Consider the following 144,179-nt stretch of genomic DNA (forward strand, 5'->3'; position numbering starts at 1 on the left):
TTTGCCGTCCATCTTCAGTTCCTCTTTCCCACCGTACGCCCCCCACATCTCCAAAGGTTTGCAGCTGCCGCAAACGAGGTGGTAATGGTTCGCTATCCAGGAACCAGCCTGCGTGCCTCTTCCTGGTATCGGTTCCAAGGTCAGAGCTGGTGATTGTTCAGTACTTGAACACGCCATCGACTGTCGGCCCATTACTCGCCTCGACGCCAGGTTCCAATTCGGCCGCCTCACCCAGAGCGAACTGTTTCACTTTCCCGGTCTCACCGCCACTGCCTTCGCGCCGTCCCAAGACAAAGACGTTCTAGTGGAGAGCATCTAGTGACTTACTGATCGCGCAACGCTTCAGTAAAACATGGTAGATATTGAGCAATGGTTTGCGTGATTTGACATAGCGGTGTGAGTTTGCACTTAAGCGCTTGACCACAAGCAAGGTCTATGACATCGTTTCAGGTTACTGTCTTCATTCGGTATTGGAGGCACTCTTCCCAAAATTGATGAATCTTACAAGATGGTAATGCTGCCACGTACATAGCTGGAAATATCTGCAGTTTGGTTTGATGACCATGATAATGAAATGTACGTCCTCCCCAGTCTGACAAAGTCTCTGGAGTTGAATATTTTTAAGCCTTTGTCGTCTTGTACTGGAAAAAACATTTCACGGTCTACAGTCCGCTTCAGCATATCTCGAGAATGACAAAGAAACCAAGTTCTTAACAATTTAAAGCCGACTGTAACTTCACTTTTGTATTTATTGTGGTTAAACTTTCAAAATGTCATAATCCAATTTTTCAGTTTTTCTCGGGAATTATAACATTTGATTATTTACACGATAACTACAAACAACTAACTACACATACGTCTCTGAAATTTCACATCCTGCTGTCTAGAATCTTAATTTCATATACATGGTATTTTGTCCTCATTATTGAGATCTTTGTGTTAGCAGAATTGGGCCCTTTGAGAGGACTACGGAGTCCCTTATCTCTTAAAATTCGAGATGAAGCCATAGCGTGGTACTGGCTTTTGAAACTTTGGAGACATGGGAGTATTCGAGTAGCTCAGCCAGTGAAAGCATTACCCGTAATAAACAACGATCTTGATTTTATTCTGCCCGTAAGTTTATTAACGTTTTTTCGCTTGGGACGATAGTTATTGTGTCTACAGCGTCGTGATTTTGAATTTTAATGGCTGCTCAGATGTTGTTGCTGTTGGACAGGAATGTTGAATAACGAAATAGAGCCGACCAGAAAGAATAAGTTTATTTTATCTCATGATTGTAGTTTGCGTGTGGAGGCACCTCCGAGTGACCACTTACAAGAGGATCTTAGGAACTGCTGTACCCTCTTCCATTTTCTTCATACTTGTATGATATGAAAGTCACTGTCCGGACATCAGTTTTCTAAAAAGGTACAACGCAATTTTCAAATTACTCGAAAAAATCGCTATTGAATGTGATAAGATTTCCAAGCGCTGTGACATACAAGCTCTTTGCGCATTAGGAGTTTAGTAGTAGGTAGCTGAGTGCGTAGCGCTAAACACTGATCTGTTAGGTCGATAGTCTTCGAGCTATTGAGTTCGTACGCAACGTAATACAAGGGTTGGACAAAAATACTGAAACATCGCGAGGAATGTATGCTTGAACACAAATAAAGATGCTAGCCTAGCGGGTTGTGCTGTTGTATTTGATTGCAACTGATCAATGTCCTCAATACGTTGCAAGTGTCAGTCGTGACCAGTAAGTGTTCTGTGTAATTGTGGGTGCATTATGTCGCAGCTGAGTGACTTCAGCCACGCAGAGTGGCCGATCGGTTTGAGGCACCATGTCACGTATGATGCAGCCCCCCCCCCCCCCCCCCCCCGCCGCCGGAGGTTCTTGTCCTCCATCGGTCATGGGTGTGTGTGTTGTTCTTAGCATAAGTTAGTTTAAGTAGTGTGTAAGTCTAGGGACCGATGACCTGAGCAGTTCGGTCTCTTAGGAATTCACACACATTTGAAAATTTTGAGTGACTTCGAAAATGGGCAAATTGTTTGTGCACGTAGGGTTGGTGATTCCGCAGCTTAGGTAGCAGTGTGTTTGACGTTTCAAGATGATCTAAGATTTTTGCTACATACAGGGAACACGGGAAAACATAATCCGCTAAGTCACAACGCGGACGAAATTTTGTGTTTAATGATTGTGACGAATGGCAATTAAAGAGAATTGTGACGAAAAATAAGAGGAAGACAGCTGCAAAAGACACTGCAAAACCAATGTCGCTCTTGCGAACCCTGTCAGCACAAAAAAAAAAAAAAAAAACAACTGGAAGGTAACTCTAGAAGCAGGGAATTGCAGGGCAAGCTGGAATTCCAAAACCGTTCATCAGTAATGTAAATGCCCGTATCTACATCTACGTCCATACTCCACAAGCCACCCGACGGTGTGTGGCGGAGGGGACCTTGAGTACCTCTATCGGTTCTCCCTTCTATTCCAGTCTCCTATTGTTCGTGGAAAGAAAGATTGTCGGTATGCCTCTGTGTGGGCTCTAATCTCTCTGATTTTATCCTCATGGTCTCTTCGCGAGATATACATAGGAGGGAACAATATACTGCTTGACTCCCCGGTGAAGGTAGGTTCTAGAATCTTCAACAAAAACCCGTACCGAGCTACTGAGCGTCTCTCTTGCAAAGTCTTCCACTTTATCTATCATCTCCGTAACGCTTTCGCGATTACTAAATGATCCTATAACGAAGCGCACTGCTCTCCGTTGGATCTTCTCTATCTCTTCTATCAACCCTATCTGGTACGGATCGCACACTGGTGAGCAATATTCAAGCAGTGGGCCAACAAGTGTAGTGTAACCTACTTCCTTTGTTTTCGGACTACATTTCTTTAGGATTTTTAAAATGAATCTCAGTCTGGCATCTGCTTTACCGACGATCAATTTTATATGGTCATTCCATTTTAAATCACTCCCAATGCCTACTCCGAGATAATTTATGGAATTAACTGCTTCCAGTTGCTGACCTGCTATATTGTAGCTAAATGATAAGGGATCTTTCTTTCTGTGTATTCGTAGCACATTACACTTGTTTACATTGAGTTTCAATTGCCATTCTCTGCACCATACGTCAATACGTTGCAGATCCCCCTGCATTTCGGTACCTTTCGATATGCTACAGCATCATCCGCAAAAAGCCTCAGTGAAATTCCGATGTCATCCACAAGGTAATTAATATATATTGTGAATAGCAACGGTCCCACGACACTCCCCTGCGGCACACCTGACATCACTTTTACTTCGAAGACTTCTGTCCATTGAGAATGACATGTTGCGTTCTGTTATCTAGGAACTCTTCAATCCATTCTCACAATTGGTCTGATAGTCCATATGCTCTTACTTTGTTCATTAAACGACTGTGGGGAACTGTATCAAACGCCTTGCGGAAGTCAAGAAACACGGCATCTACCTGGGAACCCGTGTCTATGGCCCTCTGAAACCCGTGGACGAATAGCGCGAACTGGGTTTCACACGATCATCTTTTTCGAAACCCATGCTGACTCCTACAGAGTAGATTTCTAGTCTCCAGAAAAGTCATTATACTCGAACATAATACGTTTTCCAAAATTCTGCAACTGATCGACGTTAGAGATATAGGTCTATAGTTCTGCACATCTGTTCGACGTCCCATCTTGAAAACGGGGATGACCTGTGCCCTTTTCCAATCCTTTGGAACGCTACGCTCTACTAGAGACCTACGGTACACCGCTGCAAGAAGGGGGGCAAGTTCCTTCGCGTACTCCGTGTAAAATCGAACTGGTATCCGATCAGGTCCAGCGGCCTTTCCTCTTTTGAGCGATTTTAATTGTTTTTCTATCGCTCTGTCATCTATTTCGATATCTATCATTTTTTCATCTGTGCGAAAATCTAAGAGATGGATGTAGAGTGCAGTCTTCCTCTGTGAAACAGTTTTGGAAAAAGACAGTATTTCGGCCTTTAGTCTGTCATCCTCTGTTTCAGTACCATTTTGGTCACAGAGTGTCTGGACGTTTTGTTTTGATCCACCTACCGCCCTGACATAAAACAAAAATTTCTTAAGATTTTCTGCCAAGAAATTTTTTTCCAATTCGCTGAACGCCTCTCGCATAGCCCTCCTCACACTACATTTCGCTTCGTGTAATTTTTGTTTGTATGCAAGGCTTTGGTTATGTTTATGTTTGCTGTGAAGTTCCCTTTGCTTTCGCAGCACTTTTCTAACTCGGTTGTTGTACCACGGTGGCTCTTTTCCATCTCTTACGATCTTGCTTGGCACATACTCATCTAATGCATATTGTTCGATGGTTCTGAACGTTGTCCACTGATTCTCAACACTATCTGTACTTGAGATAAAACTTTTGTGTTGTGCCGTCAAGTACTCTGAAATCTGCTTTTTGTGACTTTTGCTAAACAGAAAAATCTTCCTGCCTTTTTTAATATTTCTATTTACGGCTGAAATCAGTGATGCTGTAACCGTTTTATGACCGCTGATTCCCTGTTCTGCGTTAACTCTTTCAAATAATTCGGGTCTGTTTGTCACCAGAAGGTCTAATATGTTATCGCCACGAGTCGGTTCTCTGTTTAACTGCTTAAGGTAGTTTTCAGATAATGCACTTAAAAAAAGGCATGAAAATTGAAATGAGCACGTATGGCATCGTTGGTCGGGAGGTCCCTATTCGTAACAGGGAAACGCAGTGCCGAAGCCATAAAACCTGGAGCAATGGAAGAAAGCCATTTGGTAAGATGAGTCTCGTTTCACACTGTTGTCAACTTCTGGCCGAGTTTACGTATCGTGGTGGGATTTTCGTTGACGATTTGGGCAGTCGTGTCGTCGTATTCCACGGGCTCCATGGCGACTCTGCAAGCTCGCATTACTGCCAAGGATTATGTGACCATTTAGGCTGATCAGATGCGTACAGTGGTACAATGTGACACGCCAATGGTAATGCTGTACAGGTCACAGGGCCTTGTTCATACAGTTAGAATGGTACAGGACTGGTTTTGTGAGGACGGGGGTGGCGACCACAGCCATCAGATCTCAATGTTATTGAAACTTTGTGGTCTGCTTAGGAGAGAAGGATGTGCGATAGCTATCCACCTCCATCACCGTTTCCCGAACTTGCCACTGTTTTGCAGGAAGAATGGTATAGGAATTCCCTGAAAATCATGCAGGACCTGCATTTATCCGTTCCGTAACAACTAGAAACTGTTTTGAGTTTGAACTGTTTTCAAAATGGTTCAAATGGCCTGAGTACTATGCGACTTAACTTCTGAGATCATCAGTCCCCTAGAACTACTTAAACCTAACTAACCTAAGGACATCACACACATCCATGCCCGAGGCAGGATTCGAACCTGCGACCTTAGCGGTCGCGCGGTTCCAGACTGTAGCGCCTAGAACCGATCGGCCACCTCGGCCGGCGCGAACTGTTTTCCTGCACCTAATTAGGCATAATGGTGTGTTGCGTTTTTGGAGTTTCCATATTTTTGCCGCCCCCCCCCCACCCCCCTGTATTTCGGCAACAGGCCTGGCTTTTGATACACCGCCTTTTGTAAACTAACTTCCCGTTATTAACCTATGCTGCTGATGATGAAGAAAAAAGTACGATTATCCTTGAGTATGCTAAGTGTATACGTTTGTCCATAATAATGATCCATTATGACCTCCGTTGTTGTCTCTGTAAGTTCGTAATGCCAACAAAAAATACTTCTCCTTTTTTTATTCAGTTGCGCCCACTTTTTTGAACAATAATTCTTTCCCTCTCCCACTCACTTATGTAGGATTTATTTACATGCTTCTATCATACACAGTTGTGTTGACTAAACGTCCGCCTACTTAGCTGGGTGGTAACGTGCTCGCCTCCCATGCAAGCGGGTCCGGGTTCGATTCCAGGCCGGTTGGAGATTTTCTCCGTTCGGGGACTGGGTGTCGTGTTGTCCTCATCATCATTTCATCTTCTCCACCGTCTCGCAAGTCGCCCAATGTGGCGTCGAATGAAATAAGACTTGCACTTGTCGGCCGAACTTCCCCAAATAGTGGCCTCCCGAACAACGATGCCATACGCGCTCGTTTCAATTTTCATGTTGACTAAAGAAATAAGTTTATCTCCAGTAAAAAAGATTGAATCTCGCCACTGGCAACAATTTTTTCTTATAAAGGGTGATTTAACAACCCCTAATGATATCGTTTTATGCAACCCGCACTACATCTTTATCAGGCGGGCGACAGCCATGTAATCGATGGAAGTTTCCTCTCAGAGCTTTTTGCGACTTTTGGCAAACGGAATCATACCGTCAAAAATACAAGTGAGGACAGGCCGTGAGTTACACGGTATTTTTTTTGACCTGGATATACTTTACTTGTGCCACACTTATCCAGCTGTCTCCTATTTTTATTTGTGTAATTTCTGGTGTAATTATACAGGTTTTGAATGTCTAAGTTTATTTCGTTAATAATACTTAATCTTTCGTGAATAGTTCAAAAGCCTTGCCTTATAAAGTGTGTTTCACCATCGGAAACAATGAACTTAAGAGGAGATATCAAAACAGGAAGTGTGGAAGCAACAACTTCCCGGAATGTAACCAAATTAAAGGATTAATTTATGACTCGCCATGTTAAGGTGCTGAAATAGTTTCAAAACAAAATTTGTATTATAGGTCTAAGATGTCTTCATATACCAGTCGTATGCGACTTTTTAACGATGAACATCTCCATTTCCAGAGTGAACTGACCAATAACATTGTTCTATCACGTGGGACTGCATAAAACATCGGCAAAGGCAACTGAATCACCCTGTATATTAATTTTTTCTGGCTACCGTTTCTGTTACAGTTGTAGTGCAGGTTGCATAAAACGACGTCGGTAGGGGTGGCGAATTTGTATCATATTCTTATAATACAAAAGCAAATGTTTACTCTTAATTTTTGATCATATAAAAACAAATTAAAATTTTATACAAACACATTATACGGCTACTTGTTCGACGAAAAAGTTATATGCATCAATAACATTGTTGATTCTCTGGAAACGACACAGTATTTTTTTTTCTATTTGTCATTCCGAATTTTTGCACCAAATTTTTAATTTACTATGAATATTGGCATTTTCATTCGATTACTACTTAATAATAAAACATGTTATTTTTATTAAAAAATTTTGATGCAATTCGTTAATAAATATGGAATTTAAATATAAGAAGAACATATTTGCACTGGCGAGAGTCGAAGCACCAACTGTACAGGTACCAGTGTTCAACGCTGTATTCTCCACTGCCAATGACACTGCTAATAAAAGACAAATGCACTCTAAAATCTTGTAATCTTCGAAAAAGATTTTTTAGAATTGCTTTATACCGCTCGAGGAAACTGATTTCCGAACACTGACGTTCATGTCCTACACTTGTGAAGAAAGTGGAAGAGTGTAGGGCAGTCCGTAAGGTCCGCCTGAGATAGGCTAATCTCCGTAGTCTGTGGAAAAATTGAAACAGGATGGATGGATCGGGACTGAAATACGGGGCCTCTCGAATAAGCGCCTGCTATCTTATAACAACTAAAACATAAAGCAGACAGTATAGTGAAAGATTTTCGGCTGAACCCCACTTTATGACGTTAATTAATATTTGATGAACTTTTGTGAAAGCCGACATTGGGAGGTTTTTAAAGTTATTAGACACTTCACTTAAGTGTGCCATTTGTAATTATTGTCATAGTTACAGACATCAACAAGAAAATTATGACTACTGACCTACTATGGACGTAAGCACGTCCAGTCGATAGCAGCGTCACCTGACAAGGAATGACTACTAGTCAGAAACACGCAACGGTGCATCTAGAACCAGCGAGCTTGCAGTCGGTGTGCAGAATGGGGAAGGCGCGCGATCTATGCAAGTGTGACCGTGAGCAGATAGTGATGGCCCGGAGGCTTAGTACCAGTATTTCGGAAACTACAGGACTTGTCGGGTGTTCGAGGAGTGCTGTGGTGAATGTCTTCAACACGTGGCGAAACCAAGGTGAAACCACGTCCAGACGGCGAGGGATTGGGCAGCCACCCCTCGTTACAGATGTCGGGCGTTGTAGGCTGGGCAGACTGGTAAAACAGGACAGGCGGCGAACTTTGGCGGAACTAACATCAGGCTTTAATTCTGGGTAGAGTACAAGTGTGTCTGAACACACAGTGCAACGTACTCAATGTTAACACCACAACACCGGCAACTTCGACAGAAATGAGCACTTGACCATCGGCATTGGACGTTGGCGCAGTAGCAGAGCGTTGCCTGGTCTCATGAATTCCGATACCTTTTTCATAATTCCTGTGATAGGGAGCGAATCCTTCGTCTTCCAGGTGAAAAACTCCTTAACACTTTTACTGCGGGACGGAGAGAAGTTGGCGGCGGCTCCATAATGCGTTGAGAAACATTCAGGTGGGCATCCATGGATCCAGTGGAGCTCGTGCAAGGCACCTTTTTAACCAAGGAGTATCGCAGAGTGTTTAAGTCCACGTACACAATGAATCCTGTTTCCCGACGGCAGTGACGTTTTTCAACAAGATAATGCGCCATGTCACAAGACCTGAAGTGTGATGGAGTGTTTCGAGGAACACAGTGGTGAGTTCTAGTCGATGTGCTGCCCCCCCCCCCCCCCCAACTTGCTAGATTTGAACCCAATCGATCCATTTTGGACATGATTGAACGTGGCGTCAGAGCTCATCGTCCCCCTCCCTGGAATTTACGGGAATTAGGTGACGTGTGTGTGCATATGTGGTTCGAAATCCTTCCGGCGGCCTACTAAGGCCTCATTACTTCTATGCCACGTCCGATGCTGGTGGTCTTGTGGTAGCGTCCTCGCTTCCCGCTCACGGGGTCCCGGGTTCGATTCCCGGCGGGGTCGGGGATTTTCTCTGCCTCGAGATGACTGGATGTTGTGTGTCTTTCATCATCATTCACTCGTAAGTCGCCGTAGTGGCGTTAAAGAACTTGTGGAGCGGCGGCGGAACCGCCCTGCGAGGTGTCTCCCGGCCACCAATGCCATACGCTCATTATCATTACTTCTATGCCACGACACGTCGTTGCTGTTATCCGTGACAATGGTGGACACACCAGCTGTTGCTGTTTATACTCGTAACATACGGAAAATATACTGCGGATACCGTACGCCACTTCATGCGAGTGTTCGCGGACAATGATTTTGTCTATTGTAAGGTTTGAAGGCCAGAGGACCATCGAAATGTAGGAACTTTGCAGATGATCGACAATTGACGCACTGATTGGCGAGTGACTCTAAACGTAAATTAATGTAACGTATTGTACTTAAACAGGGAAAGAGAAGCATTAACGTTTGATTAAACAATTGGAGATAATTCATTCGAAACAGTAACAACCATGATAAACATCGGAGAAACCGTCCAGAGTGACAATGAAATTGTCATAAAAGACTAATTGTGGGAAATGCAGATTCCAGCCCGAGATTCAGTGGAGAAATATTTAGAAAACAGGTCTGTGGAGGTAGTAGCTTGCAAAACTCTTCTTGAAGACAGGTCACCAGTTCGGGTCCCTTGAAAGACAGCGTTTATAGAAGAGAAGATCTAACGAAGAGTGTCGTGTTTTGTTAGTGCGTGAGCGTTATCAAAGTGCTCAATAAATGCCAGTGAAGGCAAAAGAAGAGAGGATTTTCTGTTGAAATTCCGAGAGCGTACTCTCCAAGAAGAATGGGGAAACATATTACTTCCTCCCGCAAACGTCTTGGGGACTGTCGACGTCGAGAAAATCAGAGAAATTAAAGCTCGCATGGAGGTTCACCGATAGTCGTTTACTCACGAATAATTCACGAACTGGACCAGGAATGGGAGAAATGGTACGTTTATCAGAAGTACACTTCGCCAACAACCGTAAGGTGGCTTGAGAGGTAAAGATATAAGTACAGTGTGCCAGATACCAGAACGTATATAGAGTACGACACAGTCGTTTTATTTGCACAAAATGTTCTCTTTTGCACTACGTTTCATTATTTGAGGTAACTTTCACAAAACACAATTTTAAAACATTTGACTAATTCCCCTCATTAGATTAAAATAACAAAACAATAACAAGCACATTATACTACAAGAAATTTTTAGGTTATTTTTTTCCGTTGTTTTAGTAATTGTTACTCCGAGACAAACGGGACATTTGCTGGCAGAGTAAGACAAGATTCCTTCAGTGCACATTGTTAACAGCTGACGATTCGTCTGTTCGATGACGTCGGAACAAGAATCGGCGACGTGGAGGCGGCGAGCGTTGCGAGTCTTGCGGCTGAGGCCAGAGTAGGACGTAAGTGGGCCTCTGCTGGCTGTAGCCCACTGATGCACTTCGCGCTCAGAACTGAGCAGTTTGCGAACTGTATATGAACAGGTTTTCATCATGACTAGCAGCAATTTGTCCTTCATGAGCGCTCGTATTCAAGTCCAACACAGTAGGAGGATCACTCTCCGAATTTCTCTTTCTGTGAGTGTGTCCATACAACTGATTGGCCAGGTCTGTTTCTTCGCCTCATCAATCGACTCATTTGTAAAATACTTTTGCCGCTGTTCCGTAATACACTCGTGAGAAACACAGTAATCTGTCGGTAGAAAAAGCTTACAGCTACGAGAACATCAGAAATACTAGGCGCTCCAAATAACGAAAAGCAATTACGAAAAACGTAATTTTCAATCTAAAATTTATTAAACGTACTACTTTCTGAATGGGCAATGTGTGAGGTAGATGATGACAACAGAACAGTTCTCATTAGGCCTCGTCATGAAGTGAAGTGCAGTCATTTTCTGCTCTCGTACATTTTGGTCTTATTTCGCCAATGCCAAGTATACGTTATACTGATTTGATAATACAACATGAACACTTATTTGCATGATATATGCTTATATTTAGAACACATCCAACTGTGTTTAAAATCATTAGTCGTTTTCTGGTTTGATGCTATTCTTTTTCTAATTTAATGTTAATTTCTACTAAATTACTACACCTAACACCTATAATAGGTTTTGTAGAATCTAATCCTTCTCGGCACCTACTATTCTTCCCTCCAATCTTCCTTCCTGCACCAAGTTACCTAATCCTAGAAACCATAGCAGACGTCCCACTAATCCACCCGGATAGCTGAGCGCATTAACGCGCCGCTTCCGAGACCTGGGGAGGTGAATTTCGCTCGAATCGAATCCGCTTCGCAAATTAACGATTAGAGCTGGTGAGCTGGCCAGAATGGATGTGGTTTTTGAGCGGGTTTCCACATCCCATCGGGTGCATACCGAGCTGATATCTACGTCTCGCCTCAAATACTCGCTACACTAACATTTAGAAAACGATCTCAGTCATGCATGTCGAATAACTCTAGACACAGACAGACGGGATGGACAGATTTCTTCCTGGGAGATGACTATGGCTAATGATCTTAAATGTTTAGTCTCTTCAAACCGTTAATCAGCAGTAGCAGCAGATATTCCGCTAGCTTATGTCTTCTTCTGGCAAGTCTCCCTCTGACTTCTTCCTCACATATTCATTTAGCACTTCTTCGTTACACGGTTTATCTACGCACAAATTTCAATATTATTCGCGGAAATAAAGAAAGAAAGACACTTTAATCAGTTTCTTTTCCAGATTTCCAGTGGCCACGTTAACGCTACGCTCCAGATGTAGGCTTTGAGGGAGTCCTCCCTGATTTCTGTATCAATATATCACACCAGCTGGGCTTTGTTCGTTTGCACCAGTGTACACCTAACATCTTCAGAATTCGACAATACTGTGTACTCTTAGTTCCCAGACAGGAGAATTCCTTTACTGCTTGCGCCACCTTTTCGTTCCTAGTTTGATCTTAAGCAGATCTTTGTTCTCCTTTCGACTACTCTTCATCTCCTCCGTCTTTGCAACTCTTATCTTTTTAGCTATGTTCTGTACTCCCTTCATAACCCGATTAGAAAATCCATTTTTCCGACATGGTGGGGTATTATGTTCACTGGCAGTCTATGATGCGGCGTTGCTGATGTTCCAGCATGTATGTTCGAACAACACAGCCAGGAAATCAATAACCTGTGTTTGCAGATGTGACAAGTGGAGAAGTTGATGTGAACAAAACAGAATTTTAAAAGTGATTTTATTTGTGAGTCCTCTTGTGTTGTAGCTCTGTCTGGAGTTCTCTTGTGGGAACTGCTGGTACAGTACAGCTGTCAGACCACCGGGGACAGGACACATTCCCCCTGCCCAGTGACAGTCGGCTGTCTGTCGTTTAATGTAATTGCAGTCGTCGATGTCGGCACAGTATAAGAAATGCGCAGCAACTCTCCGCTCATTCCAGAGACATGGTGGAGACCCTCTCTCAATTAAAACTTACCGGAGAGGCTTTTCGACAAAAACATTCTCCAGGATCTTCGTTAAGAGTCTCAAGTGAGTCACGTCTCACAGAGGGAATTTCTGTTGTGAAGAAGTTTCCTATCAGGATGCCACAGCAGACGAGTCTGCGATCCAAAAACAAGAAGAAAAATCGGCGGAAAGAATAATAAAAGAACCAGTGAAAACGAGTGGAATCGTAAAATTCCATGGCTGAACAGAAAAAAATGCTTCGTAAGAACATTTTCCCCTAAAATCAGCGACACTTTTAGATTAGTTTCCCGGATGGTTTGTGGTACAAAGCCCACCGTTGTCTGTGAACTCTTCATCATCTTCAAGCTATGCCTTTCGGCTGCAACCACTCTACCCTATTTCGTGGTTCTCTTTTCCTTTCTTGATAATTTTAACTGTTTATTCCTTATACATATCTTTCGTTTTCTTTCCCAAATTTTTTCTCTCAAGTATTTTTATTAAAAACTTACCGTTAAATGTAAAGACTATTCGCTTTCCTTTTTTGAATTTTGCCATCAGATTTCTTCGTTCATTGATCGCTTTCAAAACATCCTCAAGTTATTTTCTCTCTGATCTGTTGGTTCTCGTTTGTTTTCTCCAAAGCCACAGTTGCATTACTTCTAAGCGTTTTGTTTATCTTAGTAACTTTGACAGCAATACATGCACCCACTCCATTTATGTATCTCCAGTCTCCTTATAATTAATAATACTTAATAATATTGTGGCAGAGCAAAATAATTTTACTGAATTTGTTTAAATTTTTTAAAAAATTCTACAGAACACAGAAGGTTAACTCTGAATCCGTGTCAACAAGAGTACTGCCAGTGTGACAGACGCCAAGCCAAGAGGCAAGCATTATCACACAGAACACAGAAGGTTAACTCTGAACCCGTGTGTCAACCAGAACGTCAACAAGGGTACTGCCAGTGTGTCAGACGCCAAGCCAAGAGGCGAGCAAAGCAAGGCAAGCAGAAAGGCAGGTGTTACCATGCTACATAACAAGGCTACATAACTCCAACGCCCCAGCACCACTGCAGAATTGAACGCAGGCATAAAGGACCGAGCTAGGCGACCCAGAACAGAATAATTATTGAATTACCACAGCGAGGCAAGGAGTGCTGACGGATCGATAAAAAAGGGCAAATGCGCTCACACACCCAGAGTCACCGAATCATAGGCACGTGCCCGACCCTCTTAATAACGAGTCTTTCGGAGCTTAAAGACACGTTCAGTCTTGCTGCTATTGTATCCATGTTGCTAGGAGCAGAGAACGACAAGTCTATTGACTTTCAGTGACAACACTGATTGATGATGGCGTACCTGCTACCTGCTTGCTGCCTTCAGCACCTAAATGCAGCCAACCTAATGCATACCACATCAATGGTCTGCTGTAACTGCCTACTGGGTGACTGTGGATGAGAAGCCTTGGGTGCCTCCATCCCTCATTCACCTTGGGTCATTGTGTATGACGTGCAAGCTGCCCTCTCCTCACCGAATAGTCGCACAGCCTCCTAGCCAACTCGAGGACATCTGTTGTAGCCTTGGTGGATCCGTGGTGGTAATCAGGGCCCAGTCCTCACGACAACCAACACCCTAAACCACTGACGGCGGTTTCCACCTGAGCGCGCGAAGGGCTGACTTCGAGAGATCCGAGGTGGAAGCCGCACTGTATCGAAGAACGTTCGGCGGGCGACGCCTCCTCGGTCCTACGCTGTCACCAGCACAGCACGCGCCCGTGGCACTGACCTGTGGAGCGACGTCACGACTCTCTTGAATTACACCTGTGCGCCGACCACCGCTTTGAAGACCCTTATAACTCTGTACACTTTACACGATAAATAAATCTTATTGCAGATGTCCCCGTGTCACTGACACAACCGGGCATGAACTGGACCTATCACCTATACTCCGTGCTCAACCTCCTGAACAAAACGCGACATCAGCTCCTCAGGCCACAACAATAACGTAATGACATTTAATAATACAACAACAATAATATAATGATTATACTATGTGATGGACCGCACTAACAGTCCAGATATCGATGCCAGACACTTGTCTTTCATGACAAATTTTCTTACTGAATGAGCTACCTAGGAATGTATGATTGACTAGCTCTCATCATTAATCTGCTAATACCTCTGTCCTAATGTTGGTTCCATATTACCTCTTCCCCATACTGAGATAAAAATACACCGTCCAGTGACTTGACTGTCACCACTGCCTATGTTAGATGTCAAAGCAATAACATCTCACGGATGGCAGGTGTCAGCACTAACAGTGGAGGGTTTATACAGCACGTCCGGGGGATGTGGAATACAGTGCAGTAGTTGTCGTAATGCTGAAACACGTGCATTTCTCTGACGTCCAAAAGGGCATTATCATTGGCTTTCGCGCCAAGGGTGGAACCATTTCCGAAAAGGCTACGTTTGTAAACTGTACCCTTGCCGCCGTGGTTATAGTACACCGTGCATGGTAAAAAGACACTATCCAAAACGTGCACCGAGGAACTGTGGTGTAAAACGGTCTATAGATGACCGTAGTGAACGACTGCTGTGGAGATGTGTACAAGCGAATATACGTGCAACTGGTGAACAACTGACCACCCAGATGAGCCAGTGGTTACCAACAGTGTCTCCTCAACGACTGTTCAGAGAACATGGCTGCGTATGCGGCTCTGCAGCTGGCACTTGGTTCATGCTTCCATTTTGACTGCTGTCCACCGGCGTAGAGGGCTTGAATGTCACGCTTATACTGGTACTGGACGTCCACTGAGTGTCGGTAAGTCGCCTTTCCAGGTGAATCATGTTTTATACTGTATCAGTCAGATGGCCGTTGGCGCGTGTGGCCCATCAACAATCGTCGTAAGGATCCAGGCCGGAAGAAAATGGCTCTGAGCACTATGAGACTTAACTGCTGAGGTCATCAGTCCCCTAGAACTTAAAACTACTTAAACCTAACTAACCTAAGGACATCTCACACATCCATGCGCGAGGCAGGATTCGAACCTACGACGGTAGCGGTCGCGCGGTTCCCGACTGCAGGCCGGAAGAAGGAGTGTTATGGTCTGGGGAATGTTTTCGTGGCATTCTCTGGGTGATCTCGTCATTATAGACGGCACAATGGATCAATAGAAGTAAGCATCTATTCTTGGCGATCGTGTACACCACTACATGGAGTTTGTTTCCTCTTTGGCACCATGGCATCTACCAGCAGGACAATGCAACGTGTCACACAGCTCGGAGTAAACGTGCGTGGTTCGACGAGCACCTGAATGACTTTACCGTACTCTCCTGGTCATCAGGTTCCCCGGACTTAAACCCAATCGAGAAACTGTGGGACCACATCGACCGGTCTGTTCGTGCCAACCGAGAAACCTAGATCACACGTCCCCACTGCAAAACGTGATTATTCGAGCTTTGGACAGGTGGTCACGTTAATGCGACTGGACCCTGTAGAAAGGCGATGACAATGGAAAAGATATGGATCCACCTTGGGTGCCAAAATGTGATCTGAAAACAGAAATGACATTGCCCCTAACTGGTTTTGAAAATGTAGTGAATTCATATTAATAAAGTAGGAAAAAAACTAACAGTGTCTATTTCACCGCTTGTAGGCACACAACGGAACCAGTGACTGATGAAGACATGGGCGGCTGGTATGATGTCGGCGCGAATATCGATCATGAGGCGATACGACCTGATGCCGTGTGGCCATTGATTGGCAAATGGCAGTTTTTATCTCCGTATTTCCATGTAGTCACACTCTCACAAATGACACCCAGAGGAGTTTAACAAACGTCTTTCTCCTCACTCTGACTAATCGCTCTCCAAATAAAACCAGCACCTAGTGATCGACCCCCCACTCTCGTCATACATGGCAGCATTGAATTTCCCACAATGTTGTCTTCTCATTGGGTGGGCTCAACATCCACTGTCGCCCAAAGAACGGTTGACGCTGAAAACTTAACCTTGATAGTCTTGGTTTCAGGGGGACAGCCATTTACATCTCGTTTTGGAAAGACTCTCGACAGTGGTTGGGACTCTAAAAATGAATTCAGCCGGTGTTCCCACGACGTAAGCATCTCGGCGGCTGCCATTGCCTGCGGAAAGTTCCCTAACAGCTTAAGCGTCGCATTTTTTTGTTATACCTCTGTAAGTGTGTCGGAGTGTTTATTTACAGCCGGCCGCGGTAGTGTAGCGGTTCAGGCGCTCAGTCCGGAACCGCGCGGCTGCTACGGTCGCAGGGTCGAATCCTGCCTCGGGCATGGATGTGTGTGACGTCCTTAGGTTAGTTAGGTTTAAGTAGTTCTAAGTTCTAGGGGACTGATGACCACAGATGTTAAGTCCCATAGTGCTCAGAGCCATTTGAACCATTTTTGTTTATTTACATTCCCCAGACGTCAAGAAGGCTGCAGCTTAACAGCCGGTCTATGTATAACAGGACAGCTTTTAAGCTTCTCCGTTCAAGTGTTTCGTGTCCTTACAAGGGAATCTCCCCATCGCACCCCCCTCGGATTTAGTTATAAGTTGGCACAGTGGATAGGCCTTGAAAAACTGAACACAGATCAATTGAGAAAACAGGAAGAAGTTGTGTGGGACTGTGAAAAAATATGCAAAATATACAAACTGAGTAGTTCATGGGAAAATAAGCAACGTCAAGGACAATGGGAACGCAGGAGCGCCGTGGTCTCGGGGTAACGTGAGCAGCTGCGGAATGAAAGGTCCTTGGTTCAAATCTTCCATCGAGTGAAAAGTTTAATTTTTTATTTTCAGTTTATGTGACAAACTCTTATGTTTTCATCACTTTTTTGGGAGTGATTATCACATCCACAAGAAAACCTAAATCGGGCAAGGTAGAAGAATCTTTTTACCTATTCGCCAAGTGTACTAGTTAGGTGGGTCGACAACATGTTCCTGTCATGTGACGCACATGCCGTCACCAGTGTCGTATAGAATACATCGGACGAGTTTCCCTGTGGAGGAATCGGTTGACCTATGACCTCGCGATCAAATGTTTTCGGTTCCCATTCGAGACGCACGTCCTTTCGTCTACTAATCGCACGGTTTTGCGATGCGGTCGCAAAACACAAACACTAAACTTATTACAGTGAACAGAGACGTCAATGAACGAATCAATTAACGAACGGACAGATCATAACTTTGCGAAAATAAAGAAAGTAAATTTTTCACTCGAGAGAAGACTTGAACCCAGGACCTCTCATTCTGCAGCTGGTCACGCTACCACGGGACCACGGCGCTCCTGAGCTCATATTGTCCATGATGTTCCCTATGTGGCCCATGGGCTACTCAGTTTGTATATTTTGCTTATTTTTTCACAGTTCTACACAACTTCTTCCTGTTTTCTCAATTGATCTGTGTTCAGTTTATCAAGGCCTATCCACTGTGCCAACTTATAACTAAATCTGAGGGGGGTGCGATGGGGAGGTTCCCTTGTTAGAAACTTGGTGATATCGCTCAGTTGTCAGATGATCTTTAAGTAGGATACTCTTTCCATAGAGAGGCACAGTGCTTGTAAATCACTGTGTCTTTCGGGAAACCCTCTCGCATTCGGGAGGACGAGGGTTCAGTTCAATCCCGCGTCCGACCATCATGATTTAGGTTTTCCGTGATTTCCCTAAATCGCTCCAGGAAAATGCCGGGATGATTCCTTTCAAGGGGCACGGCCGACTTCCTTCCCCATCCTTCCCTAATCCGATGAGACCGCTGACCTCGCTGTCCGGTCTCCTCCCCCAAATCAACCCCAACCGGAACCCTTTGACCTAGGCATTGGACTACAAAGTATTACAGCTTGCTAGACTAACACGTTGTGGAGAAACAATAGGCATCCAGAATGAGATTTTCACTCTGCACCGGAGTGTGCGCTGATATGAAACTTCCTGGCAGATTAAAACGATGTGCCGGACCGACACTGGATCTTGCGAACCAGCAACCTTTCTTTCAGGAGTGCTAGTTCTGCAAGGTGTGCAGGAGAGCTTCTGTAAAGTTTGGAAGGTAGGAGGCGAGGTAATGGCAGAAGTAAAGCTGTGAGTCGTGCCTGCGAAAGGCAAAGGTCCCGACTTCGAGTCTCGGTCCGGCACACAGTTTTAATCTGCCAGAAAGTTTCAACAATAGCTATTTCCGCAGCGAATCTTCCGTTGTGAATATGTAACTACACGAGCCATTAAATGTGTGACAAGGGTTTTTATGCGTGTTGGGTAGCACCGTCATTAAGAATTGAACTGCGAGAGTTAATGGCCTAGGTCCGAGACTCAGTCCAGGCACTGTTTTAATAGTTCCACTTATTGCCTTAGTTAATCGTTAAGTACTATCACACTCTAAGGTCGAGCACCTTTCATCATTAAAAGTGATGAATATCAAACTAAACGGACATAACTGATAGAACAGAAATCAGAAACGATGTTGGACTTTTTCTTGCTTAATAAACAGCAACTACCAAACATGGCCTCAAGTCACTTGAGGGAAGACCTTTAAGAGGTTGTGGACCTGGTTTGTAGATATCTATTTAGAACTGCCAGGTGTAGAAGCTCCCCCGCCACAGTCAGTAAATTACAGACTAGTTTGAAATAAGAGGATTGGTGTTTGGTCTCTTGCCCGAAGTCCTCAATACCAAAAAAATTGACATTCCTTAATGCGTTCACAAGGAATTACTGTATCGAAAAATGTTGTCATTTCGAGAGTAAAAGTGGATAAAAGTCTACAGTCGCTTCCTAGTTCCTATTCCTTAAGAGTGATGTCAACTGAACTGCATAGGAAATATCTTCCACAGGGCTAGGTACAAAATGATTATCAACCTTTACAAGCACGGTGTTTACGTAATGCTATCATAGCCACATTCGAATTCGTCTGTCTGCTTAAAATGAGATGCAAGATGATATATGTTATGTTCCAACTTTATGATCCAACGTCACGAGTCGCAGCATACAATGTATCTTCTCCTATGGTTTCGTCGGTGAAGTTGTAAAGGGTCGTCTGTTCTTATACACTCCTGGAAATGGAAAAAAGAACACATTGACACCGGTGTGTCAGACCCACCATACTTGCTCCGGACACTGCGAGAGGGCTGTACAAGCAATGATCACACTCACGGCACAGCGGACACACCAGGAACCGCGGTGTTGGCCGTCGAATGGCGCTAGCTGCGCAGCATTTGTGCACCGCCGCCGTCAGTGTCAGCCAGTTTGCCGTGGCATACGGAGCTCCATCGCAGTCTTTAACACTGGTAGCATGCCGCGACAGCGTGGACGTGAACCGTATGTGCAGTTGACGGACTTTGAGCGAGGGCGTATAGTGGGCATGCGGGAGACCGGGTGGACGTACCGCCGAATTGCTCAACACGTGGGGCGTGAGGTCTCCACAGTACATCGATGTTATCGCCAGTGGTCGGCGGAAGGTGCACGTGCCCGTCGACCTGGGTCCGGACCGCAGCGACGCACGGATGCACGACAAGATCGTAGGATCCTACGCAGTGCCGTAGGGGACCGCACCGCCACTTCCCAGCAAATTAGGGACACTGTTGCTCCTGGGGTATCGGCGAGGACCATTCGCAACCGTCTCCATGAAGCTGGGCTACGGTCCCGCACACCGTTAGGCCGTCTTCCGCTCACGCCCCAACATCGTGCAGCCCGCCTCCAGGGGTGTCGCGACAGGCGTGAATGGAGAGACGAATGGAGACGTGTCGTCTTCAGCGATGAGACTCGCTTCTGCCTTGGTGCCAATGATGGTCGTATGCGTGTTTGGCGCCGTGCAGGTGAGCGCCACAATCAGGACTGCATACGACCGAGGCACACAGGGCCAACACCCGGCATCATGGTGTGGGGAGCGATCTCCTACACTGGCCGTACACCACTGGTGATCGTCGAGGGGACACTGAATAGTGCACGGTACATCCAAACCGTCATCGAACCCATCGTTCTACCATTCCTAGACCGGCAAGGGAACTTGCTGTTCCAACAGGACAATGCACGTCCGCATGTATCCCGTGCCACCCAACGTGCTCTAGAAGGTGTAAGTCAACTACCCTGGCCAGCAAGATCTCCGGATCTGTCCCCCATTGAGCATGTTTGGGACTGGATGAAGCGTCGTCTCACGCGGTCTGCACGTCCAGCACGAACGCTGGTCCAACTGAGGCGCCAGGTGGAAATGGCATGGCAAGCCGTTCTACAGGACTACATCCAGCATCTCTACGATCGTCTCCATGGGAGAGTAGCAGCCTGCATTGCTGCGAAAGGTGGATATACACTGCACTAGTGCCGACATTGTGCATGCTCTGTTGCCTGTGTCTATGTGCCTGTGGTTCTGTCAGTGTGATCATGTGATGTATCTGACCCCAGGAATGTGTCAATAAAGTTTCCCCTTCCTGGGACAATGAATTCACGGTGTTCTTATTTCAATTTCCAGGAGTGTATACCATTGAGAGCCGTATAGTATTGTACTGAATCGCGAAAATAATTCAGGAACTCAGAGTTGATCAGCGAACAATGAAGGGATGCACATTGGTAATTGCTAGGAAGACAGAAGAAGAAATGAATGAATCGGGTAACAGGTTGGAGCAATAGACGTAATTACGACTGTAATGAAAAAAAATTAGGCAGGAGAATCGATGGCAGATGGAATCCAGTAAATATCTTCCGTGGTCCAAGAGATAAGGAAATATCGATATGACGACCTAATGGAATGTGGGAAGATGACAGAACAAACAGAAACAATCTCGATGGGTATAAGTGAAGACTGCAGTGAATGAAAACGTCTACAGGTGGACTTCCCAGCAGTGGAGGTCAAGTGAGTGATAACGACTGAACTGAGGTATAAATCTCATGAGGTATTTTGGCATGCAACATGATATAATCAAAGTTATGAAGTATGAATTCCGTCAAAATAGTAGCTCTTGTGGATAGCAACTAGCCTTGACAATTGGGACCTCAAATGGTTTCACCTGACAACTTCCAGTGGCTGAAAGGGTAATGCGAATGATTTCTCATGGAATTTTATTTTACCGAAAAACATAAAACGGGTTATCATTACTAACAGACGGATACGTAGCCCTTCACCTTTGTGTGACACACGCTGACCGTATCAGAATACTGATGCACATCCAGAGTCCAAAACGAAGTGCGGTCTGCACTTCTCAAAGTGTGTGGATGTTGTTGTTGTTGTGGTGGTCTTCAGTCCTGAGACTGGTTTGATGCAGCTCTCCATGCTACTCTATCCTGTGCAAGCTTCTTCATCTCCCAGTACTTACTGCAACCCACATCCTTCTGAATCTGCTTAGTGTATTCATCTCTTGGTCTCCCTCTACGATTTTTACCCTTCACACTGCTCTCCAATGCTAAATTTGTGATCCCTTGATGCCTCAGAACATGTCCTACTAACCGGTCCCTTCTTTTTGTCAAGTTGTGCCACATACTCCTCTTCTCCCCAATTCTATTCAATACTTCAACATTAGTTATGTGATCTACCCATCTACAGCATTCTTCTGTAGCACAACATTTCGAAAGCTTCTATTCTCTTCTTGTCCAAACTATTTATCGTCCATGTTTCACTTCCATACATGGCTACACTCCATACAAATACTTTCAGAAACGACTTCCTGACACTTAAATCTATACTCGATGTTAGCAAATTTCTCTTCTTCAGAAACGCTTTCCTTGCCATTGCCAGTCTACATTTTATATCTTCTCTACGTCGACCATCATCAGTTATTTTGTTCCACAAATAGCAAAACTCATTTACTACTTTAAGTGTCTCATTTCCTAATCTAATTCCCGCAGCATCACCCGACTTAATTCGACTACATTTCATTATCCTCGTTTTGCTTTTGTTGATGTTCATCTTATATCCTCCTTTCAAGACACTGTCCATTCCGTTCAACTGCTCTTCCAAGTCCTTTGCTGTCTCTGATAGAATTACAATGTCATCGGCGAACCTCAAAGTTTTTATTTCCTCTCCATGGATTTTAATACCTACTCCGAATTTTTCTTTTGTTTCCTTTACTGCTTGCTCAATATACAGATTGAATAACATTGGAGAGAGGCTACAACCCTATCTCACTCCCTTCCCAACCACTGCTTCCCTTTCATGCCCCTCGACTCTTATAACTGCCATCTGGTTTCTGTACAAATTATAAATAGCCTTTCGCTCCCTGTATTTTACCCCTTCCACCTTTAGAATTTGAAAGAGAATATTCCAGTCAACATTGTCAAAAGCTTTCTCTAAGTCTACAAATGCTAGAAACGTAGGTTTGCCTTTCCTTAATCTTTTTTCTAAGATAAGTCGTAAGGTCAGTATTGCCTCACGTTTTCCAATATTTCTACGGAATCCAAACTGATTTTCCCCGAGGTCGGCTTCTACCAGTTTTTCCATTCGTCTGTAAAGAATTCGCTTTAGTATTTTGCAGCTGTGACTTATTAAACTGATAGTATTGGAATTATTATATTCTTCTTGAAGTCTGAGGGTATTTCGGCTGCCTCATACATCTTACTCACCAGATGGTAGAGTTTTGTCAGGTCTGGCTCTCCCAAGATCATCAGTAGTTCTAATGGAATGTTGTCTACTTCCGGGGCTTTGTTTCGACTCAGGTCTTTCAGTGCTCTGTCAAACTCTTCACGCAGTATCGTATCTCCCATTTCATCTTCATCTGCATCCTCTTCCATTTCCATAATATTGTCCTTAAGTACATCGCCCCTGTATAGACCCTCTATATACTCCTTCCACCTTTCTGCTTTCCGTTCTTTGCTTAGAACTGGGTTTCTATCTGAGCTCTTGATATTCATACAATTGGTTCTCTTTGCTCCAAAGGTCTCTTTAATTTTCCTGTAGGCAGTATCTATCTTACCCCTAGTGAGATAAGCCTCTACATCCTTACATTTGTCCTCTAGCCATCCCTGCTTAGCCATTTTGCACTTCCTGTCGATCTCATTTTTGAGACGTCTGTATTCCTTTTTGCCTGCTTCATTTACTGCATTTTTATATTTTCTCCTTTCATCAATTAAGTTCAATATTTCTTCTGTTGCCCAAGGAGTTGCTTTGAGTTGCTTCTTCCTACATGCATTTCGTGAAACGGCGAGAAGGAAATTGGAAAATTAATGCTCATTCGGAGACTTACTGATGGTCGTTCTCCCAATATACCATTCATCAATGGAACAGGCGAGGGAGGAATAATGATGATACAAGGAGTAACGGTCATAAGCTGGCTTGCAAGGGTAGAAGTCCGTACGCATATGTTTGTAGACAACGCATACAAAGCAGTTGGTCTGGAATGTAAATAACACGGGGAAGAAACAACGTAGTGATGTCATACAAGAAAGGTGTTTTGTAAGTGGTCTGGCTGGTATAAATAGCAGTTTAGATTGGGAAATAACGTGCCTGCTTTATGACCGTGTACCTGTCCCGCCTACGTGTAGGCAGATCTGCTCATTAGGATCGTGGTTCTCTCGCTGCAGCTATGCTGAAATGTTGCTTTCAGTGTAAAGTTCAATATGGAGGGAATGTGTGTCTGCTATATCAGGAATTAAGGTAACACAGTTTGTAAGGTATCTGTCAAACTGGACGTCGCTAGTAGCAGTGGACATTAAAGTCCCAGTTGAAATGGCTCTGGTTACAGATGTTGTCTTTACAAGCGCATAAAGCGCAAAGAAAGTATTACTACGCGATCTGACTGTCCTCAGGAAAAATTCATCACTGACACTCATACGCAAAGCAGAGGGAATTCTCTTGGCATCTGAAATGATTTACTATTGATTAGGGTGACTTGGTAATGTAACGTTGTTACAGAGCAGAATAATGAACGACGAAACAGCTGTTGCCCAGAAACTCTCGAGGTAGCTTATCTTCCTTAATCTGAAAATAATTTATTATTGCCAAGAAATGCTTTATATTTGAATAAACTGCTCAGAGTAGAAGTGGTTTGAATTGAATTATCGATCGAATTAAAACACGGAACAATTTCTGTAATTACTTCTAAATAAGGCATCAGTGCAAACATGGTGACTGACTTGCAAAAAATAATTGTATGATTTTTAATTAAATTAGTGAAAGCGACTAAACAACAATAAAGACATGGAATTTTGTATTAACTCCAGTGTTGTCATTAAACTAGCCTGTTGAACGAGCAGTTGTATATGGCGTGTTGTGAGTGAAGCAGTTGCGACTTCGCTGTCTTCATTAGGGAACGTGTAGAGGGGTTAACACTAGCAACACAACATTTTCTCCCAACAGTGAACAAATGCTGACTGTGGGATACCCGAACATTTATTAGAAACTGTCGAACAGCTGTAATGTTATAGGTATGTTTATGTTTGGAGTCGAGCGGTTCTAGGCGCTACAGTCTGGAACCGCGCGACCGCTACGGTCGCTGGTTCGAATCTTGCCTCGGGCATGCATGTGTGTGTGATGTCCTTAGGTTAGTTAGGTTTAAGTAGTTCTAAGTTCTAGGGGACTGATGACCTCAGAAGTTAAGTCCCACAGTGCTCAGAGCCATTTGAACCATTTTTGACAAGACATGCGTGGTGACCTCGCCCTTGCTAGACATTGCTCGAAGCCACTGTAGCCTCAAAGATCTCACTCAGATACACTCGTGCAGCCGAAGCAGCCATTATACCATAGATATAATAGCAAACATTACCCGAGACAGGAAACTACGTAAAAACAGAACATATGGAAGATGGTCGATTGTAACAGGCACCCTTCAATTTCTAACAATGTTCCACTGTATTCTTAAATGCTTCTTTCTCGGGGCTGCACTTTTCACAAGCTACTTTCACAGTGAAATCACTCAGGTCTACTGATCGTTTATTCGTGAGCATAACTACAGTGTTGCTGGTTCAGTGCATGTGGTGAGGCGGATCTCCATGGATGAGAGGTCATGTCACGTACAATTTATTGAATCCTCGTTAGCCGCTTTTATGTCGTCTCGTCGTCTCTAGAGTTGTACCAAGGGAAGCAAGGAGCAGAAGTTGTTTGGTGGCCGATATCCTCTTGCTATAACATAAACTGCACGCAATTAATAACTGGGTCCTTTATTAACATAAACAAAGAGCTACTTAAGATCCCATGTGATGTGGTACAAGCTCTCCTATACATTCCACTTTAGCCTCACTGCCAGTGAAGTAGAAAGTTCGCTATGGACACCATTCTGGTTGCTGTGTGCTGCCTGTCTCTGAACTAGCGGCTGTGACTGCGGCTGCGGCTGCGTCTCGGTGACACGCTGGAACTTGACGGCGTACAGACTCGAACTAATTGACCTAATAGTCTGAAACTAACTAATTAACGGGCCCTCCGGCGATCCTAAATAGTGGCGGCCGAGAGGGCGTTGGCGGCCCGTTTGTAGCGAGGCTGTCGTTGTTCTCCATTCATCTTCTTGTAACGTCTATGCCGCATGGTGTGCTGGCGCCAGCTTACGCCAGCACACAATTGGGCTTAACTGTGTCACTAGACGTGCCGTCGGCACTATTACGCGTCACACATGTGTAGTCGCACAAGTAATAACTATTCTGATGTCACACCTCACTCCATGGCTCCGACGGTCGATCCAGCTTCCGTTACTCTCTTAATCTCAACTGAGACTCTTTACGCGCCAACTGCCACCACCTGCGCTCTAAAAGAAATGCAGCAATAAGGGCGGTAACACGAATTTGGATACCAACAATATTATACATAGCTTCCAACATTCTCGGATAAGAGTTCCTGTCGTGTTGGCTTGTCAACAGTTATCTGAAGTTGCAAGGAGAGTAGATGTATTTTATCGTTAGTTTTTAGTTGATCTAATATCTTATTTTTACCAAGAAAATCCACTATGGCTACATAAAATTTATTGTAATTCGCAATACTCTGTGCAACCAACACTAATACTGGCATCGGCATTATTGCACTCTCTTGATATCTATTTTGGTATTTAGGGCCTTCTTTGTCAACTGTTGCCTTAGGTCAATACACTTAAGAGTTGATTACTGACCAGTTTGTTTTACTGGACGCTATACTACTGTACACTGGATAGGCTATGAACCAATAACATTATTGGGTCGGTCCAGTGATGGATGCAGAGGAATGAGTGGGTGCAGTGACAGAGAATAAAATTATGAGAAGCTCACTTAGTATATTCTGAGCTAGTTCAATTATATTCCAGCAGTCCCTTGATACAAGCAAGTTCGTCATAGATAATAACAACAGAGAAGTGGGGCTCACTTGTAGGCTTCGAATGCGCCGAGTGAACTCTGCTATCCGGCTCGGCTGTCATCGGTGCGGCGTCTTCTTAAATCGGCTCTGTGATGGCGCTGGCCTCGCATGCTGCAGAGGGTGTGTCTTAGAGCCGGCTGCGGGTTGGCGGGGCAGTCACATGAGTTACTGCCAACCTCTTGATGTTGACTGCCTGGCATGGTGTCGATAGAGTACGACATCATATTTCTCCTGCAAAAACTCCTCGCTTTCGTACTGTGTATTGGTTCGGGGAGGGGGAGGCGGAGGGAGTGGTAGGACGTTTGGACGTAGGTGCCATTGAGGAGGCAGGAGCTGAAACTTCAGCAAGCTCATTCCTGCACACCGGCATTCGTCTTGCGAATGACCAGATACATCGGTCAAGAAGACAAACCACAGGGTGCATACCCAGACGCAGAGGCGGATCATAATCTTCCATTGGTGATGGCGCAACGGCGAAAGGAGCTTCCACAGTGGCCCACGGGAAGGCAGCAGGGCGATAGGGTCCTTCCTCTCGTGGTTCGGGATTCTAGTGCTGCAACGATAGCAACAGTGCTGCGTCGACATCCACTGGCTCCCCGCCCACCAGCGGTGTCGCAGGGCCCGAGGAGTCGAAGGCAGCTGAGGCTGTAGGCGTTCTCATGGGCATTGACTCTGCAAAGGAAAACCCCAGGGCAGGATGATGCAGTCCACACTAGTGTAGCTGATTTTCATGACGCTTCTATAAGCCAGCGGGGTCCAGTAAGACATCTAAAGAGTGGCCCAAGATTTTTACGATGATTCCTCATTCCCAGACCTCTGTCTGCCAAAGGTTCTGAACAGACCAAATCATTTACATTAAACTTAAAGCACTGTGCATGATGGGCCAACCAAAGCAGAGGATGCAGCAACTAAATCAGTGTCCTACGTCGGCGTCCATGCAAAATTTTCTCTGACGACTTGCCGCTTTGCGTGGCTGGCAACGATATGAGGAAAGGAAGTGCACGAACGCCTGTGTATAGGAAGCACGTAACTTGGTCATCTGTTACCTGACTATTCTGACGAAGCATTTCACTTGACCATTAGGTGGAAAGGGAAACAGTTCTGAAAAAAATGGCTCTGAGCACTATGGGACTCAACTTCTGAGGTCATTAGTCCCCTAGAACTTAGAACTAGTTAAACCTAACTAACCTAAGGACATCACAAACATCCATGCCCGAGGTAGGATTCGAACCTGCGACCGTAGCGGTCCTGCGGTTCCAGACTGCAGCGCCTTTAACCGCACGACCACTTCGGCCGGCGGAAACAGTTCTGACGTCACATGCTTGATGCAGCTGCCGTCAAGAACTGATGAAATTCTGGCAATGTGACCTGGCATCCATTGTCCGAAACCAACACTTCTGGTACACTTTCGGTGAAAAAAATCTACGTCGGAGTCTTTATAGCACCAGCTGCTTTGGTGAATTGCATGGTCACCATAAAGGGAAACTTGCTAATTGCGTAATTTCTGCAAATTATGCAGTCAGTTGTTCTGTTTGAGTGTCCATCCTGACTCATGTCCAATGACGTTGGACGTGCTGCTCCGTGAGTACAATGCTCCAGTGTTCCTGATGGAGAAGATGAAGAATTTACTTCTAAATCAAACATGGCAGAACTACACGTGACTGACCATTATCTCTGTGTAATAGAATGACACCCTGCTGGGCAAATAAACTGTGCCGAAGAGGAAAACAATGGAATACAACGGGGTCATCGTGTCATTAATCTGCTTAATAGAATGTGGCCAACCGGTGGGGAGGTACGGCAACAGAATCTCGCCACTGGCGTCCGCAGCCATCGATGGTCGATGGGAAAATCATCAAGTGTTTAATTGTCCTGAATATCAGTGTGGAAATGAGAATCCAGTTTCTACTGGTATGCGAGAGAGAGTGTCTGGAACCGAATGGTTAGCTGCTAGCCTGTACACAATTTCGTACTGATAATCTCAGATCAGTAGAGAGCAACACGCAACTTTTGCGCCATGCGCAGGAGGAATGGTTTTGAAGGGTGAACAATGAGATGCCTGTGGTTTTTCATCATGTAAAAACTTCTGGACTATAAGTATTGCTGGGATTCAGTCGTCCCATATACAATAGCAAGAGTTCCTCAGTCTGCAAGTACTTGCATTGGGCTTTGTTGAGGTGTTTGGATGTGAGGGCAACTGATTTTTCCAATGATCAATGATACAACTCTACGCGAGAAAGCTGAGCCAGTCTTGCAATAAGATGCGTTAACTGCAAGCACTATCAGCTTAGCCTGATCAAAATGTACCAACCTGTGCAGCCTTTAGAATGAACCGAATTTAGTAAGTAGAGACCGCATTATATGCATCATAAAACCGTAAAATATGCATGCAAACATGCAGAAAAAATGCGTAAAAACGCATGAAAAGTGTCGAAATAAGCAAGATCAAATAATAAAAGAACATGGTAGTTACTGCATACATTATATCTCAAAGTCGAACCTGTGCATATCCGTTACGAGGAAGAGCGCCGGCTACACGAAAAATCGGTACATTTAGAACACTGATATCATTTTCTGAATACTTTCTAGTAGAGGTTAGGAAGGGGGCCTTTCTGGGATTATTTTCTAAACATTTGCAAAATGGGGACGCATACCGTGTTTCAAGAATTGTTCCTTCTTTGATACTGTTGTCGGTAACTAGCGAATGCAGTTAAGTCCCATAAGATTTCGCACACATTTGAACATTTGAACTAGCGAATGCGATGCGAGTGAGTCGCGGCGAAACAATCTATAAACACAGGACCAACTTCGAGATATCTCGCACACAGAGGGGCACGCTCAAAAACTCCAATATTTTATTTAAAAACCAACATAAATCTTGAACTTTTTTTGAACAGCATTAACGTTTAATTAATACTATCGGACCAAAGCATCATTTACAATTTATCTTACATTTTTCCACTAATGTAAACATAAATGACCGAGTACTGTTCCAAATGTTCCGTAGTAAGGTTGTGTCTTCGATTATTCAAAAGATTTTTATAAGCAGAAAAGGACCGTTCTACATCAACTGAGGTAACTGGGCAGTATTTGAATTTGGGTGCTGTGTTGGCACTTACTGTTTCTGGTAAAAGTCCGCCCTTTCCAGTAATAAAACTATCAATTTGTCACAAGGTTCCAAAGCCTGGGTTATTGTTTGAAATGTTTTCAAACTTTTCTTTAAGTTTTCTTGATCTGACAATGAGGAGTAGACTAGAATACTTTTATTCATTAACTGAATAGATTCATTCAACGCCAAACCTTGAGTTTCAAGTTTTTTAATACTTGCAGGTATATGGGAAAAATGATTGCTAATTACCCCAACGTCTTATTTAATACCGGAATCATTAAAAGCTTCTTTGCACTGAAAAACTGTCAAAGCCTCTGCACTATCGAAGTCGTTTACTATGCCTCTAATGGCTTAGAAATGTTCATTGTAAAATAACACAGCTTTGAGTCACGTACCTCAAGGAGTTACCACTGGTTCGGGAGGTAAAGGCACGTTTGGCAGTTTTTCTTTGTCGATCTTGATGCGAGCAGGAGCCTTTAGAAACACTTTCTTTGTGGATGAAATCAGTTTATTTACATTCACAAACGTGGAATGTACTTCTTCAGCAAGGCGATGTACTCAATGAGCAAAGCACTTCACATGAATCAGATTGGGATAAAAAACTCGGAGAGCTTGTCTTATTTTGATCATACAGGGAGCAGCATCTGAAATAAATACAAAATCTGCAGAAGATTCGGGAAATATTTTTAATACCCTCATTCACAAACATGGCGATCGTAGAATGATTTACTTTTTCAAGTTCTTTGCAGGCCGCTAAATAGGAAGAAGAAGACTCTTCTTTTAAAGCATCAACAATTAAAAAATTTGCAATGTAACGGCCACAAGTGTCTGTAGTTTCGTCAACTGAAAGCCAGATAGTGCTGTCCTTGAGTTCATTGCGTATTTCTTCTAGAACGTTAATTGTTGCTATGTAATCTTTACGCAATGTCGATTCATCTGGTATATTTTGATTTAAGCAACATTTGCGCAGGAAGCCTTTGACGATAGGGTTTGTACGTTTGTGAAGAGGAACATTGCTTGCAATGAATGCTTCACATAGATCCATGTTAAACCGACATTTTGGTTACCTTAGGACAAATCTCTGCTACTGCAACTTGCTGTTGTCAAAAGTTGTTGTCGTGGTCCTTTCTTCTGCATTCCTGCGATATGCAGATTGGTCTTGATACGCTGGTCTATTTGAAACTTTTCTTTGCACTAAACGTTTTTCTCGTGAACTCGACAATATAAAACAGTACCGTCATATGTAAATGTTCCAGGATGGTCAACGACCCAAGAACGACGTCTTTTTCCGGGGGGCATGGCGCCCAACACGTTACACACTACATGTCGTAAACGCGTTCAATTGTGTACAAGTAAATAGATAGCTAAATTGAAGCAATGGACGTGCTACTAAGAGCTTGCGTAGTTTAATTATTGCTGACGCGTACGGTATGACAGCGGTGGGAATTAACCGGGGGAGAGGGCGGAGGAGCATTCACTCTATCTGCCTGTTCCTCTTCATCTTCTGTACTGATTTCGTTAGGCAGTGGCCTCTCGGTTAGCGATTGCACACAATTCTAGGTCGCGGTCAATCTGTGAGACATTAAAACTAGATCGAGCTAGAGACCGCCCGTCTAAATTTGTAAAATAATGTAAACCCACGGCGAAAATATACATCGTCACTCGTTTTTTAATTACAATATGCAATAAACGGTGAAAAGGGGCCAAATATGCAAATACATATGTAACATGCAAATGCACATAATCCGGTCTCTAGTAATAAGTCAGTTTAACCAACATATCTTGGAGTTCACTGAAGTTACAAGGAGCTGGTATGGCGTGTATGGCGGTTTAGTGTGCCTGACTGTTGAGCATGTATTCTAAGCATTCAGTCTCAGTCCCGAAGTAGGAGCATATTTCTTTATACACTTTAATCCAGCATTTGAGATTGGAAAGATGTTTATCGGGAGTATAACCCGAAACGACTATGTCATCGAAGTAGCTCAAACAGAGAGGAACTGTAGTAGCTAACTGTGACAAATAACGCTGAAAAATTGCAAGTGTGGACGGACTACCAGAAGGGCAACCCCAAAACTGAAATAACCCCATGTTGGCGTTGACCACAAAAACTGTTGGGACTGTTCGTCTAGAGTGAGTTGCAAATAAGCATTGCGAAGATCAGTCTTGGAAAAGAAGTGACCTGGAGCAAGCTTGTTCATGAGTCTGTCATGCCATGGTAAAGAAAAAGAGTCAATCACAGTCTCTGAATCTACTGTTGCCTTGAAATCTGCACATAAGCGTAACCTGCTTGGAGGTTTCCTTGTTATCACTAAAGGTGATGCCTATTCACTAGTTGCTACAGGGGAAATCACAAAATTGTCCTGCCTAGATAAAGAATTCCAGTGGCACTTGATGTTTGGTAGCTTGAAGGACGGCCAAACTCGGGAAAACCGTGGTTCTACATCTACATCTACATACATACTCCGCAATCCACCATACAGTGGGTGGCGGAAGGTACCTCGTAGCACAACTAGCATCTTTTCTCCCTGTTCCACTCCCAAACAGAACGAGGGAAAAATGACTGCCCATATGCCTCTGTACGAGCCCTAATCTCTCTTATCTTATCTTTGTGGTCTTTCGGCGAAATGTAAGTTGGCGGCAGTAAAATTGTACTGCAGTCAGCCTCAAATGCTCGTTCTCTAAATTTCCCCAGTAGCGATTTACGAAAAGAACGCCTCCTTTTCTCTAGAGACTCCCACCGCATTTCCGTAACACTAGCGTGATGATCAGACCTACCAGTAACAAATCTAGCAGCCCGCCTCTGAATTGCTTCTATGTCCTCCCTCAATCCGACCTGATAGGGATCCCAAACGCTCGAGCAGTACTCAAGAATAGGTCGTATTTGTGTTTTATAAGCGGTCTCCTTTACAGATGAACCACATCTTTCCAAAATTCTACCAATGAACCGAAGACCACTATCCGCCTTCCCCACAGCTACCATTACATGCTTCTCCCACTTCATATCGCTCTGCAATGTTACGCCCAAATATTTAATCGGCGTGACTGTGTCAGGCGCTACACTACTAATGGAGTATTCATACATTACGGGATTCTTTTTCCTATTCATCTGCATTAATTAACATTTTTCTATATTTAGAATTAGCTGCCATTCTTTACACCAATCACAAATCCTGTCCAAGTCGTCTTGTATCCTCCTACAGTCTCTCAACGACGACACCTTCCCGTACACCACAGCATCATCAGCAAACAGCCGCACATTGCTATCCACCCTATCCAAAAGATCATTTATGTAGATAGAAAACAACAGCGGACCTACCACACTTCCCTGGGGCACTCCAGATGATACCCTCACCTCCGATGAACACTCACCATCGAGGACAACGTACTGGGTTCTATTACTTCGAACCACTCACATACTTGGGAACCAGTCCCACATGCTCGTACCTTAGTTAGGAGTCTGTTGTGCGGCACCGAGTCAAACGCTTTCCGGAAGTCAAGGAATATGGCATCCGTCTGATACCCTTCATTCATGGTTCGCAAGATATGTGAAAAAAGGGCGAGTTGTGTTTCTCAGGAGCGATGTTTTCTAAAGCCATGCTGATGCATGGATAGTAACTTCTTTGTCTCAAGGAAATTCATTGTATTCGAACTGAGAATATGTTCGAGAATCCTGCAACAAACCGATGTTAAGGATATTGGTCTGTAATTTTGAGGATCCGTCCTTCTACCCTTCTTATACACAGGCGTCACCTGTGCTTTTTTCCAGTCGCTCGGGACTTTACTTACGTTGGGCAAGAGATTCGCGATAAATGCAAGCTAAGTAAGGAGCCAATGCAGTAGAGAACTCTCTGTAAAACCGAATTGGAATCCCATCAGGACCTGGCGATTTATTTATTTTCAACCCATTCAGCTGCTTCACAACCCCAGGGATGTCTATCACTGTGGCCTCCATACGGGAATCTGTACGAGGCTCAAACGGCGGTATTTTTGTACGATCCTTCTGCGTGAAAGATTTCTCAAATGCTAAATTTAAAATTTCAGCTTTCGTTTTGCTGTCTTCGAGAATTTTTCAGCAAGATCTTTTGCTAAGGTATGACGGTGGTAGTGGTTGATTTCTTCGCGCATGGCTCTTTTTACAGCAGCACGAATCTCTACTAACTTTTGCCTGTCCTAATTTTCCCGATCTTTCTTGTACCGCGAGTGCAACTGCCTTTGCTTCCTGATCATTCTCCGAATTGCGCTGTTAAACCACGGTGTGTCTTTTCCGTCCGCAACCCACTTTTTCGGCACATACTTGTCTAATGCGTGATTTACAATGTGTTTAAAATTTGCCCGTAATTCTTCCACGTCCATCGTACCGGAAGTAAATGAAGTCGATTTGTTGTGTGCTGTCCTTAGGTTAGTTAGGTTTAAGTAGTTCTAAGTTCTAGGGGACTGATGACCATAGATGTTAAGTCCCATAGTGCTCAGAGCCATTTGAACCATTGAAGTCGAATCATTTACTAAGTGGGATGCTAACAACTGTTTATCTGCTCTTTCTAGTAAGAATACTCTCCTAGACTTCTAGACCGACTTTTTAACTTTCGTAACCATAGTCGTAATGACAACATCATGATCACTAATCCCTGTCTCAACACTGATACCGTCGATGAGGTCTGAACTTTTCGTGGCTACCAGATCTAAAATATTTTCTTTATGCGTTGGCTGTCGATTTAGCTTCTCAAGACAGTTTTCGGATAATGTGTTCAAAAGCAATTCACACGACGGCTTGTCTGTACCACCTGCGCATTGTCCTTCAAAATCATTAGCTTTGTCTTGGCTATCTTCATAAAGTCACTAATTTTATCACAAAGTTCAGATACCCTGTCTGTAGGCAGGGAAGAGTTCACTCAGAGAAAATTGTCTCAGATCTGCAAAACAAATACGCCTAAGGAGTCCATGCCAAAACTATTTTCGCTTTCACATGAGCACAAAATAGTGAATGAAATTGTCTTGGTAACGTTACGAAAAGTGGCAGCCAGGCTACAGACATGGAAAACAGGAATGTCAGGTCCACGGTAACCTGAAAGAGCTGCCTGCGACTTTCGCAGCTTAGGCTTTGTAAATATTTCTGTTTAGCAGAGTCACTGCGGTACCGATGTTCAACTGTATGCCTACTTTGCTGCTGAAAATCTGCAGAGGGCCAAACAACATATTAGCCTGATGCTGAATGGAAGATGTGTTTGACTTATTAGCTGTTGCACCCGATTTGCACTAATCAATACTAGAGTCACTATGTGACTGAGATAAAACTGCATTGCCATTCGTGGACGGAGACTTCCGAGAACGTATGAAGTCTGTGTTGGACTTGCCTTTTTGCAAACAAATAGCTTGAATATGACCATGCTTGCCACAGTTTCAACACGTGTTAGCATCACGACAGGAGCACGCCTGACGTTTGTGTGCTGTGAAACATCGAAGGCATGATGTAACACAGCTAATCTGCTGCCTGGCATACTGTTTCTGTTTACATGGCTGCCCTGGCTGAGACTTTGCGTGCCGTGGCGCACAAAGTACGGGCACAACTTGCTTACCATTACTCTGTATGGCACAAATAGGAGCAGAAGCCAACCGCTGCACTGCCGCACGAATCATGACGCTCCACTATTTCCAAGACCTGTTAACAATAGGATCAGGATATTTAAAAATTTGTTCACGTGTCCGAGGATCTGACACATTTTGGGGAATGGTGTCTCTGATCATGCCATCACTATAATAACGTCCAAACTCGCACTTAAATTTGTAATGAGGTGTAACCCGTCGTAAGTCTGCTATCCACTTTTTATAAGACTGAACTGGGTGCGTCCGCAAACAAAAGAATTTGAAACGAGCAGCTGCCACATTAATCTGTTCATCATAGCGTTTGTCTAGCAGAGCAATGAGTTATTCATAAGGGAGACTTTCAGGGTGGGCAGTGGGTAAAAGTTTGCAGGCGTGCCTGCACCCTGACACACAGACCGTTGCAAGAAAATGAGGTTGCGCGTCCCGACCTTCAATATGATGCGCCCTGTTGCGGACGGCTAGTCATGATCAATACACACATCAAAAATTACAGAACATAAAATAGTATGAAAAAAACGAATGTTTGCCTCTGTATGCACAAATAAACACAGCCAATTTAGGGCACGTTGTGAAACACGAAAGCACAGTAAGCCAAGGAATGTGTGCAAAAGACAGTTCTGCAAAAGTAGATTCACAAGCACTAGTAGCATCAGACGGTTGTACGCCGAGAAGTGTTATCAAAAAGGAACACACGTGGGAACAGTCTCGTCGCCAATTATTGGTTCGGTCCAGGGTGGATGCCAAGGAATACTTGGGTGCTGAGACAGAGAAACAAATAATGAGAAGAACGTAATATGTACTGGGTGGTTATAATTAAACTTTTCCTACTTAACAGTTTATAACAAGGAAACTAATTACCGTACGAGTACAAATTTTGGTAGCATTAATGTCCAGAGTATAGGATGCATGATTTCCGTGCTTCATAGCGCCACCGGCCAGTTCCGGCTATGGTCACCAGGTACCGTAATCAGTTGTCGTGATTCATGATTACGCGCACATGATCAGTCGCAGTGCACTTGTTGAAGTGTCAACATGAGATTGGACAAAAGGAGCAGGACACTGTTAGTGAAGCTCCATGATCAAAACAACGTAGTGTTGCAGATGCACTTGGAGAATATCGACGGCTGAAAGGATTACGGAAGCGTCCTCTTTCTCCACCTGCTGTGCGGAGCATGATGAAGTAGTTCGAACTGAAGAACTGGACGTCGCTCCGGGAAGAGGCCAACGACCGGTTACACCACGGGTGGTTGATGAAATCGTTGTTGCTATGGGAGACAGCGCTGCGCCCAATTCTCGATCGCCATTCAGTGCGCGTGCTGTGTCACAATAGTTGAACATTCCGTGGTCCACTGAATGGAAGATGCTTCGAACCATTCTCAGATGGTACCCGTACAAGATACATATCGTACAACAGCTTGCACCTCAGGACGCACAACGACGTGTTGACTTCGCTCTTCACTTTCTCTCAAGGATTGAAGTTGACGAGAGTGGCCCTGGACCATCCTAGGGACAGATGAAGCTCATTTTTCCTGATGTGTGAGGTGAACACGCAGAACTGCCGTGTGAGGGGATCTTCACCTCCAGTCATTGTGCATGAAGTTCCTGTGTATGGTGAACGTGTCACCGTATGGTGTGTTTTCACAGCTGCGTTCATCATTGGCCCATTCTTTTTTGAACAGGTTGGCGCTCAAGGACCAAAGACGCGTAGTGTACATCACCAGAGTTATTGCGATATGCTTCGCTAGCATGTCATATCCGCGTACAGTCCAGAGACGCATTGAACTCAACAGTCTTCGTGCAAGACGGGGCCTCACCGCACATCACTTGTGAAGTTCGCCTGTTTCTCCGAAACGATCGAATTATCAGCCGATCGCTTCCAAATGCTTGGCTAGCAAGATCACCTCATCTCACTCCCTGTGATTTCTGGTTGTGGGGCTACCTGAAGTACGGGGTTTATCAGGGGGACATTCACAGATGTGCTGTTCTAAAGAGCAGCATATCAAGAAAGGTAGTCAGCATACCTACGGACATGCTTCGTTCTACTGTGCACAATGCAATCTTGCGTTTTCATACTCTTCTGGACACTGCTGGGCGCCATATTGAGCCCCTTTTGTAACAGTAATGTTACCTGCATGTAATGGTATGATGTACCGTAGCAACACATAAAAGTGTTTGAGTTGAATTGATTCTGCATTATTTCTCTTTCCCATGTCCTTGACATTGCTGCTAGCAAGTTTGGTCCTCGTACGGTAATTAGTTTACTTGTTATAACGAGTTAAGTAGGGACAGTTCATTTATAACCACCCGGCATGTCACTCTGGTTTACTTGACTTCCGTCCAATTGGACCAGTTCAACACGAACAGTTCCTTAACACAAACAAGCTTGTCGTAGATAATAACTGAGAGTGAGGCTAACTAATAGGCTTCGAGTGCGCCGCTGTCCGACTGGGCTGGCATCGGTGCGGAGTCTTCTTAACTCGGCTCTGTGGTGCCGCTGGACTCAACTGCTGCAGAGGGTGTGTATTTAGGACGGCAGCGGATCGGCGAGGCGGTCACATGAGTCACTGCCAATCTCTTGACGCCGACTGACTGGTGTAGTATCGATAGCGTTCGACACCACAAACATTTTTAAGTGTGAAATAATGCACATCCTAATCTCTCAGTCACAGTTACATGCCTTTGCATTCAAACGTACAATCGTGAAAGAATGGAGTGTTTGAACGGTTAGTTAAAAGGTGAATGTATCATTTAAATCGTCTTGTTTTCAAGTTTTAACGTTTAGGTAAAAACATTTTCTTTTCGAATGTCACACATTAAACACAATCGATTTTTATAACTTTAACTGCCTTTTCTTGGCGCAATATGTTACTAATTCTGTTATTAGAGTTTTTAACTGTACCTGTACTTATTTTTTGTTTACACATACGGCTTTTGTGTGTGTACAACATATTTTTAAAAAGTATTACATTTGACTAACGCCGTTCTAGCCAGGTGGACTATGCTAAGACGAAGGAAGATGGATCCCTATTTTATCAGCCGGCCGATGTGGCCGTGCGGTTCTAGGCGCTTCAGCCTGGAACCGCGTGACTGCTACGGTCGCAGGTTCAAATCCTGCCTCGGGCATGGATGCGTGTGATGTCCTTAGGTTAGTTAGGTTTAAGTAGTTCTCAGTTCTAGGGGATTGATGACCACAGATGTTAAGTCCCATAGTGCTCAGAGCCATTTAAACCTATTTTATAAATTAATACACACATCAAAAAAAGTTTTGCATCACCTCGGTTCCGAGAGTTACCGAACCTGTACAAAAAACTAAAATATAGATCAACATAAACATCATTTCCGCCCTTTTTATTGCTCATGAAAACCACACATTGCAAGTTGTACCAACACGCACTTTCAGAGATGGTGGTCCAGATTGCTGTACACACCGGTACCTATAACCCCCAGTAGCATGTCCTCTTGCATTGATGCATGTCTGTATTCGTGTGCCATACTATCCACAAGTTCATCAAGACACTGTTGATCCATATTGTCCCACGCCTCAACGGCGACTCGGCGTAGATCCCTCAGAGTGGTTGGTGAGACACGTCGTCCACAAACAGCCCGTTTCAGTCTATCCGAGGCATGTTCGATAAAGTTCATGTCTGGAGAACATGCTGGCCACTCTAGTAGAGCGATGCCGTTATCCTCAACAAGCCATTCACAAGATGTGCAAGATGGGGGCGCGAATTGTCGTCCATGAAGACGAATGCCTCGCCAATAAGCTGCCAATATCGTTCGACTGTCGGTCGGAGGAAGGCATTCACGTATCGTGCAGCCGTTACGGCGCCTTCCATGACCACCAGCGGCGTACGTCGGCCCCACATAATGCCACCCCAATACAGCAGGTAATCTCCACCTTGCTGCACTCACTGGACAGTGTGCTAAGACGTTCAGCCTGACTGGGAGGCCTCCAAACACGTCTCCGGCGATAGTCTGGTTGAAGGCATATGCGACACTTATCGGTGAAGAGAACGTGGTGCCATATAATTGCGTAGGCTTCCGCGGCCAGAGTCAGTCGACATAAAAGTTTTCTGGGTTTGGTACCGCGTCATAATGTAAAAACTACTGCTGCTATAGAAAAGCCAACGTTTCGGCCACGATTGCAGCGGCCTTCTTCTGGGTCTAATGGTGCGTTCTAGCTATGCAGTGTCCTTTATATTTTGTTGTTAGTGTTCACTGCGCATGCCATTACGTCATAATTTTAAAAGGTAGTTGGTTTATTGGTCACTTAAGGAAGAAGGAGAGGGAACTTTATTTTAATAGGTTATTGCGGTGGAGGGAGAACATGACCTCTGTTGTCCATTGGCTCTTGTGTTATGTGCCATGATTGGTGGCCACCGTCGAATGAGAAGTTTGCTGTGTGTTTACCAGCTGCTGGACGTCGGCCGCGCGGCGGCAGTTACTCGCCGGTAGTGCTCGTGCCTCGTGTTGACAGTGCGGTCTGTTGGGCTCTGATTGCTGGCAGCCAAGATGGGGCAAGCCTGAGTCCATCCTCCCTGTTCATGTTGTTAGGGTGTTTGAGAATTTCGATGGCCTCTCTGATTTTGCGTTTCGTCTTAGTTGGCTGCTTGGCCAACACACAGGCTTCGCTGAATTTTATTTCTTTTCCGCAGTCAAGGTGATGTTCTGCCACTGCGGATTTATTGTGTTGCCCTAGACGAATGTAACGCTCGTGCTCCCGAATACGCGTTGCTATTGGCCTACCAGTCTCGCCGATGTATGCCTCTCCACATTCGCATTCCACCTTGTAAACACCTGCAGTGTGTAATGCATCCACCTTGTCCTTGGTGGAGCCTAGCACGTCCTGGATCCTACGACCACTATAGAAGACAGGCTGCACTCCAGCGCGGCGAAGGTGTTTGCCTATTCGGTCAGTGACGTTTTTCACATACGGTAAGCGTACTGTTGGCTGCAGTTTGTCTATTGCCTGCTTATCTTTCTTGCTTGTGTTGGTGGACAAGGCTGTGTTTATCGACTTATGGCTGTAGCCATTGGCTAAAAACGTTGTGCGTAACCTTTTGAGCTCAGGTGTGATGTTTTGAGCATCACTTAGGCGCTGACCACGGATTGCCAAAGAGCGGATGACAGAGTTCTTCTGCGCTGGGTGGTGGTAGGATTGGGCGTGCAGATACCTGTCAGTATGTGTAGGCTTACGATATACTCTGTGCCCCAGTGTGCCCTCCGTTCTCCTGTACACTTCGACGTCTAGAAACGGGATAGTACCATTCTTTTCTACTTCCAGCGTGAACTGTATCTTCCCGTGCATACTATTCAGATATTCGTGGAACTTGTGTAGCTCCGTTTCACCATGAGGCCATATAGCGAACGTGTCGTCCACGTATCTAAACCAGCAACGTGGTCCTTTACGACCACGTTGCTGGTTTAGATACGTGGACGACACGTTCGCTATATGGCCTCATGGTGAAACGGAGCTACACAAGTTCCACGAATATCTGAATAGTATGCACGGGAAGATACAGTTCACGCTGGAAGTAGAAAAGAATGGTACTATCCCGTTTCTAGACGTCGAAGTGTACAGGAGAACGGAGGGCACACTGGGGCACAGAGTATATCGTAAGCCTACACATACTGACAGGTATCTGCACGCCCAATCCTACCACCACCCAGCGCAGAAGAACTCTGTCATCCGCTCTTTGGCAATCCGTGGTCAGCGCCTAAGTGATGCTCAAAACATCACACCTGAGCTCAAAAGGTTACGCACAACGTTTTTAGCCAATGGCTACAGCCATAAGTCGATAAACACAGCCTTGTCCACCAACACAAGCAAGAAAGATAAGCAGGCAATAGACAAACTGCAGCCAACAGTACGCTTACCGTATGTGAAAAACGTCACTGACCGAATAGGCAAACACCTTCGCCGCGCTGGAGTGCAGCCTGTCTTCTATAGTGGTCGTAGGATCCAGGACGTGCTAGGCTCCACCAAGGACAAGGTGGATGCATTACACACTGCAGGTGTTTACAAGGTGGAATGCGAATGTGGAGAGGCATACATCGGCGAGACTGGTAGGCCAATAGCAACGCGTATTCGGGAGCACGAGCGTTACATTCGTCTAGGGCAACACAATAAATCCGCAGTGGCAGAACATCACCTTGACTGCGGAAAAGAAATAAAATTCAGCGAAGCCTGTGTGTTGGCCAAGCAGCCAACTAAGACGAAACGCAAAATCAGAGAGGCCATCGAAATTCTCAAACACCCTAACAACATGAACAGGGAGGATGGACTCAGGCTTGCCCCATCTTGGCTGCCAGCAATCAGAGCCCAACAGACCGCACTGTCAACACGAGGCACGAGCACTACCGGCGAGTAACTGCCGCCGCGCGGCCGACGTCCAGCAGCTGGTAAACACACAGCAAACTTCTCATTCGACGGTGGCCACCAATCATGGCACATAACACAAGAGCCAATGGACAACAGAGGTCATGTTCTCCCTCCACCGCAATAACCTATTAAAATAAAGTTCCCTCTCCTTCTTCCTTAAGTGACCAATAAACCAACTACCTTTTAAAATTATGACGTAATGGCATGCGCAGTGAACACTAACAACAAAATATAAAGGACACTGCATAGCTAGAACGCACCATTAGACCCAGAAGAAGGCCGCTGCAATCGTGGCCGAAACGTTGGCTTTTCTATAGCAGCAGTAGTTTTTACATTATGACGCGGTACCAAACCCAGAAAACTTTTATGTCAACGTGGTGCCAGTCGGAAGTGGTCCGTTCGGCATATTGTTGGGCGCATCTGTACCGTGCAGCATGGTGTCGTGGTTGCAAAGATGAACCTCGCCATAGACGTCGGGGGTGAAGTTGCGCATCATGCAGCGTATTGAGCACAGTTTGAGCCGTAACACGACGTCCTGTGGCTGCACGAAAAGCATTATTCAACATGGTGGCGTTGATGTCAGGGTTCCTCCCGGCCGTAATCCTTAGGTACCGGTCATCCACTGCAGTAGTAGCCCTTGGGGGGCCTGAACGAGGCATTTAATCGACTGTTCCTGTCTCTCTGCATCTCTTCCATGTCCGCACAACATCGCTTTGATTCACTCCGAGACGCCTGGACACTTCCCTTGTTGAGAGCGCTTCCTGGCAGAAGTAACAATGCGGACGCGGTCGAACCGCGGTATTGACCGCCTAGGTACAGTTGAACTACAGACAACACGAGCTGTGTACCTCCTCCTTTGTGGAATGACTGGAACTGATCAGCTGTCGCCCCCCCCCCCCCCTCCCCACCGTGTAATAGGGGCTGCTCATTCATGGTTGTTTACATCTTTGGGCAGCTTTCGTGACATCTCGGAACAGTCAAGGGACTGTGTCTGTGATACAATACCTACAATCAAAGTCTATCATCACGAGTTCTGGGAACCGGGATGATGCAAAACTATTTTGATGTGTGTATATTGACAACTGGAAATATGTGACTTTTGTGAGTGTTTGTAAAATAGTTTATTTAATATGTCACGATAGCTTAGATATACAAAACATACTCACCTCCCCTTTCGGCAAGAAGTTGTTACATTCAGGTGTGCTGTATCCACTAGCAAACTTCGTAGAGGTATATAAACAAATAGATTTTTAGCGAATGTTGATCATATCGTTTGATAAGACTTAGGTGATCATAGTGCGATCGTTCATTGAAATGTTAAATTTTATTTATTTTAGTTACACATCAAGTTGCATAGGACCAAATTGAGGAGCAAATCTCGAAGGTCATGGATCGTGGCAGGACATTAAATTAAAGCATAAAACCAATAACAGATAAAAATAAAATGCTTATGAACCCGAAAAAAGTCAATCCATAAGTTTAAGTAAACGCAATCAACAATACAACAAGAATCAGCTTAATTTTTCAAGAAACTCTTCGAGAGAATAGCAGGAGTGACCCGTGAGGAAACTCTTCAGTTTCGATTTGAAGGCGCATGGATTTCTGCTAAGATTTTTGAACTTGAGTGGTAGCTTAGGGATGCAGCAGCATACTGCACACCTTTCTGCACAAGAGTTAGGGAAGTCCAATCCAAATGCAGGTTTTATTTCTGCCGAGTATTAACTGAGTGAAAGCTGCTTACTCTTGGGAATACGCTAATATTGGTTACAAGAAATGACAGTAAGGAATATATACAGGGTGTTACAAAAAGGTACGGCCAAACTTTCAGGAAACATTCCTCACACACAAATAAAGAAAAGATGTTATGTGGACATGTGTCCGGAAACGCTTAATTTCCCTGTTAGAGCTCATTTTAGTTTCGTCCACCTACGCTCAATGGAGCACGTTATCATGATTTCATACGGGATACTCTACCTGTGCTGCTAGAACATGTGCCTTTACAAGTGCGACACAACATGTGGTTTATGCACGATGGAACTCCTGCACATTTCAGTCGAAGTGTTCGTACGCTTCTCAACAACAGATTCGGTGACCGATGGATTGGTAGAGGCGGACGAATTCCATGGCCTCCATGCTCTCCTGACCTCAACCCTCTTGACTTTCATTTATGGGGGCATTTGAAAGCCCTTGTCTACGCAACCCCGGTACCAAAAGTAGAGACTCTTCGTGCTCGTATTGTGGACGTCTGTGATACAATACGCCATTCTCCAGGGCTGCATCAGCGCATCAGGGATTCCATGCGACGGAGGGTGGATGCATGTATCCTCGCTAACGGAGGACATTTTGAACATTTCCTGTAACAAAGTGTTTGAAGTCACGCTGGTAATTTCTGTTGCTGTGTGTTTCCATTCCATGATTAATGTGATTTGAAGAGAAGTAATAAAATGAGCTCTAACATGGAAAGTAAGCTTTTCCGGACACATGTCTACATAACATATTTTCTTTCTTTGTGTGTGAGGAATGTTTCCTGAAAGTTTGGCCGTACCTTTTTGTAACACCCTGTATATTGAGAGGCCAGTGGCAAAATACCCAGACTTGTGAACAGGGGTCGACAATAGGTTCGTGAACTTACACCACTTATTGCCCGAACCGTCCGTTTCTTAGCCAAAAATGTCCTTTTAGAATGGGAAGAGTTACCCCAGAAGATAATAACATACTACGTAAGCGAATGAAAATAAGCAAAGTAGACTTATTTTCGTGTCGAACGACCACTCACTTCAGATACCATTCGAATACTAAAAATGACAGCGTTAAATATATAAGAAACTATCAGCCTCGATTGTGGTACCGCAATCGAAGCTGATAGTTTCTTGTATATTGTATTATCACGATTGCTGACTGGGCTGCAATGTTGAAAGTACAACAGCATAAGTCTTTGAACAAGATCCTGAACGCGGGCTTTCCACGACAGTTTACTATCTATCTGAGCACCTATAAATTTGAACTGTTCATTTTGAATAATCATATGCCCATTCTGTGACATTAAAATGTCAGTTTTTGTTGAATTGTGTGTTAGAAATTGTAAAAACTGAGTCTTACTGTGATTTGACGTTAGTTTATTTTCTACAAGCCATGAACTGAGGCAATGTACTGCACTATTTGAAACCGAGTCAATGTTGCTCACAACATCCTTAACAACCAAGCTAGTGTTATCAACAAACGGAAATATTTTGGAGTTACCCGTAATACTAGAGGGCATGTCATTTATATAAATAAGGAACAGGAGCGGCTCCAGCACTGATCCCTGGGGCACCCCCCACCTGACTGTACCCCACACAGACCCCACATCACAGCTATTTTCAACATTGCGAATAATAACCTTTTGCTGTCTGTTGCTAAAGTAAGAGGTGAACCAGTTGTGAGCTACTCCCCGTATTCCGTAATGGTTCAACTTCTGGAGCATTATTTTATGATCAACACAATCAAACGCCGTAGTTAAATGGCATTATGATGATCACAGTGCCTAACTGCATTGCTTATGTATCAGTAATAACTTTTTAGCGGATTAAGCACATTTGATGTTGGCAACTACTTGGAGAAACCGATAATGTGAATATTTTTTCATATGTAAGCGATCGTGGTATAGTAAGTTATTATAGAATGATCCACCCTGGTCTTTTCAACGGAACCGACTGTTTTAACGATATCACGAAGCATACACATGAGGATGACATTGTCGGAATCTGAACTCTGCTCTTTTCGGATAAGAGTACAGGGCTCCGACCAGCAGGACGTGCTAAAAGCCACACAGTACAGGCCTGACAGGAACCGGCGTTTGGTGGTCGCGCGGTCACGCCATACCGGTTACCGCAGCTCTCACGTAGCCTGCACTGCGAGCGCTTAGTTCGCTCGCTCAGTGTGAGGGGGTTCCCCTGACCGCCCTAGTCGTGACCTGCCGCCGCCTCTGCCGTGTGGGAACGCGACCGCCGCCGCCACTGCCGCTGATTGGCCGAAGCCATTTGTAGCGGCGCCTCGTCAGGCCGGCACGCGCGCTGCATTTGGATCAGCGGGGCTACGCCGGGCGGCGCACAACTAGTGGGTACAGGGCGACGCCGGGTCATGTCGCTGTCGGCCAGGGACTAGTGACGCACTTCGACAGTCGACAGCTTACCATGGGATGGATTTACTCTTTTGTTTCTGCAGCTGTAACACACAGTTAACAACGAGATCATTAGCGACAGAGCAATAGCGTTCCTCAGTTGGTTTCTTGACCGTTCCTTACTCGCTCGGTAATTCCTGACATCGTTACTCATGTCATCCACAACATACACGTTGTATTTGAGCGCAATGAACGGTGTATATGAATGATTTTAGAAGTGTATTATTTAAATTTAAATATAACACATCTCATTTACCAATGCAATAAGTTATATACTAGGTGATAAATATCACTGGCAATTGGTCTTAAATATCTTCAGTACCTCTAGATCGCAGCCAACTTGTCATTCTTTCCGCGAACACCTCTACCAAGGATGCTATCAAACCTGAGACATCTTGAGTGCAACCTGAATTGTTTTTTAGTCATGCACAAATATTATGATTCAAGTTTGTTGCCCCGTGAGTTATCCGACAACTCTGATGAACTCTCTGTAGAAAGTTTCAGAGATCCACACAGATATTACGGACAAATAAAGCTCTGATATGTGTAACATCAGTTTATTGAGCATTCCTTTCCCTAGAAAAGTTACCACGAACTTCATTTATGTAAATATTATCACATGTTGCAATAAAGGGTATTGCATTTTCATTTAGGAATAACTTTGTAATATGTACTTCGGTCTGTGTCACGCGAGTTTCATTTTTCGGTCCATAAAATGTGTAGTAACATTACAAGCTCTTATTCTAACATTGACAGGATATTTATTTTTCTCCATTTAGCTATTCCACCTTTAATAAAAGAAATGCGTCCTCTTGAAATACTTCTTCTCATGATACAAATTCATCATTTTCTGACACTTCTTGTTCTGTTCTTCAGTCATGACCGCTTTCACGTACACAATCCTCGTTCTCTGAGTCAACAGAATCACTGCAAGTATCATCACTCAGCTCTTGCAACCATTCCAGCCACGCATCATAATCTCTGCTAAACTCTGTCTTTAACATGAGCTCATCCACTCTGCAGTCCAGACGTAGCGTCCTCAGACTTGCATCTCTTTTAGCCACGAAAGGATTCTCTACGTGGGACACAGTTTGAAGATGACGAAAGCATAATTCATGCAATGAATACATGCCCTACATGGCCACGAGAATATATCCTGCAGTGAAGACGATCATATCAGCAACATACAAGTGAAGAGCATAAACAAAAGAAAATATCTTACTGTGGGGGGGGGGGGGGGGGAGGGGGGGTTGGGTTGGGTTTTTTGGGGAAGGAGGCCAGACATCGAGGTCATCGGTCTCATCGGATATGGGAAGGACGGGGAAGGAAGTCGGCCGTATCCTTTCAAAGGAACCATCCCGGCATTTGCCTGGAGCGATTTAGGGAAATCACGGAAAACCTAAATCAGGATGGCCGGACGCGGGATTGAACCGTCGTCCTCCCGAATGCGAGTCCAGTGCCTAACCACTGCGCCACCTCGCTCGGTTCTTACTGTAGTTGTGGAGGGAATAAGGTACAGGATGATAAAGTCTGCTGCTCAATAGAATGGAAATAAGAAAGGACGAGGCTTTCTGCGCGGGAGAATAGGTCATGGGAATGCTTTTGGAATATGTGGTGGTAGTATTTAGGTGTATAATGGTGTGGGTAGCCAGTGTGAATTTACTTGATGGAATATTTTGAAGTACAGTTGTAGCTAGATGAATAACACCTTCAGACGTGTGGGAACAATGCTGGAGGCTGCTGTTTAGGTGGAATGATTTATCGATGGGGCTAATAGGGATAATTAAACTGAGCTCAATTGTAGGAGCCCTTTCTTTACTTATACAGGAGAAGGTACAAGGTATCTATCATCGTATTCTATAGAAGTAGGTACAGTATGGTGTTAAATCGTTTTAGGGAGCCACTGAATTTGAAATGGAAATTTGAGGTAAGGTCTTATGGGACCAAACTGCTGAGGTCATCGGTCCCTAAGCTTACACACTACTTAATCTTACTTAAACTAACTTATGCTAATGACGACACACACCCCCATGCCAGAGGGAGGACTCGAACCTCCGATGGGGGCACTGGATTTGAGAAGAGGAAAGCTTTGCTATGTAGTAGTTGTAGGTAAAGCGATTCTGAGAACTGCACGAATCTTAGCTAAGGAATTTTCACGAAACGCTGTTATGTAGCTGGTCACATCTTTTGTGGCGTTGTTGATGGTGATGGTGGTTGTGACGGTTGGTTGATTTGGGAGAGGGAACCAAACAGGGAGGTCATCGATCCCATCAGATTAGGGAAGGTTCAAAGGAACTATCTGGCCATTCGCCTGAAGTGATTTAGGAAAATCACGGGAAACCTAAATCAGGATGACCGGATGCAGGTTCGAACAGTCGCTCTCCCGATTGTGAGCCCAGTGTGCTAAAGACTGCGCCACCTCGATCTGTGGTGGTGACAGTGATGTCCTTGATGGTGTTAGTGATCGAAGTGTAAACAGAGCTGTGGCTCACAGTACACCTATATTAACACCAAAAGAAAATACTCTTATTTTCTTTGCTTGTTAAGGTGTGGTGAAGGACAAGGAACTGGAGGAATCACTTTAACAGTGGGATGCGTGCGATAGAAATATATTTATTTATGCATTTATTGCAATTTGTATAACACATACGAAATGTATAATAATAATAATAACAATAATAATAAAATAATAATAGTAATAACCCCGTGGAGGCCCGGGAAAAGAATAGGCCTTCGGTATGTTCTGCCAGTCGTAAATGGCGACGAAAAGAACAAACCACTAATAGGGCTAACCCCCCGTTTAGTGTGATTAGTTGGTTCAGGACAGAACTAATGAAGCCTCGGACAAGCGCTGTTATGGTCGGGGACGACACTTGAACCCTATGCCCGTTCACAATGGTAACGACACTGCTAGCCACACGGAAAATGATTTAAATCCAAATAGAGGTGTTTTGCAGGATATGCTTCCTCCAACCTCTCTAAAAGGAAAACAAAGACAGAGGATGAGATGGTCAGATGAAGTTAACCGACACCTCATGTTCTGTTGTTACCAAGCAACAAACGTAGGAACCAACACAACTGGATACGGATCACAAGTATACACAACATTTATTACCAGATACCCAGAATTAAAAATTTTAACAGAATAACGACTAGCTGATCAGATCCGTGTAATAATCAAAAATAACAGGATACCCCAGTCAGAATTAGAAAACATCAAACAACAAGTACAACAAATACTAGAACAAAATAATGTGCAATCAGAAGAAGAAGAAAATACAGTAATGTACTCAAACATCCCAGAGCAAACAAACAAAGAACAACATGCATCAATTAAACAATCAGAGGAAAACTAAATCTTAAGATAGCCACCAGAACAAGCACAAATAGAACACGAAGTGACACACATGTTAGATATAGAAGGAAAAATTTCAGCTGACATATATAGAATACAAAGACACAAATACAGACATTAGACCATTCTTGCATAGACCACCAAATTACCCACAAGTCGAAACAACAATAACAACTATCAACACAATCATACACAACAAAATAAATGAAAATACAACTATGGAAGGGTTACAACTACTGGTTTATATAGGCGCACTCACTACACTAAATATACACACTAGGCAGAGATCAGAACCAACCAACACACGGAAGAAACCCACAAAACCAGCATGGCAACACAGGCTACAGATCAGAATAGAAAAACTGAGAAAAGACATCGGACAGCTAACACAATTTATAAGAAATGAAATGTCAGACAAAAAACGAAAAAGGTTAGGTAAAATCTCACAACAAGAAGCGACAGAGCAATTAGATGAAAAGAAGCAGAAATTACAAGCATTGGCCAAACGACTTCGAAGATACAAAAAAAGTGAAAATAGAAGGAAACAAAACCAAACATTCAACACAAACCAAAAGAAATTTTACCAGACAATAGATAATACACACATTAAAATAGACAATCCACCAAACATAACAGACATGGAACACTTCTGGAGCAACATATGGACAAACCCAGTACAACATAACAGGCATGCACGGTGGATACAAGCAGAAACAGACACATACAAGATGATACCACAGATGCCTGAAGTGATAATTTTGCAACATGAAGTCACCCAAGCATTTAATTTTACTCACAATTGGAAAGCCCCTGGAAAAGATAAAATAGCAAATTTCTGGCTAAAGAAGTTCACCTCAACACATTCACATCTAACTAAATTATTTAACAGTTACATTGCAGACCCATACATATTCCCTGATACACTTACACATGGAACAACTTATCTGAAACCTAAAGATCAAGCAGACACAGCAAACCCAGATAAATATCGCCCCATAACATGCCTACCAACAATATACAAAATATTAACTTCAGTCATTACACAGAGATTAATGACACATACAACACAGAACAAAATTATAAATGAAGAACAAAAAGTCTGTTGCAAAGGAGCACGAGGATGCAGAGGTGACATATCAAGCTAAAACTAAACAAAGGTCGCTACACTACACATACATTGATTACCAAAAAGCTTTTGATAGTGTCCCCCACTCATGGTTACTACAAATATTGGAAATATACAAAGTAGATCCTAAATTGATACAGTTCCTAAACGTAGTAATGAAAAATTGGAAAACCACACTTAATATCCAAACAAATTCAAATAATATCACATCACAGCCAATACAGATTAAGCGTGGAATATACTAAGGAGACTCATTAAGTCCTTTCTGGTTCTGCCTTGCTCTGAACCCACTATCCAACATGCTAAATAATACAAATTATGGATACAACATTACTGGAACATACCCACACAAAATCACACATTTGTAATACATGGATGATCTAAAACTACTGGCAGCAACAAATCAACAACTCAACCAATTACTAAAGATAACGTAAGTATTCAGCAATGATATAAATATGGCTTTTGGAACAGACAAATGTAAAAAAAATAGCATAGTCAAGGGAAAACACACTAAAGAAGAAAATTATATATTGGATAACCACAACGACTGCATAGAAGCGATGGAAAAAACAGATGACTGTAAATATCTAGGATACCGACAAAAATAGGAATAGATAATACAAATATTAAAGAAGAACTAAAAGAAAAATATAGACAAAGACTAACAAAAATACTGAAAACAGAATGGACAGCAAGAAGCAAGACAAAAGCTATAAATACTTATGCTATACCAATATTGACCTACTCATTTGGAGTAGTGAAATGGAGTAACACAGATCTAGAAGCACTCAGTACACTTACCCTATCACAATGCCACAAATATAGAAAACATCACATACATTCAGCAACAGAAAGATTCACATTAAGCAGAAAGGAAGGAGGAAGGGGATTTATCGCCATAAAGAACCTGCATTATGGACAGGTAGACAATTTAAGAAAATTCTTTCTAGAACGAGCAGAAACTAGAAAAATACACAAAGCAATCACTCATATAAATACATCAGCTACACCACTGCAATTTCATAACCACTGCTACAACCCTTTAGATCACATAACATCAACAGATACGAAGAAAATAAATTGGAAAAAGAAAACACTACATGGCAAGCACTCGTATCATCTAAAACAGCCACACATCGATCAAGACGCATCCAACACATGACTAAGAAAAGGCAATATATACAGTGAGATGGAAGGATTCATGATTGCAATACAGGATCAAACAATAAACACCAGATATTACAGCAAGCATATTATTAAAGATCCCAGTACCACAACAGATAAATGCAGACTTTGCAAACAACAAATAGAAACAGTAGATCACATCACAAGCGGATGTACAATACTAGCAAATACAGAATACCCCAGAAGACATGACAATGTAGTAAAAATAATACATCAACAGCTTGCCTTACAACATAAACTTATAAAACAACACGTTCCCACATGCAAGTATTTACCACAAAATGTACTGGAGAATGATGAATACAAATTATACTGGAACAGAACCATTATAACAGATAAAACAACACCACTAACAAACCTGAAATCATACTCACCAATACAAAGAAGAAATTAAAACAACTAATAGAAATATCCATACCCAATACAACAAATATACAAAAGAAAACAGGAGAAAAAATTGAAAAATACATCCAACTGGCTGAGGAAGTCAAGGACATGTGGCATCAGGATAAAGTTGACACTATACCAATTATACTATCAACTACAGGAGTCATACCACACAATATCCACCAGTACATCAACGCAATACATCTACATCCAAACTTATATATACAACTACAGAAATCTGTAATTATTGATACATGTTCAATTACCCGAAAGTTCCTAAATGCAATGTAACATATACCGTACAGTTAAAAGGAAGTGACACTTGATTAAGGTCCGTGTCACTTTCCATTTTTAACCAGACATAACGTCTGAGAAAGGAAGATAGTAATAATAATAATAATAATAATAATAATAATAATTTGGAGAAAATTGGATAATCTGGGGTTTGACTGTTTGGATTTAGCAGACGATCTTGCCATTTTAGCTGAATTTATAGAAGATGCAACAATGCAGATCTATCTCCTACAAAGATTCTTTAAAAGCGGGTCTATGTATATCTTCTGAAAAAGTAGAGTATATGATAGATGCGAAGAAGGCACCTACATGGAAACTGAGTATGATGAATAAAAAAGGCTACAACATTTAAATATTTAGGTGAAATAATATAATAGAATGCTTTTGATAAAGAAGCTAACCTGACAATATCAAGGAATGTGGAGATAGCTCTTCAGTTAATAAAAGATCCATGTAAAAAGAAATCTATTTCCATAAAGGCAAAACTCCAGCATTACAACACTGCTATTAAACCAGAATGGCATCATGTTTCAGAATACCTTTCGTTAAATACAACTTAGGTGAAATAGAAAAAAAGGAATTAATAGTAATCGGGAATTTCTTCAGAGCAAAAATATGAGAATGGGAATTGGAAATTAAGAAGTAATAACGAAATTTTTGAGAAAACAGAAACAATATCAGACACAATAAAGAAGAGAAGAGATTTATTCTATAGAGACTTAAAACGTCTATATGAGAAGAGGATATCAAAAAGAATTTTTACCTTTTTGACAGAAATCCAAAGGCAGCAATGACATGGATGAAAGAAGTTAAAGGAAACCTGGATGAAATGGAAATAACCGAGGAAGAAACAGGAAAAAGAGAAAAGTCCAGAGCAAAAGTAAAAAGTTTCAGGGTTTCCAGGGGAAAACAGACAGTCACATTATGTATAGAAGAAAGAAGAGAAAAACATGGGGAAAGAATGAGAAACTTCTGCAAAGAAAGGATGGAGAAAAGAAACAAGACGATAAGTTATTTCATGTGGTCCGTAGTAAACCAAACCAATAATAATAATAATAATAATAATAATAATAATAATAATAGTAATGACAGCTTTGGTAGTAATGAAGTAATTAAAAATTTGTGATTACATACATTCATTTCGAAAAACCAGAACTCTTTTTTTCTTTCAGTGTTTGCATCTGATGTAATTAGTATGTTCAGTTTTGACCAAATCGAAAATACCCATTTATTCCACCCCACAGATGAGTTACACGATCAATCCTTAGCACTTGTAACGTTCTTTATAAATACATTTGTGTAATTTTCTTTAAAAAATATAACTTCGTTATCCAAATTTACTCTTTATTGTGTTGTTGAGCAAATGGTGTGCTTAATCAGTTTTACTGTAGTCCAAATAAAAATTAAACAACTTAATCTGGAAAACCAGTGATGCCTATAATAAAATCAGTCCATCTGTAATTTTTCTCAGTCTCGTGAGCACTGAGTTCTATGGCCCTGTGCAAACTGATAAAATTCCCTATTCTTAGCTCTTGAGTCGCAATAGATGAAATCTTGGTATTCTATTCTCTCCATAGTACACATAGAAAATATTCAATCTTGGCTCAGCGAAGTGCAATGCCGGCCGCAAAATAGCTTCATACAAACATTAATACTTTTCTGATTCTAGCACATTAAATTTTTTCTTACTCTGGTTGAAAAATCATTTGTTTAAATAAATATTCATTGAATTTAAATAAAAACGATATGGAAGAGGATGAGCTACTGATAAGAGGACATGCTAAGACCAACTGGTCCAGTTTTAAACTTGTATTTCTCCTTCACAAAATCTGATGTGACACATTTTACATTAACTTCTCAATTGTTCTACAAGTCTCACTTACTGTCGTAATTAAAGACACTTTGATTGTTACACGACAAAAAGTCTAACGTAGATTCCAGAATTTAACTTCATTGTATCAGGATTACAAAACACACAAAATATTACAAATCGTGTATACCTAATCAACCTATACATTAAACCTGAAGGCAAATACTTGGTTCCTGCATTGAAGGGCCAGCAAGATCCACATTGCGTTGCTGTATACTTAAAACTAAATACACAAAATTTCATTACCTTACAAAACTGTATTTTGCTGAGCCTATAGGCCAACAGCTAACGTCTCACAGCTAGTCACTAGCTTAAAGTCTTACATCCTACCTCTAACAGAGTGCAACGGCAACTGTGTAAGATGGCAAGAACTATGCCCCTTAGATGAAGTCATTAAAGATCACCTAACTCACGTTGAGCGAACAGTAGGGCTGAACAAAATGACTGACAAGGCACAATGCATCATGTAGAGGGTATAGTATGGACGTATTGGAATAATTAAAGTCGGCTGATGATTTTAAAGTAATTCACACGACATGAAAACTTTGTGGAAATGAGTCGATTTACTGGACGCTAGTTTACCCCAGGGAAGCATTAGAGTTGACCATGGCCGGCTGGAGAACGGCGAAGGGAAGCAACAATAGGCAGCTTAGGGCAGCTCAAGCTCTGAGAAAGCGGTAATGCGACGCAGCCTCCAGCCGCCTTGAGATGAGTGACAGTGAGTGGGTGGTTGACCCCTACTCCATGCTGGTGTACCAGGAAACAGACGGAGAACTTGTACGCCTGTTGATAAATGTCCGTCTTCTGTGAAACATGCGAGAAAGCCGCGCAAAGCTACGGTGGAGCGGTCAACAGAGGTCAAAATATGCGTGTTCGTGACTATACCAACTTCACGCTGAATTCACGGTCCACAGAGCCTGAAGTAAATCAGGTGAAGAGCGACAGAATGAAATACGCTGGCCTCTGATGGGAACGTAGGACCAAGGATTCTGAAGTACTCTCCTGGGAGTCAGAATTCCGGAAAAAATGGTGTTTGTGCAGACGCTAACCTTGATGGGTGGTCTGGGCGGAGCTAAATAGCAGAAGTTGAGAGGAAGGTAAATTTTGTGGGAATTTGTTCACTTCCCAGAGCAGGCATTGGTCGGCGCTGGGAAGCGACGCATAATTAACGCGACTTGCGCTGCAATTGGCGTAAGTGATTTTGCTGGAGGGGAAACCGAGGCGAAGAGCGGACTGGCAGAAGTCTCAGTAGAGGTCTTCCGTTCCCAGCTTGCCTAGAGTGCGGACGTGGAGTTCTTTACTCAGCTTACCTGTGAAAGAGTGAGCATCTCTGCAGTTTAGGACCTAGCAAATGGAACGATTGAGCTTGGAGATGGAAAGTTTTGGTTCAGCTATGTACTGAGCAAGATAGCTAGAAGTGAACAGACGAGCGCAGCCTTGCAGCACCACGAGGTCGGCCGACGTCCACACAACGACGCCCCTCCGCCACGCTGTATTCGGTGATACTGCGCCCGCTCCGGCTACTGATTAATTTGTTGGATCACGTCGGCAAAGTTTCCACGAGGGTTTCATGGGCCGTGTATTGTAGAATTCTTCTCGCACTTCGCATTACACCTGGGTCAGTCGATAGAAATTACTTTTGAGTTATCGCGCTTTACTCCACGCAAACGCAATTTATTACCACTGCCTGATAGGAGAGTCTTGTAATGTGATGATTGAAGGTCGGGAGTTAAAATAAATTTGTGATAATAGACTGCATCTGTTTTAAATCAAGTAGTTGAAAACCCAAGTCACTTTCTTAATTAATTTTATGCTCAACGTTTGCATCTGGAGTTGAATAGGTGAATATAACATCAATGTGCACCCCTTTTCAGTTAAAAGTGATCAATTCTGAATAAATTAGTGTCAACACTGCCACCACAGTTCAATCAGGAGTCACAGGGCCATATTACTTTTTTGCGTTGTCCGATATTGCGGCAGTTTTGCACTCTCTGTTGATCTGTTAGTCAATTAGTTGGGGTGAACACACGCCAAAACCAGCTAAGTGACGTGTGGGGTGTTACAACTGTTACCCCTACTTACAATCGATTCTGCCCCTCAGGCAACATCTTTGGTTCAGGAGTGTCAAAGATACAATCTCTTCTACATGTGATAACCATTTCATGTCATTTCCCATGAAATATATTACAAAATCGGTCTCCACGTACAAGTGGACCCATCACACTGTGAATTGGGGCGAGTCGGCGAAGGTGATTCGCTTGAGCCGCGACTCTGAGAGAAGAATAGCTTGGAAACATAACTGGTGGAGCAGATCATATATTGATGCAGGAGTGAGTTGGTTCAAATGGCTCTGAGCACTATGGGACTCAACTGCTGGGGTCATTAGTCCCCTAGAACTTAGAACTAGTTAAACCTAATTAACCTAAGGACATCACAAACATCCATGCCCGAGGCAGGATTCGAACCTGCGACCGTAGCGGTCTTGCGGTTCCAGACTGCAGCGCCTTTAACCGCACGGCCACTTCGGCCGGCCGCAGGAGTGAGGTAAAGGGGCTTATACATGACTTTAAATCGTAGAGGTTGTACGAAACATTATTGATTAAAGAGGCAACGTGGTGAACAGTAATGGCGAAAAAAGAGAGTTGATGACGTAGATAACACAGGCAGAGTTAGCGATGGCACAAACAATACGGGAGACTTTGGTGGAAAAAGCTATGTGAAACACCATTAGGTGACAAGCACTCAAACTTCACAAAATCGTGAAAAGTAAATCAGAGAAGGGAGACTAGCGAATGCACGATTGGATGAGATGTAGGGTGAATCGTTAAAATATGTGAAGGCAGATCAAAAAGTTTCCGTGTGAAGGCCGTACAGTCCAGGACTGGTATGCGAGTCAAGCAAAACCTCCGTGAACATTGAGACAATCATCGCGACGACGCACCTTATTGAAGATACCCTGTTTGTAAAATTCCGTGTCCCGCTGCCCTGCTGCGGCATGAAGTCCGTAATTGCCTGCTGCACACACTCGTTCAACAGGAATCGTCGACCCTTCAAGGTCTCTTTTCAAGGGACCGACGACATGACGTTCGTATGGGGAGAGATGACTATAGGACAGGTGCTCGAGTGAAGCTGGGCTGTCAGGTCGACCGGCGTCTTGTGTCGAATTGTGACCAGCGCGAACTTGGCGCACTGCACCACAACGGTGGTTTTCGACAACATGCTGCCCCATTCACATTTTTCACTCTCCGATGGATGTCTACCGGTGATTGTGTGATAGGCAAGAAAAGAATAATAGCACGTTGGTCCTGTTTGGACATATTTGGTGGTAACGTCGCCTTAGTTCACGTCTCTGTTCCCGCACGCACGTCGGAAAGACACGAATGCCACACTGATCCCTTTTCTACATACTCGTGCTTACATATCCGAATCGGAGACGTGCCACGTTCAATATGGGCTGCAGTAACTCCCTCAAACGGAAATCTTTCTCGGTCGTCACTTATACACTGGAGAGCCAAAAGGACTGGTACACCTGCCTAATATCGTGTGGGGCCCCCGCGAGCACGCAGAAGTGCCGCAATACGACGTGGCACGAACTCGACTAAAGTGAGAAGTAGTGATGGAGGGAACTGACACTATGAGTCCTACAGGGCAATCCATAAATCCATAAGAGCGCGAGGGGGTGAAGATCTCTTTTGAAAAACACGTTGCAAGACATCCCAGATATGCTCAATAATTTTCATGTGTGGGGACTTTGGTGGCCAGCGGAAGTGTTTAAACTCAGAAGAGTGTTTCTGGAGCCACTCTGTAGAAATTCTGTAGGTGTGGAGTGTCGCATTGTCCTGCCGGAATTGCCCAAGTCCGCCGGACTGCACAATGGACATGAATGGATGCAGGTAATCGGATAGGATGCTTACGTACGTGCCACTAGTCAGAGTCGTATCTGGAAGTATCAAGAGTACCATATCATCCCCCCCTCCCCCACACCATTGTAGGGCCTCCACCAGCCTGTACAGTCTCCTGCTGACATGCAGGGTCCACGGATTCATGAGGTTGTCTCCATACCCGTACATGTCCATCCGCTCGATAAAATTTGAAACGAGACTCGCCCGACCAGGAGACATGTTTCCAGTCATCAATAGACCAAGCTCAGTGTTAACGGACACAGGCGAGGCGTAAAGCTTTGTGTCGTGCTGTCATCAAGTGTACACGAGTGGGCCTTCGGTTCCGAAAGTTCATATCGATGGTGTTTCGTTGAATGGTTCGCGCGCTGACACTTGTTGATGTCCCAGAATTGAAATCTGCAGCAATTTTTCACGTTGAACGATTCTCTTCAATCGTCGGTGGTACCGTTTTTGCAGCATCTTTTTCCGGCCGCAGCGATGTCTGAGATTTGATGTTTTACCGGATTTCTGATATTCACGGTACACTCGTGAAATGGTCGTACGGGAAAATCCTCACTTCATCGCTACCTCTGAGATACTGTGTCTCATCGCATGTTCGCCGATTGTAACATCATGTTCAAACTCTTAAATGTTGGTAACTTGCCACTGTAGCAGCAGTAACCGATCTAAGAACGGCGCCAGACACTTGGCTTACGTAGGCGTTGCCAACCGCAGCTCCGTATTCTGCCTGTTTACATATCTCTGTATTTGAATACGCATGCCTATACCAGTTTCTTCAGTGCATTGTCTGAGACACTGCGTTGACGATCACCAGATGCATTCACTTGTGAATGAACTCACGAACTTGTCTGCACCCGTCTGCTAATTAGGCAATCGTGTAGTTGTCTAGAGGGTGAAACAATCAAATAAGTTTTTTTTAAGGGTTTGCTAAATTTTTACACATTTTGTAAGTAGGCTGTTTAGGTTTTTTTTTATTGGTAACGCCACCTTTGTATAAAAATCGCTGGCTGTGCTGTGTGCAGTCTGTGGCTAGTTTGCATTGTTGTCTGCCATTGTAGTGTTGGGCAGCGGCAGCTGGATGTGAACAGCGCGTAGCGTTGCGCAGTTGGAGGTGAGCCGCCAGCAGTGGTGGATGTGGGGAGAGAGATGGCGGAGTTTTGAAATTTGTCATGAACTGCTATATATATTATGACTATTGAGGTAAATACATTGGTTGTTCTCTATCAAAATCTTTCATTTGCTAACTATGCCTATCAGTAGTTAGTGCCTTCAGGACTTTGAATCTTTTATTTAGCTGGCAGTAGTGGCGCTCGCTGTATTGCAGTAGCTTGAGTAGCGAAGATTTTTGTGAGGTAAGTGATTTGTGAAAGGTATAGTTTAATGTTAGTCAGGGCCCATTCTTTTGTAGGGATTATTGAAAGTCAGATTGCGTTGCGCTAACAAAATATTGTGTGTCAGTTTAAGGACTGTCGTGTATAATTGTTCAAAGGGGACGTTTCATATGTCGACCCTTAGCCGAGGATACCTCACTGGAATCCTCTGATTTTTTCTTGTAGTTTGTGTAATTAGTGTAGCTATTGTTTATTGCTAGCGCGTAATCATAGAGAGAATTTCCTTTGTAGTTGTAGTTTTTCATTGTTGTACAGTAAAACAGTTGTGGCATGCATGTAGATTTGCACCAAGTATTTCGCAGCTGCAATTAACTAGATATTATTTTCAGTGCTATGTTAATGTGTTCTCTTGTTTTTGCTCTTCAAATTGTGCTTTTCTGTGTTATCGTGTGAAATATTGTGACAATAATGGCGTGTGAAAAACGTAACACTAGGCTACAAAGTAAACTGAGAAATAATAGTGACGACGAGCGTAGCTTATCAGCACCACTGTGTAATGAATTAACACACATTCAAAGTAGTAATTTGGTAACTGTGCATAGGGAAATGGAGCGGGCGTCAAATAATGGTGTAGACAGTGAAACAGGTAGAGAACAGGGAAGCATTATCGATCGATCGGTCGGCAACACCTCTCCTCAGGAATCGGGAATGACAGAACACAATATTGCAAATACTGTAGACTCAGGTTTTGGGTTCTCACCGTTTTCTCAAATGAGTCAAGACACATTTTCCGCTTGTCAAAATGTGAATGTTGCCGGTGCAAATTCACTGCCGAAAAGCACTGAGGAACATGTTTCAGACACCAGTGCATTGCTATTACAATTAATGCAAGAAATGGGACAAAAGCTTCAAAAGTTAGACACAGTGAAACAAAATCATAAAAAGTTAGACACAGTGGAACAAAATCTTAAAAAGTTAGACACAATGGAACAAAATCAGAGACAAACACAGCAACAGTTAGACACAGTGGAACAATACCAGAGACAAACACAGCAACAGTTAGACGCAATGGAACAAAATCTTCACACCACGCTTGAACAAACACGTGAAAATTTAAGTACTGAGCTACATAACATTGAATCGAAATGTCAAAAAGTCTGTAATGACGTAAAAACACAAATTTGTGAACATTTTCAACCTATTTTTTCGCGGCATGAAAATGCATTACAGAATCACGAAGCAGCCATAAAAGAACTGCAAGTAATTGTTCATGAAAATCATGAGACCTTGGAAGCTAAAATTGACTCAGTTGCATCTACCGACACAGTTACGCAACTTGCAAAAACTCAGGAAAACTTAAAGGACACAGTAGACACGATTTCAACACAAATGGACAATCTGAAACTTGGTTCAGAAAAACATACAGAGGAAATAATTTCACTATCGGATAAAGTAGCCGAACTTTCAGATCAGTTTACTAACTTATCTACAAAGGTAGATGATGATCTGAATGACACAACACCTGTAGCCTTCACTGACACTGAAGAGTACGAAGAAATTAGAAAATTCAAACAAAATCAAAATCAAATCAATACACAGTACAAAAGAGAAATCCGGGAAGTGCAAGATCAGTTGGCACAAGTAGTACAAGAATTACGTATTTCAGAGGACACTCGCGCCCCAATACGGGAAGAGGGACATAGAAATACAGAACAGCCACAAAATTATAACACAGCGCATTTCGGAAATTATGAAAGAAATTGGCAATGTGCACCGAATTTTGAGATTCAACCGCCGACACGACGTAACAATGACCGACATGCGACTCGCCGACATGATGATTTTGACTATAAGCTCTTCATTACTACACGTAAATTCAAAACATTTAAGAATTCTGGCAACGACATTCATCCTAAAGCGTGGCTCCATCAATTCTCTCATTGTTTTCCTCCCAACTGGTCATTAGAGCATAGATTAGAATTTATGTGTGGCTACTTAGAGAATGAACCAGCTGTGCGAATGCGATCGGTCATTCACGATTGCCACAGTGAAGGAGAATTTTATCATGCGTTCCTCTCAGCATATTGGTCTCAAGCTACACAAGACCGAGTAAAACATAGCATCATGATGATGAAGCACTTTGAACAATCTGAATGTTCCAGTCTTGTCAAATATTTTGAAGACATGTTGCATAAGAATCAATATCTTTCAAACCCATACAGCCCTTCAGAACTCATCCGCATTTGCTTAATCAAATTACCTGAACATTTACGACATATTATTTTGGCAGGACGTTGCAAAGACGACATTGATGCTTTTCAGGGACTCTTACAAGAATTAGAAATTGACACAGACAGTCGCGGGATGCGAAAACAGGAAAACAATCACTATAGGTCACATCCGTCACACCGTGACGACAGAAACAATTACTGGACACGACAGGTCTATTCTTACAATGCATATCGTGACCAAAACAGACACCACCCGTATGACAACCGTTGGCAGAGTAGTAATAATTACAGGGAAAGATCACCTCTCCGCGGTAGTGACTATCACAGAGACAATCAGAGAAACAGACAATTTGGGAACCAAAATAATTGTTATCAAGGGAGACAGAATAACTTTAGACGCAACGGTCCAGCGCGCAGTTACGATTCAGGGAGAAATTCTCCACCACGTGACCGACAAGAAAGAAACCATGGCATCTACCGACATGACGACAGACGATATGATCGTAACGACAGACCTAAATTGCATCAGAACTGGCGGGATTCAAACAGAGCAGGGCCCTCTCAAGGAGGTGAATTTGTAGAAGTTAGGTCTCCAAATCCCAATAACGACGCGCGCCAACAAAGAGACAATAGGCAATGACTCACACCGCTGGCAGCCACAAAACGTACTTATGAAACTGACGGGGCAGCTGCCGTAGCTAGTAATTACGTAAAAATGGAAGACATTAGGGACATCTTACTCCAGGAACACGACGTAAAACATAACAACATTGCATATCCTGTGATTCACATTACTGTAAATGACGTAAAATTTACGGCAGTACTTGACTCTGGCAGTCCCATTTCAGTAATTAGTGAAACAGCTTTTAGCAAACGCAACAAATCGAACGATTGCCCCACACTTCCGTTACGTAAGATTAAATTACAAGGTGCAATCTTTGGAAAAAGTGTAGATGTACGCCAACAAACCAATTTAGAATTCTTTTGCCAAAGCCACAGCTTCTCTATGAACTTTCTTATTGTTCCATTATTGTCGACGGAAATTATATTGGGAGTAGACTTTTTGAATGAATACAAAGAAATCTTAAACTTTCACGATGCTGAAATAAGTTTAGAGAAGGAAGGTAAGTCAATAGCTTTGAAATTTGAAGATTGGCTCTCAAACCATGACGAGGAAATTAATCGGCTTTACCTTCTGTTAGACAACAGTTCGGAATTTTCTACGGAACTAGACACTAACAATCGCTCTGCAAAGTACTGACAGGGATGATATCGACGGCATATTTGAAATTAATGAGTTAATTCAGAATAAAATTCAAACAATTGAGAATTGTAATGACACTGATAGGCAGGACCTTTTTGAGATTTTACAAGCACATTCCACAGTTTTTACTCACAAAACAGGAACTATCAAGGGATTTCAATACCAATTTCGTGTTCGTGAGCATACTAAATTTTGTGTTAGACCATACGTAATTCCAGCACATTATAGGGACCGTGTTAGAACAGAAATACAATCTATGCATAATGAGGGCATTATTGAGCCTGCAGTAAGCTCATACAACAATCCATTACATGTTGTTGAGAAGAAAAATGGATCGATCAGGCTTGTCTCAGATTCGAGACAAATCAATACTATCATTATTCCTGAAACAGACAGGCCGCGAACGTTGGAAGAACTTCTTCAAAATTTTAATGGTGTAAAAGTGTTGTCTTCCATTGATCTCAGATCCAGCTTTTATCAGATCGAACTTCATCCAGAATGTAGAAAATACACAGCTTTCCTTTGTTTCGGCGTTTGTTATCAGTTTCGGAAACTTCCTTTTGGTTTGAACATTTCTTCAGCAGCATTCATTTGCGGGCTAAATTCCATATTACCTGAGTTCTTAAAACGTCACATCACCTTATATGTGGACGATATTCTAATAGCAGAAGCTTCATGGGAACAACATAATCGCATCCTCAACAGTTTGTTACGTATTTTTGCAGAATCTGGAATTACAGTTAACTTGGAAAAGTCTGAATTCGGTAGGTCAAAGGTGAGGTTTTTGGGACATATTATTTCTTCTGAAGGCATTCAGCCGGATCCTGAAAAGTTAGAAACAATCAGAGCCATTCCAGTTCCATCCACAAAAAAACAAGTCCGCAGTTTTCTAGGTCTCGTAAATTTTTACCGTCGTTTTCTGAATATGCAAATTCTAGTTACACCAAACTTTGTTCTCTCACTGGAAAAAACATTATTTGGAACTGGGACGAACAAGCACAGTTGGAATTCAATTCTTTGAAAGAATCGCTACTTAACGCGCCAATACTAGCTCATCCAGATCTGTCACAAGACTTCTGCCTTAGCACGGATTCTTCTAAAGTCGGTCTTGGTGCCCATTTATTTCAAGAAGCCACAGAAAATGACACTACTGTTCAGAAAACCATTGCTTTTGCTAGCCGAGTGCTAACAAAATCTGAAAAAAATTATTCCGTTACTGAATTAGAAGCTTTAGCTATCGTTTGGGCGTTTAACAAATTCCGTTTCTTTCTTTCTGGTAAGCACGTAAAAGTATACAGTGATCATCGTGCATTACAATTTCTTATGTCTTCAAAATTAAATCATGACAGGTTAAAACGTTTGGCATTGTTTCTGCAAGAATTCCACTTCACAATAGTCTACATTCCCCGCAAGGAGAACATTGTTGCGGACGCACTGTCACGCGCACCGGCTGGGCTTGAGGAAAGTAACACAGAAGGCAACCTCGAGAAAAATTTCAGTATTCTTTACATTCAGAAAGTCGCCTTTGAAAACTTCATCACCACATCTTTAAAGGACATTGCTCATGAACAAGATAAAGATCCGATTTGGAAAGACATCAAAAGTAAATGGCATGAAAAGAGACACACTCAGATTCGGCATTATTACCTGGTTAGAAACAACATACTCTTCAAACGCTGCACTGTTGATGACAAGCTATGGGTACTTTGCATTCCTGACGATTTTGTTAATAAGCTCATTTGGTACATTCATTTCAGCTACGCACATTTTGGTCCACGAAAATGTTATCATATTCTTCGAACGACTTGTTATTTTAACAATATGGAAAAGTGAATTCGAAGAGTCCTGTCTGTTTGTAAACTTTGTCAAATGGCTAAACCATCTACTATCTCACATCGTGCTCCATTGTTTCCTATCATTCCTTCTAAATCAAAAGAATTTGCTGCAGTTGATCTATTGGGACCCCTTGTCAGAACATCGAATGGATTTTCGTACGTTCTAGTCGCTGTTGAACTTACTTCAAAATTTGTTTCTTTCACTCCGTTACGTAAAGCCACTGGACAGTTTGTATCCAACGCCTTTGTTAAAAATTTCTTACGTGAAGTTGGACACGTTAGTAAAGTCATTTCAGATAACGGACCGCAATTCAGATCTGCTGTTTGGTCACGCACGCTTCGGAATCATAAAATCAAACCTGTTTTTATTTCATTGTACTCACCACATTGCAACCCGTCTGAAAGGATTATGAAAGAAATCAATAAGCTTTGCAGGCTTTATTGTCACAGAAAGCATCAGCATTGGGACACATATTTACACTTATTTCAAAATGTGCTGAATGAAATGCCTCATGATTCCACTGCTTTACCACCTATTCTTGTACTGAAGAATAAAGAACCACCGAACAGAATCAGAGAGCTTGTACCTTTCCCGAATACACGTAAACTTCGACACAAAGACATAATTGATTTGGCTCTTAAAAATATAAAATCTGTAGCAGACAAAAGGAGAAAACTACACGGTAAAGCAAATGCAAAGAAACTGTATATTGGTCAGAAAGTTCTCATTAAAGCTCATTCATTGTCACATAAGAAGAAACACTTGAGTCACAAATTCTTTCTAGTTTACAATGGACCTTACAGAATCCGACGTATACCACATGATAATTGCGTTGAAGTTGAAACTCTGCGTACTAGGAAGAGTAAAGGTTTACACCACATTTCACATGTAAAACCGTTTATTGAAAGATAATCTGCTTTCTAACCTTGTCTTTGCCATATAACTTTTCACTTTACATTACTAGTATGCTTTGTCAGACTTAGAATCTGTTAACATGCAACAATGTTTGAAGTTAAATATCCAGTCAAGAACCAAGAGAACTTATTTAAACAGAAATTACGAATGCATTGTTATAGTGAAGAGACGACACAGTGTTATTGTGTGTGTGCATTCTTGCTTGTTAGTTGCACGATTACATAACGACTATAAGGCTCACATACTTAGAACATTTACCAGTGCTGCTAATGAGATTTTAATGCAACATATTGGTTTACTTGAAAATACATTCTGGATTTAAAGTACTTTCAGTGAGATACCAGATGACACAGTGGTTAGTTTATGTGACAGCTACACGATTTTATCATGACGCTACTAATGAGTGACAATTTACAATGTTGCTTTTGCATTGTTTCTGTTTTATATCTGCACAGTTTTTTGCATTATTCTGGAAAGTAAAACATGTTTTAGTAGTAACTTTTGTGGTATAGCTACAATGAGACTGCCTTTTCCGTAGCACAACAATACGTTACAGCACAGTACTTTCTTCATCATGGCAATAAGCGTAATAACTAAGATATCTATACGCAAAGCATTTCACTTTTGTTTACATTGACTTCTGCAGAACTTAGCTTGTGGAGGACGACAACTACGACACTTCCACAGAGATTATCTTACAATAAGACGCACAGTTTAGCGCTACAGTACATATATTTGAGTGATTAATTTTATACTTAAAACATTTATTTTTAAAGGTTTTTGAATTACAAAGAAAGTTTTCCATGATACATTTCATTCCATTGCTGTAATCTGTAACACTTGAGGATATAATTACATTTATCCTCAGGGGGGTACACGCTTACTTAGTGTATCATGTGTTTGGCAAGCACAAGGAGCCCTAGCTAATATGGTATATGCTTACACAACTTTACACATCGGTACCATATTTCTCTAACACAGAATTACACAGCTATCTGATCATTTAACTGAGAGAGACAAATATTTATTTTACTACATCAGTGGCAGATGTTTACGTAATTAGACCGTTGGATAACTTCACACTTACGAAATTGTATTTTGTCTGTACTTTGTAAACTGTTCATATTTTTTTGGAACCATTGTGATACTATGAGAGCTTTGAATGATGTATTTGGTATGGGATCATGATTTTTGAAGTGCGTTTGAGGCAGATGACACTTTTGACATGAGCTGTGAATTTTTTTAGGTTTTGAAATTATTGGAGGAAACTACGACGATTTTGAGAGTTGACTGAGGTGTTATGATGTTATTATTACGATGACTATGTGTATTATGCTGTTGCGGTATGTTTATGATCAGTAAGCTGATGCTATATGAGTTATTTGATTATGATATGTATCTGTTATGATAAAATATTGAAGAAGTGTCGACGAATAAGGTAAGGAATAATGAGTATTGGTTAGAGACTCTGGTTTGTGAAAAAGTTTGTTGGAAACCAAGAATCGTACTTTAAGAGTTATGAAATGTATGTAACTGTGTGAATGTATTACAATGCCGCCGAAAATTTTTTGGACGCTGTTATATTTATAGGATTTTGTCTCTACAGATGTGTAACCCAAATTCTTGACCTGTGAAATATTTTTATATGAGACTGTCACTGTGGCGGAAACTACCGTCGTAAATATTTCAGCCAGAAAGGTAAGTGACCTTGACGTAATGCGTTTTGGGCGCCCAGCTCAGAGGTAGACGTCTGACAAAAAAAAGCCATTCGGTGCAAAAAAAAAAAAAAAAAAAAAAAAAAAAGGGAGGCCATTATCCTCGCTATTGACATTCCTTTGTAGAAAGCATCGCAAATACGACACGCTCCAACTTGAAAACATATGATTACACTGTGGAGCTCTTAATTTATGATATTTACTAAAATGCCTAATGAAATGATGAGAAACATTTTACATCCATTGTCTTTCTAGTTGAGAGATTGCTCATTTTGTTTAATAACTAGTTTCTAGCAGCACTGCAGCATTGGTTAAAATAAAATGTTATAGATGTACTAATATAAATATTTTCTGTCTACAGATCGAGTAAATAATAATTTTTTCAAAAAATGAGGGAGCACAAAAAGACATTAACCTTCACAGGAACTGCATTCATAATTTTCTTTTCAAGTACTTGGTAACTTTTTTGGTAGAATAACTTCTTGTGGTGCACCACTTTAATTACATAGACATTAAGATGTGGATATACATTTCCCTTATCTGCATTGTTGTCTTTAGTGTACTATTTTTTCTGCTTGAGCTATGTCATGTTTAGGTATAAGTTATTTCATTTTCTGCTGCTGTTTGCCAGGCATAGTGCTACTGAATTTTAATTTGTGTTACTCTGCTAAGCCAGATTTGTTTTTCTTGTTTGCTGCGCATTGCCTTATATTAGTTGTAATATTGCAATTGCTTTGCTAATTTCTGTAATGCTGCTTCCTTTGCAAATCTGTATTTTTTGTCATTGCTGTTTGTGTTAATTGTTTTGTGCTGCTGCATTGCCTCGCCCCTTAGTTTAGCATCTGAGCTCAGTAGATTTAAGTTAGCTTAAGAGAGGGTAGACTATATAAGTAACTGTTTATGGACAATAGGGAAAAAATGCATTGAGAAGTTATATGAAAAAGATTTGGGCCAAAATGAGTATTGTACACTGAGAAATAATTATTTTGAAAGAAATATGAATAGAATACAGAAAGCAGGTATAGATAGCACTTTTTGAAATAATGAGGAACGAAGGGAGATCTCCAAGAAGTAAAGAACGTTTTGTTTGCAAGATACTGCAGTAAAACAAACCCTGTCCTTTCCCTTTCTGTTATTCCGCTGTATTTGTGTATTCTTGTATATTTATGTTCTTCCTGTCTTTATATGTTTACCTCATAAGACTTATGTTGTAGAATTTTTCTCATACTCAGCTACATGAACTATGATGAGGAATACTGTTATCCTCAAATATAATTTGCATTAATAATATGTTATTTATTTTGCAAAGATGTTTAGACATTATTTATTCTGTTTTGTTTTAATGCTCATGTGTGAAGTTGATATTTCAAAAGTTATTCTGATCTTTTATGTATTTACTTATGTCATAATTCCTGTAACACAGATGTATCTATTTATTTCTGTTCTGTTGTAAAGCCTGTACTACAAATGTTATCTGTATTGTTATGTTCTTTAATTATGTATTTTGTACCTTTGTTATTGTATTCTTATGTTATAAAATTGTAATTGACACCAGTTCATCAAATTAAGTAACTTGTAAGTTACATTTCACTGCACACGTTTCTGTTGGTCATAGTATATGAACAATATGTGAGAAGTAGGGACTGTTAGTGTTTGCACGTGTGTTAATACTTCAGCAAGGGACTGGATAACAGCACTGCTGGTTCTAAGGACATTTCAAACAAATTTTTTGTGAGTGGACAAGTGGTGGCTTATGGACTTGCTATATTCTCCGCAAGACTCTTCGATGGTGACTGTGCACCTGCACAGTCGCAACAAGTGGCTGCTGGCCGTCTCTACATGGACTACAGTGAGTCTGCATCTTTGATGGCCCACCAATACCATTAATTCTACAAGGACTGCAGTGGGTCTGCACCCCTGGTGGCCCACCAATACTGTAATCTCTACCAGGACTACAGTGGGTCTACTCTGTGATGACCTACCTACCAATATTCTTCAAAACTTCGACTGACTCTGCTGTGGGTTTGACTTGTTGTGGCGCATTACCTGTCTGCATGTCGAGAGTCAGCACTGTCTTTCCGTTGGAAGGTCAACACTACTTCTTCAAGACTGCATGGAAATCCACTACTTCTGTGTGCATTTTCTTTTACTGCTCAGACTTTGAGAAAAACACTGCAATTTTACTGTGACGAATGATGAGGACTGTCTTTATGGACTGTGAGAAAATTTTAGCTTTTGACCAACATTGTATCAATAAGTGTGTGCATTTGATACCTTTGTTATTGTAATTATGAAAATTTTTATCAAATCATTATTGGCCACTGCCCAAAACAATTTGTAAAATTTTTTGTGGGGAGCATGGGGGCTATGTAAGTAGGCTGTTTAGGTTTTTTTATTGGTAACGCCACCTTTGTATAAAAATCACTGGCTGTGCTGTGTGCGGTCTGTGGCTAGTCTGCATTGTTGTCTGCCATTGTAGTGTTGGGCAGCGGCAGCTGGATGTGAACAGCGCATAGCGTTGCGCAGTTGGAGGTGAGCCGCCAGCAGTGGTGGATGTGGGGAGAGAGATGGCGGAGTTTTGAAATTTGTCATGAACTGCTATATATATTATGACTATTGAGGTAAATACATTGGTTGTTCTCTATCAAAATCTTTCATTTGCTAACTATGCCTATCAGTAGTTAGTGCCTTCAGTACTTTGAATCTTTTATTTAGCTGGCAGTAGTGGCGCTCGCTGTATTGCAGTAGCTTGAGTAGCGAAGATTTTTGTGAGGTAAGTGATTCGTGAACGGTATAGTTTAATGTTAGTCAGGGCCCATTCTTTTGTGGGGATTATTGAAAGTCAGATTGCGTTGCGCTAACAAAATATTGTGTGTCAGTTTAAGGACTGTCGTGTATAATTGTTCAAAGGGGACGTTTCAATTTTTAAATGTATTTTCACTTACATAATGGCGTGGCCATGTGCACACGATGCTATACGACTGACAATATGGGTTATAAATATATCATAACTTAACTATACACCCTTTTCAACAAACTGCTCTTTGCAGCACTATCTATTAACAAGTTTTAGTTTTTGTTTAGCACCACTGATTGCTTTTTAAATGTTACACTCCTGTGATAGTTTCTATACAATCACACCATTTCCTGTTGATACGATACCGAAACCGGTTACAGATGTACAAATGGTAATCCAAGAGGAATGGTAAATATTCAGGGATACGACAGAAACGATCATTCGAAGCAGAAAAATCTAGTGAACATGGCCTCTAAAATGCATACCTTACGAGATATGAGCACTTCTTCGTCTTGATTCTAGGAAACATATCTCTTCTACTGCAATGTCTTTTATTTCTATATTTTGAGAGATGGTAGTATGGACCAAAACAAGAAAAAAGTCCAGTAAATATGGGCTGCAGTATACCTTAAGAACCATGACAACTCGTTCATCTTCGCTACTGTGAAAAACATGTCTTCTACTGAACAAATGCTCGTAGCACTTAGCAGATACGTTTTTGAGCCTACATTTGCCGGACAGTTTTGTCTTGTTTTGGTCCATAGCATCTCGTCCCAAAATATGGAAGGCAAAGAGCTTACAGTAAGAGAAATTTGTTTCACAGCATTGCTGATGGAGAAGTGCTCGTAGTTCCTAAGCTATACGTTTTGGAGACCATGTTTGCTGGACCTTTTTGCATCGAATGTCATTTCCTGTCATATTCCTGAATATTAACCATTCCTCCTGGGACACCCTGCGTAAGGATCCAGTCGGTATTTCCTTTGATTATACGGTAAAAATGGTTCAAATGGCTCTGAGCACTATAGGACTTAACTTCTGAGGTCATCAGTCACCTAGAACCTAACTAAACCTAAGGTCATCACAAACATCCATGCCCGAAGCAGGATTCAAACCTGCCACCGTATCGGTCGCGCGGTTCCAGACTGTAGCGCCTAGAACCACTCGGCCACTCCGGCCGGCATTATACGGTAACCAATTATGAAATATACACCGCCTCACAAAGCACAATTGTCTGAGATCCGGTATGAGGGAGATTTAATTTTGCGAGAAGCGACGACACATCGTAAAACACCAGACGTACGTTAATGGAATGCCTTGCTACGAAACATTGTCTGAATGTCGGGAGACATATTCTGAGGTGCTTGCACGAAACTTTACTGCTTGGTAGGCATCGTTGCATCCGACATATCCAGGAAGCAGTACCTAGGAAGAAAAAAAGTAAGGCGTTTACTTTGAAATTGTAAAGGAAACTACGTACATCAGGCATTACGCTGTAAAGAATCATGTCGATCCACGCGACAGGCTAAGCACGGCTTCGTAAAGCAGAAACGTTCTAATCTCACTGGCTGTGTGCTACCACCTGGAAATCTCGGACGCCACGTGAAGCTCTGGACCTCTTGGTGGTCGCTCAGCAGGTTGTTTTCTGGGGTTCGAAGATGATATAGTGAAAGCTGCGGTACCAAGCAGTCGACTCCATGTGGACAGAAGTAGGCCGTAGATCATCTTTTGGCCTGTGCTGGTCGTCACCAGAAGCAGAGAGCCGAAAACGCAACAGAGGCTTTCCCAAGTGTTACTCAGCACATTGGTTATACCTGCGAAGAAGATTTGTCATATCAATGTAACAATATTTTACGTCTAAAATTTATTTTAGATTTGAGAATAGGTGGAAGCTGGAGTAAGCTAATCCGATTACTGCCTTGCAAAGCAACAATTGAAGAAAATATTTTTATGTTTTCTTTTGCAATCCAGGCCTCTCCTCGAGTCTTCTTTATTTTTGTCCAGTGATAAAGAATATTTACGTAATATTTTTTTTTTACTGAATATGTCTCCACTGCTTGTTTCGGGTGTCAAATTTTGCATCGCTCTCTGTGTTACCCTGACAAGGTACCCAACGACCAACAAAAGTACCCTGTTGATGTTAACGATAGTTCTGTGTTATACCCAGCGCTTTTGACCTTTCCCCCGTAAAGTGACCTGGTAGAAATAAGTGTACGTAATTTTGCGGGGCTGTGATGTATACACCACATAGTCGCTCTGAATACAAGTGATTGTTTGATATATTCGTCACAGTGTGATTTTTTAGTAATTACTCGCAGTGGTACGTGGCCTCGCATACTTGCAGCTACTGTCCAAGATACCGCCCAAGAGGCGCACAGCCTTGGCAGAATTGGACCAAACCTCATAGCTGTGCGTGCGTTTGATTGATGAGCGGATCGCGGTGCGTGACCAGCGAGAGAGCAGGCGGCCATCACGACCGCGACCTCTCCCACGGCAGTAGGCACCGCCTGTTTGTTGTACACCGACGTCTCGTCGCTACCTTTTTACAAATAATGCATCCACAACACTGTTCCAGTACCGCATCGCCGCTTTCTAACGAAAGTACGCCCCAATGCGGTAACTAATTGGGTTTGCTACTGGGTACAAATTTCCGGACATGCAGGTTGCAGCGTATTGGCTCTGAGCACTATGGGACTTAATATCTGAGGTCATCAGTCCCCTAGAACGTAGAACTACTTAAACCTAACTAACCTAAGGACATCACACACATCCAAGCCCGAGGCAGGATTCGAACGTGCGACCGTAGCGGTCGCGCGGTTCCAGACTGAATGCCTAGAACCGCTCGGCCACTCTGGCCGGCTTGCAGCGAATTATCCTACACAGATAGTCACCTATGAACACTTAAGTAATGTCCAGTGTGCCACCCAGCTATGTCACAGACTTTGAAATCGTCTTTGGGATTTTGGGGGTTTAAATCCCCGTCAGACCATGCGGACTTAGTTTTTCCGTTGTTAACCTAAATATTTCAAGATAAACGCTGAGATGAAAAGGACACGGCCTGTTTTGTTTCCCATCTTTCTTCAATCTTGGCATCGATGTTGACGGGACGTTAAGACCTAGCCCTCCATCTCCCTCACTTTTTTTTTTTAACTTGAAGGCGTACGGCGAGAGTTTGCCTCCGTGGGACGTTGAGTAAGTAATTCAACATATTTTTTTCCTCGCCTAGTTTCGATTGAAAAAATGTGGAATTTGTAGGAAACCGTGGAATATTCCCGCTTCAGCACCTCTAGTTTCATTTAAGTTCCGTTAGGTGGCGCCGCTAATTTTTCCCTCAAAATTGTGTGTGTAACGGAGTCATTTCCAAGCAGAGGGCCTTTTTTCCGGAGGACCAGAACATCACACATATGCTCAGGTGGTTGTAGAATGTCTGCGGAGATCTGACACGGTGAGTACTTGGGCATGTGTTTGTCATCATCGCAACTACGTCACGCAATCTTGTTCGATCTCCGCGTGCCTGCCTGCCCCACACAGCTGTGACTCTTGTAACACTGGAACGTGCGGACACTCTAATTCGAGGTGATCGACGAATCAAAATCAAGCACCCTGCTGTACAACTGGACGTCTCTGTTGGTAGTGCTGACACACTTGTCCACTGGTTGGGACACTCCACCGGGTTCCTCGCCGCCTAACAGAAGAACGTAAAGGATTTACTCCACGGGAAGTGTACATAGATAATGGAGACGTTATTAATGTTGCAAGTCTTTGGCTCCGACTTCAACCAGTAGAGCGGTACCATATGGGCATACAGGCTCTCTCAATAAGGTGGCAGAAGGCGATCGCATTGAACGGAGATCATGTTGGAAAATAGGATTTTGTGTGTTGGGGTCCTGAATAAAACTAATCTGCATTCAGAAAAAAAAACTTGTTGCATTAGTTATTGAACGACCCTCTTAGAAGCAGGTGGGAAACAGGCTTATTGTGATAAGGAAATGGTGGCCTCATAGGGTACGTTTGATTCTACGGCGACTCTTCCATACAGTCTCTCGCGTAGCCGTCTGGTGTTGAAACAGAGACTGCAGAAAACAAGAAGATTATTAAATTCCGCATTTAACAATGTGTTCACGCATGAGGATGCTACGGCACCAATGTTTGGCAGTCGCACAGGCTCACACATGAGAGGCGTCGATACTGACAGATCCGGTACTACATAAAACGAGCAAGGCATCAGACGCTGTCGGAATTCGAGTTGATTTTACACTGAATACGCTGCGTGATTATGTCCTTTCCTAGTTTCATGTTTTTTCTGTTTTTTATTTGGCATGTGGCCAACGCCATACAGCCATCCATCACCTCACATTTATCCACAATTTTTTGTTCAATAAATGATTTCCTCTTACTCGTCCATGAGTTCCGCGGAGCACCCCATTCTGCTCTCACGATGTGTAATGACTATTGAGGTCGCTGATATGGAGTCCATGGCAGCAGGCAGCAGCACAACGCACCTAATATGAAAAACATGTTTTTGATCACATAGTGTACGTGCTATAACAGGTGATCAGGTGATTGGGAGTCACTTGTGTCATAAGTCTACACGCGAGAGTTCCACACTCCTAAACATCCCTAGATCCACTGTTTACGATGTGATAGTGAAGCAGAAACGTGAAGGAACACGCACAGCACAAAAGCGCCAAGGCCGACCTCGTCTGTTGACTGACAGAGACCGCCGATCGTTGAAAAGGGTCGTAATGTGTAATAGGCAGACATCTATCCAGACCATCACACAGGAATTCCAAACTGCATCAGAATCCACTGCAAGTACTATAACAGTTAGGCGGGAGGTGATAAAACTTGGATTTCATGGTCGAGCGGCTGCTCATAAACCACACATCACGCCCGTAAATGCCAAACGACGCCTCGCTTGGTGTAAGGAGCGTAAACATTGGACGATTGAACAGTGGAAAAGCGCTGTGTGGAGTGACGAATCACGGTACACAATGTGGCGATCCGACAACAGAGTGTGGGTATGGCGAATGCCCGGTGAACGTCATCTGCCAGCGTGTGTGATGCCAACAGTAAAATTCGGAGGCGGTGGTGTTATGGTGTGGTCGTGTTTTGCATGGAGGGGGCTTGCACCCCTTGTTGTTTTGCGTGGCACTACCACAGCACAGGCCTACATTGATGTTTTAAGCACCTTCTTGCTTCCCACTCCTGAAGAGCAATTCGGGGATGGCGATTGCATCTTCCAACACGATCGAGCAGCTGTTAATAATGCATGGCCTGGTTACAAGACAAAAACATCCCTGTAATGGACTGGCCTATGCATAGTCATGACCTGAATCCTATAGAACACCTTTGGGATGTTTTGGAACGCCGACTTCGTGCCAGGCCTCACCGACCAACGTCGATACTTCTCCTCAGTGCAGCACTCCGTGAAGAATGGGCTGCCATTCCCCAACAAACCTTCCAGCATCTGATTGAACGTATGCCTGTGAGAGTGGAAGCTGTCATCAATGCTAAGGGTGAGCGAACGCCATATTGAATTCCAGCATTACCGATGGAGCGCGCCACGAACTTGTAAGTCATTTTCAGCCACGTGTCCGGATTCTTTTGATCACATAGTGTAGTTCCCACAGTTTCATATGGGCTAATACTAGACGCAGACTAATGGCGTACAGGAATACCATCTCGAGGCGGAAGGGGAAACTTTCTGTCACTAACCTGGACAAAGCCAGAATAACACACCGACCCCATGAACACGTACGATAAAGGCCAAGGAAAAGAAGAGGACTGATAAGCGGTATGAAATGCGGAGATTACATAAAATCAGTGCTCAGGAAGGAGAATGGAAACCAAGATTTGATTTTATGGGTGTCTTATCGTCCTGAGATCGCGGTGCCACAGCGAGGTTGGCAGTACGAATCGATACCACAGACATTAGGCGAGAGCTTGCTGCAATCCGCAACAATCAGTGGGAGACACTCGAGAAGGCACCCCCTCCCTCGCAGCACTGCAGCACCCTCGTACTGAGGCCAATATAGAGCCGAGTACGGAAGAGCTCTGCCCAGTTCGTGGCCTCATCTAAAGGCGTTTGACATCGACGGTGGTAGGAAGTGACAGTTAAAGATTCTGAGGAAATTTACTTTCGAAATGTAGCTTTTTGTACTGCAAGAGAACAGTTTGTTAATCTGTGCGTCAACTGATGCTTTCATAGTCGATGACAGTTGTAAATTATCAAACAATCTTGAGGCAAAGTCTTATTCATTTATGCAATAAAGTCAACTAATATTCTACTTTGATGAGCCTTCGCCCAGAGCAATCAAAAAAGCACTAGTTATGGCCGGGCGAAAGCACTTTCGTCTGGTCAAAACATTGGGAAAATGTAGTGTGTCTGTAAAGGAAATCGCACGTAAGAAGACAATGCGGCCAGTTCCAGAGTATTATTCCAGTGTCTGAAGACCTTAGGAACCAGACTTGACAACAGACATCGAACGAATTCAGCGACCCGCTGCAACCATTCTAGGACTTTGGCTGTCTTGTGGTCCACGCGAAAGTTTAACACAAATATTTGGGGAAATTAAGTGGGAATATGTGGCGAAAATATGACCTAGTTCTCGCAGAACAATATTGAGTAAATTTATGGAACCTCTGCTCTAAGACGAAATACGACAGTTACGCTGCCATCGTCGTGTATTTCATGTGAAGATAATAGGAATATGATAACAAAGATTAAGTTGCCTACAGGCACATACAGACACTCATTTCCGAATGATTATAATTAAAGTGCGGCTACTCACAGACCTCCAGTTTGGGCTATAAATGCCATATGACAACGAAAATTGGTAGTTAAGCTAAACCGGTTAATGTGCAACCGATGTACGCTGCAAAAAAGGTTAGTTCAAATTTTGACCACCAGGTGCAAATCTAGCGATGCGAATGCAAGAAAGACGCCTAGAAATGTTTCCGTATGTAATGGATCAGAAACGGTTCCTGTTCAGGTAGAGACCGAACATGTCCCTGGTAAACGCGTTCTTTTACGTACCGCCAGAGCAAAAGTCACATGGATTCAGATCAGTTGATCTTGCAGGCCACGCATGTGGAAAACTCGGGAGATAACACGTTCGTTGCATTAAGCAGATCTTTCACTGGGCGAGCGTCACGAGGTGTTGCCCCATATTGCATGCAAACAGTGGTTTCCAGACAGTTCCGCTCTTCCAAAGCAAGAATCACATGCTGTAATGCAGTAGAAGGAGGTCTCGATGACGTGCACAAACAGTGTACAGCGCCAGATATCTAAATCTGGAACTAACTTTTTCCAGTGTGAATCGCTTCCGCGATAACGCATTGGAACACCTGGCAGGACCTTCGGGTGTATCCTCTTCAAAGAAGAGCGGACCGAGAATAAAGGTGCTTGTGAATCCACGCCACGGAGTCACGTTCGGTAAGTGCAATGGCTCTTCGTACACAACCCGCGGTTTAAAAGTACTCCAAATTCGACAGTTCTGTGTATTCACTGTACCCTGTATTGTAAAATGTGCCTTGTCACTCCAAATAATGAAACTTCCTGGCAGATTAAAACTGTGTGCCCGACCGAGACTCGAACTCGGGACCTTTGCCTTTCGCGGGCAAGTGCTCTACCATCTGAGCTACCGAAGCACGACTCACGCCCGGTACTCACAGCTGTACTTCTGCCAGTACCTCGTCTCCTACCTTCCAAACTTTACAGAAGCTTCTGGACTCCAAATAATATTGTACGGCCATAAGTCATCAGCGTCGATCCCTGGAAGAAGAGTAAATTTAGAACGTTGCTGCGGATCATGATGTTTCAGTTGCTGCACCATCTGGATCATGTGCGGGTACCAGTGTAAAATAGACAGCAAGACTTTCCGTACTGTTGAACAAGGGATGGACAATTCCCCAGACATAGCACGAGCACTATCTGGGTCACGTGCTGCGTGGTCAGATACAGCAAAACCAACTTCGTCAATAACTTCTACTGGGATGCGACGTCTTTCTCGTCCAGGCGCCACACCAAACTCACCGGTGCTTTACGAATTTCGTTATCTTTTTTAAACCATTTAATGGCATCAGACCTTCCAGTCAGCGATACTCTCTCAGTGCTGCGATGTGATTGTTGCCGCTCACATAAAACAGTTTCACTAGCGGCGCACGGTTTCCCTATCTGACAATCACAGTGTTCACTCACATTTTGGCTTGTCAAATGACAGCATTAATGTCATACCTTCAAACAAACAGTCTACAGCGCCAGATATGCAAAACTGGAACTAACTTTTTCCAGTGTGAATCGCTTCCGCGATAACGCATTGGAACATCTACCAAATTTCTCTGCCACACGATAATTACAGTCCACACTGGACCCTCGTGAATAGCTGCACTTCAGTGAAAACCATCCGATAGGTGAGTAGATGTAGCTGTGGAAATCTTCCATATTGGAAAGCAAATACGTCAAAATGTGATGATGTGTTGTAGCTTGCAGGTCATGTGAACTTCCAATGACCAGTGATCGACTCTCTGGCGACTCCTGGTGACCAGCCGCGTCCAGCGGCGCGTGTTACATAGCTCCATCGTGCTTTTGTTGCGGGCCCACCCACAAAAAACATAGTCTGGCAGCCGGCAGCCGGCGTTCTGAGAATGCACTGGCGGGTCGGCAGGCGCTGGCGGAATCCAGCGTGTTTACGGGGATTCCTCTTGTCACAGGTTAACAGCGCGTTAACGACGGGAATTAGTCTCCAGCACGCTGGCCGGGCCTCGCCTGCTGCGGCACTACTCCAATGGAAGCGCTGCTTGAAAGGGGGCTGTAGTGGATTCTCTTCCATGAACATAAAAAAAAGAGTAAGAAATACTGGTCTGCGGCTCTATTCCAAGAAGCGCCAGTCTGTCTCACAAGACTGCGTTTACGAGCACTTTACAATTCGTATGATTTCCTTAAACGTCACTGTTGTCTTTCTTTTTGTTGGGATTTTTCGATGTATCAAATTCTGAGGAGATAATTCGCCGCAGTACGTAACTAACAAACAAAATTCCCTACTTTTCTGCTTGCGCACTTCTGGGATTAGAACTATGAATCTCAAAGCTCGATCTGTTATTACAGTGAAATAGGCTCGTTATCGCTGACTATCGAATAACTGACTACCTCGTAAATGGTGTTGGAAATGTTCGTGGCAGCATCTTCCACTCTTCACACCTTTCTCCTCCTCCCACCGAAAGAAAGTGTTGGTACTTAGCTTTCATATAAAGAATTAATACGAGGGATAACTGAAAATTACACTTCCGTTTTTTTTTAATTTTTAAATTAATATTTGTTTTATGTCCTGCTTCACATTAAAAAATGATTCAAATGGCTCTGAGCACTGTGGGACTTAACATCTGAGGTCATCAGTCCCCTAGAACTTAGAACTACTTAAACCTAACTAACCTAAGGACATCACACACATCCATGCCCGAGGCAGGATTCCAACCTGCGACCATAGCGGTCGCGTGGTTCCAGACTGAAGCGCCTAGAACCGCTCGGCCACACAGGCCAGCTCTTCACATTCGCTTCTCAACATAGTCACCCTGGCAACGAACGCATTTGTCCCAACGCAACGCCATTTTGTATATACGGTTACTATAGAATGTTTGACTTCGTTGACGGAGCGACAACCTCACTGCTTGTACCGCCTCAGCACTATCAAAGTGACATCCTCGAAGGACAACCGTCAGGAGCGCCCCAGGAAAGTGCGACAAGACCGCTATTATTTCCTAGATAGATAAATGATCCCGCAGACAGGATAGTCGGAAATCTACAGTTTGCTGATGATGCTGTGGTGAACTCTAAGGTGTCGAGGTTGAGTGTTTGTAGGATGATACAAGATGACTTAAAACAAAATTTCTAGTTGGCGTGATGAAAGGCAGCTGGCTCTGAATGTAGAAAACTTTAAGTTTGGATACAGCATTACTAATGTCCTTCTTGACACAGTCCAGTCGTTTAAATATCTGGATGTAACATTGCAGAGTTACATGAAATGGAACCAGCATGTGAGGATTGTGGTATGGAAGGAAAATGGTCGACTTCGGATTATTGGGAAAGTTTCAGGAAAGTATAACTCATCCACAAAGAAGAACGCGGACACAACACTAGTGCGACCGCTTCTTGATTACTGCTCGAGTGTTTGGGATCCCCATCAGGTCGGATTAAGGGAGTCATCGAAGCAACCGAGATGAGGGCTGATAGATTTGTTGCCTGTAGTTTTGAACAACATGAAAGAGTTACGGAAATGTTTCGGGATTCAAATAGGAACACTATGGAGAAAATTTAAGAGAGCCGGAATTTGAGGCTGACTCCAGAACTATCCTACTGCCGCCAACATACATTTCGCGTAAGTACCACGAAGATAAGATATGAGAAATTCAAGATTTTAAACATGGCTGCAACAGCAACTGTTGAAATTCTTCACGATAAAGGATGACAGCCAAAAACAGTTGCAGGATAAAAATTTATTAAAATTCTTGACCAAGGTTTCGGTACATATAAATATACCTTCATCAGAAGTAAAAAATTTAAAATTACATCATGCAATGGAGATTAATAAAACAATTGTGCCAAAGGCGTCGTCAATAATTAAGACATCTTCTCCATTTGTACAACATGACTATAGGCACAGGGTCAAAGCGAACAGTTTAGCACCATTACTTCGCCTATGAACTATCGAGACAAGAGACTCTGCCGGCCGAAGTGGCCGTGCGGTTAAAGGCGCTGCAGTCTGGAACCGCAGGTTCGAATCTTGCCTCGGGCATGGATGTTTGTGATGTCCTTAGGTTAGTTAGGTTTAACTAGTTCTAAGTTCTAGGGGACTAATGACCTCAGCAGTTGAGTCCCATAGTGCTCAGAGCCAGAGCCAAGAGACGAATAAATCGCAGTCTTTGCTATGCTTTTCCCGCAACATTATCTATGTGAATGTTCCAATTTAAGTTATTCGTAATTGTAATCCCTAAGCATTTAGTTAAGTTATCAGCGTTTATATTTGTGTGATTTATCGTGTAACCGAAATTCAGCGGATTCTTTTTACTGGTCATGTGGATGACTTCACACTTCATTATTTAGGGTCAGTCGCCGCTTTTCGCATTATCTTCTGTCCTTCAACAGTCACTCAACGACGACACCTTCCCGTATACGACAGAGTCGTCAGCAAAGAGTCGCACGATGCTGCTCGTCCTGTCCGTCAACTCCACACCGACGTTCTTCACTCCGACTTGCGAATTCTATCCCTGCCTGGCCCACATCCCCGTCTCGCAAAGTCCAACACTACGCGTTAAGCGATACGATGGCGTCAGGTGGACTCTAAGACGGCGCCGAGTATTTTACGGAAATCTTTTTTCACTTAATTAACCAATACCTTCTGTAACGTCACCAGTCTCTTGGAAAGCCGGATTCAGCGTGACAGTACATTACCAACAGCACTCACCGCCTTGCCGTGTCGGCTACCGGGCTTATGCTAAATATCTGCAGATTAAAGTGGCCGCGATTACATCGACACGTTTCTGTGAAATTCCGTCTCTCTCGCCACTGACCTGCTCAAAAGTGCGCTCCAAGCAGGGGGAACGTTCAACGACACTCGCGTCTTCCATCAGGCGGTCGCTGCGTGGCGTCTTAATGAGTTCCCCTGGTCGCTGTCGGATTTGTGCCGTCGCTTTATCCCTGACTCTGTCGTCCGGAAGAGTTTTTGTGCTCCATTCTCGGATAGTCCCCTGCTACCACTTGTAGGAGGGTTTGTGAAGGTTAAAGAAGACAGAATTCCGTAGCGAGCCGCACCAGCTGTGAATATTTCTGTTCGGCGAGGAGTAATTTCAGATGAAGAGAAAACAAAATTGTTTAGAAGCCTCACACTTAATTTAGAATAAATACCTCTTTTTCAAATTAAATTTAACTGGAGTCAGTACGCCCACAGTCTTCAAGGGGAAGAATATAAAATAATATTTTGTATTATAGAAGTCTGTTGTGAGGCAGTGCACATAAAGTAAATGAAGTTTTTATTCAGAAGAAGTAGATAACCTTACACGTCGCAGAGGTCTCTTTAACCACCTTCAAATCATTACACTCGTTGCCCAGTGCATTTCCTCCTTACAGCTCTTTCTCGCCGCTTATGAAAAGCAATTTCATATGAAGAGTTATCTATACAATCCCAATGCTAGGCTCAAAAGTAATTTTTTTGTAGATTCTGTCTCCTTTAATACAATTCAGAGTGGAATACTTTGATACAAAGGCACTTAAAAAGCTCTTGTCGAACACAGAGCAATTAAAGGCTTCATCCCAACCATTTCAAGAGAAAAATTAAAGAATATTTCAGTACCCTATCTTTCAACACATTGCCTAGAACCAAGAACTGAAAAGTGCTGCCGGCCGGTGTGGTCAGCGGTTCTAGGCGCTTCAATCTGGAGCCGCGCGACCGCTACGGTCGCAGGTTCGAATCCTGCCTCGGGCATGGATGAGTGTGATGTCCTTAGGTTAGTTAGGTTTAAGTAGTTCTAAGTTCTAGGCTACTGATGACCTCAGATATTAAGTCCCATACTGCTCAGAGCCATTTTTTTAAAAGTGCTATCAGCTGCATGAGAAGCAGAGGCTGTTAGAGTGCTTGCAGGTTATGCTGTCATTTACCGTCTAGTAAAGTCATTAGCAGGTCAAAACGAACTGCAAAATGATCTAGAAAAGATATCTGTATGGTGCCAAAAGTTGCAAAAAAACGGTTCATATGGCTCTGAGCACTATGGGACTTAACAGCTGTAGTCATCAGTCCCCTAGAACTTAGAACTACTTAAGCCAAACTAACCTAAGGACATCACACACATCCATGCCCGAGGCAGGATTCGAACATGCGACCGTAGCGGTCGCGCGGTTCCAGACTGAAGCGCCTAGAACCGCACGGCCACAGCGGCCGGCCCCAAAAGTTGCACTTGGCTGTATACAATGAAATGTGTGAAATCATCCACATGAGTACTAAAAGTAATTAGCTACTTTTCGGTTACACAATAAATCACACATGTCTATAGGTTGTCAATTCAACTTAATACCTAGGAATTGCAGTTACGAACAACTAAAATTGGAAAGAACACGTACTTAATGTTGCGGAAAGTGATCTAATGGCTGCGTTTTATTGGCGGAACAATTAGATGCAACAGGTCTACTAAAGAGCTTTGCTAGAGTACTGCTGCGCGGTATAGAATCAGATAGGATTCACGGAGAACATCGAAAAATTCAGAGAAGGGTAGCTTGTTTTGTATTGCTCTGAAACTGGTGCGAGACTGTCACAGATATGATACGAGAGTTGGGGTGTCAGTCATTAAAACAAAGGATTTCCATGTTGCGGCGATACATTTTCACTAAATTTCAATTTTCCATGTTCTCCTCCGAATATGAAAGGAGTGTTCATCGAACCAGTTTCATACTACTTCTCTACCATTCCACTCTCGAAACAAAATATTTTCGCATTCGGAAGAGAAAGTTGGTGATTGAAATTTCGTAAAAAGATCTCGCCGCAAAGAAAACCGCCTTTGTTTCAGTGCCTGCCACGTATCATATCAGTGACACTTTCACCCCTATTGCGCGATAACACGAAACGAGCTGCCCTTCTTTGCACTTTTTCGATGTCCTCCGTCAATCCTACCTGGTAACGATCCCACATCGCGCAGCAATATTCCAGCAGAGGACGCACAAGTGTAATGTAGGCTGTCTCTTTAGTGGGTTTGTCGCATCTTCTAAGTGTTCTGCCAACAAAGCGCAGTCTTTGTTTCGCCTTCCCCATAATATTATCTATGTGGTCTTCCCAATTTAAGTTGGACGTAAGCGGTGGTCACATTAATGTGACTGGACCGTGTAGCTGCCTTAGTGAAAGATTATGGTTAATACCTGTGCCCATGTAATAGGTTATCACTGTGTAATACTGCGTGTGCAGCTTGCGTCCAGCGCTGAAAATTGGTTTTCGCGCTACAGGCTGAACAGCACTTGTAGAACTATTTCAACAGACACAGCCACTGATGATTTCTTAATAAATTCGAGCGAAGCGTGTCTGGATAATCAGATATTGCATTCATTCAGCTGCATACAGATGGTACTAACCTAAAAATCATTAATTGGGGTATTTCTGTCGACCGATGAACTCACCACCAGATGTAAGTGAAATCTTCTGAGAAAACCTCAGCGCACCACTACGTAAACTGTCCCACCACACTGTAATCATCGAAGGAAACTTTAATCGTCCATCAATAAACTGAGAACTGGAATTGAGGATAGAAAAAAAAGCATTAATGCTTAACTCCGTTTCTTTACAAACAAAAATCGAGGGGTATCGCAACAGTTTAATTCTTGATTTACTGGAAAAAATGAGTAATATGCATATTTGTGCCTGTGGCGTTCAGAAACAACTGAAATCGCTAAAACTGGACAAAGGTCCAGGTCCCGATGGAACCCCTACTCTACACAGAATTAGTGGCTGAGCTAGGCCCTCTTTTATTCATAATATGCCAAAAATAAACCGAACAAAAGGCTGTACCGAGTGGTTGGAAGAAAGTACAGGTGACATCAGTGTACAAGAAGAGAAGCAGAAGTGATTCGTAACGCTACCGTCCAGTATCCGTGACTTCTATTTCTTCTACGATTTTAGAAGATATTTTGCCCTCAAACGCAATATGGTGCATCGAACAGAGTGACTTATTCCATACCAACCACCAAGGATTCCGGAAACATCTATCATGTGAAATGCAACTCGCACTTTTCTCTCATCACTCCCTGAAAGCCATGGATCAAATTACTCAGAAGGATGTAGTATTGCTTGATTTCCGAAAAGCGTTGACACAGTGCTATACCTACACTTTTTATGAAAAGTCGATCGCGTAGGATTCTTTAGGAGGGAGAACGCAGCATCTATTTTGGACAGAGTGCCATCGACGGATGTAGAAATAGCTTCAGGTGTGCCCCATGGAAGTGCGTTCGTACCCTTGCTGTTCATGTTGTGCGCTAACCACCTTACGGATAATATTAACAGTAACCTGCAACTTTTCGTAGATGATGCTGTTACCTATAATAAAATACTGTTTGAAAAAAAGCTGCACAAATATGCGGTCACATGACGATAAGATTTCAAAGTGGTACAAATGTTGACAACTTTCTTCAAAAGTATAGACAATTAAAACTGTGCAGGGAAAAAAAAAAGAAAAAAAAGACGTCGTTTCCTGTGACAACAACGTAAATGAGTCGCAACTGATACAAATACCTGTGTGTAACAATTTTAGGGATATGAAGTGGAACGACCACATAGTCACAGCAGTAATTAAAGCAGGTAGCAGACTTCAGTTCATTGGCAGGTTATTGGGACAACACTGTTGCTTACAAAACACTCGTACGACTCACCTCAGAATAATGCGAAAGCGTGTGGGACCAGTGCCATAAGGGACTCTCAAGGGATATTGAATGTGTACAGAGAAGGGCAGCACGAATGGTTACAGTTTATTCGACCCATGGAACACCGTCACAGAGGTAAAGGAAAATCTAAAATGACATATGCTTGAAAATATATGCAGACTATGCCTCGGAATCCTCCTCTGAAAGCTTATAGTACCTGCTTTAAGTGAAGTACCTAGAAGTGTACACTCCCAGAGGGATCACTAAGACAGCATTAGGCTACGGCACGCCTAGAGGAGATTAAGCAGTTATTCTTCGCTCGCTCCGTACGTGAATGAATCGGATACAAATCCTAATAAGTGTTACAGTGGGAAGTTCTCTCTGGCTTGTGCTTCACAGTGCTTTCCAAAGTACAGATGTAGATGTATAGAGTGACCTTCGCTAGTACTAGGCAGCGTCCCTTAGAGTTGACATGTACGTGAGCTTGGCGTAAAGTTCCAGACGCTCTGTAGCTGCTCCATGCAGATTGCACCGCTGAAATTCCGCGAGCAGACAGGAGTTAATTGCAATCGAATTATGATCAATAATAACGAATTTGTAACAGCTACGTACGGTCCAGACAAGGCTATCTGGCAGTGGTAAAAATACATTATTGCAAATAAATATGAAAAAGGCTAGGAATGGGGACGCGGTCCTTTGATCAATTGGATGGAGCTTCTTGGCCGAGTGCTATCCTAGCGTGTCATTGTTTCTGCGCACGAGGGGAATGGATAGGCTTGCTGGGTGTTTGTACACGGTGAGGACGAAGTGGTGGGTCGTCTTGACAATTTAGTAGCAAGAATATAACTTGGTTCTAATCGTAGTAGAGAATCTTGCTTTCTTTTCAGCTTTAGTTGTTAGAACTGTTTCTATTTTAGTGGGGGTTCATTAATTACTGAATAAACAAAACTGTTACCATATGTAAGATTAGCAGATGTGTTGTGAATATATACTTTAGTATACAGAAGCAGTGATGATTTAATGTGTCGATGACAGTTGCATAAATAAACTCGTTGAGGCCTGATACTTAATGTGTGTATAAGAGAAGCTGTTCTAGCAGCCGAAACTCTCCTGCTCTATGGCAATCCATTGTCAGCAGAGGGCAAACAAGTTGTCCCAAGTACCCACACAAATTGATACAACATGTGATAGTTACGTAACTTCCCTCGCCACAAATATCAAAATGGTTCAAATGGCTCTGAGCACTATGGGACTCAACTGCTGTGGTCATAAGTCCCCTAGAACTTAGAACTACTTAAACCTAACTAACCTAAGGACAGCACACAACACCCAGCCATCACGAGGCAGAGAAAATCCCTGACCCCGCCGGGAATCGAACCCGGGAACCCGGGCGTGGGAAGCGAGAACGCTACCGCACGACCACGAGATGCGGGCCCACAAATATCCTAACAGGTGGTGTGGGCCACTGACGAGATAAAAAAGGCGCACTCAAGTCGTCATAGTTACTGCTAGCCGACCTATGGCAACGTACTTCAAATTTTGTAGAGATTATCTTATATGTAATTCTGCGATAATGAAACACCAAGAACGTGTTCACGGACGAGTCCGCAGAATGTTTGAAAAATTTATGTTTTCTGCTTTCTCCTCTGAGTGACTGACTTTGGCTTTCTTGTGTTTCAGGTGAGATGGCGTTGCCATAGCGCTAAGCTAACTGTGCTACGGCTGTCGTGCGTTTCGCGGGAACAGTCGTAGCGCAGGCAGCTAGTGGCAGTGGCAGTAGCACGTAGCAGGTGCAGTCCATTGGTTCTACGTAGCAGGTCGGTAAAGACTACACTGCGCGTTTATCTTAGTACCTATTTATTGAGTAGTTTACTAATATTGCAGAAAACTGTTACAAGGAATCACGTGTCAATGTCTCTTAGAAGTGAAAATTTCTACGTACCTAGGTAGTCCCTGATGAAATCGTACAACTTCGTTGCTGAAGTGTCGAATGACTTCTACCTTTTCATCTCGCTGTACATTTAGGACCAACCCAGGACGGATTGTAGACTAGTGAATCTCAGCACGTTATAATGGATGACAAATGTTCGAGTTGTTCAAATGTGTGTGAAATCTTATGGGACTTAACTGCTAAGGTCATCAGTCCCTAAGCTTACACACTACTTAACCTAAATTAACCAAAGGACAAACACACGCAGCAATGCCCGAGGGAGGACTCGAACCTCCGCCGGGACCAGCCTCACAGTCCATGACTGCAGCGCCCTAGACCGCGCAGCATAGAAACGAAAGTGACACTGTGTGTGCTCAAGGAAGCGTAATAGAACATCTGATGTTATCAGAATACATAAACTATACATCAGACGATCAGCTGCACAGTGTTCACTGAAAAGATGTAATCTGAAGGAAAGCATCGCCGTTGTACCGTGCTAATAAATCTCGAAAGTCTTGGGCGAAATATCCACTTGTATGAAGGGCAGCCCTTTCGTAGGAGGATGTATACAAGATAACATCCATAACAAGGAGAAATAATCAAGCAGAATCCAATTAAAAGATAGTGGTGAACGCCTTGAGAATGTGACCTAGATTAAATATTTAGGAATGATACTAAGAACTGACAGGAAACGAGACGAATACGCAAGATCTGTAATAGGCAAGGAAATGGAAGACATAGTTTCCTTGAAAGAGTTCTGGAAATGTGCATTAGATATGCAAGGACACGGCATCACGACACTAGTAACAAACGTATTCATATAACTTAAAATGGAGTATCTGAAAGAAGTGGGACGTTATTCTCGCAAAATCTTGTTGAATGAATTTACCAGGTGTAGAAATATGAAACCGGAATTTGATTGCAATAATTACACGTCTGTTGTTTGAATCCGATAAACAATATTTTATTCAAAATAATCTCCACTGCTGTTTATACATTTCTCCCACCACTCCGGCAGGCTGTGAATGTCACACACACAAAAAAAAAAGTTCTTTTGAAGCGAACCAGTCAGTGAGCATTTTCGTACACTTTCATACGAATTGAATCGTTTTTCAGCGAGAACGTGTCCCTGTGATGCAAACAGATGATAATTGAACGGAGCCACGTCTGGAGAATAAGCCATTTCCAAACTGAACGCCTCGATAGTTTCTCCAGATTTGTCCGCAGCTCGTGGTCTAGTGGCTAGCGTAGCTGCCTCTGGATCGGGTTCGATTCCCGGCCGGGTTGAGGATTTACTCTGCCCGGAGACTGTGTGTTTGTGTTATCCTCAACATTTCATCATCATCATTTGGGACAGCGGCTGGATTGGACTGTGTAAAAAAAAATTGGACTGTGTACTATAGGGACTTTGTACAGGCGTTGATGACCGCACAGTTGAGCGCCCCAGAAACCAAACACCATCATCTAACCCATTTTGCTGTAGGTGAGGGGCGGTTGTCATGGAGCTATGTGACCTTGTGTTGACTTTTTCCATATTCCGGTCGTTTTTCACAGAATGCTCGATTTAAATTGATAATTTTCTGTTGGTAGCGATCAGTGGTAACGGTTTCACCAGTTTTTAGCAGCTCGTAATAGATGACACCTTTCTGATCGCACCAAACACAGAACGTTGTCTTTTTTCCAAAGCGATTTGGTCTTGCAGTGGTTGTCGATGGTTTGCCTGGATTCACCCATGATTTGCGACGCTTATGATTCTCAAAATATATCCACTTTTCATCACCTGTCACTATTCGGTGGAGAAACGACTTTCTTTTGTATCTGGCGAGCAGCATTTCACAAGTGGTCTTTCGATTTGCTTGCTATCAAATGGTTCAAAATGGCTCTGAGCACTGTGGGACTTAACTGCTGAGGTCATCAGTCCCCTAGAACTTAGAACTACTTAAACCTAACTAACCTAAGGACTTCACACACATCCATGCCCGAGGCAGGATTCGAACCTGCGACCGTAGAAGTCGCGCGGTTCCAGACTGTAGGGCCTAGAACCGCTCGGCCACTACGACCGGCTTGCTTGCTATCACTGAGTTCATGTGGAACCCATTTTCCCTATTTCTGCACATTTCCCATAGCTTTCAACCGAAGAGAAACGGCTTTCTGCGTCACATTCAATTGTTCCGCGAGTTCCTGTTAAGTTTGAGTATTATCTTTGCGCCAGCCGAAGTGGCCGTGCGGTTAAAGGCGCTGCAGTCTGGAACCGCGAGACCGCTCCGGTCGCAGGTTCGAATCCTGCCTCGGGCATGGATGTGTGTGATGTCCTTAGGTTAGTTAGGTTTAACTAGTTCTAAGTTCTAGGGGACTAATGAACTCAGAAGTTGAGTCCTATAGTGCTCAGAGCCATTTGAACCTTATTATCTTTGCCCAATAAGGCCTGCAGTTCGTTGTCTTCGGACGTTTCGGTGGTTTCCCGCGCTTGTCGTTTCTCACGTCAAAATCACCACTTTTAAATTTTGTGAACCACTCGAAACACTGTGTTTTCCGAAGAGCATGTTCGCCAAAAGCTTCGACAAGCATACGATGCGATTCTGCAGCAGTTTTCTTGAAATGATAACAGGAAACCGATGCTGTCCGCAAATCGTAGTTCGTTGGCACAAAACTCGACATGTTTACAGGCTTGAAACAGACACCGATGTATGGAACTTGGGTTACTGTATATTGACTGATATTCGTCGTCAGCCGTTACTAGAAGCAGATGGCGCCGCAGACGCGGTCTCACGGCCATACCCTGACGGCTAGCAGCGTTCTAATATTCGATGAAGGCTGTGCGACATTTCTGCAGCAAACATTTTACGGGTATACCTTGCTCGAGAATAAGAGACAAGGGTGAGTATGTAGGCACTTGGCGGACAATTTTGCGTCCTTCAATATACAGTGGAATAAGATAAACTTCGCTAATATTTGTGCAAAGTAGTTATCAGCATGCAAAGCACATAGGCTTGCAGAGGCCTAGACAAACCTTAGATTGTACAGAAATGCCTTTAGTTGCAAAGTGTAGTGAAATTACAAGCGTGTACGTTGAGCGGTAAGACTAAATAACGAGCTATATACTGCATAGAGCTATTGGGCTATTTTTATTTATCCAGAAGAATTTACTCTAACTTCTATCTCCACGAATAACTTGAAACTTGTATGCTGTGCATTACATAGTATATCAGAATCAAGCTGACTGAAATTAAACTTGTATTGACTCCATTCGACATATAAAATATATATTTATTTTTGGACTACATACGTCATTTTGGTGTTGAGTGTGGTGTCTGGCGGTGACACCACATTCCTCCCCCACAAATCGGCGTACGGTTGTGTTATAAGGCTTCCGCCCGCCGTGGGGAGGACCCCATGTTGACGTATGCGACGAGGTGGGGAGCCTAACAACAGGCGAGGCTGTGCCACCCGCACCCTGCCATTCGGCCCGAGGGGAGCTAGGAAACGCCAGAAAACCTACTCCAGGGTGCACGCCAACATGCCGTGTATGCGCCCGTAGAGATACAGGAGGGGCCGAAGGGTCGACCTCCATCGAGCCGGGGCACCCGACAGGCGAAGACGACATATGGTCCGGAGCGGGCAAGAATTCCATGGCGGAGGACAACTGGTCACGGGAAGCGATCGGCGGCGCGTGACCCATGGAGGCGCCCGGCGGTTGCAGCGACGCGTCCACTGCGGGCGTCGCCGGCGGGAGAACAGGCGGCGGCGGTGGTGTCGGCGCGTCGCCATGGGGCAAAATGGAAGGCAGCGTCGGTAACACCTGGGGCTGAGACGAGCCAGGAGATAGGTCCGCAGGGCGCTGACCGGACGGTACCGTCGCTGAAAGCAGACGGGGAGCGGCAGAACCCGTGCGACGACAGAGGTGCAGCTGATTGAGATGCCGACGCACCTCACCAGAGGCCCCCAAAATCAGATACATAGCGCGGCCGAGGCAGCGACGAATGCGCCCTGCGAGCCAACGCCGTGAACCTCGATAGTTGCGATAGTATACAACGTCAACATGAGGTCCTCCCCACGGCGGGCGGAAGCCTTATAACAAAGCCGTACGCCGATTTGCGGGGGAGGAATGTGGTGTCACCGCCAGACACCACACTTGCTAGGTGGTAGCCTTTAAATCGGCCGCGGTCCGTTAGTATACGTCGGACCCGCGTGTCGCCACTGTCAGTGATTGCAGACCGAGCGCCGCCACACGGCAGGTCTAGAGAGACGGCCTAGCACTCGCCCCAGTTGTACAGCCGACTTTGCTAGCGATGGTTCACTAGCAAATTACGCTCTCATTTGCCGAGACGATAGTTAGCATAGCCTTAAGCTACGTCATTTGCTACGACCTAGCAAGTGTGGTGTCTGGCGGTGACACCACATTAAGAAATTCCATTTCATGACGTGGATAGTTTTCTAGAGTCTTAAGCCACCCTAGTTACACTTTGAACGTTCTTTAGGGACAATGTGAGCAATTTGCCTCACGTTTTGTCTTCAGTCGCAAAATATCCAAGTCTTTTCAAGAATCTTAGTTGAAACGCATTAACTCTTTTGTCTGGGTTCGATTTCCGCTCCAGTACGCAGTTGTTAACAGTCACAAGCTCCGAAATCAATTTTTTAAACTGAACGACAGTTCATTTCCATACAACCGTCAGTGGGTTCTAATTTCAAACATGGACACCCATTTTCAGCTCAAGAATGTGCATGGGGGCTTAATTAAATATAATTGAAAATATTTTTTGTTTTTAGTAGCTGTATGACCGATTACGCTGTTTCGTAAACGGTTGGCCCTGACTAGTATTATTACGCTATCTGACTGCAAAGAACAACAACAAGAATGAAATGAAATTTTTCGTTAACACAATTAATTAATTAAGTCCCCAGCAACTATGAAACCTACGAAACCAAAGCATAACTGTTCTGTATGTGGAAGTATGACTCAACGGACATCTGGCACGGTTCTTCTTCAACAAGACAAGAATTTTTAAATACCAATTTTACTGACGTGATAAAAGAAAATTAGAAATACGATAATTGCGTAAGGAAAGCAGAATTACACTCTAATACAAGAACACACGCCAGATGCTTTGTTGACTGAACCTGTAATGACGCATTATTTAGGACACTAAAATAAAAAACAAACTGAGTCAATTACCTCATTTATATTGATGAAAATCATTCTAATCCTTACATTATATCTCAACCAGAACTCTCCAATATCACATCTCAGCAAGCACTGCCTAATAGCACATCTCAACAAACACTCTCTGCTACAACATCTCAGCACAGACTACCACGAGACCTCGACAGGCACTCACTACTACGAGCTCTCTCCAAGCACTGACTTCTAAGAGTTCTTAACAGGCACTGTGGAGGCGGCTTAATAATACTCTTTGGCGCAATCTCTGGCGCAGTGGCTCAGTGAAGCCACCTTTCAAATGACGCAGCTAACGTGTATGTTACACACAATAGCTGTAAACTAATGACAGTGTAAAATTGCATGGTCAACACTACAATTACAATTCACAGAATGAATAGTACTAAGAAAGTGTAAAAAATGAAAATACTTTATCCTGAGCAACATTTTAACAGAAGATTGAAACACTGATCAGGTTAACTTTGCGATACAATCTATACCAAACTTCTTTGCCAGCTCCTGATACCTATTTATAGACAAAAACTTACTATCATTTATGGTCACCACATACTCTGACTCACAAGTCAATACAGTAACAAACAGCTCTGACTACATCACACAAAAACGAAGAATAATAAACAAAAAAATTTCAAGCTACAATTACACACATGTGTTCATGAAAATGGAACTATCCTGGTGTACCATATTTGTTAAAAAAAAATGGTTCAAATGGCTCTGAGCACTATGGGACTTAACATCTATGGTCATCAGTCCCCTAGAACTTAGAACTACTTAAACCTAACTAACCTAAGGACATCACACAACACCCAGCTATCACGAGGCAGAGAAAATCCCTGACCCTGCCGGGAATCGAACCCGGGAACGCGGGAGTGGGAAGCGAGAACGCTACCGCACGACCACGAGATGCGGGCATTTGTTAAAACAATAGTGGATTCAGTAAAACAAAAACACGTTAAGTCGATTTCTTGAACAGTCCCCAACGACCCTGTCAATATTCCGATTATCAAAGACCATTAAATGCGCCTTTATGGGAATTTAAAAATCGTTAGACCTAACTTTCTTTCGATAATCATCAGCAGGTACTCTTGAAATATTATTTACTTCTTTACTGTTTATCTATCCCACCCAGAACCCAATTGCAGCTGGATGCTCACAACAATCTGGAGATCATACGGGAATTAATGGGCCTGACTGCCTTCATTAAACGAAAATCCTCGGGACTTTATCAAAGTTTGAGACCAGAAAACATTATAGAATCAGCTGCTGCAATTATTGTTGTACACATTACATTCAGGATGGTAAATGAATTTAATCCTGCCAATTCAGCTGACAGCATAGTTAAGGGAAAACTGCCAACTATAAATTATAGTGGAACAATTTCTGTCGAATGTTTCTAAAGTACTCCGAAATCAAAATTACACTTCAGTGAACAGTTAGTATTTCCCTCAAAATACTTAAATCCGGTGCTATTTACTATGTAGAATGTGAACAAGACAGTATTGCGCTCATTCGTCCAGCTTTAATTAATCTTTTTGCAATTATTATTCTCCAAGTGATCTATTCAACAACGATAAACCTCGGAGAAATAATATCAATGTAATAACTGCACCACCTGCTGTATTAATTTCTATTAATAATTTCTTTTTAGCTCGGGTGAAATAACTACTGCTGTCTCAAGCTGAACACACACCAACGACGTGTGTTATACGTTCGCTATTACGCCGATCACACGTCAGCATCAATTTATGAACTAAGGACATACATGTATCGCACCACAGTTGACATTACCGCTCCATTTCAACACGGAATGTATGAGGAGTAAAATGTACTCAATTGAAGCCCAGCCGTTACAAAGGAGTGAAAAATTGTAACATGGATAAAAAAATTACAAACAAATAGTCATACAAACAACTATTCAGAGCGTAGGTGGCTACTAAATTACAGTAAAAGCTTGTATTGAAGGGCGTGGAAGAAACTGAGGTGGAAGATGTTCTCTACGTGTTTGATATCCCACAGCTACACAGTGGAATGGGTACTAAACCTAGGTTATCAAAATAAAGAAACAATACTCGGAAAGGAATCTTTGAGGCGCTACGATGTCTTGAGTTAACAGTACGTGTGCGCTTATGTTCTGCTTGTGTTTCATGGCAAATAACAGCCTGCAGCATCGACACTGGTGGCGTTATCTTGAAAAAGTTACGTAAAGAATATACGTTTTGTGGTGTCACCGCCAGACACCACACTTGCTAGGTAGTAGCCTTTAAATCAGCCGCGGTCCGTTCGTATACGTCGGACCCGCGTGTCGCCACTATCAGTGATTGCAGACCGAGCGCCGCCGCACGGCAGGTCTAGTCTAGAGAGACTCCCTAGCACTCGCCCCAGTTGTACAGCCGACTTTGCTAGCGATGGTTCACTGACTACATACCTCTCATTTGCAGAGACGACAGTTTAGCATAGCCTTCAGCTACGTCATTTGCTACGACCTAGCAAGGCGCCATATTCAGTTACTATAATCTGAACAGATAATATTGTGAAGCATGTACCGTCAAGAGCGACGTTCATCATTAATAGATTAAAGTTAAGTATCAAACTAATTGCGTCCGCTTTCTGAATTCTAATTCCTTGTCATGTTCCAGACCTCACGTCAGTATAGTTCTTCCCTCCTCACGCCAGCCTGCGTGAGCTAGAATGCATGCATTTCGGCCTCCACAAGTAACACGGTGTTGGCTCTTCTGCCAGCACAACACGTTTATTTATTTATTTGCCATCATATTTGCTGCCGTCTACTAGCTAACAATTACAGAAAAGAGAAAGATATACTATGATGAACCTTGAACTATGAACTTTGGCGGTGTGTGTGTATGTATTTGCCCGCATCTACATCTACATCTACATCTACATTGATACTCCGCAAGCCACCCAACGGTGTGTGGCGGAGTAAAAGGGGGCGGTAGCGTTCTCGCTTCCCACGCCCGGGTTCCCGGGTTCGATTCCCGGCGGGGTCAGGGATTTTCTCTGCCTCGTGATGGCTGGGTGTTGTGTGATGTCCTTAGGTTAGTTAGGTTTAAGTAGTTCCAAGTTCTAGGGGACTGATGACCTAAGCTGTTAAGTCCCATAGTGCTCAGAGCCATCATCTGTATGTATTTGTGTGTGTGTGTGTGTGTGTGTGTGTGTTGGGCGCGAGAGGGGGGGGGGGGGGGGGCGCTTGAATGTCTCAACGACAAATATAGCAGTATCAAAAGTGCAACCACATCGGAGTGGTATCTTTGGAGGCGCCAGACAAACACATGGTCCCTGAAGAAGTGAAACAGCCTTTTCAGTAGCAGCAGAGGCAGCAGACTGGATGACTGCCTGATCTAGTCTAGTCGTGTTAGCCAACATCCCAGTGCTGTGCTGATACTGTGAACGGCTGAAAACAAGGGGAAACTACAGCTGTTATTTTTCCCGAGGGCGTGAAGCTCTTCTGTATGGTTAAATAATGACATCATCTTGGATAAAATATTCCCGCGGTAAAGCAGTCCCTCATTCGCATCTCCATGTGTAGGATACCGTTAGGAAAAACAAAACTGTCATTACACCGGTTGGAGAGGACAATTAAAAATATAGTGAGGATTAGTGAAGTTTAGTGGCAAGAAGAACAGGTGAGTAAAGGGTTATAAATTCAGAATCGGACAGAGGTATTGCAGCAGCTGTTTCAGCGGTTCTAATGGTGAAGGAAACAGGAATGCGTTGATGTGCTATGAACAGCATAGTGAACGTGTTATCACAGTCAATACAGACACGAGGCTACCACTCATCACATTAGTACAAGTTTCTATGCCAACTAAATCCGTATATGACAGAGAGATTGAAAGAATGTAAAATGACCTAAACGAATTATGCAGATAGTCAAAGGTGAAGAAAATTTACTTAATTGTGTGTGACTCGCATTCGACTGCAGGATAGAGAGGGAACAGTAGGACTCAGGGAAAGGAATAAAAGAGGGAATCGCGTAGTAGAATTTCGCACACAGGGTAATTTAATCATTGCTAACGCTATGTTTAAGAATTATGAAAAAAGATTGTATACGTGCAAGATAGCAGGGAACACTGGGAGGTTTTGATTGATTATGTAACGGTGAGACAGAGGTTTATAAACCTGATCTTTAACTGTAAGACACTTCCAGGGGCAAATGTAGACTCGCAACATGGTTTATTGCTTATAAACTTAAGAAATTCCAAAGTGGTAGGAAATTAAAGGGATGGGACCTGACTGAGTTGAAAGAACCAAAGATTATTGAGAGTAACACAGGGAGGAATATTAGTCAACGTTTGAATGACGCACGGGAAGAAAATACTTTAGAAGACCAATGGACAGCTCTGACAAGGAGACAGACCAACATACTTTTTAATCATGGATTCTGCTGATTCTTAGGTATCTTATAAAAGTACCTGCACTGACTACCTATCTAACGGCTATTCATACGATTAGCCGTAGTTCCCGAGATAATCGATATTCGAGTTCCATGCGTACCTCCTATACCCGGAACATTAAATACATTTCGACCGTGACAGCGTAACGCAGGAGCTAAGTTTCATCGCTACCACACTGGCGGCACGGATGCCTTGTACTTTTTTCTTCAAGTTCATGGTACAGAATTAAATAAAATGGCACACAAAATTATGAAAATGTAGCAACTATCGCCGCAGTAATTTCGTTAATAAATCAATCACTACAGCTCAGTTTCTTCAAATGTGTATTCCGTTTGTGGTTCATGGTTAAAATTCCAACTATGCACGAAGTATTGGTAGCTGCTGCGCGGGGTAGCCGCCCGATCTAGGGCGTTTTGTCACGGTCCGCGCCGCTCCCCACGTCGGAGGTTCGAGTCCTCCCTCGGGCATGGGTGTGTGTGTTGTCCTTAGCGTAAGTTAGTATAAGATTAAGCTTAGGGACCGATGACCTAAGAAGTTTGGTCCCATAAGATCTTATCACAAATTTACAATTTTTTTATTGGTATCTGCGGAAGGATTCTAGATCAAAGGATTCAGACGATAGTACTCATCCCCAATTTTGACCTTGATTATTATAATTACGATGGATTGCTGAAAAGTAATGATGATGAGGTCCCATACTGCGATGAGCGTAGAGGACGATGCAGGAAACCCGCACCGCTGTACTAGGCAAGGTCCTAGCGGAGGTGGTTTGCCATTGCCTTCCTCCGACCGTAATGTGGGTGAAAGATGATGGTGAAGACGACACAACAACACCCAGTCATCTCGAGGCAGGGAAAAATCCCTGAATCGAACTCGGGACCCCGTGCGCGAGAAGCGAGAACGCTACAGCAAGACCACGTGCTGCGGACAGAAAATGGCTCCGGATTGTTTGTGTGAAAACTCTTAAAGCTTTTTAAATAAAACGAACGTTATTACCATGCTACATTTTTATTCTTCACGTCCACACATTCGTGGCCCTCTTTCACCAGAGGGCTGCGAATTGTAGGATGTAACATGGCGGTGTGTAACGTAATAACGTCGGTACATCAGAATCAGCGCGCTGTAATCGAGTTTCAGATTCCACTGTCATTGATCGTTCTCCATACAGTCTCGACTTGGTCCCATTCGAATTTTCATCCGTTTCCAAAACTCACAGAGCACCTTCGAGGACTTCACTTCGATACAGTGTCGACTTGGTCCCATTCGAATTTTCATCCGTTTCCAAAACTCACTTAGCACCTTCGAGGAATTCACTTCGATAGTGATGAAGCAGTGCAAGCAGAGGTGAGATTATGGCTGCATCAACAAAGTCAAACGGTCTACAGCGATGGTCCAACAACCTCGTCTTCCGTTGGGAGATATGTGAGCGTTACGTAGTTGACTATGTCGAGAAATAAATATGTAGAAACGAATCAAACCGGCTGCAAGTACCACTCTACGTACGATAGATCCCTTGCAGAACAAGGTGATAAAACCGATTTGAACAAGATTAGTCATTCCTTCACAGCACAGTATACTAGTATAGTATGCTATGAGATGTTGCATTACATGTTCTTATGTATGCAAGAACCATCCGGGAAATTTAGTCAGATTGTTCAAAACAAAGTTGACAACTTGACTAATAACTTAACAAATGTGACTGTGACCTGTACCAAATCAGAGAAGTACACTAAATTGCTGCAGGGACAGTTTTTAAAATACGTCATTATTTCGTGCTTGGGGCAGGAAAATTTCTTTACATTAATGATTCGTGGGGAGGGCAAACACTTTAAATCAAATCTTTGTCGATGAAAGACGAGCTTACACCAGCACAGGAAAAATTATTCCACCCAAACATCTTCCAGTCTGCCCATTCTGTGACGTTTATTTTTACAGGCAGGTTAAAATTCCAGCGTACAAAATTAATAATGCTCCCGACTTTCTAAAGATCACTAGAGAAATCGCTTCGAGGGAAGTTTTCATAAAAACACATTCTTTAATTCTGCATCAATTTAGTACACCTGGTTTCACAAGACTGGTCAAATACGCATCGAAGTTGATATAAGGAAGAAAAAACTTTTTGAATGGAAACGAACTGTTTTTTCCTATACTGCTTCTGAAAAATCCGTGCTTTCATTACATATGCGAGGTGTTTCAGTTGCTTCTGCAATAAATACCATCCGGAATTCTGTTGTAGCACAGCAAGCGATGCAAAGCGATAGCGAGTAAGATGATTCTGTAATCTATTCTGTGACAAACCGAATACTCATTTGAAGAAATTTCGCCGTCGCGAATGAAATTACTATCCGGCAAAAATTACTATTTTTAATAATTCTGCACGACATATACTGATTAATGATATTCTTTACTATGAAACTTAAGAAAAGTACAAAGGCAAGGTTTGAACCCTTACCGCCAGTGTGGTAGCCATAAAACATAGCCCCCTACACTACGCTCGCTCGGTCGAAACGTACTTACAAGGGAAACTCCCCATTGCACCCCCCTCAGATTTAGTTATAAGTTGGCACAGTGGATAGGCCTTGATAAACTGAACACAGATCAATTGAGAAAACAGGAAGAAGTTGTGTGGAACTGTGAAGAAATAAGCAAAATATACAAATTGAGTAGTCCATGGGCAACATAAGCAACAAAATGGACATTGCAAGGTCAGGAGCGCCGTGGTCCCGTGGTAGCGTGTGCAGCTGCGGAACTAGAGGTCCTTAATTCAAGTCTCCCCTCGACTGAAAATTTTACTTTCTTTATTTTTGCATAGTTATTCTCTGTCCGTTCGTTCATTGACATCTCTGTTCACTGTAATAAGTTTAGTGTCTGTGTTTTGCGACCGCACCGCAAAACCGTGCGATTAGTAGACGAAAGGACGTGCCTCTCCAATGGGAACAGAAAACATTTGATCGCAAGGTCATAGGTCAACTGATTCCTCAGCAGGAAAACACATCTGATATATATAAGACACTGGTGACGGCATGTGCGTCACATGACAGGAATATGTTGTCGACCCACCTAACTTGTACACTTGGCGAATGGGTAAAAATATTCTTCTACCTTGCCCGATTCAGGTTTTCTTGTGGATGTGATAATCACTCCCAAAAAAGTGATGAAAACATAAGAGTTTGTCACATAAATTGAAAATAAAAAATTGAATTTTTCACTCGATGGAAGATTTGAACTATGGACCTTTCGTTCCGCAGCTACTCACGTTACCACGAGACCACGGCGCTCCGGCTTTCCCATTGTCCATAATGTTGCATATCCTCCCTTGAACTACTCGGTTTGTATATTTTGCTTATTTCTTCACAGTTCCACACAACTTCTTCCTGTTTTCTCAATTGATCTGTGTTCAGTTTTTCAAGGCCTATCCACTGTGCCAACTTATAACTAAATCTGAGGGGGGTGCGATGGGGAGGTTCCCTTGTTAGCATTACGGATGTAAGAGGTACGCATAAAACTTCAGTAGCGATTTTCTCGGAAACTATGGCCGTTGCGTGAAAATCCGCTATCCCAATACTGAGGACATGTCCCTCTACAACATACGATATACTCATCAAAATATCTGACTAAGAGGTCTGCGTGTCCGTCTGCGAGGTAAGCAATAGTGAAGGCAGTACAGGATGAAATAAACAAAAAGAACAAGGCCTAGTGGAAATTGTTGGATATAACAGGAGACACTGAATTTAATTGAAGGAAGCAACAAATACAAAAATGCAACAAATGAACCAGGCAAAAGGAATAATATTTAGGCGCGTGTTTGCTATCGTGGGACACTTAACTGATACGTAAATTGGGGGCCAGAATTACCATATTACGCAATGGACCAATATAAATCCTACGTGGTGTGGTTAGCCTCTCGAATAATTTATTCATTAAATTAATTGATCAAAGTTCCCCTCCAAAAATGATAATGCGAAAGGATTATGGTGAATGTTACTTTTTAACAGTTAAATATCGTCCTAAAAATTATAATTATATTTATTTTCTTTAAATGGAACACAAAACTGATCATGAATTTGTACAAGGAACAACCACGTTTATGAGCGTAAACCAAACGTATAATTAGTCCATACCTGATAGAGGTGTTGGCGAGAACCTAGTACAAACACTGCACGTAGTGTAGTGTGCTTGTCTGCTACGAGATGGGGAGCAAAGAGAACAGATGAAATGTATAATATCGATAAAGAAATAGATAATCAGGTGCAGTACGACGGTATTACCTAAGGAGACAAAGTGGTTCTGCAGATGCCACCAGTAAGAAACCTCAATTCGAATTTTGGATGGCTGGAAAATCAAGTGAAACCCTACAAGTCGGAGCTGCATATATTACCGACATTACGGCGCAAGACTGTATGCTGATGATGGCTGCTAGTCGTGGTCGGCTACGCACCATGGAGATGGGCCCCGCCTTGGAGACCGATCGAAGCACAAGGTCGAAAAAACTAAATGTTTCTCCGGCTGGCCGGACAACCGAAACTGCGGATGAAATTACTCTACAGCAAAGGCGGCAACGTACGCGACCGACTCCTGCGGCGGTCAGCAACCAGCTGGCCCCGCGCCTAGAGGGCGCCCGCTCCGCTACGCGGAAACTCGGCCACGCGCCGACGATAGCAAAGCTTTCCCCAATTATGGCCTTATAACAAATTCATCTGCACTCCCACAACCATACTCCACCATCGTAGGCGGCGATACGAATCCTTCCAGCCAATTCCCGAAGCAAGAGCCGAGTAGCCTCCTATCAGAGCCCCCGCTAGGACTTTGCGCGGGAAGCTTTCTGGTGACGGACGCCAACGGAATGTGATAACTAGGGTGCTACATGTGGCGCCCTTCTCTGCCCTGTACTGTGCAGCTCGGCGACCATTTCTCCAAAACATTTCAAACACCACCACAGCCGTAGTGCTGAGCTGGCGCGGTCCTGCCCAAAAATTAGACTTTGTCGGGCCTTCGAAATTCCCAGTGTCCAGATGTTCCCTCCGTACTCTGACCGTCCGCTACTATTTTGGGAACTTGGCCTCTTCACAGACCAAACGTTCTGTTGATCTCCACAGTGAAATGAACAAAATAATGGTTTGCATGCATCCTACTCTAGATCATGTACATGCCGGTACACGGCAACCGATTACCAACTTTGCATGACAGCGTAATACGGTAGCGGAATGACATTAATTTGTATGTATACAAATTCTGGTTTTAGAAATGTAAGCTGGCTGGTTTGATGGCCATTAATAAATGCATGAAGAGGCCAAGGGCCTGCCGTCTTGCAGGGAATACTAAAAATGGCTCTGAGCGCTATGGGACTTAACTTCTGAGATCATTGGTCCCCTAGAAATTAGAACTACTTGAACCTAACTAACCTAAGGACATCACACACATCCATGCCCGAGGCAGGATTCGAACCTGCGACCGTAGCAGCAGCTCGGTTCGGACTGAAGCGCCTAGAACCACTCGGCCACCACGGTTGGCGCTGGGAATACAGACGTCTATAAATGAGATTGGGATAAAGTGCAAAATGCCTATGAACGAATGGCTACAGCCCATAAGCAAGCCTGTGGAAGCATTTATAACAAGAGGAAAGACAGTCACCGCATATACGAAGATTAAAGATTTGAAGAAATTAGAAGCAACTGTATGAGTTTCAAAAGCTCAGATGGCAAACCACTACTAAGGAAGAAAGAGAGAGCTGGAAGGTTGAAGAAATACATAGAGGGTGCCTCTACAGGGAAAATTAACTTTACGGCATAAAAAAAAAAACGTCGTGTGACGAGGGCCTCCCGTCAGGTAGACCGTTCGCCTGTTGCAAGTCTTTCGATCTGACGCCTCTTCGGCGACTTGCGCGTCGATGGGGATGAAATGATGATGGTTAGGACAACACAACACCCAGTCCCTGAGCGGAGAAAATCTCCGACCCAGCCGGGAATCGAACCCGGGCCCTTAGGATTGACATTCTGTCGCGCTGACCAATTTTTTTAAAATTAATATGATTTTTTTTGTTGTATTTGCTCGGGGCAGACGTCGCAAGAGACCCATTTTAGTTCTTCATTGATCCATTAACTCAGTTTCTTTTATTACAGAGGGCAGCTAACACTCTGACCGTGCCGGCGACCACTAAGCAACCGGGGGCGGACACTTTACGGTATTATAGAAAGGGAAGAGAGAGCGGATGACGATGAGATGTGAGATGTAATACTGAAAGAAGAATTTGACAGAGAATTGAAAGATATTAAGCGAAATATGGCCACTGGATTAGACGACATTCCATCAGAATGATTGATACCTTTTGGAGAGGCAGCATAAATAATTATTGCACCCGGTGTGCGACATTTATGACATTTTTCTATTTATGCAGTCAGGCTTCAACAAGACTGTTATAATTCCAATTCTAAAGAAAGGAGCTGCTGATAGGTGAGAATATTACTGAACTATCGGTTTAATAAGTCATGGTTACAAAATAGTGACACGAATCATTTACAGAAGAATGGAAAAACTGGTAGAAGTCCACCTGGGGGAATATTAGTTTCGGTTCCAGAGAGATTTAGAACACGCTAGACAATACTGACCCTACGACTTATCTCAGGAGGTGGGTGAAAGAAAGATAAGTCTACGCTTATAGCATTTGCAGACATAGAGTAAGCTTTTGGCAAAGTTGACTGAAATATGTTCCTAGAAATTTTGAAGGTAGCAGGGCTAAAATATAAGAGGCGAAGGTTTTATACAGCTTATAGAGAAATTAGACTGTAGCTATAGGAGTCGACGGACATGAAATAGATGCAGTAGGTGAGAAGGGAGTGAGACAGGGTTCTACCCTGTTTGCGATGTTATTCAGTCTGTGCATTGAGCAGGCAGTAAAGGTAACGAAGGAAAAATTTGAAGAAATATTTCAAGTTCAGGGAGACGAAACAGACACTTTGCGGTATGCTGATGGCATTGTAATTCTGTCAGACTTGAAAGAGCATTTGAACGCAATTCAGTGGATCTGAAAAGAGATTGTAAGATGAGCATCAGAAAAGTAAAACAAGGGTAATAGAATGTAACTTATTCAGGATTTTAGTACACTATACTGTCCCCCACTGTTTTGGCTACAAAGCCTTATTTTTCAAAATAATCTCTGTACAGTACGACGGCCTTACTTAGTGGAAGGGTCTGTGTGCATGCGTGGTACCACCCTACTGGTCGCCGTCGGAGCTAACGCCTTGTTGCATCAGTAATCTCCTCATCACCCACGTACTGCTTCCATCTGCATCCTTCATTGGGTCAAACAGTTGGAAGTTGCTCTTTTTAATCTGTTAGGCGGTGGGGAAACCAGCGGGCACACACCTTTGAGCACCCCAAATGATGGGCGAGCGTGTCAGCACTCCAACAGAGACGTCCAGTTGAGCAGCGAGGTATCTGACTGTGATCCGTCAACCGACTCGAATGATGAGAATGCCCGCACTTCCCAACACTGTAGGAAACACTGTGTGCGACTGGCCGGCACGGGGAAGCTGGGACGTATTTACGCAACCTTGTTGCGATGTTGACGAAGGCTTCGCCCGATCGCCTTGCTGTTTTTCATTGCCAGAGTTCGGTAGACAGATGCAAGTTGTGTGCTTTCATCCTTAAATGTCATATTGTTATACCGTGAAGTGACGGAAGAATCCATTGACGTAATTGTGCTATAGTAGAGCGTTTTGTTTATTCTCATTCTGAATGTTAGCTGGAAATGAATTTCGTTTTCTGTGGATAGATAACAGCTCATAGTCCATACCGTGCAAATGAAATTGCCTCACGTCGGCACTCCTTCCGTTCTTAATGCGATATGCCGTCGAAAAATGCTGGTCATTATGTGCTGTATGATCGCGTCTATTGAATGCAGAGCCCCGAACAATCACGTGACCCACGCAGTAATCGCTGGTCGGCCGGCGGCTATACTGCAGTAATTTGGGGCCGTGTGCAGGGTACTGCGTGGTCCTCATTCTGTAGCCGGTAATAGCGAGGTCGAGGCGCTGTGTTTGCGCACGTCTCGTGCTGGTCTCGCGTAATTAGACCTGTGTGTGTGTGTGTGTGTGTGTGTGTGTGTGTGTGTGTGTGTGGTGCCGCCTCTCCCACAACGAGGGGTATCCCGGCCACGTCCGTAGTGCAGGCACACACACCAGAGGACGTATCATTTCACTTCATTATTTGTACTTCGCGCTCTACGCTGTGACGCAGCACAGTCACTTCAGTGAAGAGATTTCTTTACAGCATAATTCATTTCTAAACTCTCACTGCCCACTGTTTATTGTGAATGAAAAGTAGCTTTATAAGCTATCGATCGCATCGTTCTTCCAATAGACTGCGTTACAAGCAAGCTAAAATCACACGTCATCATACTGCTATTTCAAAAGATTCCATAAATAGTTATGTCGACAGTTTCTGTCTAATCACATTGTGCAAAAGAAACAAAGAATTATTTCTTATAAATCCCATTATTACCTCCCGCTGCGACGCATAAGTTTTGAAATTTGGCCCAAAGTTGTGTAGAAAGGATCGATTTTTCGAAATCCAGTAATTGCCCCTCATTGCGACACATAAATTCGAGCCGCGTGGAGTGGCTGCGCGGTTTGAGGCGCCATGTCACGCGGCCCCTCCCGCCGGAGGTTCGAGCCCTCTTCCCTCGGGCATGGTTGTGTGTGTTATTCTTTGCATAAGTTAGTGTAAGTAGTATGTAAGTATAGGGACTGATGACCTCAGCAGTTGGGTCCCTTAGGAATTCACACTCATTTAAACATTTGAATATAAATTCGAAATTTGGCTCAAAGTTGCATACAAAGTTTCTCTGCAACGGTGGAAAAGCGTAGTGCCCTGAGACGTCACCCTCGGGCCGACGACGCCTCAAACACCATGGTGTTGAGATACGCGACAGAAAGGCCACAGTTTGAAAGTTCATGTGAGCTGTAAGGTGGGTTAATGATGTTGGATTGGCACCAGATTTCACCAAAATTCTGCCCAGTGCCACCCTTGACGTATCAGACGATTGAAGGAGAAAAACGTTGTAGCTACACCGCCGCTGAGAATCGATATGAAGAGGAGACAGGAGATGGCATCAGGGGCGTCAATGAAACCACCACTTTCCCTGGAGCGTTGGTTCCCACACATTTCGCGGATGAGAACGATTGTTCGCAGTGCGATGAGCAACAGTAAGATTTTCTCAACAATCTTTGACACTGCTGACACCCTTGAACGTTACAGTCCTTCAGTAAGTATGTTATGGAGCTGCGTCCCCAGTGAGTGTGATCGCATCTCTTAGGAGTGCAGTTCGACCGCAATTTTTGCTCTTGATTACAATGTGGAACCAGTAAGGATCGGTCAGCATTATTGGTTCAAATGGCTCTGAGCACTATGGGACTCAACTGCTGAGGTCATTAGTCCCCTAGAACTTAGAACTAGTTAAACCTAACTAACCTAAGGACATCACACACATCCATGCCCGAGGCAGGATTCGAACCTGCGACCGTAGCGGTCTTGCGGTTCCAGACTGCAGCGCCTTTAACCGCACGGCCACTTCGGCCGGCGGTCAGCATTATTAACCGACCTTACATGTCACATGAACTTCTCAGATATGACCGGTTTTTCGCATGTTTTGCTGTTTGAAGCGTCATCGAGTTCGAAGGTGACGTCAGAGGGCGCCGCGCTTTTGCACCATTGAGGAAGGCATAGGCACCTTTTAGCCAAATTTCAAATTTTTGCGTCGCCATGGGAGACGATTACTGTCTTTCGAAAGAGTGATCCTAAATTTTGTTGCCCATTGTAATTTAAAATATAACTGTTTGTTAGCCAACGTTAGGGCGAACTCGAAATCATGCATATCTGTTAGTGGTCGATGGGGCACTGTGATAATTCCGAATTCCTGTCCCGGTCAGCGTCCTAGTGTAGTGTAGTGTTTCGGTGTTGTGAATGACTAAAGCCGTTGGAGTGAAGACTTCCTCGCAAAGAGAATGCAGCACATCGTTCTCAATGGAAAGACGTCGTCAGAAACGTCAGCTCCGTCTCATTTATGTGAAAGAAGTTTCATTGGACCGTTAGTGTTGACGGTACCTACAAATGACATGGGACGTATGGACCGTAGCTCTCTGATATTGCTCGCAGCCGGCTCAGCTGAGCGCCAAGAGGTCACGCGATTGGAGAAATGTTACGAAATGAAAGTGACTTCGCTGTACCTTCTCCTACTGAGGTATTCTACATTTTGAGATACCTTTCTCACTTGATTACATGGTTCCAAAATTTTATAGTATTGGCAAGAAACACACTTTGGATTACTTGTTTCTGTCTTGGAATAACAGTTGACTTTTCTTCTTTTCATAAACTAAATTATGCTGCACGACATTTCATCAAATAATTGGTATCTGGACATTGTCGCTATTTTAATTTTCGCCGTGGCAGGAAGAAAACGCTATTACTACACACTGTTTATTTATATCCCTTAACTCATTATAAAAGTTTCTTATAAAAATTCTTTAATACTCGCGTTTGTAGGTGTCGAGCTGGTCTCTGAGAAATGTGTCAAACTTATTTTGAAATCAAAATATGTAAATTTCGATGCAGGGCAACAGAACTACCATGCGAAATTTAGTTTCTTTAGGAAATACGCGGAGCTCACACTATACAATGCGAAAGCCAGACTAGCCGATACATAAACAATTCGTCTGCGAGAAAGCAATCCGTTTTTAATGAAATTTACATACGCCGTCTGATTGAAAAACAAATGATTCAGATTAAAATGTTGGCCCTGACTATTGCTCATCTCTGTCTTTAATCTTGCGAACTATCACTGTACCAGAATTGTTACTGTAATTATATATATCGAATGAACATAAAAAATAAACCCATCTAACCCCCTCATAAAACTGGTTGAAAACTCACAATATAACACTTTACTGAAATCTTCTACTGTCATTAAGGCTTTGAACTGACATGACGTTATTTTCACAAATACACTGTGACAATCACTGTGCCTTTCAGTGGACTTGAACTTCGATGGTAATTAAATTTGTTGACCTATCTGTCCGCACGGAACGCTCGTCTCTTCTGCAGCTTATCGCTATTAGGAATAAAGATGACTGTGAAAAATCAAATGTCATTTGGTGTACTTTCGATGTGCAGTGCAAGAAGATATCTTGCAAATTTTCATAAAATGCTTCTCAGTACATCAGCGCAATGCGAGTTTGCAAACAGAGTCGTAAAACTACAAATATAAATGGGAAACAAATCTTAACGACTGATAAATGACAACGAAGACTCCAGGTTTAACTATGCTTCATTAAGCCATGACAGCAATAGACATTTTCATAAATTTCTTACACCTGGACAAGTTAGCAATCTTTTCTTAATAACTCTCTTGTGTGCAATTGGCTTCCTTGACACTTGATCCAACTACAAGACCATGCCACGTGCTTCACTGCAAAATTTCTACAGCAGGCTTCAATCTTACTCAATGTTCTAGCAATAAGAAGCAACACAGTTACAAATATAAAATACTGAATTACCTTAAAAGTTGGTTTTTATCGTTTTTCCATCAATATAATATCATCTGCTCAATATCTTTACTCAAAGAATATCATTACAAAATCATTTTAAATAATACTACCTTCACTAGACTGCAGACCAGCTTCCATATTTTTTAAACCAAGTACATTGCACAGACAGTCCGACACACACCGCATCAACACACTCTCTGACTTACTCTGATCAACATCTCTTGTCTCAAACACGTCTTACAAAAAATATGATTGTCTGTATTCCAGTCGTTGAGTAAATTTATCAAGTTCGCTACTTCATTCATATTTATAGCCAAAACTTCTAAAATCTTCGTGGCAAATAGGGTATCCACCTTTCAAATATCTCACCCATTTCTACAGTACTAGTATAAACAATCAGTAATTACAATGAACCAAGACAAATTGTAATAGACATGAATAATTTTTTTAAGTGCTTTATCTGAAAACTACCTTGAGCAGTTAAACAGAGAACCGACTCGTTGCGATAACATATTAGACCTTCTGGTGACAAACAGATCCGAACTATTTGAAACAGTTAATGCGGAACAGGGAATCAGTGATCATAAAGCGGTTACCGCATCGATGATTTCAGCCGTAAATAGAAATATTAAGAAAGGTAGGAAGATTTTTCTGTTTAGCAAAAGTGACAAAAAGCAGATTACAGAGTACCTGACGGCTCAACACAAAAGTTTTGTCTCAAGTACAGATAGTGTTGAGGAACAGCGGACAAAGTTCAAAACCATCGTAAAATATGCGTTAGATGAGTATGTGCCAAGCAAGATCGTAAGAGATGGAAAAGAGCCACCGTGGTACAACAACCGAGTTAGGAAACTGCTGCGGATGCAAAGGGAACTTCACAGCAAGCATAAACATAGCCAAAGCCTGGCAGACAAACAAAAATTACGCGAAGCGAAATGTAGTGTGAGGAGGGCTATGCGAGAGGCGTTCAATGAATTCAAAAGTAAAGTTCTATGTACTGACTTGGCAGAAAATCCTAAGAAATTTTGGTCTTATGTCAAAGCGGTAGGTGGATCAAAACAAAATGTCCAGACACTCTGTGACCAAAATGGTACTGAAACAGAGGATGACAGACTAAAGGCCGAAATACTAAAAGTCTTTTTCCAAAGCTGTTTCACAGAGGAAGACTGCACTGTAGTTCCTTCTCTAGATTGTCGCACAGATGACAAAATGGTAGATATCGAAATAGACGACAGAGGGATAGAGAAACAATTAAAATCGCTCAAAAGAGGAAAGGCCGCTGGACCTGATGGGATTCCAGTTCGATTTTACACAGAGTACGCGAAGGAACTTGCCCCCCTTCTTGCAGCGGTGTACCGTAGGTCTCTAGAAGATCGTAGCGTTCCAAAGGATTGGAAAAGGGCACAGGTCATCCCCGTTTTCAAGAAGGGACGTCGAACAGATGAGCAGAACTATAGACCTATATCTCTAGCGTCGATCAGTTGTAGAATTTTGGAACACGTATTATGTTCGAGTATAATGACTTTCCTGGAGACTAGAAATCTACTCTGTAGGAATCAGCATGGGTTTCGAAAAAGACGGTCGTGTGAAACCCAGCTCGCGCTATTCGTCCACGAGACTCAGAGGGCCATAGACACGGGTTCACAGGTAGATGCCGTGTTTCTTGACTTCCGCAAGGCGTTCGATACATTCCCCCACAGTCGTTTAATGAACAAAGTAAGAGCATATGGACTATCAGACCAATTGTGTGATTGGATTGAGGAGTTCCTAGATAACAGAACGCAGCATGTCATTCTCAATGGAGAGAAATCTTCCGAAGTAAGAGTGATTTCAGGTGTGCCGCAGGGGAGTGTCATAGGACCGTTGCTATTCACAATATACATAAATGACCTGGTTGATGACATCGGAAATTCACTGAGGCTTTTTGCAGATGATACTGTGGTGTATCGAGAGGTTGTAACAATGGGAAATTGTACTGAAATGCAGGAGGATCTGCAGCGAATTGACGCATGTTGCAGGGATTGGCAATTGAATCTCAATGTAGACAAGTGTAATGTGCTGCGAATTCATAGAAAGATAGATCCCTTATCATTTAGCTACAAAATAGCAGGTCAGCAACTGGAAGCAGTTAATTCCATAAATTATCTGGGAGTACGCATTAGGAGTAATTTAAAATGGAATGATCATATAAAGTTGATCGTCGGTAAAGCAGATGCCAGACTGAGATTCATTGGAAGAATCCTAAGGAAATGCAATCCGAAAACAAAGGAAGTAGGTTACAGTACGCTTGTTCGCCCACTGCTTGAATACTGCTCAGTAGTGTGGGATCCGTACCAGACAGGGTTGATAGAAGAGATAGAGAAGATCCAACGGAGAGCAGCACGCTTCGTTATAGGATCATTTAGTAATCGCGAAAGCGTTACGGAGATGATAGATAAACTCCAGTGGAAGACTCTGCAGGAGAGACGCTCAGTAGCTCGGTACGGGCTTTTGTTAAAGTTTCGAGAACATACCTTCACCGAAGAGTCAAGCAGTATATTGCTCCCTCCTACGTATATCTCTTGAAGAGACCATGAGGATAAAATCAGAGAGATTAGAGCCCACACAGAGGCATACCGACAATCCTTCTTTCCACGAATAATACGAGACTGGAATAGAAGGGAGAACCGATAGAGGTACTCAGGGTACCATCCGCCACACACCGTCAGGTGGCTTGCGGAGTATGGATGTGGATGGATGGAATAAATAAGTGTCCATTATTCGAAATGTGTTGCGCACCCTATTTCACTGCAAACGACGTCCACTGGCAATTCGCGCCGTTAAAATATTATTTCTACATCTACATCATACTCCGCAGGCCAGCTAATAATATGTGGCGGAGGTTACTTTTTGTACCACTAACTGAGCCCTCCAACCTTGTTCCACTCGCGAATAATGCATGGGAAGAATGATTGTAAGCAAGCCTCCGTATTGGCTCTAATTCATCGAATTTCCTCTTCATAGTCATTGCGCGAGACGTATGTAGGGGGAAGTAATATGTTGTCCGACCCATTCGGGAATGTGCTGTCTCGAAATTTCAAAAGTAAATCTCTCCGCTATCCAAACGCCTCTCTTGTAACGTGTGCCAATGTAATTTGTTCAGCATCTCCGGAATGCTCTCGTGCTGATTAAACGATCCCTTGACAAAACGTGCCGGTGTTCGTTGGATCTTCTCAATTCCTTCTATCAGTCCCATCTAGTAGGGATCCCAGATAGATGAAGAGTACTCAATAATGGGTCAAACAATCGCCTTATAAGCCACTTCCTTCGTGGATGAATTACATTTCCTTAAGATTCTTCCTATGAATCTGTGTCTGCCATCTACTTTTCCCACTATTTGTTTTATACGGTCGCTCCGGATAGTAACTCCTAGATATTTTACTGCAGATAGTGTTTCCAGCGGTTTGTCGCCAATAGTATAGCCATACAGTAAAGGATTTCTTTTCCTATGCATGCGCAATATGTTACATTTACTTACGTTCAGAGTCAGCTGCCAGAGCCTGCACCATTCGTCAATTCCCTGGAGGTCATTCTGCTAATCGTTACAATCATCTGGCACTGCTACTTTATTATAGACAACAGCATCATCTGCGAACAGCCTTCTAGAGCATCCGACACTTTCTACTACATCATTTAAATATATTGTAAACAGTAATGGTCCTATCACACTTCCTTGGGGTACTTCGGAAATTACCTTTACATCTGTCGATTTTGTTCCGTAAAGAGCGACGTACTGAGTTCTGTCTGCAAGGAAGTCTTCAATCCAGTCGTAAATCTGCTCCGATACTCGATAAGCTCCTTTTTTTTCACTAAACGGCAGTGCAGCATGGTGTCAAATGGCTTCCTGAAGTCAAGGAATACGGCATCAACCGGAGCGCCATTGCCTACGGCACTGCAGTTCTCATGGAGGAACAGAGTTTCTCAAAATGTCCATTTGTGGAATTCATTTTGAATTTTAGTAGCTTTTGTTCTCCAGAAACGTCATAACTCTTCAGCATAAAACACGTTCCAAAATTCTACAACAGACTGACGTCAACGATATAGGTCTATAATTGTGGGCACCTGTCCTACTGCCCTTCTTGAAAACGGGAATGATCTGCGCTTTCTTCCAATCGCTAGGTACCCTTTGATGCTCAAGCGATCTACGATATTCTTTGTAGAATCTTATAGATCTCTCATCTGGTACTGATGCCTTTCCACTACTAAGCGATTGAAGTTGTTTTTCTATGCCGCTATCGATTGTCTCAATATCTGCCATTTTTAGGTTCGTACGTGATAGAAAGGAGGGACCGTGTTACGATCTTACGCAGTGAAACAATTTTGGAAGACCGAATTCAATATTTCGGCCTTCTCTCTATAGTATTCCTTTTCGCTGTCAGTATGATCACTGGGTGAAGAAATAGATGATTTTGACCCACTTACTAATTTTACATACGACCAAAATCTCTTAGGGTTTTTGCTGAGATCGGTTGAAAAAGTTGTACTTTCAATATCATCGAACGTTTCTCTCGTTGCTCTGCTTACGCTCATTTTCGTTTCGTTCAGCAGTTAGGTCAGGTAGGTTTTTACTTCTCTTGAATGTGAGGTGAAGTTCTCTTTGCTTACGTAGCAGTTCTCTTACTCTGCTATTATACCACTGTGGGTCTGTCCCATCCCTTAAGACCTTACTCGGAACGTACTTGTCTATGGCATATTGCGCAATTCCTTTGAAATTTTTTCCATTTGTTCTCCACATCTTCGTCATCACCAAATATTTGATTCTGACTGCTCCGATGCTCTGAAATTTGTATCTTGTCACTTTCTTAACATTCTTTGTCAGACCAGTTTTCATAGATGTTATTACAGCCTTATGATCGCTGATATCTTCCTTTACGTTAACTGAGGTCTGTTGTTTGTCGGCAGGAGGTCTAAGACGTTACCCTCACGAGTCGGTTCTCTAACTATATGCTTAAAGTAATTTTCAGACAAGACATCCAGAACAATGTCACACGAATGCCTGCTTCTGGCACCAGTCTTGATAGCATGACACTCCCAATCTATACCTGGCAAGTTAAAGTCACTCCCTACCGGGAAAATTACAAACGATATTCTGAAAGTTCTGTCTAAAGCGCTCTAGCACTAGAACTCCTGACCCAGGCGATCTATAAAAGCATCCGATTACCATTCTTGATTGATCATTGCTACGTAACTTCACCCAGATTAATTCACAATCGGAACCCTCGCTAGATTTTATCGAATTCCTTACTGGAATAAAACGCCGCCGTCGTTGGCGACTAACCTATCCTTATGATATATATTCCAATCTTAACTTAGGATTTTGTTGCCTTCTCCCCCCCCCCCCTCCCCATGAACCCTGGACCTTGCCGTTGGTTGGGAGGCTTGCGTGCCTCAGCGATACAGATGGCCGTACCGTAGGTGCAACCACAACGGAGGGGTATCTGTTGAGAGGCCAGACAAACGTGTGGTTCCTGAAGAGGGGCAGTAGCCTTTTCAGTAGTTGCAGGGGCAACAGTCTGGATGATTGGCTGATCTGGCCCTGTAACACTAACCAAAACGGCCTTGCTGTTGTGGTACTGCGAACGGCTGAAAGCAAGGGGAAACTACAGCCGTAATTTTTCCCGAGGGAATGCAGCTTTACTGTATGGCATGGAGAGCTGCATAAAACCAGTCTCAGGACTGAAGACCACAACAACACCAACAACGTCCGCTTTCAACCATCTGTTCCCAGTACTATATATAATCTTCAGTAAGCGATACTAATTCTGGGGTCTTTCCTTGGATGCTCCTGCACTTTGCTAAAACCATATTAACCTCTTACATCTCTGATCAGCGACGACGAACGTTCTCTGAGGACATGATGACAAATCGTCTTTGATCTCAACTTAAAACAAAGCCCAGTGTCCACGCCACACATACTCTGCTACCCTAGTAGCAGCTTCCTGCGTCTATTGCACGCCTGATCTATTAAGGGGAACCCTGCCATTCTGTATCCGATAGCGGAGGTCGAGAAATTCGCATCCGATACCGTTGCAGAGCAGTCTGAGCCTCTAGTTTAGACCTTTCACTCTACTCCAAATCAGAGGACCGCGATCAACCCTGTGTACGAGGCTACAAATAGACAGCGTAACCTGCACCCCGCGTGCGTTGCAGGCGTCATTCGTGCCGACATGTGCCACTACATGCAGTCGGTTGCACCCAGTGCACTCGATAGCCGCTAGCAGGGCCTCTTCCACATCACGGACGAGACCCCCCGTCAAACATACGGACTGCACACTGGCATTCTTTCCCGCCTTGCCTGCTATCTCCCCGAGTGTCTCCACCACCTGCCTAACATTGGAGCTCCCAGTGACAAGCATACCCATCCTCTGCACTTGTCCGGACTGGGCGGGAAACTCGGCCGCTAAACCAACAGGAGAGACATCTCCTTCTGGCTCGGAGTTATCAACACTGGGTAGCATCTCGGACCTGTTGCTAAGGCGTCGGGAACCAGCCGCGCGACCTGCTCCCCCTTCCGCCTTTCGCCCAGTGACACGCAAACTCACCACTGTCTGCCACCCACTCTGGAGGGAGGACGAACCAGTCAGATGTTGCGAATCAGAAGATGCAGCGACATCCGGGTCGCCATTGGATTCCAAAGGCACCAAGAGTGTCGCAAATTTTGTCCCAACGCTCCGATGCCGCGGCAACTTTGAACATTACCCAGAAGCGTGTAGACAGTATCCAACGCTGCATCCAGCTGTTTACGGAAAGCAGCCAATTCTCCTTGTGTCCGCTCACAACAAGTACAGTTACTAGGAACATCGCAGTGTGTAAAAATAGATATAAGATCTCAAATGGTGCTATTGGTTTTGGAACGCACGCAAAATGTAACGAGGAGAATAAAGAGACACTAAAAACTGCTCTGCAGATTTCTCACTTCACCCTGAGAAGGCAAACTCTTGAACAGAAATAAATTTCTCTGCTGAAGTAGATGTATCTCCAGTTACCTGCTACTAGAAACTCTGCTTACTCGAAACCTATTGCATGAGGTAAGTATACAAACTAAAATGCGCTGGTCTAGATTACATGCTATGTACCAACACGAGATTTAAACTTAGTGGTCTGACGTAGCTGTCTGACGACGGGAAAATTACTCTAGGATGCCGCCTTACACAAGGAAAACAAAAACTTAGAGTAATTTGCCAGTCACTAGTCTACACAGTAAAACACAAATGTACAGTTCACTCCTTTGCGGAAGCACGTGAGAAAAAATTAACTAAACTAAATTACTGTGTATCAAGCAAATTTTATCGCTGCTGTCATGTCCGCACGGTTCGGCGTCTGCCGGTACACTCTCTCATTGGTGTTCTTTTAATTTCCCGAAATGATTGTACGTGAAACCGATTCTACATGAAACCGTTTCTAACAATAAATGTTACGTTGCTAGTGACTGTTTATAATGGAACAGTTAAATTACTACCAGGACTAGTGAAGTGAATGGAAAATTAAATGCTAATTAGATTGCATTGAAATACTCGTATAACCATACGTCAATATGATTTTCGGAATAATTAAATGAATTATGTTGTGGTTCTTGCATACCGTACAAGAAGGTGAAATAAACATATTTGTAGGACAATGGTGTTAGAGTGACGACTAATATTATCTGTTCCTAACTTACGTAATTGTAATAAAACCGATGGTAGAATAAGGTTTTGTATGGGTACTTGCGTAAATAAACTTTGTTATCAAAGAGTAAGCATTTAACTTGTCATTACTAGTGGTCTGCTTCGGTTTCTTAACTGCAAGATTGAAGATCACAAAGAAATAAAATTACAAATAAATAAAATTCCATCCACGTTATTGAATCCTCCAAATTTATGATTGCAATGTATATTTTATAGAACTGTCCTCTGAAATTAGCTGAAGAGCTGAAATTATTCTGGAATGCATCTACTCTTCGTAGAACAGAATTGACCCCTTCCTCATCTATTTTGATTAGTTTTCTTCTATGCATTCTTGGCACATATTCCCCTATTTCATTGTAATTATGAGTGGTTATTCGATTAGTGCCTTTGGTTTATTTACATGTCTCTTAGCCGGTAGTCAATAGAAATCCATTTGTAACGAACTTCAAACTAGATCTTTCCATTTTTTTTTTTTGGTCTGCTCACCTTGCGGAATGCTCTAGTCTTAAACCTATAGACAGATTTTGGCATACGGTCATCGCCCGTCTGTTCTATATGAGATCATTCTATATGAAACCATCAGTTGTCATGATATTCTAAGATTTTATCATCTAAAGTGTAAATGTTGAGTATCTACGCTAAGTACTCAGATCCTTTCTGCGTCCCTGCGTGTCAGTCAGTTCCCCCTCCCCTTCTCCCTCCCCCTCCCCCTTCCCCTCCATACACACACACACACACACACACACGCACGCACACGCACACAACCCACGGAAGTTGCATATCTACGAATGTGTGTGGGCTTATATCTTATATTCAACGGGAGCAGAAAGTGTAGAAATAAACCTTATGAAACCAAACAAACTTTACAGCATAATAATGAAAAAACAATAACCCAAGAAAAAGGCGCCCTGTTGTCTCTGCTCATCTGTGCTATCAAAATCTTCTTCTGCTTGAATTCAGTATCGTACTGCTCTACCCTGTGCATTCTAACGTGCCTGGCCCTTCCCTGGCACGTTGCTCACAAGGTGATGGGACGTCGCTGTTGAAGTCTCTCGCACTCTTTGACGGCAGCCCACCTGAGGTAATCAACTATGTGAGGTAGGTTCCGCGACGACGCACTGCGAGGTTCAACTGGCCCCAAGCATGCTCGATTGGATTCATGTCAGCAGTTACGACTGACCATTCTGGATGAGTCCGCCTGCTTGACGAAGGTATTCGCGAGTCGAACCCGGTTTGTTCGTGTGTTATCGTCTTTCAAGACGAACCCATCACGAAAATGTTGTATATAGGTCTTAGCAGAAGGGTGGAAACATGCGTGGTAGTAGAGGTGGTTAATAAAGAGTCAGACATCTACAAAAAGATAACACATTAATAAGTTTATTTTCATTATGTACACTCAATATCTGAGAAATGCGTAACTGCATTCCTGTGGGTTCTTGAGTGGTTCTGAATTATATGCATTGAGAGTAATGTTCTCGATAGAAACAAATCAATAACCTTGAAAGCTGATACACTTTTTGTTTTATTCAGCAGTCTTCTGATTAGTTTGATGCACCCCATCACGAATTTCTCTCCTGAGCTAACCTTTTCATCTCACAGTCGTACTTGCAACCAATATCTTCTATTGTTTGCTAAATGTATTCCAAGCTCTGTCTTCCTCCACAGTTTTTGCTCTCTACAGCTCCCTTTAGTACCATGGAAGCCATTCCCTGATATCATAACAGCTGTCCGATCACTCAATCCCTTCTCCTTGTCAGTGTTTCCCACATATTCCTTTTCTCTCCCATTCTGCGCAGGACCTCCTCGTTCCTTACCTTACCAGTCCACCAAATTTTTCACATTCGTCTGTAGTACTACATCTCAAATGTTTCGATTTTCTTTTGTTCAAGTTTTCCCACAGTCCATGTTTCACTACCATACAGTTCTGTGCTCCAAATTGACATTGTTAAAAATTTCTCCCTCAGATTAAGGCCTGTGTTTGATGCTGGTAGATCTCTCTTGGGTAAAAATGTCGTTTTCTCAGTTACAGACCGCTTTTTATCTTCTCCTTTCTCCGTCTATCATGAGTTATTTTGCTGCCTAGGTAGTAGAATTGCTTGGCTTCATCTGCTTCGTGATCACCAATTCTGATGTTAAGTTCTTCGCTGTTCTCATTTTTGCCATTTCTCATTACTTTCGTTTTTCTTCGATGTACACTTGATCCATATACTTTACTCATTAGATTGTTCATTCCACTGAACAAATCCTGTAATTCTTCTTCATTTTCACTGAGGATAGCAAGTCAGCAGGGAATCTTATCATTGATATCCTTTCACCTTGAATGTTATTCCCGCACTTGAACCTTCCTTTTATTTCCGTCATTACGGCTTCGATGTGTAGATGGAACAGTAGGGGCGACAGGCTACATCCCTGTCTTACACTCATTTTAATCTGAGTTCATCGTTCTTGGCCTTGTAGTCTTATTGTACTCTAATGGCTCTTACACATATTGTATGTCATCCCGTTCCCTATAGCTTTTCCGTATTTTTCTGAGGAGTTCAACATCTTGCAACGTTTCACGCTGTTGAACGCTTTTTCCAGGTCTACAATTTCTATGACTTTGTGTTAGTTTTTCTCCGGACTTGCTCCCATTATCAACCGCAACTTCAGATCTGCATCTCTGGTGGCTTTACCTTTCCTACAGCCAAACTGATTGTCGTCTAACGGACTCTCATTTTCCTTATTCACCCTTCTGTATATTATTCTTGTCAGCAACTCGAATGTATGAGCTGTTAAGCTGATTCTACGATAGTTGTCGCACTTGTCTGCTCTTGCAATCTTCGGAAGTGTGAGGATGATATTTTTCCGAATGTCTGAAGGTATATCGCCAGTCTCATACATTCTGCACACTAATGTCAATAACTGTTTTGTTGCCACTTCCTGCAGTAATTTTAGAAATTCTGATTGAATGTTATCTATTCCTTCTGTTTTATTCGATCCCAACTCTTCCCACGATCATTTAAATTCTAATTCTTATACTGGATCCCCTGTCTCTTTTATATCGATTTCTGATTCTTCTTCTATCGTGTCATCAGACAAGTCCGCCTCCCCCCCCCTCCCCCCCCCCCTCACCACTGTGGCATTTTCTCGAATCTGATTGTCGGCCCGTATGGCGAGCAACAGCCAGGACGGTATCCCACCGCAGTCCGGGGCGTCTCTGGAGAATTCTCCTCCATGAATGAGCTTCCAGTCCAAAGATGTGTCTGGAAAGCCCCGGACAGCGGTGGGGATACCGTCCTGACTATTGTCCGCCATAAGGTCCGACAATCAGATTCGAGAAAATGCCACAAAGGAGTTATTGCTTGCAGAAATGTTGTCGTATAAGACTAAAAGGTAGAGATGGAAAAAAGATTTATGTTTAACGTTCCATCGACAACGAGACCAGTAGAATAGGAGAAGACACAACACTTGGGAAGGAAATCAGTTTCAGGTTTAGGGAAGCCTCGGAAAACGAGAACGTGGTATTTGAAGGGCTGCTATACTACGTCTTCTCCGCCTTACACTATGCGGAAACAAAACACAATGTCAGCGTCTTAGAGACACGTCAGGAAACACGCTGTGGAATGGATGACCTCATACGTCAGAGTGTTCACAGTAGTCCGTCCACACGGGGGACGGGAGCCGCCCAGTGTGGAGAGCAGCAGGACAGAGCAGACGGGAGCCGGGACAGAGCGGCTGGCTGCCGCGCCGCGCCGCACATGATGGATGCCCCGGCCGGCGGCCGCCGCGCTATCGGGCGACATCGCGGCTCCCACTGACACCTATGATGTAGCGCTGCCCACCAGCTTGGCATCCGCACCGCACCGCGCTCCATCCCTCCCAGGAAACGTGGGACAGCGACTGTGCCTCTCCGCTTCAGTCCTCGCGTTCAACCCTCAGACTACAAAAAATAGGTTTTAAACTGAGCAAAATGCAAAATTTACACTATTACAATATAAACATGGAATTTTGAAGTGAGTCTTTGGCGTTGTCTGTAACTATATGGATGTCGTTAAGACATCTTCCAGGAAAACTATACACAGCACAACTTAAAATATGGACCATGATTTGTTCCATTCCACAGTTACACTTGGGATCTTCAGCAAGCACCCAGTCATTAATTTTCTGCATCGTCTAAATCCGGTTCGGAGTCTTTTTCAGTGCAGTCCAATGCCTCCGTGGCAGGTCGAGACCTGGCATTTCACTGTTGGGTCAGGCACCAGGCTGCTGTTCTTCATGGCTACCCACTGCCATTCTCTTCATGTGGTATTCTCATCTTCGTACATCTAGAAGGCTTCTCAGGATTTTAGAGAGTCTTTGGTAGGAAAATATGGTGGATGGGTAATGTACAATCTTCCATGATTGGTGTAGCTACCCGCTTAGCTGCTACTTGTCGTCGGATGCGTGAAGGGTCAATATATGTTAGGACTGGAAGCCAGGAAACGGACGTTGGTTGCAGTATTCCCGAGATTATCGTAATGATTTCATGGAATTGGATGTCAACTTTTTTTGTGTTGATGCTCGTGGCCCACATTGGGACACAGTATCCATCAACACTACATGAAAGAGCCAATGCTTAAGTGCGTGATGTCCCAGCTGAGCTGCCCCAGGTTGTTCCTGTTAGCAAACCTGTTATACACACATCAAAAAAAGTTTTGCCTCACCCCATTTATCAGAACTCTTGAAGATAGACGTTGACTGTGGATATTGTATCACAGACACAGTCCCTTTGACTGTTCAGAGATCTCACTAAACCCGCCTGAAGATGCCAACTACCATGTATGAGCAGCGCCTATTAAACGGAGACGGTATGACAGCCGATCAGTTCCAGTCATTCCACCAGGAAGGAGATACACGGCTCGTGTTGCCTGTAGTTCAACCATGCCTAGACGGTCAATACCGCGGTTCGATCGCTTCCGCATTGTTACTTTGTGCCAGGAAGGGATCTCAACAAGTGTCCAGAGGTCTCGGAGTCCACCAAACCTATTTTGTTCGGATATGGAGGACACACAGAGAGACAAGAACTGTCGATGGCATGCCTCGCTCAGGGCGCTCAAGGGCTACTACTGCAGTGGATGACCGCTACCTACGGATTATGGCTCGGAGGAACCCGGACAGTAACGCCACCGTGTTGAATAATGCCTTTCGTGCAGCCACAAGACGTCGTGTTACGACTCAAATTGTGCGCAATAGACTGCGTGATGCGCAACTTCACTCCCATCTTTGTAACCACGACACCATGCAGCACGGTACAGATGGGCCCAACACACCTAATACTCCGCTCAGGATTGGCATCACGTTCTCTTCACCGATGAGTGTCGCATATGCCTTCAGCCAGACAGTCGTTGCAGACGTGTTTGGAGGCAACTGGGTCAGATTGAACACCTTAGACACACTGTACAGCGAGGGCAGCAAGGTGGAGGTTCCCTGCTAGTTTGGGTTGGCATTATGTGGGGCCGACGTACGCCGCTGATGGTCATGGAAGGTGCCGTAACGGCTGTACGATTCGTGAATGCCATCCTCCGATCGATAGTGCAACCATTTCGGTAGCATATTGCCGAGGCACTCGTCTTCATGGACGACAATTCGCGCCCCCATCGTGCACATTTTGTGAATGACTTCCTTCAGGATAATGATATCGCTCGACTAGAGTGGTCAGCATGTTCTCCAGACATGAACCCTATCAAACATGCCTTGGATAGGTTGAAAAGGGCTGTTTATGGACGACGTGACCCACCAAGCACTCTGAGGGATCTACGCCGAATCGCCGTTGAGGATTGGAACAATCTGGACCAACAGTGCCTTGATGAACTTGTGGATAGTATGCCATGATGAAAACAGCCCAGCATCAATGAAAGAGGACGTGCTACTGGGTATTAGAGGTACCGGTGTGTACAGCAATCTGGACTACCACCTCTGAAGGTCTCACTGTATGGTGGTACAACATGCAATGTGTGATTTTCATGAGCAATAAAAAGGGCAGAAATGATGTTTATGTTGGTCTCTGTTCCAATTTTCTGTACAGGTTCCAGAACTCTCGGAACCGAGGTGATGCAAAACTTTTTTTGATGTATGTGTTATTTGTTGTTTTCATTTTCAGGGCTACATCTTCCAGGTGGTACTTATATGTTAGTTATTTTCCAGGTATTTAGTGTTTCTCTAGTGTATAACTGCTTAGCCCTTTAGATTTAGTCCTTCGTTTGCTTCCCAGTTGTTTAGGTGTATCAGTGTACTAACAGTTTTTGTTGGATTGATGATTAAGTGCCATTCACTGTAGAATTCCGGAATGGCTTCCAGATCAGTGTTAAGTAATTTTTCTAATTTCTCGAAAGATTTTGCTTATACTGCTACTTCAAGGCCATGGGCGTAAGCAAATATCTGTGAATTTAAAACTGGGACATCAGATATGTAGAGACCAAACACAGGTGATGCCAGTACCGATCCTTGTGGTATTCAGTTTTTCAAAACCTCATGCTTGCTTATTCTCACATTTAGTTCTACTGTAAATTTCCGTTCTCTTAATATATTCGTAAGGAGTTTCGCAATTTTCTTGCATTTAAGAACCGTCATTAATTTGGAGACAAGACCTTGAATCCAGATTGCCTTAGGCAGATGTGATGTGAGGTCAAGCAGCACCACTCTGATCTTCAAATTATATTGAAAACTTCACTCTACATCAGTTGCGAGGGCTAGGACTTCGTCATAGCAGCTTCTATTCTTTCTGAACCATCCCTATGGTATTGGTAGCATCTGATCGATAACAGGTCCTATTCTGCACATTAGATCTGTCTCAAACAATTTATAGATAGTGCACAGCCGCAAAATCTGCCTGTAGTCTTTTGGGTGATATCCAGTTTTTCCAGGCTTCTGGACAGCAATGACTTTAGATGCCTTCCACATCTATGGAATCTTACCCGTGTTTATGATCGTCGTAAACAATTCTGCAAGCCACTTCACTCCATCCTCACCAACATTCTTCAAGAATTCAGGGAGCCTTTCAGTGTTACAAAATGTCGCCGTAACAATCACTCAGGACCGAGTTTGTTCCTGGGTTACCAACACAGTACTGAGGACTACTGAAAAGCGATATGAGATGCAACTGCAACGAAATGTAAAATCGGTAGTAATTAAGGCGAATGGATGAGTTAGATTTGATGGAAGCATTATGGGTAAGTGCGGTGGATCTGCAAAGAAGATCACATACAAGACACTAATGCGACCAGTTCTTGAGTATTGGTCCAGAGTTTAGTTTAATTGTCATGTAGGTCCCGCAACAGTCATGGAAAGATTTCTGAGATAGCAGGATCGCAGCAATGTAAGTCTAATAGAAAACTCGATGAACTTAGATGGGATTGTTCGGGATAAAGGCGACGTTGTTTTCGTGAAGAAGCGTTGGAAATTCGAAGAAAACTGTGTGACAATCGTGCTGCTACCAACCATGGTACATCTCAAGTACAGATCATAAGAGCAGAGAATAGGGCGTACACAGAGGCACATTTACAGTCATTTCCTCCTTCGTTCTACAGATGAGTAGTGTCGTATATCCCTTGCTACATGTGAGAATGGAATACAATCACTGAAGTTGTCGCGAAGCGACCAAGGCCACGCAATATGTATTGGCTTACGGATTACACAGAGTGGTCAGAAGTAGTCTGAAAAGCTCGCGAGTGCGTTGCAGGGTAAATTGTGCCGGGGAGTCTCTGTTAAGAAAAAAATTCGATACTTTGCGTTGTTTCCGAGTTAATTAGCATTGAAGTTAGCCTGTCGGAACGTGGCGTGCTCAAATTCAAGCGGTCCGCCTGATACAGTTAGCGCCAGTTGTCCTCATAGCGTAGATGACATCGCACGAGACTGCTCAGCCTTTGGTTCGGATTCGATCCTTACTGTTGTCCCATGCCGAATTTTTGTACTTGTTCGTTTGTAGGAAACTAAACTTTCGAACACTTTTGGTGACCCAACATCTGGCAGGTCGCTTGAATGTTTTGCACACAACGACCTGATTGGCTAACTTTAATGCTAATTAACTCGCGAAACGACACTACCAATCGAACTTTTTAACGATTATTTCTCAGTACAACCTACCTTGCAATAGCCTTAGGAGATTTTCATTCTGTTTCCGACCACCTGTATGTGAAGGGTTCAGAATTAAAGTGACTCAAGTCCATTTATGGCTATTTTCAAAATAACGTGCCATTTAAACATAAAAACATGTTACCAGTACTTGTCAGTGTAGCGCTGAACCAAGTACATAGTTAAATTTTAATCCACCAGTTGGCATTAGACATCTTTTTCTCAGAAGTACTGTCAACTGCTTTCAGAGTTTCAGTCAGCCAAGTCTACAATTTTATAACACAGTTTCACAGCATATGTTTTCGGTTTAAAGTTTTGTAAATAAACAGCGAAGCTTCTCATTGAGTTTCAATAGTAAAAAAAATTAAAAAGAGAATACCAGTCACCAGAACCTTGTATAAGCTGGTCACTACGAGATAATACTCTATACAGCAACGCCTACACTATGTGATCAAAACTATCTGGACGCCTGGCTGAAAATGACTTAGAAGTTCGTGGCGCCCTCCATCGGTAATGCTGGAATTCAATATATTGTTGGCCCACCCTTAGCCTTGATAACAGCTTCCACTCTCGCAGGCATACGTTTAATCAGGTGCTGGAACGGTTCTTGGGGAATGGTAGCCCATTCTTCACGGACTGCTGCACGGAGGAGAGACATCGACATTGGTCGGTGAGGCCTGGCACTAAGTCGGCGTTCCAAAACATCCCAAAGGTGTTCTATAGGATTCAGGTTAGGACTCTGTGTAGACCAGTCCATTACAGGAATGTTATTGTCATGTAACCACTCCGCCACAGGCCGTGCATTACGAACAGGTGCTCGATCGCGATGAAAGATGCAATCGCCATCTCCGAATTGCTCTTCAACAGTGAGAAGCAAGAAGGCGCTTAAAACATCAGTGCATGCCTGAGCTGTGATAGTTCCACGCAAAATAACAAGGGGTGCAAGCCCCCTCCATGAAAAACACGACCACACCGTAACACCACCGCCCCAGAATTTTACTGCTGGCACTACAGACGCTGGCAGATGACGTTTACCGGGCATTCGCCATACCCACACCCTGCCATGGGATCGCCACATTGTGTACCGCGATTCGTCACTCCACTCAACGTTTTTCCACTGTTCAATCGCTCATTGTTTACGTTTCTTACACCAAGCGCGGCGTTGTTTGGTATTTACCGGCGTGATGTGTGGCTTAAGAGCAGCCGCTCGACCATGGAATCCAAGTTTTCTCATGTCACGCCCAACTGTCACAGTACTTGCAGTGGATCCTGATGCAGTTTGGAATCCCTGTGTGATGGTCAGGATAGATGTCTGCCTATTACACATTACAACCGTCTTCTACTGTCAGCGGTCTCTTGTCATTCAACTGACGAGGTTGGCCTGTACGCATTTGTGCCACGTGCTCCTTTCACGTTTCCACTCCACTACCACATCGAAAACAGTGAACCTAACACGTTTAGGAATGTGGAAATCTCGCCTACAGTGACACCCAGTCACCTGACCACGTTCGAAGTCCGTGAGTTCCGCGTAGCGCCCCATTCTGCCCTCTCACGATGTCTTAAGACTACTGAGGTCGCTGATATGGAGCACCTGGCAGTAGGTGGCAGCACAATGCATCTAATATGAAAATCGTATGTTTTTGGGGGTCTCCGGATACTTTTGATCACATAGTGTATATCTATCCGTGCGAGCTATGATTTCTTTTATTTTATAAGGTGGTCGTTTCTCCCTATGCAGATCGACGTCAACAGAATATTTTCACATTCGGAGGAGAAAGTTGCTGATTGAAATTCTGAGAGGGGATCCGGCCGCAACGAGATGTCCACCCCAAATCCTGTATCATGTCCGTGACGCTCTCTCCCCTATTTCTGGATAGTACAAAACGTACTGCTCTTCTTTGAACTTTTTCGATGGTCACCGTTAACCCTCTCTGCTAAGGAACCCACATTACGTAGCAGTACTTCAAAAGACGACGGACAAGCGTAATGTAGTCAGTCTCTTTAGTAGATCTGTTGCATCTTCTATGTGTCTTGCCAATAAATCACAGTCTTTGTTTGGCCTTTCCCTAAACGTTTTCTATATGTTCTTTCCAATTTAAGTTGCTCATAATTGTTATTCATAGATATTTAGTTGAATTTACGACCTTTATTAGATTTAGTTGATTTATCGTGTAACCGACGATTAACTGATTACCTTTACACTCATTCTGCATGACCTCACACTTTTCATTGTTCAGGGTCAGTTGCCAATCTTCGCGCCATACAGATATCTTTTCTAAACCCTTTTGCAATTTGTTTTGATCTTCTGATGACTTTACTAGACAATAAACGACGGCATCATCTGCAAACCAACCTAAGACGGATCCTCAGATTGTCTCTTAAATCGTTTATATAGATAAGAAACAGCAGAGGGCTTATGACATTAGAAACAGCAGAGGGCTTATGACATTACCTTGGGGAACGTCAGAAATTACTTCTGTTTTACTCGATGACTTTCCGTCAATTACAACGAACTCTTACCTCTCTGACAGGAAATCACGAATACAGTCGCATAACTGAGAGGATATTTCATAGGCATGCAATTTGATTACAAACCGCTTGTGAGGTAAGGAGCCTTCTAGAAATCTAGAAATCTAGAAATAAGGAATCACTTTGAAATCTCTTGTCAACTGCAGTCATCCTATCTTGTTAGTAGCGGGCTAGTTCTGTTTCACAAGAACGATGTTTTCTAAATCCGTGTTGACTGTGTGTCAATAGACCATTCTCTTCGAGGTAATTCACGACGTTCGAACACGTTACATGTTCCAAAAACCGACTTTAATGATGTGGACCTGTATTTTAGTTGATTATTGCGTTTCTTGAATACTGGTGTAACATGACAGCTTTCCAGTCTTTTGGTACGGATCTTTCGTCGAGCGAGCGGTGTGAGCGTGGGGTTGATCTGCTATTCTGTTATTCTGCGCAGCGGATTAATCTGAGATGTACCCTTTACCCTGTGGCTCCTGCAAGATGCAATTTCCACCCCCACACTACTACAGAAGTCAGACAGACGCTCCTAACGTTCTAATGAGAAATGTCTGAAAAACTTTGAGCAATAAATATCTTCTGGAGTTGTCCGCTGTAAGGAAATGACACAAAAATTCACAAAATTTATTATGTAACTAGTGGAATACTTGGGTACTGGAGTAGTGCTAGTTAGTGTAAGAAAAACATGAAAGTAATGAAAGTTATTATTTATTTTGCAAAAATTCTGAAAAAAACACACTGGTACTTTTAGTTATGAATTGAACAGTTTATATCCTGGTTCTTTTCGGAATGTGAAGTTACCTCTCAAGGATAGGATTTGCTAATGAGTTTTCTATACAAATTTTAAGATGGTTGTTGACTTGGCAGAATGGCTGAGAGGCGCACCTACTCAACTTGAATAATTAACCTTTAGAATGTTGCTAGGTACAGTCGAGGCTGTCGCGTGTGAAATGCAGTTAAGTGTACTGTTGTGGAGGAAATATGGGGCTCGCAATAGGTGTAGCCCACAATACTGTAAGCTGCGATGACTGTTGTCTGCGCCGCTCGCTGCTGACAAATAAGATAACTCTCGTTCTATCTGGATTGACCTTCGCCAATCAAACTCTCCCTATGCCTTGATGAAGTCAAGGATTCCTATTCGCCCCTAGTCTAACTATTGGCATGGTACACTGGTCAGATAACCAGTCCACCGCGATGCCACTCAAAATTCGCTCGCAGGCGTTTAACTATAACTCTGTCCCTTCACACCGCACAATAAGTGTGTCGGCCAACACGGAGAACATCGCTTAATCGCAAGGACTCAATATAGAGTCGCACTTCGATTCGCTCTCGGCAGAGGTGCTCTCACAGTGAAGATCTGAGGAGAGACTTGTTCCTCGCTCCAAGAGCGACAATGGAACGGCGCCACTCCACGCCAGACGTGAAGGGGTATATCTTTCGGTCTCTTCCATTACTCCTTCAGCTCAAGGCGTCATAAATATCGTCTGCCAATCAGCATCGCTCTTCTAAAACGAGAGAATGACGTTTCGTTTAAGGCGACCAATCCGGAAATCTGTAGTATCAGCGTTTGGCGTTTGCTGTCTCCCTGTGAAAATCTCTGGAACTGCGTGCTATGTGTAAAGAATGCATAGGTTGGACGCTCCCACACAATGTAGCGTAATTTGCTTTTAAGCCGAACACAGGGTCGTTCCCCCTTTCACTCGGGCACACGCTGTCTGGTCCACGGGTGGCCGAGGTTGACTCGTCCTATGAAGGGACCAGCCTCCCAATGTGTGGTATGCCTCTCTCCAACTAAAAGCTCCTGTGACTGTCGTCTGGAATGTATGTGTGTACGCCAGCCTCGAGTATTTCAACCCCGGTGCGAACTTGTTATTTGCATATCGTTTACATGAATTCATACAACATTGACTTTACCTTATCGAGTTCGGGTTCGAATGAAGCGTCTTGGCGTGCGGAATATGATTGTGAGGGCGGAATGTGTAAGCAGTGAAGGTCAGGAGACCATGACGTCTTACAGCGGTTATATACAATTATTAGGTATGGAGCTATTCCATCAGCATACTCTGAAGGGAACCTAATTGGTATACAGTCTGGACCACAAAACTTGCTTTTATTAAGTGATTTAAGTTGCTTTACTACATTGACGATATCTACTTCTAAGTTACTTGTGTTGGCAGCTGTTCTTGATTGGAATTCCGGAATATTTACTTCATATTTGGTGAAGGAATTTCGGAAGGCTGTGTTTATTGACTCTGCTTTGGCAGCACTGCAATCGATGGGGCGTGAGTCGTTCTTGGGTAGCGTAAATGGTAGAGCACTTCTGTGTGAAAGCGAAGGTCCCTAGTTCGAGGCTCAGTCCGACACACAGTTTTAATCTGCCAGGAAGTTTTATTATGAGCATCTCGCATTAAATTCCGCACTGAATTTCGAGCTTCTGTAAAAGATTTCTAATCTTTTTCGTTCGTTTGGATTTGGATTGCTTTTTTCGTTGTTTTTGACTCGTTTTGTATATGGTCCGTCGTTCATTAATTTGTTTGGCATAAATTTCTCAAATGCTGTCGATACTATTTCTTTAAATTGTTAAATTGGAAGGAGTGGAGATTGTGTCTCATGAAGGCGTCAAGCGAATTTTTGGAATAGGTATACTTTTCGTTTATTTTTGGATGATTTGGGAGTCGCAGTATTCAGTCTCGCTAAGACAGCCATATGTTCACAAATCGCTGTATCCGTTCTGATTCCCTGGATTATTTCTTGCTAAGAGATCAAGAGTGTTTTCACAACCGTTTACTTTTCGAGTGGACCCATGAACCAACTGTTCGAAATAATTTGCAGTGAATGCGTTTAGCACAATGTTGGATGACGTTTTATGCGTACCTCCGGATTTAAACACGTATTTCCGCCAACATATCGAGTTTCAATTGAACCAACTGTAACTGTGTGTGTCGGGCACGTGCTTGAAAGTAGACAGAATTTTTTTGGAACCTTTTCTGCAGTTTTACTATCTGAACTGGGAGGTCGATAAAGGGATCCAGTCGTTATTTTATTCCCATTGCCAAAAATGATCTGTTCCCATACTAACACACAGGAACTATCTACTTCAATTTCGTTACAAGATAAACTACTTCTAACAACAACAAACACGCCACTGCCATCTGTGTTTAGCCTACCCTTTCTGAACACCTTTAGATCCTTCGAAAAAAGTTTGGCTAATCTTATGTCCGGCTTTAGTCAGCTTTTCAGTGCCTATAACGATTTGAGCATCATTGCTTTCTATTAGCACTTGGCACAGTAGTACTTTCCCAACACAGCTACGACAATTTACAACTCCCATACCGGGGGTTCCTAGCTCTACGTTCTTCCTGTGTTCGACCTGCATCCTTGGAGACTGAAGTTCTTTTTGTGTTTTCCCGAGACCCTCTAACCTAAAAAAGCACCCAGTCCACGCCACACAGCCCCTGTTGCTCAGTAGCCACCTCCTACTTGTAACAGACTCCTGACCTATTTAGTGGAACCTGAAAAGCCACCACTTCATGACACAAGTCGAGGAAACTACAGCCTACACCGTCGTAGAACCGTTTCTGCCTCTGATTCAGATCATCCATTCGGCTCTGTACCAGAGGTCCGCAATTGGTCCTGTCGAATATGCTGCAAATCGTAGCATTGCTTTGATCTCGCAGGCAAGACTGGCAGGCTTTACCACTTCTGACAGCCGCTCGAAACCAGAGAGAATTTCTTCCGATCCAAAGTGATACAAATCATTGGACCGACGTGAGCACCCATCTCCAGTTGGTCGTAACCTGTGCTTTTCATGGTAGCAGGAAGGACCTGTTCGAAGTCTATAATGACTCCATTCGATATGCACGTGGAGTGCAGGTTGGATTTCTTCCACTCCTTGATAGCCATGCCCCTAAGAGGCCCCATAAAAAAACGCCTAACACTGGAGCTCCCAACTACCAGCAGTCACATCCTCTGTGATTGCCTGGATCGTGTAGGCTGAGAGATTTCCTCCGAAACAGGACAAGCGACTGCATCCTGCTGAGGGAAAGTTTCAGCCACAGACTAATCGAGGAGGTCTTATGTTTGGCCCCCTGGGAAGCCTTTCGTCGCCTGCCACGCCCTGAGGCGACCTCCCGCTCGACCACGGGTTAGGGGCAACCTTAGTGCGAGCACTAACTGGACTGGTCATCGGTGCAGACCGATTGGTGGCCTCGTGGGTCGTGCTGGAAGTCAGTTGGATCCTCACAACAGTGATGATGCCCCTCCACTGCAGCGTCAAGCTGTGTAACCAAAGCAATCATACCCTGGAGCTGAGCAAAGTGGTACCAACTCGGGTCGCATCCGTGCACAGCAATCACATTCCATATCCACACTAAAGACTGTGGGAAACTACACTACAGAAACAAACAAAGGACTATCGACATTTGCTATGGAATTCTACTGTAGACACTGACGAAAACGAAGGAAATTTGTCTAATAAATTAGATTAACACGCAGAGATTCAAAAACAAACTGGTAAAGCATTCGGGTGAGACAAAATAATAAGCTCCTGATTAGGAACTTGTAATATGTCATAAAATCGGTTTACTTTCCTTCTCAAACAAAAAGGGAGAATTGTCTCTACTAAATATAAAATTAACAAGTAGAAATTCAAAAAACTAAAGTACCAAAGCATATGGATGAAAATATAGAATTCGCTCCTAGCTAGGAACTCGTAAAATGTCACAAAGTTAGTTACTCCCCTATTGTTATACATTTTGAGCTTCCTTTCTGTTTTCCTTGTGCAATACATGTAGAACTGTCCCACTTACGGTTTTCGTTCCTAATGCACAGAAATAACCTTTAACTTTTTATGCATTTTTATTACAGATGGACAGGTACCATTTGGTTTCAAGGAGTTCACCTGCTTTTCCATTGGCGACCCTTCACTAATTTAGACCGCCTGACAATCAGTTGTACAGTGCATATCATCCTTATTGTTACCCATATTGTTGTGCCTACTCAGTGACAGTTCTCATTACAGTACATCTAAGTAACAATACAGTACACATTTTACAACACTCGCTGGTCATTGTTGTATGTAGACCTACTGTAGTTGGTTTTATGGTAACACCTGTACTGTAGTGAGCCCACCTGTGTCACCTTCATTTTAAGGTGTTGTATGTATGTACAGTGTACTGTACATATTTAACTGTGCATTTCTTAATGTTTTAATTCACAGACCGGTGAGCGGTAGGAGTAAGACAAAATTTCTGTTGTTGAAAGTGAAACTGGATGCTTTCAAAAGATTAGACAGAGGAAAAACATTAAAAAAAAAAAAAAAAAAAAAAAAAAAACTTGCTGCCGAGTATGGAACCGGTGAAGTGACAATCGGAGTTTGGCGTAGAAACAGAGACAAAATTGACATTTTTCATCAAACATGTGTTCTATTTCGTCATTTGAACGAATGTTAATGAAGAAATCTGAGTATGAGGAAATGAGTGAAGCTTTGTTCGTTTGGTTTACTCAACAAAGACAAAAAGGAAATCCAATTTCAGGACCTATTCTGCAAGAAAAAGCTGTATTTTATAGAAATGAGGTAAAGGAAAGTGAGGACGATTTTACTGCAAGTTCAAGATAGTTCGTTAGATGGAAGAAGCGATATAGCGTAAGGCAGCTTGAAATTTGCGATGAAAAAATTTCTGCAGATTCTCAGACTGTTACACAATTTGGTGAGAAATTAAGAAAAACTATACAGGGAAAAATCTTATTCCTCACAAAAGTGCTAAATTCAGGCACTTCTACAAACGACAGAAGGTGAAGGTTCAAAGACTTTCTAAAAAACTCTGCGATAAAGTATATAGTTTACTTGATACCCGATTCATGGTCAGAAATAAAGGCAGAGACACTAAAAGAGTCTTGGAACCAAATTTTACGGAACAAAACGGGCACTTACAGTACAGACGAAGATGACCTATCGTTGGCAGAGCTGATGAAAGAGATTGCTGGATGTGAAAATGCGAATGCGAGTAATTTTCCAGAAGAGATGAACAGTTTGAAGCGACCGATCTTGCAGTTGTTGAAATGGCTAGTGAACCCGCTGAAGACAGTGGCGACGAGAAACTCCCTGTAGAAATTGTACCAGTGATCATTCATACCGAGGGTTTGGTAGCGCTAGATCTGGAAATTATTTGGAAATTTATGGTAACGTCTTTGGGACCAAACTGCTGAGGTCATCGGTCCCTAAGCTTACACACTACTTAAACTAACTTACGCTAAGGACAGCACACACACCCAGGCCCAAGGGAGGACTCGAACCTCCGACAGGGGGAGCCGCGAGAGCCGTGACAAGGAGCCCTAGACCATGCGGCTACCTCGGACGGCGCTAGATCTGACACTGCAGTTACATCAGCAGCAAGCGGAAGGTACTCCAGATTTTTTTTTTTTTTTTTTTTTTTTTTTTTTTTTACCAGGCCTCTACTGTACTTCATTGTGTAATCTTGAGAAGTGCAATAACGTTACAAGTTCTACAAGCACCACGTCTATGAAAACTGAGGGTATGTAAGGTGTGTACGTTAATATAAAGGGCAGTCAAATAAAAACAAGATGTGAAGAAAATGTAGGTAAAGTGTTTATTATTGTAAAAGGTATCGCGATAACTGTTAATACGTCTATCCCACTATGGGACGAGACCATCATATTGCAGTCATGTATGTGATCACTTTTTCAGTTCTAGCCATCCCTGGAAGGTGTTGCTCCTCCACCAAGAACCTTTCTCCATCTCAAACAAGCAATGCCAGTCAATCCACAGCATACCAGCCACCACCGATGTACTGTAATAACAAGCATCACAGTTGATAGTGCGATCAATATTAGGAATTTTACCAGTTTTTTCACAACACCGACTAGTGACATGGCAGCGTGCTTTCCAATTTCTGTATCGTCACTAAGCCGCCCCTCCACTACTTTGCGAGTACCACTGTAAATGTAGATAGATGACTGTGCGGTATGTCCATTCATTGAACCAATTTAGGAATTCTATAGAATTTATCAAAACCTAGTTGCATTTCCGATTGCGAACGCTAGTTTGTGTGATCGGTAGGTTTCTTTCTTCACCAGGTATGTTTAATCGAACATTGTGGTGGAGGAGGGTGTTTGTGCTCTCAAACGTTGGTGCATACAAGACCTTGGATGTATTTAGTAATACAGTGTATATGAGGTGGAAATTTCATTACTTGATTTGTGTAATGTTTGTGTGCAACTCTCAAACGTTGAAAATATGTTTTCTTATGAGACGCTTTGTTTGGTGGCTGCCAGACCAAAGGAGGCCAATATGTGTTCCGTGGTCAATGGTATTTAGTAATGCGATCTGTAATTAGGACATTGGACGGGTTTTGACCTTTGTTGCGGTTCCCTGACGATGTAGACACGCATCGGAGACCCCAAAGAGCGACTACTGCACCGCACTTCATTCCATTCATGACCTGTAGACCACTTTTGCAGGGTTTAATGTCAGTGCAATATGACTGCTGTATGTTTCTCGATTTGTACAAAGAAGTTTGCCGTTGAGATTCTAGTAATTTGTACATCTGCAGAAAGTGACGATGGATTTCAAAATATGTCATGAGATTTTAGATATGTAATTGTTCTGATATTCCCATCTGCAGAAAGTGACGATGGGTTTCAAAATATGTCATGAGCTTTTAAATATGTAATTGTTCTGATATTCCCATCTGTGCTTAGACGCCAGTGTGCTTCAAAAGGTGAGGAAAATAAATAATCGGAGCCTTAACATTGCTGACTCTGGCAACAGATACAAATTAAATCTACTCAGTATTTCCGAGTGCGATCAGAATAAAAAAGTGCCGCAATCGTTTAAATATTCCATGCTGCGATCAATTTCCTAACAAATTCTTTAAATGAACTATATTCCATACACCATCTTGTATCCTGAAAATTGTTTAAATAAACAGTACTCCATACACTACAGTCAATTTCCCAACAAATTCTTTACCTAAATAAATAAACTATATTCCAAACACCACCATGTATAGTGTAAATTGTTTAAATAAACAAGATTCACATTGTCTGAATTGTTTAAACAATATTCCATATACTGCAATCGATTTCATGACAAATTCATTAACTAAATAAATATACTATGTTCCATACACTGCCTTGAATCCTGTAGATTGTTTAAATGAACAATACTGCTCATATTGTCCAATTTGTTTAAACCATATTCCACACACTGAATTCGATATCCCTCCAAATGGCCAATCAACTGAGTCCTTTTCCCACTAATTTCTGGGAGGGGGAGGGGAAGGGGAGAACTGGGTGTTTTCTATACAGTGGATTTAATTAATTGATTGATTTAATTAATTACTCAATCAAATTGATATCAAAAGTGTACATGTATTGACGAAGTGGATTGTCAGAGGGTTGGGCAGAGGAGGTGGAGTGGGAGGAGGAGGAGGGGCAAGCATGGGGGAACAATAGGTTGACATGTCAATCAAAATGAAGGACTATTCCTACAGGGTGATAGCCTGTCAATCAAAAGAGAGCAATAGGTTTACCCCTGAGTGAGTACTGCTCCTGATGTAGGCAACCCGCACTAACAAACTGTCCAGAATGTACTTTGCCCTACTACTTGTGCTGGCACTGTAGATGTCCTCCAAAATTTTCCCAGGTGGGATACATCCCCATACATCTCCCATCTGGTGGAGATATGGGTGAAGAATGGCCTGAATATGGATGTATCGAGAAAATAAGTTTAGATTCATGTATAGAATAATGAGGATTTTCAGTGATTGGATGTCTAATACATACTTAAACTGTATTGTAGGCAGTTCTCCTACAGGTATTACAAACTTACGTTTGTAAACGACATAGTTCATGTTAATGTTTATGTATGGTTCCACACGTGGACTGAAGGGTTAATTTACATTTTACATCTGTTGTGGCATGTTACATACAGATAATGTATGTGTTGTTTGATGTGACTATATAATCGGATATTGACAAGTACTGCTGCACATAAAGGACAATGATTTTTTATTTTTTTTAAGAAAAATATCATAGCTCCTGTTCTGTATACAAACAAAAGTAAGTGTAGTGTTGCACTATTAAATAACACGTGCATAGTGTGCGTGGTATGTGCTGTGAACTGGAGTGAAAAGTGAATAAACTTTGTAGCACCAGTCTTTTACATTATCAAATAAGTTCTTTGAAAAACAATATTGCAATCTGGGGATAAAACAAACGAGGTAACACGATTTTAAACAGACTGGCCTTGTATGCGCGAGGGTGGAGGCTCCAAACGTCATCTGGTTTATTTAGGTATTCCATGTTTTCCCTAAATTACTTTAAGCAAATGCCGGGATGGTTCCTGCAATAAGTCTTGCCTATAGAGCCTTGCCTCTATTGTACTAATCTGTCGGAAGCTGTGGCATGTTAATATGTTAATGTGGTGTTTTTAAGTGGTTCCCATAACCATACAGAAGCAGACATTTGAACAGGTTATCCAGCCTTACCACTTACAGGTGCCGTGCTGTCCCAGTCAGTTTAATCATATACAACCGCATTTGCATGCTATCGGTTTTATCTTGATGATGAGTGATGTAACTTGGCTCTAACCAATCAGTTTGCTGCACCATGAGTATTTAAAAAAATCTGTGAGTAATCAGCCTTCATTGTGACGTAGCGTTTTATGGTAGTGCACATATGTTTAAAACCATTGTAATTTAATAGTCTTTTAATTTCTTGTACAGATTACCTGAAGATGCATCTCTTCTTATGCGAAACAGGTAGTGACTTTTTAATAAAAGTATTTTGACACTCAGTGCGGAAGATTTTGTTCACCATTCCCAACCTCAAGAATAGTATGCCTTCCATTGTGCTTCTTTCCTGTGTTTCATTCAAACTTGCCTAATGCTCGCTTTTAGCTTCGCAAGAACTACTGGTTCTTTCAGTTTATTTAATTTCCATCTTCTGATTTTCCAACGTTTTTGCAGTTTCCTCAGTTTTTTCAGTCAAAAGATCTAAAAACTTCTTCTAGGACCACTGATGTTGTGGAATCTCCTTTGATAAATTATCTTCACTTCCGAACTTCCCTACCTCTTATTTTTGTCTGTATCTGCAGCTGAGTTAAGTCGTTCGGTGTGATACCAGCACGAGTAAATGAACGCGGCTAGGTTGCTCGCTTCTGTGCATGCACGTGAGATCAGGCAGTGCGCGACAATGGGCACCCGTCTGAAGTGGGCGGCAGCAGTCTGCGAGTTGCGCGTCATCGGCAGACACTTTGAGTGTCGCCTGGCCGCGGGCGTCGACAAACTGCCGCCATTAACTCGGCCGGAGAGCAGCTGTGCACGCAGGAACGCCGGCCGTGAAGTGCTGGACGCTGCCCCACGTCATAAACAGCAGCCCTGGCGATCCATAAAGCGACAGGGGTCGCTGTCTGCGCCGTGTTCCAGACCATCGTATAAATTCATTTCGAAACATTTCTATGCGAGCGATGTGTAGGTTGGCCAGAGCGAGACTGGTTCTGACCCATCGTTCCCTCTGGGAGAAAGCACATAAAATAATTTTTTAAACACCCTTAACACATATTTGTAACGCACCTAGCGTAGATGTACAATATCTCAAAATCAATCAGAGAATGTGCAATCAGAAATGGGTGATTAGTTTCCTGTAAGACAACACCCATTTTATCTAAGGGGATATTGTTCCACCACGAACTACTAAATTAGAGTATTTTGAGCCCCAACGTCCAATTACATCGACATCCTTGATGTGGGGTGTTCCCATGGCTATATCAACACATCTTCCTTTTGTGAAGGTAAGGGATATGGTACCAAGCACAAAAAAATACTTGTTTGAACGAAGCAAGGCGATACAGGTTGGCAGCCTAGTGGGAAAACAATCTCTTGCAGGCACATTCCTAATTGCGTGGGTAAGTGAAACTCGTTATTCCCTCACACTCTCAAACTGTCTGGCATTCTTCGTCGAAAGTTTAAGATTCGAAAGTGATCATTGACCTCTCTAACTGAAACAGCAGGCGCCAAAATTTTGAAATAATCTGTTAGTGCTCATATACGAAAAACATATAAAACTGGTCGCCTCCTTAGAAGGAAAGTGTTCGGGCTAACGATAAACCACAGCACGAAGGGGAAGAACGCAAGAGCAAAGAAGGCTGTGAGACGACGTCAGACAATAGCCCGCTGACAAGGACCACACCACGACAGGAGCGCCCTCTGGCCGAAGAGAATGTAAGCGCCGCTCCCGCGAGCCCTGGCAGCAGAGTACCAGACCGGGACTCGCAGACCAGGACAGTATTAGCACCCTACTAGCAGAGAGCACTACGACAGCAGTGACGTGTGATTCATATCAACTGCTTACGTGGACCTTGTATACAGCAAAGGACTTTGATTGATGCATGTCTCCCATCGCTTGCGACACCGCTGTAAATTCAAAGTTAAGTATTGTCAATCACCTTCCTTGTAATAAAAACTATTAATGTGATTTGCTTGAATTGTTTTATAGAATTCCGAGAACGGAGCATCCTTTAGGCAGCCTATACGAGACGAGTTGTCACGACCCCATAGGAAGTACTACCAAATAAAATCCTGCTAAAATAAATGTATTTAAATAAATATAAGTAGAGCGATTTCTCATGACTATCTACAACAATGGCGAATGAACACTCCGTGTCTAAGGAAACACCTTTGCTTTGCCAAGATGGCGGCGGAGCGGACCTAGGTTCAGGGCACTCTCTTGCCTTTGGGGTTAAAAAATTCCCCCTAAATGGCGGAAGAATCAGCAATGATCAACGGCATGACCATGCAGAAGGCAATGGAAACCACTTCAGTAAAGACGTACATTGTCTATCCCCAAGACATATGGCCCGTAACGGAAAAAGTGTCATAATGATCCGTCCCTTCGGAAACGATTCTGGATTAGTCCGTCATTTGGATCTCCGGGAGAGGACTTCCAAGGGGAAGATAATCATCAGAAAAAGACTGAATAATCAATGAAAGGCGTGAAATATTAGGAGTTTGAAAGTGGTAGGGAAGCTATAAAATCTGAAAAGAGAAATATGAAGTCTCAGTTTAGATATAGTGAGGTGAGTGAAGTGAAATGGAAAGGGGAAAGATACCTGGTCAGACGAGGGTAGGGTAATATCAACAGCAGCAGAAATTGTTATAACGGGAGTAGGTTTCGTCATGAATAGGATGTTTTGGCAAAGAGTGAGTTCCAGACGTTGTCTTCTTCGGTGATATCACTGGTGGAGGGAACACTCGTTTTGCTCGGATTCTTAGGGACGAAATTTCCATCGTACTGTGAGAAGGGAACAGCTGATTTATAGAGGCCCATGTCGTCTGGTCATCGAAGGCAACTCTCATTTTCCTCGCAGAAATCTCGACTCTGTTGTACAGACAGCGCATGTGTCTTGTGACTGCAAGTCCTGAGTTCGAACACTACAGACTATTTCAGTCTTTTACGATGAGCGGTGCTGTGTGGCTGTCTACTTTCTTTGTAAGAGTTGAAAAAAATGTTCAGTCATTGAAACTGCTTTGTTGGTACCAGTAGTCTCACATTACGGATTCTAGAGCACCATAAAAGCGGCTCAAGAACAATTTACTCTCTAAGCCTGTTAGCGATCAGCAGTAGTAACGTTTGTGATGAGCTTGTTAAAGGCCTGGAACAGGCCTCGACAACTTCCTAGGCAAGGTAATCAACACAAGAACGCAATACACTGGAAATGAATCCAACGACGTTTATTGCTTTCCTTGTAGGTTAGGTCTTCCGTGCTCTAAACTCATCGCTACGTAGGAGCAATTCATTTTATCTTGCTGTATATGTTTTGCAATGAAACCAAATGAGTGTCTCCCCCAAGGTTACTATGAAATTACTAGTCGTGCTTCTGTTGTATGTGTGCCCATTTCCGTTGCTGTTGTCTGTGAACAATCTCAAAATCAACGGTGAAAAACTTGCGATTTTCCACCGAAGCTGAATCTCAGATTGCTTTCATACATGAAACGTCTTCGCAAGTGACAGTCAGTATAACTGCCAGACTCGTGATGGCTGGGTGTTGTGTGCTGTCCTTAGGTTAGTTAGGTTTAAGTAGTTCTAAGTTCTAGGGGACTGATGACCATAGATGTTAAGTCCCATAGTGCTCAGAGCCATTCGAACCATTATAACTGCCAGAGGAAAAGATGAATACTATTAGATTACCGGTCAGAGACACTCTTACTCACTTGCACCATCAATTGCCGCAGAATAAAAATTGATTTTTCGCCAGGGAGCTATGTAATTAGGTCTCTCTCTCTCTCTCTCTCTCACTCTATCTATCTATCTATCTATCTTTCTCTTATAGTATGGCGGTTGACAAACCTTGTATGAAATTCATTCTACTATTTTTTCAAATGACTTTGGCAACACATCAAACGTTTCTCCAAAAGGCTTCAGTATGCCACCACAGAAGGCTTAGAATATGCTCAAACATTCTTGGGAATATCCACCAACAATAGCTGCTATTTTTTGAAACAGAGCTGCTGTCCAAACAGAGAACAGAACAGATTGGCGTGCTGCGTGCCATAGATGTCATCAGACCTTCAGCGCAGTGGCCCTCGGCGTGTTGACAGCAGGCCTCAGGACAGGCCAGACGAACGATGTCATCACATCATCACATATGATCGTGACCCTATCGTTGGTGCCAGATCCGTGGGACATCCCATCCCCGCGGTCGGAGAAGCACTGGGCTTTTCACACCGCACCACATCAATGGCGCACTGTGATTACCCCGATTCGGGGAAAACCGTCGCTGCCACAATCAACTGCTTTGTGGGTAATTGATAGAGCGATTAGCAGCAGACTGTGGCGGGCTGTTGCAGTGGATAGGTGATCAGGAACTTTCCGCCCACTTATCCCCTTGCAAGCCTTATACTGGTGGCGAAAATTTCTTCCACCACCAAGACTCGAAGCGTCTACTTCCAAGTCGAGCGAAACCACTCAGGTGTGATTTAGCGATCTGGCTCTAGAGCTCGACAGAGCGATCTGTCACTGTTCTCATCACTAAACGCAACTTCTCTCCACACATCCCTTCAGTGCGGACTGACACTACTGAACAACAGGGGTCTCCACGACTATGAAGAGTGGGAGAAAGTGAGGTGAGCGGCATCTTGATCACAGCCCATTCCCACCAAACGATTCCTGATTGTATGGGTGCACAATAGTTCCCATTTTATCATAACCATTACTGTGTTACAAAAGTGAATCTGCTCGCCACCGCATTGGGACCAGTAAGAAGACCACGTGCGTCTCATTACGACCCCCGGCACATACCCTGACACACAGGGTCCTACGTGCTGGACATTTGTCGAGAAAGGTCGTACACACTTCCAGAGGCTCATTATACGACACTGTTCACATTCAGCTAATGTAAATACATCTACAGCACTTTCACGTTTAGTTATCATTCCATAACTAGTTTCGTCCCGTGATTCTTCATCTTCAAATGGAGTTGAGTAAACTATAATTTCATTTCGTCACATGTAATGTTACCTATGATCAAAACGAGAAATAAAACTGTATTTGTACCCTGGGGAAAATTAATGAGAGAAGTTAGTATTATTTCTGTTATCAGTCTTTTCGAACACGATGCAATTATCTGTTAAGAAATATCGGCCGATAAAATCGGTCCTTGGATGACAATGCACGGTACCAAAACGCCGCGCGCGGAAATATGATTTTCCAGTGGGTCATATCTCTGGTTCTATTGATGACAGAGATAAGGGGTCAAGGGTTTTCGATAGCCCTTGGCCTAGAGAACATTTGTACACCTATCGGAACAACGGACATTCTGTACCTGTCCTACAGTACACACTTGCTCCAGTCCAGACAAACAGAGCAAATCGGTTGATTCTTTTGGTGTAGTAGGTGTGCTACAGGATTATAAAATCATCATTTATTCAACGGCGGTTCCTGAGAAAACCCCGAAAAACCATTATCTTTTTGGTACTAAATGCACCAATTGTTGGGATTTCAACTGCTATAATTTCTATTCGTGACAAATCGCTGAAATTTTTAATATTTGTTCTTAAGATGTATGCTCTCTCAACTATTACGGATAACTTTTATTGGAACGATCATTCCTAAGATGATATCGAAACTTTTTCGAAATAATTATCGCGACCAGGGTCCTGAGGTTCAGAGTTACCGTACATGTGCAGATATCCGCAAATCCAGTATTTTCCCGTTTTTGCGCCGAGAGCCGCAATTACCTAAATAACCAACCATAGCAAATTTAGCAGTGAGGGGGAGATACTGAGCATGAAGACTTCATTACAAAGAGAGACTGGTTAAAAGGGTTTAGAATGTTCGGTGTTAAAAGAGTACGAATATGTTAACATGCAAAAATTTTTGGTGAGGGAGGCGAAATGAAGATTAGGGCAGCTGCTTCATCTACATCTACATCTACGTAATTACTCTGCAGTTCATAATTAAGAGCCACCACCTTCAAGCTGTATCTCTACCGTTCCGCTCTCGAACAGCGCGCGAGAAAAACGAACATTTAAATCTTTCCGTGCGAGCTCTGATTTTTCTTATTTTATTATGATGATTGTTTCTCCCTGGTTAGGCGCCGCCAAAAAAATATTCTCACATTTTGAGGAGGAAGTTGATGATTGAAAGTGTGGTGTCACCGCCAGACACCACACTTGCTAGGTGGTAGCTTAAATCGGCCGCGGTCCATTTAGTACATGTCGGACCCGCGTGTCGCCACTGTGTGATCGCAGACCGAGCGCCACCACAAGGCAGGTCTCGAGATACGGACTAGCACTCGCCCCAGTTGTACGACGACTTTGCTAGCGACTACACTGACGAAGCCTTTCTCTCATTTGCCGAGAGACAGTTAGAATAGCCTTCAGCTAAGTCAATGGCTACGACCTAGCAAGGCGCCATTAGCCTTACATAGTTTGATAGTTATCGTATGAAATGTCTCATCAAGAACGATGTATACAACAAGGATTAAAAGTTAAGTAATAGCAGCTACGTACTTTTCTTGCTACCATTTATTACGTATCCTGTTTCAGACCTCTATCTAGCCTAAGTGAGATTACGCGTGCCTTTCGGCTACTTCAGTGTGGCGTAGCTGTCTTGTTACGCCACAACAGAAAGTTCATTACAAGATCTGGCTACAGTGAAAACCGCCATTGTTTTAATCATTGCCACCCTAATTCACGTATCTTATTCGTGGCACTCTCTCCCCTATTACACAATAATGGAAAACGAGCTGTCTTGCTTTGAACTTTTTCCATGTCCTCCGTCAGTCCTAACTTATGCATATCCCACACCGCACAGCAATACTCTAGAAGAGGGCGGACAAGCGTAATACAAGCAGTCTCTTGAGTAGACCTGTTGCGCTTTCTAAGTGTTCTGCCAATAAATCGCAGTCTTTGGTGTGCTTTCCCGACAAAATTATCGTTGTGATCGTTCCAATTTAATTTATTCGTAATTATTGTAATCCGTATGTATTTACTTGAATTTACATCCGGTAGACTTGTGTGATTTATTGTGAAACAATTTAGTGGATTTCTTTCAGTAGTCGTGTGGATGACTGCATACTTTTCATTATTTAGAGTCAATTGCCACTTTTCGCACAATAGAGATATTTTCTCTGAATCGTTTTGCGATTGGTTTTGATCATCTGATGACTTTACATGATACCAGAGTCGTCTGCAAACAGTCTAATGGGGCTGCCCAGATTGTCTCTGTTATATCCTAGCCAGTAATGCCACCCGAGCCCGCTGCCAAAAGGTTGGCAGCATCAAAGTCCGGACGCCGTCCGCATAAGCAGCGCCAGCGAGATAGGAAATCGCCGCAAGTCTGCGCGCGCCACCGCTGGCTTCTGGTTTCTTAAGCGCTGGAGTCGCGAGCGCTAGGACAGTTCTGTATTCGCCGCTCAGTTGTATACTCGCCACCGAATTGTGTACTTGCTAGTCAGTTGTGTGTTCATCGCAGCAGAGTTGTTGTTTGTCGTCAGCCGACGCTGACCTAGCCGCTCCGACTCGAACTAGACAGATCTCTGTAGACACGGAGTTCACTACTGTGTTTCTGTATCTTCGTTAATAAAGATAAGTACCGACTTTTATTTAATCAGAGTGTTTGGGTTTTCATCTTTCTGTTCACTGTTCCAGCGGACCGGTCGGCCCGCTATTAAAAGTGTGGCGGTGACTTCGTAAGCCGTTTCTACAGCGAATTGTTTGTCCCTACGAACGCCGACACAAAAGTCTCCAATTTCCCTTACGTAGATCAGGAACGACGTCAAAAGCCTTCTGGAAATCTAAAAATATGGAATCAATTTGACATCCCTTGCCGGTAGCACTCATTACTTTGAGACAATAAA

This window comes from Schistocerca americana, chromosome 3 (genome assembly GCF_021461395.2).
Source record: "Schistocerca americana isolate TAMUIC-IGC-003095 chromosome 3, iqSchAmer2.1, whole genome shotgun sequence".
In the NCBI taxonomy this organism is placed as follows: domain Eukaryota; kingdom Metazoa; phylum Arthropoda; class Insecta; order Orthoptera; family Acrididae; genus Schistocerca; species Schistocerca americana.